The 144,179-nt window shown below is 46.9% G+C and overlaps 2 protein-coding genes across 4 annotated transcripts; one reads left to right on the plus strand and one right to left on the minus strand.

Annotated features, from left to right (window-relative positions):
- Positions 1 to 4,864: 4,864 nt before the first annotated feature.
- Positions 4,865 to 67,434, minus strand: LOC143806165 (uncharacterized). The gene is made up of 9 exons (XM_077286197.1): positions 67,221 to 67,434; positions 12,973 to 13,083; positions 12,251 to 12,484; positions 11,955 to 12,077; positions 11,734 to 11,823; positions 11,505 to 11,642; positions 11,061 to 11,213; positions 9,162 to 9,284; positions 4,865 to 6,465 (listed from the first exon to the last, which is right to left on the minus strand). Exons 2-8 carry the CDS (start codon positions 13,075 to 13,077, stop codon positions 9,195 to 9,197), a joined length of 933 nt encoding a protein of 310 aa, XP_077142312.1. The 5' UTR covers positions 13,078 to 13,083; positions 67,221 to 67,434; the 3' UTR covers positions 4,865 to 6,465; positions 9,162 to 9,194.
- A 62-nt stretch (positions 67,435 to 67,496) lies between these two features.
- Positions 67,497 to 81,923, plus strand: KIFC1 (kinesin family member C1). Of its 3 annotated transcripts, none has more exons than XM_077286194.1 (17): positions 67,497 to 67,630; positions 72,685 to 72,816; positions 72,914 to 73,031; positions 73,564 to 73,614; positions 77,711 to 77,740; positions 77,980 to 78,190; positions 78,333 to 78,510; positions 78,630 to 78,797; positions 78,886 to 79,008; positions 79,083 to 79,199; positions 79,279 to 79,452; positions 79,704 to 79,871; positions 79,970 to 80,108; positions 80,470 to 80,609; positions 80,692 to 80,765; positions 80,915 to 80,990; positions 81,322 to 81,923. In XM_077286194.1, the coding sequence occupies exons 2-17, from the start codon at positions 72,694 to 72,696 to the stop codon at positions 81,364 to 81,366; spliced, it is 1,935 nt and encodes a 644-aa protein (XP_077142309.1). In that variant the 5' UTR covers positions 67,497 to 67,630; positions 72,685 to 72,693; the 3' UTR covers positions 81,367 to 81,923. The 3 variants fall into 3 exon arrangements, with proteins under 3 accessions (XP_077142309.1, XP_077142310.1, XP_077142311.1); XM_077286195.1 differs by having other exon boundaries at positions 67,504 to 67,630; positions 72,685 to 72,798; XM_077286196.1 differs by lacking the exon at positions 77,711 to 77,740 and having other exon boundaries at positions 67,504 to 67,630.
- The last annotated feature ends 62,256 nt before the right edge of the window (positions 81,924 to 144,179 follow it).

Consider the following 144,179-nt stretch of genomic DNA (forward strand, 5'->3'; position numbering starts at 1 on the left):
CTTGTTCGATCAAACCATCTCCTATTAGAGCCTCTTCTGTAAGTAGGCCTACCCAGGTAGGGAAACCGTTTCTTACTGTCTCCCGCTTTCTCTAATAATTCGTCCAGAACCGGACCGAATAAGTGTTCTCCCACGCACGGGATGTTGCACAATTTAGATCTGGCCTGCATGTCTCCTTGCCAACATTTCAGCCAGATTGCTCTACGGGCTGAATTAGAGAGCGCGGCCGACCTAGCCGCCAATTTAACTGAGTCCGCTGAAGCGTCAGCAAGGTAAGCAGCAGCCCCCTGAATCATAGAGAGGGAGGATAATATTTCATCTCTCGGGGTTTTGTCCTTCAGCTGACTCTCCAGGCTATCCAGCCACACCATCATGGAGCGTGCCGTGCAGGTGGCAGCGATTGATGGTCTGAGAGCCCCTGCTGAAGTTTCCCAGGCTCCTTTGAGAAACACATCTGCCCTCCTGTCCAGCGGGTCCTTTAAAGTCCCCAGATCTTCAAACGGTAGAGAGGACTTTTTAGAAGCCTTGGCTACAGCCGCATCAAGCTTCGGGGCTTTATCCCACGTGGCCGAAGCAGATTCCTCGAACGGATACTTCCGTTTGAAGGATGGAGGAAGAGAACCTTTTCTTTCCGGTTTTTTCCATTCTCTGGAAATTAGGGCGCTGACTTTCTCCACCACCGGAAAGCATCGGCGGGATTTACGGTCCAGACCTCTGAACATGACATCCTGCATGGATTTCTCTGGCGGCGTCTGCTCAATACCGATTGTATTATTTACCGCTTTAACGAGGCGGTCTATGCGGTCAAAAGAAAAACAGGAATGTTCATATTCAGAACCCGAGGAGGACACTGATGAGATAGAGGCTTCTGACTTCAGATCTCCTAAGTCACTTTCGTGTGAACTTGGGGAACCAGAGTCTATTATTTTAGACCCCCTATTATGAGATTGAGATCTAGTAGAGCTCCTAATCTCTTGTCTCACCATCTGTCTCAGACTAGAAGCGAAATCTGGTGTTTCTTCCGCTATTAGACGTTGGATACACGGACCACATAGTCTTTTAACGTATTCGTCAGGTAGAGGAATACCACATTCTGCACATTCCTTGTGCTTGGATTTAGAGGACCGCTTTCTTCCCTGATGTAAAAAAGGGAATAAGGAGGGACACCAATCACTAAGTGAACTTTCACGATGATCACTTACCCCTACAGTGTCCGAGTGGTACCGAAGATTGCGGGGGGACCCTCTCCACCGAAGCAATATCCATCCGGCTCGAGGACTTTCCGGCTTTAGCAGATTGAACAGCTTTACCTCCAGGACGACTACTGCCACTAGAACGTCGCTGGGTGTTTGCTGCATGGGGCTTCTCCAGGGGTTGCTGCTGCTCAGAAGGCAACTGCTCCTGCTCCTGAGACTCCATTGTAACAATGGATACGAAGCATGAGGCAGCCATCGATGAATCTTTAAGTAGCCGGCCCCCTAAAGGTACCTCCCCCTGATGGGGGACAGCAGGCCAATCCCGGTGAACTGCCTGGTGCCAGCCAGTGTGTGGGAGGCCCCTCCTTTCCCCAAGACCCCTCCAATGGTACTCACAACTTTAGTCCGGAAGTACCGCCGCAAGTTTCCACCGAAAACGCCCCCACGCCGATTTTCCAGGGAAGAACGCTGGGCGCCGCCATGTTTTCCTTCCATAGACGCACTGCGCATGCGCCGAGCGTCATTGCTTCTTGCCGGACTAAGCACCGCCCCCTTATGCGCGTCACCTCCGGTGCGCCGCTTCCGGGACGCTGAGCGCAGCGCCCGTGCTGCTTAGAATGCCGGTGTAGAGGGGAAGCTCTAGCCCCGACGCCGGCACACAGGAAACCGCCGCTGTGATGCACCGCTTAATACGCCCGTGCAGAGGGGACGCTCCAGCGCACAGTGCCGGCCGCAAAAGTACCGCCGCTGCGATGTGTGCCACCAGATGGGTTCGGAGGGCCTCCCACACAATACTTACCTGCACCTGGCGATGGGACACCACTCGAGCCAGCACTCCCCCTGAAGGCTGCTCCTGCCGTGCTGTTGCCTACCCCCACAGCCCTCTGTGGTGTGGCACTTCCAGCGTCACAATCAACACCGGGGAAGGGGCCATCCCGCCTCCAGAATCGGTGAGTCGGACCTGGGTCCCATTTCTTCGCCTTTCTTCAAAAGGCCTCTGCAGGGTCCCCTGTCAGGGACAGGAAACCAACTGATGCGGGAGAGAGGTGCCGCCCTTTTATCTCTGTAGGTTTCCTGTCCCTGAAGGGCGGATCCCCTCTCTCGTTAGTGCTGTCATGACGACTGAATAAAAATTATTTTTTATTTTCACGGCTCTGCGTTATAAACTTCTGTGAAGCACCTGGGGGTTTTAAGTGCTCACTATGCTTCTAGATAAGTTCCTTGGGGGGTCTAGTTTCCAAAATGGGGTCACTTGTAGTGGAGCTCCAATGTTTAGGCACACAGGGGCTCTCCAAACGCGACATGGTGTCCGCTAACGATTGGAGCTAATTTTCCATTCAAAAAATCAAATGGCGCGCCTCCCCTTCCGAGCCTTGCCGTGCACCCAAACAGTGGTTTACCCCCACATATGAGGTATCGGCGTACTCAGGAGAAATTGTCCAACAAATTTTAGGATCCATTTTATCCTGTCCATGTGAAAATGAAAAAATTGAGGCTAAAATAATTTTTTGGTGAAAAAGAAGTACTTTTTCATTTTTACGGATCAATTTGTGAAGCACCTGGGGGTTTAAAGTGCTCACTATGCTTCTAGATAAGTTCCTTGGGGGGTCTAGTTTCCAAAATGGGGTCACTTGTGGGGGAGCTCCAATGTTTAGGCACACGGGGGCTCTCCAAACGCGACATGGTGTCCGCTAAAGATTGGAGCCAATTTTTCATTCAAAAAGTCAAATGGTGCTCCTTCCCTTCCGAGCCCTGCCGTGTGCCCAAACAGTGGTTTACCCCCACATATGAGGTATCGGCGTACTCAGGACAAATTGGACAACAACGTTCGTGGTCCAGTTTCTCCTTTTACCCTTGGGAAAATAAACAAATTGTTGCCAAAAGATCATTTTTGTGACTAAAACCCTTATAACTTCCTAGCAAAAAAAAAAATTTGTTTCCAAAATTGTGCTGATGTAAAGTAGACATGTGGGAAATGTTATTTATTAACTATTTTGTGTCACATAACTCTCTGGTTTAACAGAATAAAAATTCAAAATGTGAAAATTGCGAAATTTTCAAACTTTTCGCCAAATTTCCGTTTTTTTTCACAAATAAACTCAGAAATTATCGACCTAAATTTACCTCTAACATGAAGCCCAATATGTCACGAAAAAACAATCTCAGAATCGCTAGGATCCGTTGAAGCGTTCCTGAGTTATTACCTCATAAAGGGACACTGGTCAGAATTGCAAAAAACGGCCAGGTCATTAAGGCCAAAATAGGCTGGGTCATGAAGGGGTTAATGTACACTCTGCACCCCATCATGACTGAAAAAAAACAAAAACAAAACAGAAATGAAGACATTTTTGAAAATTTATTAAAAAAGAAAGGCTTAAATATCACATGGTCATAAGTCTTCAGACCCTTTGTTCAGACACTCATATTTAATCCACATGCTGTCCATTCCAAACTGAGCAATTGTGGGAGAAGAGCCTTTGTGAGAGAGGTAAAGAAGAACCCCAAGATCACTGTGGCTGAGCTCCAGAGATGCAGTAGGGAGATGGGAGAAAGTTACACAAAGTCAACTATCACTGCAGCCCTCCACCAGTCGAGCCTTTATGACAGAGTGGCCCGACGGAAGCCTCTCCTCAGTGCAAGACATATGAAAGCCTGCATAGAGTTTGCTAAAAAAACACATGAAGGACTCCCAGACTATGAGAAATAAGATTCTCTGGTCTGATGAGACGAAGATAGACCTTTTTGGAGATAATTCTAAGCGGTATGTGTGGAGAAATCCAGGCACTGCTCATCACCTGCCCAATACAATCCCAACAGTGAAACATGGTGGTGGCAGCATCACGCTATGGGGGTGTTTTTCAGCTGCAGGGACAGGACGACTGGTTGTCACTGAAGGAAACATGAATGCGGCCGAGTACAGAGATATCCTGGATGAAAACCTCTTCCAGAGTGCTCTGGACCTCAGACTTGGCTGAAGGTTCATCTTCCAACAAGACAATGACCCTAAGCACACAGCTAAAATAACAAAGGAGTGACTTCAGAACAACTCTGACCATTCTTGACTGGTCCAGCCAGAGCCCTGACCGAAACCCAATTGAGTATCTCTGGAGAGACTTGAAGATGGCTGTCCACCAACGTTCACCATCCAACCTGACGGAACTGGAGAGGATCCGCAAGGAAGAATGGCCGAGGATCCCCAAATCCAGGTGTGAAAAAAGTGTTGCATGATTCCCAAGAAGACTCATGGCTGTACTAGCTCAAAAGGTGCTTCTACTCAATACTGAGCAAAGGGTCTGAATACTTATGACCATGTGAGATTTCAGCTTTTCTTTTTTAATAAATTTGCAAAAATTCCTACATTTCTGTTTGTTTTTTTTTCAGTCATGATGGGGTACAGCGTGTACATTAATGAGAAAAAAATATGAACTTTTTTTGAATTTAACAAATGGCTGCAATGAAACAAAGTGAAAATTTAAGGGGTCTAATACTTTCCGTACCCACTGTACATTCAGCACAAGAGGCGGCCCTCACAGTTCATCACTAAACTCCCCATAACTTTATAGTTTTACCTGCAGGGGAATCTCCGCCATAAAGGCTGCAGAATTGTGACCTTATTATAATAAAGTCTTTACAGAAAACGGAGGAAATAATTCAACGAGGAGGAAAAATTAACTTGACATTTTATTTTTGTAAAACCGATTACAAGACACTACACTATATTTAAAAGCACAGAACAAAAAGTGAATGACTTTCTTTGCTTACACTGGGGCGATTTACACCTGCAGGGCCGAGCACCTCCACCCAATGTACCTGCAGAACGTGTGATCACACATCGCCTCCCTATACCGCTGATCACTTACATCAGATTAAGTGCAATCATTACTGAACTGGGTCTAAAAACTAATGATAAAATGTGTCTGTGCGAACGCCATACTAATCAGATCTCTGCTGTACAAGAACGCGCTGAGAGTCCACAGTCGCCACCTCCGTCCTCAGTGTAATGCTGGGACTGTCCTTATACAGAGGGGACGTTTACGCTTATATTCGTCGTGTCTCCACATGAAGTCTAGCAATTGCCTATATCAATATGCAATAACAAACCAAAGTTTACTCCATATTTACGGCGGGTGCAAATAGTTGAGAATACACCAGAAACTAAGAGGAGAGATCCTGTGCAGACAGACGGATCGTCCAATGGCTGCAGACATAACAGCCTTAATATACAATGACTGTAAGGGTTAAGACCACGCAAACTCATTGTAATCAATGAGGTGCACTAAAATAAAAAATATATGGTGGTGCCTCCGGCCCCTGACCAATTCCTGTATTCGAACTGTCCAGATTTTGGGTTTATAACATTTACAATAAAACCCTCCGGCCGCTCTACTGGGGCCGATCCATCAAGGCTGGTGTTCCTGTACCAGTCTTCATGTAGGCTCCCTGGTGCGAGCTGCCCCCATCTCCCAGTGCCCCTTTACCAGTCATCCCCCATCTGAGCGGGAGAAGATTTCTGCTCCGATTCACAACAGATTCTGGTATAAATTACAGTTCATCTGATTCTTGAGCGCCTGTCGCCTCTACTAGCGCCTCCCACACTGGTAGTTAGGTTCCCACCTTGTGGTTCCAGTTCCATAGATCTCTTACTATCGGTGTCCTTTCCATTACTAATTTTACTGGTTCTTCACGTTGTTACTACTGTGGGATATGACTTTGGAGCAAGCCGTCAGCACATTTCTTTGGTATGTCGGCATCTTTGTTTTTTTAGTTTCTATACATGGGCTCCGTTACATCCAGCCTGGGTTATACATGTACAGTTTCCTATCGGCAGCATGTCGCCTTATCACGGCGGGTACATGTACACTATCAGACGCCGGTGTAGTTACAGAAGATGGTCGTCTGTGTTTGTGCTGTTCTGCAGGTTGTAAATGGCCCCAGGTATCGTTGTAACAAAATAACACATAGGAAGCGGAGCTCGTACAGTCACCGACAAAAAGAAAAGAGCATCAAATAAAAAGAATATGGGAAGAGGAGAGAAAGCAAGACTCTGCCTCGGTACAATTCACATTGGTAGAAATTACATTGCGGCAGCAAAATTACAATACAGAAATGGTAACAAAAGTATATCTGAGGCGACCACAATGGAAAGAAATAAACAAAACATCACTACACATCAAAATGTACATCCTTATACTGCCCGTCACTACAAAATATCGTCCGGCCGCGCCGGCGTCTTCTAATGTCACCGCCAGGTCCTGCGCCAAATGTTTTCCTACAGAAGAAAAAGGAAGCGAATAAGACCGACTGCAACAAACACCTGCATCTTCTATTTCAATATCTGTATACAGTGGTGTGAAAGTGTTTGCCCCCCTTCCCGATTATTTTCCATGTCTGTCACACTTTAATATTTAAATGTGTTTGGTGATCTGAAACAGACAAAGAAAACACAAAATGCAGTTTATAAATGAAGGTGTTTATTATTACGTGAAAAAGAAATCCAAACCTACAGGGCCCTGTGTGAAAAGTGACAGATCGCCAGTTATCGCAAACGCTTGATTGCAGTTGTTGGTAAGGGTGGTCAACCAGTTATTAGGTTTATTGGGCAATCACTTTTTCACACAGGACCCTGTAGGTTTGGATTTCTTTTTCCTTCAATGCATTTGGTGATTCTTTGTGTTATCTTTGTCCAATATGTACATTTGTTTGGTGATCAGAAACATTTCAGTGTGACAAACATACAAAACAACAGGAAATAAGGAAGGGGGCAAATACTTTCATGTGTGCTTATACACACAAGTCTACATATCACCACATCTATAGATGCATCTTATCTGGAGAAAGACAGAGCAAAGCAAATCAGATTTAAAAAAATAATAATAAAAAAATAATAATCTACTATATAATTGTCTAAGGGTCACTTCCGTCTGTCCTTCTGTCTTTCTTTCTGTCACGGATATTCATTGGTCGCGGCCTCTGTCTGTCATGGAACCCAAGTCGCTGATTGGTCTCGCCAGCTGCCTGTCACGGCTGCCGCGACCAATCAGCGATGGCCACAGTCCGATTAGTCCCTCCCTACTCCCCTGCAGTCAGTGCCCGGCGCCCGCTCCATACTCCCCGAAGTCACGGCTCACACAGGGTAAATGCCAGCAGTAACGGACCGCGTTATGCCGAGGGTAACTCACTCTGTTACCGCCGCTATTAACCCTGTGTGAACAAGTTTTTAACTATTGAGGCTGCCTATGCAGCCTCAATAGTAAAAACATCTAATGTTAAAAATAATAATAAAAAAAACAACAAATCATAATATACTCACCTTCTGCCGCCTTTCCGACGCTCCGGTGACCGGTCCATGCAAGCCGCAGGTTCGGGTGCTAAGGTTGGTGTGCGACAAGGACCTGCCATGACATCACGGTCATGTGACCTCGACATCATCGCAGGCCCAGCGCGAGAAGGACCTGCCGTGACATCACGGTCATGTGACCGCGACGTCATCACACCCTGGGACCGGAAGCTGCCGCCTGAACCGCACACAGGCGACAGAACTACAAGGGGTCCCTCGGAAGTTGAGTATGTTTATTTATTTTTTTTAACCTGTGACATATGTGGCTGGGCAATATACTACGTGGCTGGGCAATATACTACGTGGCTCTGTGCTGTATACTATGTCGCTGTGCAATATACTACGTGGCTCTGTGCTGTATACTACGTCGCTGTGCAATATACTACGTGGACATGCATATTCTAGAATACCCGATGCGTTAGAATCGGGCCACTATCTAGATAGAGATTATAGAGATTAAATATATATTTAAATAAAAAAAAAAAAAAATATATATATATATATATATATATATATATATATATATATATATATATATATATATATATATATATATATATATATATATATATATATATATATATATATATATATATATATATACACACACACACATATACACATATACACACACACATATATATATATATATATATATATATATATATATATATATATATATATACACACACACACATATACACATATACACACACACATTATATATATATATATATATATATATATATATATATATATATATATATATATATATATATATTTATATATTTTTTTTTAAGAACCCTAAACAACAACAAAAAAAAAACAACACAGAATACAGGTCATCGGCAGAGTTCTCTAGTTCTGCAGCCTCAGGCCTGGAACGCCCTTAAATTTACAGACAAAAACTATATTAAAAAATAACAAACACTTTACAATTAGTCTGAAGTGCAGATATTTTTATATGATGACAATCAGTGAGTGACGATCTGGAGAGCTCACCGTGCTCGATGCAGTCCATCTACAGCCTTACTACACACCAGGGGCGCACACACACATTATATATATATATATATATATATATATATAATCTCCTAATATGTCCTGCATAGCGGCAGGGGGTCTGGGTCCCTGGACCCCCACTAATAGCTCAAAACACTTTAAAAGCGCTCCGCTCCAAGCAGTACGGGCTCAACACTAAGCGTACTTCTATGGAATATTTTGAGCAATCAGTTGAGGTCTCAGGACCTGGATCACTGCCAATCAGCAGGATGGATTTATTAAAGAAAAAAAAAAAAAGTACACCCTAAAAACAAAATCTTGTATTTCTTTGTGCATGCAGGTACTAATCAGAACTGTGCATCTCCATGGTAACAGATCACTTCATCGTGTGATCCTGCAGCCATCCCCTTATTCTCTCTATAAAATGTCTGATAATTACAGTAGTCCCCACCCCAAACAAATGAAGTCCTGCAGCCAGACGCCTGCCATCCCCGCGGGCAGATGCCGGAATCCCGCTGGCCGTCCAAATGGGGATAAGAATCCCAACACTTGTGGGAACTCAGGAAAATCTTTCCTCCGACAGGCAGATCTGAGGATCGGTAGATGGCAGGATACAAATCACTTACCAGTTCAATAAGAATCGTTCCCACCGCTGCCGTCTATTGATCAGAGTCGTTGTCCTCCTCATCATCATCATCCTTATCATAGTCCTCCTCCTGGGAGTATTCTTCTTTCTCTGAGGGTTGCAGCTGTAAAAGAGAACAGTCAGAAGATCACCCGTCCCCGCAATCACCGGGTCATTATTACAGTGATATAGACGGCTCCAAACTACACACCACGAGAGACCCCGATTCCAGCGATGTATCACTTATTGGATTACTTGTAGTTTTGATAAAACCCGTTTTACCTGCTGCAGATCTAGTAGTTTTCTGATGTGCAGAAAAAAAAAGCCAAAAGGTACACAGAAAGCAGCCAGTGATGTGGTGTAGTTCGCGCTCTAGTGACAAAACCAAACCCAGGTAGTGTTTTTTGCTACTGTGGCAGCAGGTTTGAAGGGGAAAAAATTAAAAAAAAAAGAAAAAAAAAAAAATGATATATCTGCGCTTCGCGGACTATTAGACAAAACTAAAATTTTGGTGGAGAAAAAATTTCCTTTATTAATGTGTCAAATTGGAGGGGGTGGGGGTGGGGAAGGGGCGCACGTCAATCTTCTAGTTCGGATTTAGCTTACAGGAAAGAAGCGGGGAGGGGAAGGAAGCCATTGGCGGCAGCCGGAGTGGGGCGCTGCAGTGAGCCCTAGGCTGGGAAGAGGGAGTGTCCGGCGGTGGGCATCAGGAAAATGGCTACGGGAGGAAGAGCAATGTGCAGAGCGCTGACTCCGCTCCTGCCTGCACCATAGACTTTTTTATTTATTTATTTTTTTTTTTTAAATGAAGCCCACCAACTCTACCCCCCAAGTAAGCTACATTTGGACTGTAAAACGTACCCGTTTTCCTCACAAGTTTTGGAGAGAAAAAAAATGTGTCTTGTAGTCCGCAAAATACGGTATTTAAACAGAATAATAATAAAAAAAAAACTATGTTTTGCGTGGCCTCAGACATGTGACACTTGTTTTTCAGTGGCGCTGTATGAGGACTTGTCTTCTGCACATGCAGATTTGGCATTTCAATTTATTTTTTCCCTCTTTATGACATTTAATGCACAGGTTAAACAATTTCTTTTTTTGATGGATCAGACTCTTAGATGTCGTGATGCTACACAGCCTCTACAAATGTAATGATTTTTAAATGGGGAAAAGTAGGGAGAATCCATTTTTTTCCCCTTTAAATTTGGTGTTCATACGAGTACCGCCATAGCGTGCACCGGCTGCCACCACTGCCCATTGGCACCCTGTGATCACGCTGAGGGATGGGCACGGACAGGATATTGCAGGTCATTTGCTGCTGACAGTGATTGATCTGTTACACGCGCCTTTCAGGAGTTGGCTCCGGTCGCTGCTGCCACTGGACGCAGATGGTTGCTGTGTAGCCCTCCTGGCACCTGCCTTGTGTGGTGGGTTGAGCCGATTTACTCCATACACCCCGACCCTCTCTGATGTAGTAGTACCTCATCAGTCGTGCTGTTCACGATTTCCCCATCCTTATCCTGAGACTAATCACCTGGTCATTATCACATTATAGAGGGGGGGAGCCATGTTGTGCACCTGATCCCCCGTCCTCCCCGCTCCATTACTTTGTAGGCAGAGCAGCCTCTTATCTATGGGTTGTTTCTGGAAGGCAATTGTAATAGGCTTTAGCTGCAATACCTGACATGGCCTGTGGGCAAGAGGCGCTGGACAACAACAAAACCAAACCCTAAGCTGTAACGCCATATAAGAGTTTTAGGAATTGGGACTTTCTTCTGATAGTTGGGAAAAGTGAGCGGGGGGCGATTACTGAACAGGACAGAGGACCCCCAGCAGCCCCATCACACACAGAACGTCTAGTTAGAGGGGCCAGAGCTTCGAGCGTCATTGCAGCCCCCACCTCAGGACTGGGCATCGGCACATCCTTGGAAATACTCTTTGGTCTTCCTCTTGGACGCTTTGGGCCTAATGGCACTACAGGACTTTGGTGCAAAACAATCTTTTTTGGACGTCCCCGATTCCTCTTTTCTTGGGTCCCGGTTGAAAGAGTTAACTGAAAGAGAAAGCAGAAATGGGCGAGAACCTGTCAAGTGAGCGATTTATAGAATTGTGGAAAATGCCTGCAGCCGAGGAGGCGCAGGGGCTTACGGGAAACGTAGTCTCCAGCAACAAGCAGGGGTCACATGATCTGTCAGACAGACCAGACAATAAAGGGAAGGTGAGGGAAGGTAACCGCGCGCGCGGGGTTTTTTTTTTTGGCAGGGACCGGCGCAGACAGGCAACCGGCGCAGACGCTCGAGGGCAGGCAACCCCATTAAATCCGTACACTGGGGGCACATCTCACCTTTTTGGCTTTAGTAACTTTGTTCAAACTTCCCTTTGGTCGCCCCCTTTCTCGTTTTGGGGTCTCGACTTCGTTTGTTACTGGCACTTTTCGCGGTCTCCCTCGGCCTGCCTTCTTAACTCCAGAACTTACTACTTTCTGTGAGGAATATGATGAGGGCGCAGTATTAGGACAGTAATGGCACAAATATTGGGGGCTGCATATGTCAGACTTATGGAGCGGAGCTCACCGTCACGGAGGCCTTGGACGGCTTCTTGTTTTTGCTTCCCTTCGGCCTTCCCCTTGATCTCTTCGGGGTATTTTCACCACTGGGGATTACCTGACATTATTACACAGATCTATAGTAAATGGTTCGTGATCTAACAAGGTCAGGACTGAAACGTTGGAAGATCCTGAGGTTCTGGTAGCACGGACTCCTGTCGAACCACATGTTGCCTTACATTCACTCACCTTCCTGCTTCCCTTCGGTCTCCCTCGGCCTCGATGTGGGGTCGTCACTCCGTTTTCTTGCTGGGGATCACGATCTTTTTTTGGAGACGATGTTGGCGATTTTCCCTCACGGACTGAGTACACCTATGAAGGAACCAGAGGAGTCACTAGGACCACAAAGACCAGGAGAGCGGCAGTGTTACTGGTCCAGTTCAATGTCAGCTACAAGCCGATGTTCTCCAGAGAACAAGCACCGGCCTCGGTAATAAAGGCCGGCCATATAGAGGTGATGGCTGGGGAAAGTGTGGGGATCTCACCCTGGTGGCGGACGTGGGGAAAGTCTTGTTCTTGCTCCCCTTCGGCCGCCCCCGTCCCCTCTGTGTCATTTCGGAGTCGCTGGAGTATTGTCCCGGCCTGTTCTCTTTGTTCTGTGGGGTTTCCTTCTTTGACGGCGATTGATGGAGGGATTTCGGCACGTTCTCGCGGTTGTGCAGCGTTTCGGGGCTTGGTGACAAGCACAGCTGGAAGTCCTGATTCTCTCCATCTCCAGACTTAGAGAAGAAGAGAAAAGAATCATAAGAAACAGCACACAGATAATAGACTTTCATGAACAAGTCAAAATTTGCCACTGACAGATCACCAACTAAGGTGGTGTTCCCCTTCATTAAAAGTTAATCTCTGGCTGCAGAATGTTATAAAGAAACAAACAGTGCTGCACTCACCTTCCCTGGGTCCACCAGAGTGTGGCTTTGGCACAGACGTCATGTCGACAGCCAGTGAGCTCTATAGGGAAATCCATCTATATGGGAACACCGTGCAGAGCTCACTGATAAGCTGTTGACATGACGTCTGTGCCAAAGCCAGACACCGGGAGCAGCGGCAGATACTTGCTGGTGGACCAGGGGAAGGTGGAAACAGCTTGTATTGTTTTCATTTAAAGAAAAATAATTGCATTGATTGATGAATTCTATTTGAAAGGGAACAGCCCTTTGAAGTGTCAGTAAATGGCATTACTTTGCATGTGAGCTGCATACCGTACCTCCGATAGATCGTTTCCAGAGACCGCAAACAGTTTCCGGCTCTTCAGCTTTTGTGGCGTTGACCTCTTCCGCTTAGAGCTCGTGTTCAGTCTCCGAGCGCTCATAATGACCTGCAGAGACACGACATTATGTAGGGGGGATACAGAGAGCGAGACCACCGGACATGGTACAGTCTGGGATATGGCCGCACATGCTCAGAAGACGCTCCCACGCACTAGATCTTTACATTATTATAGATTTTTACCCTTTCTGCTTGCTGTCAGTGAATAGAAACATTCTTGTCAGCGCAGATGGTGAAAACAAGTGTAGATTAGGTGGAAGGGAGAAAGCACTGACAGCAAGCAGAGATCCTGAGAACGACAGGTTGAAAGATAACTTTTACTTTGTGGTAGAACTTTCTATGATACATTGTGAAAACATCAGATTATCTGCGGTCACTGATACTGGAGGACGGTCATGAAAGGATAACCCTGCCCCCAAGGAGCGCGGCATCAGGAGGGAAGATCTGGCCCATGAAGTCGTCTCTTCTATATCAGTCCTCACACAAGTGATCACATAACACTATTACTTGCTCTCCGCAGCACCAGTGCTCTCGTCCTGTCTCACCCTGCAGCAGCTGCACGGCCGGCGACAGAGGGAGGACACACGACTGCAGACCCGAGAGTCACTGCTCCGAATTCCAGGCTCGGCTCCCAACACAGTCATAGGACCAGTAATGGGATGTACCGTGCAAACAGTGCAGTGCAGGTGCAGTGACACCTTTAACCCCTTAATGACCTTGGGATTTTCCGTTTTTCCGTGTTCGTTTTTTGCTCCCCTCCTTCCCAGAGCCATAACTTTTTTATTTGTCTGTCAATTTGGCCATCTGAGGGCTTATTTTTTGCGGGACGAGTTGTACTTTTGAACGAAATCATTGGTTTTACCATGTCGTGTACTAGAAAACGGGAAAAAAATTCCAAGTGTGGTGAAATTGCAAAAAAAGTGCAGTCCCACACTTTTTTTTTGTTTGGCTTTTTTGCTAGTTTCACTAAATGCTAAAACTGACCTGCCATTATGATTCTCCAGGTCAGTACGAGTTCATAGACACCTAACATGACTAGGTTATTTTTTATCTAAGTGGTGAAAAAAAATTCCAAACTTTGCTAAAAAAAAAAGAAAAAAAAAGAAAAAAAAAGAAAAAAAATTGCGCCATTTTCCGATACTCGTAGCGTCTGCATTTTTCATGATCTGGGGTCGGTTGAGGGCTTATTTTTTGCGTGCCGAGCTGGCGTTTTTAATTATACCATTTCGGTGCAGATACATTCTTTTGATCGCCCATTATTGCATGTTAATGCAATGTTGCAGCGACAAAAAAACGTAATTCTGGCGTTTCGAATTTTTTTCTCGCTACGCCGTTTAGCGATCAGGTTAATGCTTTTTTTTTTTTTTATAGATCAGGCGATTCTGAACGCGGCGATACCAAATGTGTAGGTTTTTTTATTGATTTATTTTGATTGGGGCGAAAGGGGGGTGATTTAAACTTTTATATATTTTTTATTTTTTTCACTTTTTTTTTTTTTACTTTTGCCATGCCTCTATAGTCTCCATGGGAGGCTAGAAGCTGGCACCACGCGATCGCCACAGCGATCTGATGTTCGCTGCTATGTAGCAGAAATGCAGGTGTGCCGTTACAGCTATCCAGGATCAGTAACCATAGAGGTCTCAAGGACCTCTTTGGTTACGATGTAGAAGCATCGCCGACCTCTGATCATGTGACGGGGGTCGGCGATGCGCTCATTTCAGGTCAGAAAGGGGTTAAAGACCAGGCCAAATTTTGGAAACACTACTTTTTTTTTTTTTTTTAACACACAATATATAAATTAAATTAACCAGATTGTAGAAGAAAATCAAATACCCGTACGCAGACTGGGCATATAATATCTTTCCCAGGTTTGACCATTCCATATCATGTGATCCAAATATGAATTTTTTTTATTTTTATTTTTTTTATGAAGTACAACTTTAGTTAATTACAAATTAAAAAGTTTTGAATTTTTTTCTTCATCAGTTAATTTTTTACAGACTTCTAAAGTTTTGAAAAAGCGCGAATTTTGGCTTGGTATGGTGTTATGATAAAAAAAAAAAAAGTATCTTGGGCTAGAATTAAGATACAGAGGTGGGAGAGGCATCATTTTTCTCAGAACGGTACTGGCTTTCATTTGATATGTCACAAGACTATGTTTCTTTAGATTCTGTTTTGGAGAAAACAAATTTTGATGCGCAATTGCGGAAAAAAAAAAAATGTATGTGTGTTACTTGTGTTCTTGTTTATATTTGTACAGGGATAGAACCTGGGACCTATCAAATTTTTATTTTTTTTAAACCTTGAATCATCTGATTTTATGTTCGTGTGAGTTTCTTCCTTTATTCTTTTCAAATTACAACCAACTTATTGAATTCAACAATAAAGAAACACAAAAAATACCGAAGTGCCAGAATAAATACATCTTAATCATCATAACACAACTGGCTCAGCATTTTCAACCTGAATGCATTGAACAAGCCAAAAGATAAAAGGTGATCACATCCTCCAGTGTGGTTTTCTAAATACCGTCTCATCCCAATTATATGTTAAAAACAAGATTAAAAGAACCAATATTTTTACCACCTATTTATACGTGTCACGTACCTGCTTCTCAGCATGTGACTTGGGGTTGTGCCTGCAAGGGTTAATCTCTCTCCTCTCACTCAGTCCAGCATTCAGCCTCTGTCCTATGCTGTAATGGGAGCATAAATCACACACCGACCCAGGCCACACACCCGCTCATACACGCTGCCACCATTCACCGAATACACGGGCGATGAGTCTCAGAAATACTGGAATTATACACTCTTAGGCCGGTTTCACACGTCAGTGTCTCACGTACGTGAGGTGACAGTTTCCTCACGTACCGGAGCCACTGACACACGTAGACCCATTAAAATCAATGCATCTGTTCAGATGTCATTGATTTTTTGCGGACCGTGTCTCCGTGTGCCAAACACGGAGACATGTCAGTGTTCGTGGGAGCGCACGTATTACACGGACCCATTAAAGTCAATGGGTCCGTGTAAAACACAGACCGCACACGGACGTTCTCCGTCTGCAGTCCGTGTGCGTGCAGGAGACAGCGCTACAGTAAGCGCTGTCCCCCCCACGTGGTGCTGAAGCCGCCATTCATATCTTCTCTCCAGCAGCGTTTGCTGCAGAGAAGATATGAATTATAGTGTTTAAACGACAGATCTATGTGTCCGCCCGCCCCCCCACCCCCTGTGCGCCCCCCCCCCCCCGCTGTCCTGAAAATACTCACCCGCTCCCTCGTTGGCTGTAGCTTCTTCCTGGTCTGACCGCGGCTTCTCTACTGTATGCGGTCACGTGGGGCCGCCGATTACACTCATGAATATGTGGCTCCACCTCCAATAGGGGTGGAGCCGCCTATTCATGAGTGTAAATGAGCGGCCCCACGTGACCGCATACACTAGAAGCCGCAGCCAGACCAGGAAGCAGCGAGGGAGGCGGGTAAGTATTTTCGGACCAGCGGGGGGCGCACAGGGGGTGGGAGGGCGGCGGACAGGTAGATCTTTATTTTAAACACTATTATTCATATCTTCTCTGCAGCAAACGCTGCTGCAGGGAACATATGAATCGCAGCTTCAGCACCAGATGCTCCTACGTGTGGTACCCAGCACGGTGCGTGTGGTACCTAGTGGGAACACGGGCGGCACACGTGTGCCGCAAGTGTGACACACTGATGTACACAAGAAACGTAGGGGCACACGGACACGGATAATTCCGGTACCGGAATTATCTGGACATGTGGGACAGCCCTTAGGCTGCCGTCACGCTAGCAGTATTTCGTCAGTATTTTACATCAGTATTTATAAGCCAAAACCAGGAGTGGAACAAACAGAGGAAAAGTATAATAGAAACATATACACCACTTCTGCATTTATCACCCACTCCTGGTTTTGTCTTACAAACACTGATGTAAAATACTGACCAAATCCTGAGAGTGTGACGGCAGCCTAAGGCTGTGGATTCTTTAGAGCATACAAGGTTCAGTCTTATTAGGCTATGTGCACACGTCAGGATTTCTTGCAGAAAATGTCTGGTTTTGTTCAGGAAATTTCTGCAAGAAATCCGCATGCGTTTTGTGTGTGGATTTTTCCGAATATTCCAAATGCAATAAAATCCGCAAAATTAATGAACATGCTGCGTTTTTTTCACGGAAAAAAAGCAACATATGCACAAAAATTGCAGAATGTATTCTAAATGATGGGATGCACATGTATGCGTTTTTTCTGCATTTTTACAGTGAAAAAACGCAACGTGTGCACACAGCCTTAAAGTTTTAAGCTTTAATAGGCAAATTGTCTCTTCAGAGAGGAAGAGGACTAGAACTCTAGTGCCACCTACTGGAAATAGCAATCCTAACAGGCAATGTTGCCCCTTTAACAAGCCTTGCCACAGGACTCGGGATAAAAACCAAACCAGAATCTCAATTTGCAGACACTGTTTTGGGGTACTGCCCCTCGTGGCACTAGAGTTCTAGTCCTCTTCCTCTCTGAAGAGACAATTTGCATATTTCCCAGAGGAGCATTGCGGCTTCAAGTCTCCTCACCTCGACATGCTTAACATGTCACTCTCCACAAGGAGAAACGATATAAGCTTTAATAGAAAAGGTACAGTGCTTACAATAAAAGGATAAAGATATGGAAATAAAAAGTGACATACCATAATGCAAATCAGTTATAAAATAAAAGAGAGAAAACTTTCTATGTGTAAAGGCCTAATTTATGGATTTACCCTGGACATCAGATTTCTAGACCAGCCTCTCAGGTTAATATTCTAATCCTTGGTTTGTGACTGGATCCTGGCTATTTTACCAATGAATACATTATTTTTCTATGAACACTATTTGCGTGACCTTTCTATTAGTAAACAGTGTGTGGCTGCAATTGGCGTCTCTTCAAAAAAGGGTCAGAAGGTGTGAAATGTTTCCACTTTGTGTGTTCTCAGGAAATCCCCCCTGGAGAGGCCAGGAAGGCTGTCTTTTTCTCAGGATAACATAGGTCATGACCTTTGTGAAGAGCTGCAGCCTAGAACAGATGCCAAGTTACTGCTGGTCATACAACCATACATATTTCACTACAACATGTAACAATTGTTTTTCTATTATATCACTAAACATGTAATTTCTGAAGTGTTTAAGAAGAATAGTACAGTAGTTAAATCCTCGTTCTATAAAATATGAACTAATCAAACAATTAATAGTAGGTTTTTAAACTGCCTTTTATCATCAATGTGTCCCTTCTAGTGGGTGAAATGTCATCTTGTCCATCAGAACTTACTAGCAATGGCCGTTTCCTTCTGTGTCAGAGTATGTGCGGCTGTCATGGTGCTCGGCTCCACCCGAGTTATATCTGATTTTTGTTAACTTTTAAAGTGTCTGGTTTTCTTGGATACACAAAGGATGGTGCTGGACCAGAAAAGTCATTTTCAGGGCAGCACGGTAGCTCAGTGGTTAGCACTGCAGCCTTGCAGCGCTGGGGTCCTCGGACAACATCTGCAAGGAGTTTGTGTGTTCTCCCCGTGTTTGCGTGGGTTTCCTCCCACATTCCAAATAATAATCTTTATTTTTATATAGCGCTAACATATTCCGCAGCGCTTTACAGTTTTGCACACGTTATCATCACTGTCCCCGATGGGGCTCATGATCTAAATTATCTATCGGTATGATAGGGAATTTAGATTGTGAGCCCCATCGGGGACAGTGATGATAACGTGTGCAAAACTGTAAAGCGCTGCGGAATATGTTAGCGCTGTATAAAAATAAAGATTATTATTATTATCATCTTTGGAGAGTCCAGTAGCCGCCACTAGCGCCAATCATATTCACAGGTCACATCACCAGTTCTGTCATCCATTGCCGATCTTGTGCCGCCTTCTACCATTTCATAGACTTCACTGTCTTTATTGAATGAAAAAAATCCTTGTTTTTATTTCTGTTCCACTACCTGTGATGACAGTCGAGTATTGCTGAGTCCCTGTGATGGGTTCTGCTTCCTGTAAGGGTCATTCCATGTCAAGTGAACCAATGATTTTTACCTCTATATTTTTAATTCTTTTGAGATTTTGTTATTTGGTAATAGTGTGTCAGAGAATGCAAAATGTGAAGAAAAAAAAAATTCTATATTTTTCTTAATTGATTTTCAAAGTTCGGAAAAAGTGCGAATTTCAGTGTCGCCTGCCTTTACATTTCTCCTCATAACTCAGGCTAGAAAAAAGATAGAGAAACAAAATAAACACCACTCTACTCAGAACTGTACAGGCTTTCACCAGATATGTCACAAGAATATCTTTGTTAATATTTTACCCATGCAAACGGAAACGCAAAATTTTTAAAAAGCATTTCCCGAAAAAAAGTTTAATTTCAAAATGTCAAAAACTGCACATGTGCCTGCTATGCTCCTAGCCACATCTGTACCAAAATGCAAGTTGGGATCGTGATGGAATCATATTTTAAAAAATAAAAACTATTACAGTGTCAATTCAAAAATCCTGAATTCAGAGGGGCGTGGCCAGCAGCTGAAGGAGCAAGACGTACTCCCCTTGAGCTCCTCTGCTGGTCTTTATAATCTAACCAAATCCAAGATTTGGAAGATCCATCCACTGAACTGGAGGACACTAATTGATAGCCCATCATCTTAGGAGTGCTCCCTGCTCGTTTGGAGTGCGGACCCTTGTGCTGGGACACAGTTAATTCCAATGACATACGGGCGGTCTTGGGGCCTGCCAGGAGATCGCTTCTCCCGCCGGCTGGCTGTCGGATCAGGTGCGGGGTCTGTGTTGAGGCGGCCTGCAGAGGTGAATACCCTCCCATATTGCGGGGATCCCCTGTTTTGCCCGGAGTGTGCTGCGGTGCCTGAGAGGCTGCCTTCTCCGGTGTACCGGTCGGTGTGAGTGGTGAACGAGGTGAGGAGGCGCCATCTTAGGACCTGCCGTGCTGTGAGGGGAGCAACTGAGAGGAAGCGCTACCTCGGACAGTCGTCCCCTCTCCCTCCATCTAAGGTAGAGCGGCGCCGGCACCTTGAGACCACAGAGCGCGCCCCGGTGTCCAATCCCCGCGGGCGCACCAGCTGGCTGACCCTCGCGGTCTCCTCCATCACACACTTCGGTCTTCCTGCGTGGGTGGCTCTGGGGATCTGGCCGGCCCTTGGACATCTGAGGTGCAGGTCGGTAACTTACCTGCCGCGGTGTACACCGCCTCCTTGAGCCTGACGCTGGGCACTGGTGAGGGGTAGTCTGCAGAGCTTCGGGAGTCCCTTCATTCTCTCAGCCTTCTCCTTTCCCGCCATACGCCGCCATCTTGGACTTTCTTTCCGGGACCGCGATTGTTTGTGCTCCACAAGTGGGGGAGACTGTTCAGCTGGGACCGAATACCCATCTCCTGCTGCCCCATACCCTAAATATCTGCAAACATATCGTCTGTTGCCTGCTCTGTGCCCCCTGCTGCCCCATACCTAGTAAAGCAGACACTTCACTCTAGCTTTCCTTTGTGCGATATATGACTGCCTGTTGTGTCTACTCTATGCCTCCAAAACTATTCATACCCAAATTATTTTTAGAGTGACACTTTCTTTTCGCTTCAATAAACTGTCTCATATAAGTTTGACACTAAAATCCCCTCTGCTGAACGCTCTAATACAAAAGAATTTACTACAGAGTACTTCACCGCCACCTAGTGGTGACATAGCGGAAGGATTATCATATTTCTATTACAACTCTCCTGCATTCCACTTACAATTGCAACCGGAGAACCTGGAGAATTAAATCTGCTATACTCCACTGACATCTACTAGTGATTTATAAGAACTGCTGCCTGTGCCTAATACATACCTCTAGTTTTTATAGATTTCTGACACAGCTTAACACTGGGGTGATACCCCCTAACAAGCTCAAAGAATTAGCCATGCACAAACAAACGGTTAACTGATTTTTCTCTGAATGTTCAAGTGGTGATCATTGCACATCACGCTTTCAGAAGCTTTATCATGGGCAAATCAAATAAGGAGCGTGAAAAAAGTTCGATTAAAGCTCTAACGGGAAGCCAAAGCCGTAACGCACATGGTGACCTTGATAAATATCTAAAAAAAAAACAAAACCTGAAGCTATCCAGACTCCTTCAAAAAAACCACCTAAGAGAACTCTCCCTCTCGACAACTTGGGTGACACAGACTCTAGCGGGGAAGATTCAGATTGCGAATCTAACGTGGACGACTCTGTGCCAATATACAGAGCTTTCATGAAGAAACTGATGGCTCAAAGCATGCAACCACTCTTGGAGGAAATAGCTGGCTTGAGAGCAGACGTACAACAAATGGGCCAGAGAGTGGAGACCTTAGAAGCGGCTAATGTGGAAGCGACTGAAGCAATAATTTGTTTACAAGACCAACTCCTTCAACAACAACACCAACTAAACACAGCCTTGTTGGCAGCGGAGGACCAGGAAAACCGCAGTAGGAGGAAGAATATCAGATTAAGAGGTATTCCCGAATCCTTTGCTCGTGAATCCCTGGATAAGGTCTCCAGAGAAATTTTTTCTAACATCCTTGGCAAAGAGAGGGCCGACATAATGGTCATCGAAAGAGTCCACCGTGCTCTCAAGCCCAAACCTAAACAAACAGAACGACCCTCCAAGAGATGTCATATGCGGCCTTCTGAGATTTGTGGACACTGCGGCCATTTTGGCCAACGCTAAGGAGAAAGACAGTCTCTCATATGACGGCTCCCAGCTTCAAATTTTCCAAGATTTGGCCCCTTCCACCCTCGCAAAGAGACGAATTCTCAAACCTCTTCTGACAGAACTGAGAGCAAAAGGCTTACTATACAAATGGCTCTTCCCGTTTGGCCTTGCTATTACATTAGGGAGTCGCCAGATCACAATACGCTCCCCTGCAGACCTGGAAGACGCCTGGAAAGCTCTCGATATTACTCCGATAGATATTCCTTCCTGGATGCCAGTCGACACAGGTTGGAACCTCCCTCAGTTGTCGAAACCACAGGAGTGGATTGTAAAGAAGAAACATGCTTCCCCAAAATCAAAGAAGACCGTCTCAAAAAAACCACCCCACTTGAACTCTTTCAAGCAATGAGGCGGGTCATACTTAATAAACTACCTTGAATAGGCGAAGTTTTCTTTTTGAAGTTAATACTATTTTTCCTCAGGTCGCTTTTTTGCTTGGAACGGAGACCGACATATTTGATTGAGAGGTCTCCTTCTACCGCCTGATATGGTTGCTCTTCTTTCTTGCTTTTCAGGTTACTAGGGAATGTTTCCCCATATTCTGTCTGTCTTTTTTGATATCTTTATTCTAAAGATCACCACTTGAACAATTCTCGCTCATGTTTGGGATCTTCTCCCCCCCCCTGCGGTGGGCGAGTCTTATACTGTACAAAGTTGGATGTTTACCTTGTTATATTGTTTTTTCAGGCTCTATGGTGTGACGGTGGATCTTGAGGACAGGACTGATGGCTGAAGGTAGGACTGATGTGGGCTCGGTCACGGTGGCATCCTTTAATGTGAAGGGCCTTAACTCCCCCGCGAAGCGCAATCAAATCCTCTCTTTGCTAAAAAAAAATCTGCACAAATAGTGTTTCTGCAAGAAACACACTTTAAAATGGGTAGAGCTCCGAATGTGTCATTCTCCTCTTTTCCCACTTGGTATAATAGCTGCTCCTCCTCTGCTTCTAAAGGAGTAAGCATAGTGCTTAAAAAGGGTCTTCCCTTTACAATCGGGGATAGTTTGGCAGATATCTTTGTAAAAGGACTATTGGCTAATACGAAAATTACCCTAGCTAACTTATATGCCCCCAACTCCAACCAAACTCAATGACTCATTAAAACTTTAGATACTCTCCATCTTTTCCAGGAAGGGCTACTGATCGTGGGGGGAGACCTAAACTTAACGCTACAGCCCAGTATAGACGCTTCCAGTGGCTCCTCCCCCATATCACAGAAAGCGAGACAAAAATTTTTAAACAAATTAAGATCTCTACAGTTAGTAGACCCCTGGCGCAACTTTTTTCCCACCACAAAAGACTACACCTTCTTTTCGCCTCCACATAACTCATACCACCGTATAGATTATTTACTCGTGCAATCCCGCAATCTACAGCTAATCAAATCATCCCGAATTGGGGAAATCACAATTTCGGACCATGCACCTATCTTCCTGGAGTTAGTAATATCCACCTTACCCAGAGCCACTATGACTTGGCGATTAAATGAATCACTGCTCGACAACCCTAAACATGTGAACAGTCTAAAAACCACTATTTCTAGATTCTTTGATGAAAATATTAATACTGGGCAAATTTCTCCCATCATCTGGGAAACACATAAGGCCGTCCTCAGAGAGGAACTTATTTCTTTAAGTTCGTATATTAAAAAGCAGAGAGATAAAGAAATTCAGTCTCTTCTCCATCAAATCAACATTTCAGAGCGTACACACAAAACCACTAGATCAAGTGAGTCTTTCCAAGACCTTATTTCCCTCCGCAACAAACTCAAAGATTTGTTAAACGTGAAATCAGCAAAACTGTTCATGTATTGCAGACATCGCTTCTACATGCATGGTAACAGAAGTAGCAAACTTACAACCCAGTTGCTTAAACAGCAAAAAGAAAAGAAATTCATTAAACATATTTTCACTAAGACAAACAGGAGAGTTGTGGACTCTAGGGAAATTGCAGAGACCTTTCGCCAATATTATGAATCTCTTTATAACCTGCCTCCCTCTGACGATATGAAAGACTGCTCAACGGCTATATCCAAAACTTCCTGACCCCTCTCTCCCTTCCAAAAATTTCCCCCAAGGAGCGTGATACACTTCTTGCCGAAGTCACACTAAAAGAGGTGGAAGACATTTTAAAAGTTACCCCCAATGGTAAATCTCCCGGCCCTGATGGGTTCCCGGTGGGATACTATAAAAAATTCTCTGACGTCCTTCTCCCCCATCTAGTAAATCTCTTCAACTCCTTCTTTGAAGGGAAGACCCCACCCCGTCAGGCGCTGGAAGCCTACATTGCCATTATACCAAAGGAGGGGAAGGATGACAGCCTTTGCAGTAATTACCATCCCATTTCGTTACTTAACACCGATCTTAAACTGTGGGCTAAGATACTGGCCTCAAGAATCAATAAAGTACTAGCTCAGATTATTCGCCCCGACCAGGTGAGGTTTGTGAGAGGCCGTGAGGGCAAAGATAACTCTGTAAAAGTCTTACACGCTATTCACTACGCGAGGACTACCAGAACGCCACTAGCCATCCTGTCAACGGACGCTGAAAAAGCGTTTGACAGGATTAGTTGGCAATACATGGTCTGTACATTACAAAAATTTGCCTTCCCACCCCCTTTCATAGAAGCCATTATGTCCCTCTATGTGGACCCATCTGCTAGAGTCGGGGTGAACGGGATCTTCTCGGAGCCCTTTAAAATACGAAATGGCACCAGACAGGGCTGTCCTCTTTCCCCCGCTCTCTTTGTCATGGTAATGGAGACTTTGATGGAGAGGATAAGACAAGATACGGACATTAAAGGCCTTAAAGTGGGCGGGTCAGAGGTTAAGGTGGCTGCCTTCCCGGACGATCTCCTACTCTTAACCACTAATCCAAGATCATCTTTCCCCAGACTTATGTCATTATTTGCAGAATTTGGAGAGCTTTCCAACTTCAAAATAAATATGAATAAGTTAGAAGCATTAAATATCTCGGCCAAAACGTCAGATATCTCAATACTAAAAAAGGACACCCCCTTTAACTGGCCTGCAGAAAAATTAAAATACCTTGGGATCTACTTAACGGCTGACCCTTCCTCCCTTCATAAATATAATTACATTCCCCTTCTAGATAACTTGCAACTAGACTTAAAAAAGTATGACCTACCATATCTATCTTGGATAGGTAGGATTAACGTCATAAAATCCTATATCTTCCCAAAAATTTTCTACACAATGAATATGGTACCTATAAGTCTCCCTAACTCCTTCTTCCTCTCGATTAACCAATTGGTTTCTCAATATGTGTGGAAGTATAAGAAGGCTAGACTCCCTCTAAAAATCCTTTCTTTACCCAGAGGCGAAGGCGGCCTCGGCTTACCAGATTTCTGCACCTACCATAAAGCAATCCATCTTGCTAGACGGATAAACCTAGTTAAACCTAACCCAGATAACAAACACACAATTCGAACTGTCCCTGTTGGGGAGGGATGCAGATCTTTATCTCTGGACATCTACTATTCCCCCGAAACAAAAACTAGATGACATAATTCTCAATACCGTATCCATTAGACGTACCCTTATCCCAAACCGTTCTCCGTTTTGCCTTTTTCTTGATAATATCCCGCTCAAAATTGCTCCCTGGCTAACAGACCCCAACTATAAAGATGCCTTTGGACTTTGGGACTCCCTGCCTAATATTACAATTTCCCAATTTCTGTCTAACAAGGTTCCATGCACTGACAATTGGCCGTCAAACGCGTCAAAATAACCCTCCAACTTCCTTCAAAAATACCACATTCGCCATATCATGTCGAAACTCAAGTCAATCGAGGGTCAACCCCCTGACTGGTTATGGCTTGAATTCCTGGTTAGGTTGAAATCGCCAATTAACAGATTAGTTTCTAAACTAAACTTTCTTTTTAAGACCCCAAACCTATTTAAACCTCTTTATCTCTCTTCCTGGGAGACGGAACTAAAAATCACACTTTCCCCCCGGGAAACTCAACTAGTACTCGCTAACTCCCACGGTTTCTCTAGATGTATTCTACTTCAAGAGAACGCGTTTAAAATTCTTTCTAGGTGGTACAGAACACCAGAGCGACTTTTTCACCTAGGGTTAACGGACTCTCCGCTGTGTTGGAAATGTTCCCAATCTACAGGGACTCTTCTACATATCTTTTGGCTATGCCCGGGACTATCACAATTCTGGTCCGGCATAAATAAATCTTTACAAAGTATGGGTCTAATGTCGTGCGATCTGACTCCCCAGGAGGTAGTACTCTCTCTCCCTTCCTCAACTTTTAAACCAGGGAAGCATGGGCTGCTTCCCATCCTAGTTGCAGTCGCCAAACATTTGATTTCTTCACACTGGAGGCAAGTAACTCCCCCAACGCTGAAAGAATGCACTTCAAAAGGTTCAGGACCCATTTCGCTTGGAGGAACTTTCTAGTTGGGAAACTCGCTCCCACGAGAGATTCCAAAACTCTTGGCTTCCCTGGATTAAATTTTCATCCCATCCTGATGGTCTTAGCCGCCCCTCTACCTGAATTACATTTCTACCTACGACACGCTATGCTAGGTCCGACTTCCGTTTCCCCCCCCTCCTCCTTCCAAGGTTTTACGATGCGGTGCCGTGACCGTGCCCACCACTTCGGTTGCCTTGCCATGCCACTTTGTCTTACCTATTTTCTAAATGAGCTTTTTTGTCCTTCCTCACTTCCAGTAATGATTAAATTGCTTAAAGTCGGGTCCTACCGTCACACCCTGTGGCCTTCACTCATTTTACAAGCTGATTATTTCGGTTTTTAGGCTACTTTCTTTAGGCCTGAACTAGTTTGTTCATGTTTTATGCTCACTTGTCTTTTTTCAGTTATACTTGCATTGATTTCCTGTATCCTCTAGTGCATTTCAGACTCACCTGAATCAATATATACTTGAGATCTATAAAGAATTAAAAAAAAAAAAAAAAATCCTGAATTCAGATCTGTTCAGCCTGTGGTCTAAAGGTACCGTCACATTAACCCCTTTCTGACATCTGACGTACTATCCCGTCGAGGTGGGGTGGGCCCGTATGACCACCGACGGGATAGTACGTCATACGCGATCGGCCGCGCTCACGGGGGGAGCGCGGCCGAGTGTCAGCTGCATATCGGCACTATGTGCCAGGAGCGGTCACGGACCGCCCCCGGCACATTAACCCCCGGCACAACGCGATCAAACATGATCGCGGTGTACCGGCGGTATAGGGAAGCATCGCGCAGGGAGGGGGCTCCCTGCGGGCTTCCCTGAGACCCCCGCAGCAACGCGATGTGATCGCGTTGCTCTGAGGGTCTCCTACCTCCCTCCTCGCCGCAGGTCCCGGATCCAAGATGGCCGCGGCATCCAGGTCCTGCAGGGAGGGAGGTGGCTTACAGAGTGCCTGCTCAGAGCAGGCGCTGGTAAGCCTGCAGCCCTGCACAGCAGATCGCCGATCTGACAGTGCTGTGCACACTGTCAGATCACCGATCTGTAATGTCCCCCCCTGGGACAAAGTAAAAAAGTTAAAAAAAATTTTTTCCACATGTGTAAAAAAATAAATAAAAAATAAATTCCTAAATAAAGAAAAAAAAAAAATTATTCCCATAAATACATTTCTTTATCTATAAAAAAACAAAAAAAACAATAAAAGTACACATATTTAGTATCGCCGCGTCCGTAACAACCCAACCTATAAAACTGTCCCACTAGTTAACCCTTTCAGTAAACACCGTGAGGGAAAAAAAAAAAAAAAAAAAACGAGGCAAAAAACAACGCTTTATTACCATACCGCCGAACAAAAAGTGGAATAACACGCGATCAAAAAGACAGATATAAATAACCATGGTACCGCTGAAAACGTCATCTTGTCCTGCAAAAAACGAGCCGCCAAACAGCATCATCAACAAAAAAATAAAAAAGTTATAGTCCTGAGAATAAAGCGATACCAAAATAATTTTTTTTCTATAAAATAGCTTTTATCGTATAAAAGCGCCAAAACATAAAAAAAAGATATAAATGAGGTATCGCTGTAATCGTACCGACCCGAAGAATAAAACTGCTTTATCAATTTTACCAAACGCGGAACGGTATAAACGCCTCCCCCAAAAGAAATTCATGAATAGCTGGTTTTTGATCATTCTGCCTCACAAAAATCGGAATAAAAAGCGATCAAAAAAGTCATGTGCCCGAAAATGTTACCAATAAAAACGTCAACTCGTCCCGCAAAAAACAAGACCTCACATGACTCTGTGGACTCAAATATGGAAAAATTATAGCTCTCAAAATGTGGTAACGCAAAAAATATTTTTTGCAATAAAAAGAGTCTTTCAGTGTGTGACGGCTGCCAATCATAAAAATCCACTAAAAAACCCGCTATATAAGTAAATCAAACCCCCCTTTATCACCCCCTTAGTTAGGCAAAAAAAAAAAAAAAATAGGATTTATTTCCATTTTCCCATTAGGGTTAGGGCTAAAGTTAGGGTTGGGGTTTGGATTACATTTACGGTTGGGAATAGGGTTGGGATTAGGGTTAGGGGTGTGCAGGGTAGGGGTGTGGTTAGGGTTTCCGTTGGGATTAGGGTAAGGGGTGTGTTTGGATTAGGGTTTCAGTTATAATTGGGGGGTTTCCACTGTTCAGGCACATCAGGGGCTCTCCAAACGGGACATGGCATCCGATCTCAATTCCAGACAATTCTGCGTTGAAAAAGTAAAACAGTGCTCCTTCCCTTCCGAGCTCTCCCGTGTGCCCAAACAGGGGTTTACCCCAACATATGGGGTATCGGCGTACTCAGGACAAATTGGACAACATCTTTTGGGGTCCAATTTCTCCTGTTACCCTTGGGAAAATACAAAACTGGGGGCTAAAAAATAAGTTTTGTGGGAAAAAAAAGGATTTTTTATTTTCACGGCTCTGCGTTGTAAACTGTAGTGAAACACTTGGGGGTTCAAAGTTTTCACAACACATCTAGATAAGTTCCTTTGGGGGTCTAATTTCCAATATGGGGTCACTTGTGGGGGGTTTCTACTGTTTAGGTACATCAGGGGCTCTGCAAATGCAACGTGACACCTGCAGACCAATCCATTTAAGTCTGCATTCCAAATGGCGCTCCTTCCCTTCCGAGCTCTGTCATGCGCCCAAACAGTGGTTCCCCCCCACATATGGGGTATCAGCGTACTCAGGACAAATTGGACAACTTTTGGGGTCCAATTTATTATGTTACCCTTGTAAAAATACAAAGCTGGGGGCTAAAAAATCATTTCTGTGAAAAAAAAGAGGAATTTTTATTTTCACGGCTCTGCGTTATAAACTGTAGTGAAACACTTGGGGGTTCAAAGCTCTCAAAACACATCTAGATAAGTTCCTTAGGGGGTCTACTTTCCAAAATGGTGTCACTTGTGGGGGGTTTCAATGTTTCGGCACATCAGGGGCTCTCCAAACGCAACATGGCGTCCCATCTCAATTCCAGTCAATTTTGCATTGAAAAGTCAAATGGTGCTCCTTTCCTTCCGAGCTCTGCCATGCGCCCAAACAGTGGTTTACCCCCACATATGGGGTATTAGCGTACTCAGGACAAATTGTACAACAACTTTTGGGGTCCATTTTCTCCTGTTACCCTTGGTAAAATAAAACAAATTGGAGCTGAAATAAATTTTGTGTAAATAAAAATGAACATTTAACTTTTTTTCAAACATTCCAAAAATTCCTGTGAAACACCTGAAGGGTTAATAAATTTCTTGAATGTGGTTTTGAGCACCTTGAGGGGTGCAGTTTTTAGAATGGTGTCACACTTGGGTATTTTCTATCATATAGACCCCTGAAAATGACTTCAAATGAGATGTGGTCCCTGAAAAAAAAAAGGTGTTGTAAAAATGAGAAATTGCTGGTCAATTTTTAACCCTTATAACTCAATAACAAAAAAAAAAAAATTTGGTTCCAAAATTGTGCTGATGTAAAGTAGACATGTGGGAAATGTTACTTATTAAGTATTTTGCGTGACATATATCTGAATTTTTATGCCCTTAAATCACAAAGTTGGAAAATTGCGAAACTTTTGCCAAATATCCGTTTTTTTAACAAATAAACGCAAGTTATATCGAAGAAATTTTACCACTGTCATGAAGTACAATATGTCACGAGAAAACAATGTCAGAATCGCCAAGATCCGTTGAAGCGTTCCAGAGTTATAACCTCATAAAGGGACAGTGGTCAGAATTGTAAAAACTGGCCTGGTCATTAACGTGCAAACCACCCTTGGGGGTGAAGGGGTTAAGCGACGCTGCAGCGATATAGACAACGGTGCCGATCGCTGCAGCGTCGCTGTTTCGTCGTTGTGTGGTCGCTGGAGAGCTGTCACACAGACAGCTCTCCAGCGACCAACGATGCCGAAGTCCCCGGGTAACCATCGGGTTACTAAGCGCAGGGCCGCGCTTAGTAACCCGATGTTTACCCTGGTTACCATTGTAAATGAAAAAAAACAAACAGTACATACTTACATTCCGGTGTCTGTCCCCCGGCCTCAGCTTCCCTGCACTGTCTCAGCGCCGGCCGGCCGTAAAGCAGAGCGGTGACGTCACCGCTGTGCTTTACGGCCGGCCGGCGCTCAGTCAGTGCGGGAAGCTGACGGCGAGGGGACAGACACCGGAATGTAAGTATGTACTGTTTTTTTTTACATTTACAATGGTAACCAGGGTAAACATCGGGTTACTAAGTGCGGCCCTGCGCTTAGTAACCCGATGTTTACCCTGGTTACCAGTGAAGACATCGCTGGATCGGTGTCACACACACCGATTCAGCGATGTCAGCGGGTGATCCAGCGGCGAAATAAGGTGCTGGCCTTCTAGCTCCGACCAACGATGTCACAGCAGGATCCAGATCGCTGCTGCGTGTCAAACACAACGATATCGCTATCCAGGACGCTGCAACGTCACGGATCGTTATCGTTGTTAAGTGTGAAGGTACCTTAACAGTGTGGGGTCTATAATTACTAAATAATCCATGATTGTTAGATATTACTGTATTATTTTACAGCTTAGAAGCAGGAGAGGACAGAGGAGAAAGCTTTGTTAGGGGTCAGCCGGAGAATGAACAGGGGTAGACAGTGACTGCAGAGCAGATGACAGGCCAGCAGCTCGGGCCTCCACAGACCGTATTCACACCAAATTTTATCATCCAGGCAACTCCTCAAATGGAGGGAGAAAAATTTTCTTAACATCCAGTTCATGTATTGTACAAACCAGGACTACGAAGAGGAGGAGAGTTTGTTATAACATCGGTTACAGGAAGCAGAACCCATCACAGGGACTCAGCAATACCGGACTGTCATCCCATGTAGTGGAAATAAAAACAAGGATTTCTTCATTCAGCAAAGACAGTTAAGTCCATGAAGTGGTAGAAGGCGGCACAAGATCGGCAATGGATGACACAACTGGTGATGTGACCTGTGAATATGATCGGCGCTGGTGGCTACTGGACTCTCCAAAGATTGTGAAAATGTAGAAGTGACTTTTCTGCACCTTCTGGTCCAGCGCCGTCCTTTGTGTATACAAGAAAAACAGACGTTGTAAAAGTTACAAAAATCAGATATAACTCAGGTGGAGCCGAGCACCATGACAGCCGCACATACTCTGACACAGAAGGAAACGGCCATTGCTAGTGAGCGCTTATGGACAAGATGACATTTCACCCACTAGAAGGGACACATTGATGATCACAGGCCAGTGTAAAAACCTACTATTAATTGTTTGATTAGTTCATATTTTATAGTACGAGGATTTAACTACTGGACTATTCTTCTTAAACACTTCAGAAATGACATGTTTAGTGATATAGTAGAAAAAAAATTGTTCCATGTATAAATAGGTGGTAGAAATATTGGTTCTCTTAATCTTGTTTTTAACATATAATTAGGATCAGACTGTATTTAGAAAACCACACTGGAGGATGTGATCACCTTTTATCTTTTGGTTTGTTCAATGAATTCAGGTTGAAAATGCTGGGCAGGTTGTTATGATGATTAAGATGTATTTATTCTGGCACTTTGGTAGTTGTTTTTTGTGTTTCTTTATTGTTACATATAAATGTTGAATGCAATAAGTTGTAATTTGAAAAGAAAAACGGAAGAAACTCACAAACATAAAATCAGATGATTCAAGGCTTAAAAAAAAAATAAAAAATTTGATAGGTCCCAAGTTGAATCCCTGTACAAATATAAACAAGGACACAAGTAACACACATGCATGTTTTCCCAATTTTAAAACATATGTTTTTTTCACAATTGCGCATCAAAATTTTGAATTTGATTTCTCCAAAACAAAATATAAAGAAACAGTCTTGTGACATATCAAATGAAAGCCGGTACCGTTCTGAGAAAAATGATGCCTCTCCCACCTCTTTATCTTAATTCTAGCCCGAGATATGAAAAAAAAAAAAATGTAAAGCCATACCAGGCCAAAATCCGCACTTTTTTGAAACTTTAGAAATCTGTAAAAAATTAACTGGTGAAGAAAAAAAAATTCAAAACTTTTAATTTGTAATTAACTAAAGTTGTACTTCATAAAAACAAAAAATAAAAAAAATCTAAAGACGTGAGGTAAAAAAAAATATTCATATTTCGATCACTTGATATGGAATGACCCGTAACTGATGTTTTCACAAACTCTCCTCCTCTCCGTAGTCCTGGTTTGTACAATACATGAACTGGCTGTTATGGAGGGAGATAAATATTCCTTTGAACAGTTGCCTGGGTGTTCAGATTTGGTGTGAATATGGCCTTCGGAGGCTCGGGCTAGAAGGCGTGTCACGGGGCCTCCTATACCATCACATACACCTTTGCCATGAGCGGTGGCAAAAATGTGCCATTCAGCTTCCAATCCAAAATCTTTCCGGTGATGGTATACATTTATAACGTTTTTCGTATTTTCATACTGAGCAGAAGCACCATCCGAGAAGTAGTAGACATTGCTCAAAGTTGGTAGGATGTCCGTTTTTAATCGCCAAAATCAATTTTTTTTGGAACAAATGAACAGCTATTGAATCATGAAGAACTCAGATATCAGAACTATCATATCATATTCTCATTGTAATAGATCGCAAAAGGGGGCACAGTCGCTTGGTCATTGTTCCAGTGAAATGGCTGCGCTTCATCCTGAACAACTAAGGAATAGCTCTCTGAAAAGTCTAAGCGTATTACTGCCTCATTCTGTCTGATGCTTTCTTTGAGGTGATTGTAGGAGTCAGACTGTTGGCGAGTAGTGATGAGCGAGTATACTCACTGATCGGGTTTTCCAGAGTGAGGAGAAAATGGGGTGCACTCTGGTCTAGGATCTGAGGTGCAGGCGGAACGGGCTGTAAAAGCCCCAGTACGTAGTAGTAGAAATTCACCCCACACTCTTTAGTCAATTTGCAAATGTGTTTTTCACAATTTATTCCAAAGGTTTCAAAATAAGTGTATAAAAGCCACAAACAGAAAAATGATATATTGAGATTCAGAACCCAACGTTTCGACCCTCCTGGGTCTGTGTCATGGGGTTACTTGGTTTTGGTGCAAGAGTAGATGGAGGGACCCTTGGTATATAGGTACCAGAAACTGTTAGTGGCGTGGCAGAAAGGGCTGTACAGCGGTGCTCCCGCGCCCTGCTGAGTGTGCGGCCGTCTGGCCTTTATACACTTATTTTGAAACCTTCTTTGGAATAAATTGTGAAAAAACACGTTTGCAAATTGACTAAAGAGTGTGCGGTGAATTTCTACTACTACGGGTTTTCCAGAGAACGCTCGGGTGATCTCCGAGTATTTGTGACTGCTCAGAGATTTAGTTTTCCTTGCAGCTGAATGCTTTACGGCTGCTAGCCAGCATGAATACACGTGGGGATAACCTAGCAACCAGGCAACCCCCACATGTAATCAGGCTGGCTAGTAGCTGTAAATCATCCAGCTGCGGCAACAAAAACGAAATCTCCGAGCAGTCACAAATACTCGGAGATCACCCGAGCGTTATCTGGAAAACCCGAGCAACGAGTATACTCGCTCATCACTATTGGCGAGCTATAAATGAAAGTTACTTAAGGACTGTCAGCTGTTCACAAAAACTTTCTATAAAATGTTCTGCACTTTTAAAAACAGTGTCAAAAGTCCATCTGTCTACAGATATCCACTAGTTATAAGTAATATCTACCATAGCCTCAAAATAATTTAACAGTTTTTCTTCGAGAGCCAAAACTGAAGGACATTTTTGGCAAATCTTGAGGTAACAACTCCAACTCTTTTCTGGACACAATATTTGAGACAGACATACTTTGTAATCGCCAATGTGAGTATCTTTCAGCTTACCCCCTTCAGTCATGAGCTTGGTGTTCTACATACGTATACTGAGTGAGCACCACTACCCTCAGCCAGGACACAATTCTTCGGTCGCAGTTCAGCAAATGTTGGAAATCCTATTTTGGCAGAAGTGGATTTTTTTTTTTTTCCTTTAAAAAGTTCATAGGTTTCTTTCAAATTGGTAAGAACCAGGCTCTTCTGGACAGGAGTTTTCTTATAAACTAATTCGGCTCACTTCATCACCATTGTTAAACTCTTTCACTTTACCCACTATAGCTTCATCTAATGTTTTGCCTGGTTTAGGATCAGGACAAGACATGAAACCTTTTTGTTCAACTAGAGATTTGGCTTTTCTAGCCATTCTATTGCGAACGTTAAATTCATTTTTTATTCGTTTGCATGTCCCACTCTTCGGTAGTGTAGTATCATGAACTGTTCATGTCTGCTATGGGGGGATTTACATTTATCTTTAAGCTGCAGAATAATCTCTGAAACACTGTCATGTTCTCCTTCTCCTACCAGCTCAAGGGTCAAATTATTTTTTTTTCCTAAAATTTTTTAGCAATTACCTGGATAATGGATTTTTTTTTTTTTTTTTTTTTTTTGCAATGGGCGATTCTTCGATGCTAGAAAGTGATTTATTCAAATACTCTATTGTTAAACCAGGATTTATAAAGTCCTCCGTGTTGGAAGTTACCTGTTCTTCAAAATTTTCTGCCTGCAGAGTATTTTTCTCTTTCGCAAGTTGCTTTCTACAATTGTCACAAATTTTCTTGCCTGAATAGATTGATGGATTTATATGAAACATCCAATCTTGTACCGGCCTAAGATTTTTCCTTGTTGTGTGTCCAGTTTTTGCAAAAGGATTGCAACAGCATATGTTATAAAATGCTGGAGGAGAAGTAGCAGCCATTGCTGGGTGAGAAAAATACAGGTAATATTAAGGAAGGAAGATGGGTAATAAAAATAAAGATTTACAGAACATGAGATATAACTTATAAAGTATTAGGGCTAGCGCACACACCTTTTCTGTCTGCGGATAAACGCTGCGGTTTTGGCAGCATTTTTTCTAGAGTTTTCACTATCTGCATTTAGTTTTTTTTTATAAAATCGCTAGTGAAAACGATGGCAGCTTTAATATAAAATAGCGATAAATGCTGCGTTTATTGCAGCGACCAAAAAGTAATGCAAGCAGCGATTTACTCAGTTTAAAAAACAAAAAACCACTGCATGTGTTAAACCCCATTGAGATCAATGGGGGGCATGTCTCTGAACGATGACCACTCAGAGTAGCGGTGTGTGTGTGTGTGTGTGTGTGTGTGTGTGTGTGTGTGTGTGTGTGTGTGTGTGTGTGTGTGTGTGTGTGTGTGTGTGTGTGTGTGTGTGTGTGTGTGTGTGTGTGTTAGCCCTTAATAAGAAAAGCATTAAACCATTAGGTTATGTGCACAAGTTCAGGATTTTTCGTGTTTTTTCCGGCCATTTTCCGCGGGAAAAATGCATCGCGGTAAAAAACGCAGCATGTTCATAAATTTTGCAGATTTCTCGCGTTTTTCCCGCTATTTAATGCATTGGGAAGCTCCGGGAAAAAAGCGGGCAAAAACACTCATGCGGATTTCCTGCAGAAAGTCCGGTTTTGTTCAGGAAAATTCTGACGTGTGCACATAGCCTTAATATAAATTTATTCAAACTTTAACCCCTTCACCCCAAAGCCTGTTTTCAACTTCCTGACCGGGCCATTTTTTACAATTCTGACCACTGTCACTTTATGAGGTCATAACTCTGAAACACTTCAATGGATCCTGGTGATTCTGAGATTGTTTTCTAGTGACATATTGTACTTTATGATAGTGGTAAAATTTCTTCGATATGACTTGCGTTTATTTGTGAAAAAAATAAATAAATTTGGCGAAAATTTTTAACATTTTGCAATTTTCAAACTTTTAGTTTTTACGCCCTTAAATTAGAGAGTCGTATACAAAATAGTTAATAAATAACATTACCCACATGTCTTTGTTAAGGGTTAAAAGTTGACCAGCAATCTAATTTTAACAACAAAATTTGCAAAACCATTTTTTTGGGGGGTATGTTTCCACGTTCAGGAAACACTGCGTGTTTGACGCTGTGTAGAGCTGCAGCGTCAAATACGCAGCGTCCAGATGTTACAGCATAGTGGAGGGGATTTCATGAAATCCCGTCTCCACTATGCGGTAAAACACGCATGCCGCAGACCGGCGTAAACGGACATGCGGCGTGTCTTTTCAGAACACTGCATGTCTGTTTACAATGCTGCGATGCTCTGTCGCCACACAGTAAATTTACCACAGACTATCATTAGATGCGGTAAGACCGCATCTAATGATTAGTCACATGCGTAGTAACCGCAGCTTACTACGCATGTCACATGCCGGCTCACCTGACCCGCCGCCGGAAGTCCCTCGTCCACTGCAGTTCTCGCGATAACTTATGTTATCGTGAGAACTGCCGTGCACGTGACCGGGGGTTATCTCCGGTCACTAGTCTGGTTCTCGCAAACAGCCAATTGTGAGAACGCTGTAGTGTAGGTGATCGCTGGAGAGTTATCTCCGGCAATCATCTACAGGCTCTGCTACAACTGGATGTCAGGTATCCACATGTAGCAGAGCTGGACTCGTCTAGACTGTGTGCACATACACCACGCGACATACAGTACATATAAGGCTACGTTCACATTTGCGTTGTGCGCCGCAGTGTCGGCGCCGCAGCGCACAACGCAAACGAAAACGTGGCAAAACGCACGCTAAAACGCTGCGTTTTGCGCCGCATGCGTCCTTTTTGGCCGAAAGTTGGACGCAAAAAAAATGCAACTTGAAGCGTTTCTTGCGTCCAACGCTTGCGGCCATGCGGTGCAAAACGCAGCACAACGCATGTCCATGCGCCCCCATGTTAAATATAGGGGCGCATGACGCATGCGGCGCCGCTGCGGCGCCCGACGCTGCGGCGCTGACCGCAAATGTGAACGTAGCCTAACAGAGTACATACTCACCATCACCTTGATCCCCAAAGCCAGTGTCACCTGTAAAAAATATTAAAATAATAAACAAACACTATACTCCCTGATCCGCAGAAATCCAATTAAAACGAGTGTCCCATGACGATTTCCCGTGGAGAACAGCAGCATCAACTGATGTGACCGCTCTCCAGGAATACAATGAAGGAAGGTATCCTTCAGCAATGTATTCCTCCGCCTCTGTGAGAAATAGTCCCTACTCTCACCTGTGGCACTGCTGTGTGGGAAAATTCCCACGCAGCTTTACCATAAAGTGAGACCCTGAACTGAGGTAACCTCAGTGATACACTGCAGGAGCCATTGTCTCCTGTCAGTGTGTCACTGGAGGGCCTATAGAGCAGTGACATGACTCATGGCCCCTCTCTGGACTATGAATATCATATCAGGCTGATATTCATAGCCTAGAGAGGGGCCATGGGTATTACCCCCTTCCCAGGCTACGTGTGTGTGTGTGTGTGTGTGTGTGTGTGTGTGTGTGTGTGTGTGTGTGTGTTATATATATATATATATATATAAAAATATAATCTATCTATAGAACTTTATTGAGCTTACAAAAACACAAATCCGCATGAAAAAAAATGCATGAAAAACGTAGGTGACCTGCCAGTTACCTCAGGTGCAGATTTTACCTGTGTCAAATCCTGAATGTGGAAACATACCCTTAGGGACCACCTCACACTTGAAGTGACTTTGAGGGGCCTATATGACAGAAAATGCCCAAAAGTGACACCATTCTAAAAACTGCACCCCTCAAGGAACTCAAAACCACATTTAAGAAGTTTATTAACCCTTCAGGTGCTTCACAGGAATTTTTGGAATGTTTTAAAAAAACCTATTTTTCCAAGGGTAACAGGAGAAATTGGACCCCAAAAGTCGTACAATGTGTCCTGAGTACGCCGATACCCCATATGTTGGGGTAAACCCGTTTGGGCGCATGGCAGAGCTCAAAAGGTAAGGAGCACTGAGACTTTTTCAATGCAGAATTGGCTGGAATTAAGATAGGACGCCATGTTGCATTTGCAGAGCCCCTGATGTGCGTAAACAGTGGAAACCCCCATAAGGGATAACATTTTGGAAAGTAGACCCCCTAACCAACTTATCTAGATGTGTGGTGTGCACTTTGGACCCCCAATTGTTTCACTAAAGTTTATAATGTAGAATCGTGAAAGTTAAAAAAACATTTATTTTCCACGAAAATGATTTTTTTAGCCCCCAATTTTTTACTTTCACAAGGGTAACAGGAGAAATTGGACTGCAGAAGTTGTTGTACAATGTGTCCTGAGTACGCTGATACCCCATATGTTGGGGTAAACCACTGTTTGGGCGCACGGCAGAGCTTGGAAGAGAAGGAGCGCCGTTTTACTTTTTAAATGCAGAATTGGCATCGGACGCCATGTCGCGTGTGGAGAGCCCCTGATGTGGAAACCCCTCAATTCTAACCCCAACACACCCCCCTAACCCTAATCCCGACCCTAACTCCAACTGTAAACATAATCCAAACCCTAACTCCAACCCTAATGGGAAAATGGAAATACATACATTTTTTAAAATTTTATTATTTTTCCCTAACTAATGGGGTGATAATGGGGGGGGTTGATTTGCTATTTATAGCAGATTTTTATGAGTGGCAGCTGTCACACGCTAAAAGACACTTTTTATTGCAAAAAAGCAGCAATTCTTTATGATTACAGCGATACATCATTTATATCATTTTTTATGTTTTGGCCCTTTTACACAAACTATTTTATATAAAAAAATAATTGTTTTTGCATCGCTTTATTCTGAGAGCTATAACTTATTTTTCTGCTGATGACGCTCTATGGCGGCTTTTTTTTTTTGCGGGACAAGATGACGTTTTGAGTGGTACCATGTTTATATCCGTCTTTTTGATCGCGTTTTATTGCACTTTGTTCGGCAGTATGATAAAGAATTTGCTTCATTTTTTTACGGTGTTCACTGAAGGGGTTAACTAGTGGGATAGCTTTATAGAGCGTGTCGTTACGGATGCGACGATACCCAATATGTGTACTTTAAGGTTATGTGCACACATTCAGGATTTTTCACGTTTTTTGGGAAAAACAAAAAACGCTTAGATAAGCATGCCATTTTTAATGCATTCCGCAATTTTTGTGCACATGCTGCATCATGGTAAAAAACGCATGTTCATTAATTTTGTGGATTGTTCGCGTTTTTTTGCCGCTATATTATTGCATTGGGAAGCTCAAAAAAAAAAAAAAAAAACGCGAGCAGATTTCCTGCAGAAAAAGGCAGGTTTTGTTCAGGAAAAGTCTGCAGACATTCCTGAACGTGTGCACATAGCCTTATTGTTGTTTTTTAACATAAATAAATGGATTTATTGGAAAATATTTCTTTCTTTGGGGATATATTACTAAATAACAGGGGTCCCCAACCTTTAGCTCGGGAACCACATGTGGCTCGCGGTCCTATGAATTGTGGCTCGCGGCTGTCTGTCAGCTTGGTTCATTAGCTCCAGTTGTAGCAAACAGTTATGAAGAGCACATCTGAAAATGGTGAATTTTGTGAGCAGCCCTGCACAGAAGAGCAGATCTGGATGCACATATACTGGTCTTAGGGGTTTGGAGATGATTTAAGTATGGTACACTGGAGACAAGATGACACCACCTGTCAGAGGTGGTGTTTGAAGATGGATGTGACAGTGTCTTGGGAGTGCTTTATAGGAGATTGTGGCCCGATTCTAACACATCAGGTATTCTAGAATATGCATGTCCACGTAGTATATTGCCCAGTCACGTAGTATACTGCTCCATGCAGTTATGGCCCCATAGATGCCCCATATAATGCTCCATGCAGTTATGGCCCCATAGATGCTCCATATAATGCTCCATGCAGTTCTTTATGGCCCCATATATTGCTCCATGCAGTTATGGCCCCATAGATGCCCCATATAATGCTCCATGCAGTTATGGCCCCATAGATGCCCCATATAATGCTCCATGCAGTTATGGCCCCATAGATGTCCCATATAATGCTCCATGCAGTTATGGCCCCATAGATGCCCCATATAATGCTCCATGCAGTTATGGCCCCATAGATGCCCCATATAATGCTCCAAGCAGTTATGGCCCCATATATGCCCCATATAATGCTCCATGCAGTTCTTTATGGCCCCATAGACGCTCCATACAGCATTGTGCCACATGTAATGCTGCAATAAAATAAATAAAAAAAAAAAATCATACTCACCTCTCGTCGCTGCTCCTTAGCGTCCCGCCTCTCCGCACTGACTGTTCAGGCAGAGGGCGCGCGCGCACACTAATACGTCATCGTGCTCTCTGACCTGCACTGTCACTGCAAGAGGACGGGAAGACGGACTGGTGCCCGGCGGATGGAACACGGACAGGTGAATATGAAATACTCACCTGCTCCTGGCACTGTCCCTGCCTGTCCCATGGTACCGCAGCTTCTTCGCGCCTGCGCGAGAAGGACCTGCCCATGACGTAACGGTCACATGACCGTGACGTCATGGCAGATCCTTCTCGCGCAGGGCCTGTGATGACGTCGCAGTCACATGACCATGACGTCATGGCAGGTCCTTCGCGCATACCATCCTTGCCACCGAAACCTGCTGGCGGAAGGTGAGTATATAATGATTTTTTTTTATTATTATTATTTTTAAACATTAGATGTTTTTACTATTGACGCTGCATAGGCAGCGTCAATAGTAAAAACTTGGTCACACAGGGTTAATAGCGGCGGTAACGGAGTGAGTTACCCGCGGCATAACGCGGTCCGTTACCGCGGGCATTAACCCTGTGTGAGCGGTGACTGCGGGGAGTAGGGAGGGACTAATCGGACTGTGCCCGTCGCTGATTGGTCGCGGCAGCCATGAAAGGCAGCTGGCGAGACCAATCAGTGACTTGGATTCCATGACAGACAGAGGTCGCGACCAATGAATATCCGTGACAGACAGACAAAGACAGACAGACGGAAGTGACCCTTAGACAATTATATAGTAGATACTGAATGGGGGTATTGTAGGAACCCCTGGATCTTTGTATACTGCTTTGGGATGATTGATTTTTGTGGAAAAAGCTTTGGTTACCATTATTGTGAGGGGGCAGGGCTTAATTTGGCTCGCGACCCTCTCTTAAGGCTGGATGTGGCTCTCAAGGTCAAACGTTGGGGACCTCTGCTATATAAAGTCAGATTGCTGATCTGGCACTTTGCATAGCACTGTGTCAGATCAGCGATCTGATAGGCAGTGCAGGAGGCTTGCCACCTCAGTGAAGGACCCGGAAGGAGCCATTTTGAATCTGGGGTCTCCACGAAGACCACCAGAACAACGCGATCGCATTGCGTTGTTTCGGTGGGAGAGCGCAGGTAGCCCCCTCCCTGCGCGATTGTTCTCTGTGCCGCTGTCACTACTGATTTTGTTGCCAGATCAGCTTTGCAGGTTGGAGCCTTGTCATGGACCATTTTCTTCAACTTCCACCAAAAATTTTCAGTTGGATTGAGATCTGGACTATTTGCATTCATGACATTGACCTTATGTGTATTTTTTCAAGGAATGTTTGCACAATTTTTGCTCTATGGCATGAAAAAACAGCAAAAAGGCAGAGATGTTTACACAGCTAAAGGTATATAAAAGATATATTTGCGCTAAAAGTTTCAGTATAAAAATATAAATAAATGTACATAACACCCTTAGAACAAAGTGTTAATAAGGTGCATTAGCATTGGCATACCTTGCTCTTGGTGCGCTGAATGTAGACGTGGATCCCCTAGTGGTGCGGGGTTCTGTGAGTGCTATCCTTGAATGCCGCTCTTTGAATGGCCAGAAATGGCTGATGAAAAAACTAAATGACAAGTACCAATATATCGGGGGGTCGCCGTCCCGGCCGGTGACAGGCGTACCTCCCCGCAGAAGACTGAGCAAAACGTGCCGTGCACAGGCACAAAAAAGCTCTACTAAAAACAGCAGAGCCGGCAAGGTGCAGAAGGGCTGCAGGACCTTGCGTGACGTCACTGTCACGTGATGAGTCACGTGACCGGCTACGGAACGCACACCAGACCAAAAACCAACGCGTTTCGGAATCGCTGATTCCTTCTTCAGGGTTGGTAAGGTGTGCGATGTGTGCGTCCTATATAGAGCGTCAGGTCATACATTATTAACTCATTGATTGAAAGCAAAAAGCTCCACTTCACTGTTGAGGCCATGTGGTACTAGAGTGTTCATCTGAAAAATGCATTTTGTTTCAGCCCTTGACATCTGATGAATGAAATTGCCACCACGTCCATCTCGTTTCACAATTTTTAGTCCTGTGACCTTAATGTCCTTTATTGAACTCCCGTGGTGTGTCATAAAATGCATGGAAAGGGGGTGTCCGGTGAACTTGTTAGTGATATTCCTCAAATGCTCCCCAATTCTGACATGCATCGCTCTTATAGTGCGGCCTATATAACGTTTTCCACAAGGGCAGGTTATTCCATAAATGATTCCCTTAGTGGAACACGTGATGAAATCCTGAATATCCATAGTGACTGATTTATTAGAGATGGATGTTTGTTTCTTTGTGTTCAGTTTCTTACATGGTCCGCACTTTTTACAGGGGAAGAAGCCATTAAGACAATTTGACGATGTAGAATGGTACCTATTTATCAACATGCCACTCGTGGGGGCTATCATGTTCCCCAGGTTGTTCGCCTTCCTATAAATAAATCTGGGACGTGCAGACAGGAGTTCACCAATCACTTTATCCTCCCTTAGGATGTTCCAATGCCTACTCACAATTTCATGCAGGAGTTTGCTATTCGAATTATACTGTGTAATATTGGGATCTCGCCAATTTCCCATTCTTCATGGATGTTATTGGTTTTGTCCCTCTGGATCAGTAATTCTGCACGTGGGCAATTCCCCACTTGTTCTCTAGTTTCTAATAGGTTTTTTTTTATCATAACCTTTTGCTACAAACCTTTCTATTAACATATCGGACTCCAAATCATAGTCATTTTTCCTTGAGCAGTTCCTATGAGCTCTTATAAATTGGCTTCTGGGGACATTTAATAACCAGCTTGGGAGATGGCAACTATCCAAATCAATATCATTATTGGAATCCGTAGGTTTATGATACATTTGCGTCTGAATGGTGTTATTTATGAAAATTTTTAAATCTAAAAAGTTAATTTCTTTATTACTGGTCGTAGCCGTAAACTTTAAAAAAATATTCATTTTTATTTAAATCTTGAATAAAATTATTTAATAAAATGGGGCCTCCAAACCAGATAAATATGATGTCATCTATAAATCTCTGCCATAGGGCCAGGCCCGCCCGCAGGGTGCCATTGTGGAAAATGGTTTCCTCTTCCCATTTACCCACATACAAATTGGCATAGCTGGGGCGAACATGGTACCCATGGCAGTACCCCACTTCTGGGAGTAGTAGTGCGCCCCGAATTTAAAATAGTTGTGTTTTAATATAAAATCAACGCATTCCAAAATAAAACAAGTCTGGTCTTCTGGAATATGACCATTCAACATAAAATGTTTTGCCGATGCGCACCCTTTTTCATGTTCAATGACAGTGTATAGGAAGGTAATATCTAGAGTGCCTATAATATATGACTCCTCCCATGTAATGTCCTGTAAAATATTTAAAATATGTGTGCTGTCCTTTAAATACGAGGGGAGCTTGGGACATAGCTTTTGCAAATAACAGTCCACGAATTTTGAGAGGTTCGATGTAAGTCCCCCTATGGCAGAAATAATAGGTCGACCTGGTGGATTAATGGAGTCTTTATGGACTTTCGGCAAATAATAAAAAAATGGAATTCTTGGATGTGTGGAATTTATAAAATCACGTTCATTCTTGTTTAAAAACCCTTTTTGGGGGGGCGTGGCCAGCAGCTAAAGGAGCAAGACGTGTTTTCCTTGAGCTCCTCTGCTGGCTATAACAATCTGCTCAAATCCACGATTTTGATGACCCATCCACTAGCCTGATTGACATTGACTGGCAGCCCTTCACCCAGAGAATGCCTTCTGACTGCCCAAAGCGCGGACCTGTGTCCTGGGCACAGTGAAAACCTTAGACCCACAAGCGGTCCCCAGGGCCTACCAGGGAGCTGCTCTCCCCGCTGGCTGGTGTCGGGTCCGGTTTGGGTGAGGTGCCGGAGCGACCTGCGGAGGTGGAACCTCCTCATACCGTGGAGCCCCGGGGACTTTCCGGACCTGGCCGCGATCCTCGTGGAGCCTCCTTCCCCCGCTCCCTGGCCGGTGAGAGAGGTGAGAGGGACGTGGAGGCGCTATCTTGGTCCCTGCCTCGTGGTGAGCGGAGCTGCTGAACGGACGCGCCGCCTCTGAGAGAAGACCCAGCTTCCTCTGCCCGAGACCAAGAAACGCTGGTCCCACGGTCCTGCAGTGTGAGCCCCAGGGTCTGTTCCCCGCAGGTACGAACATTGCGGACCCCCGCGGTCTCCCCCTCGCCCACCTCGGCTTCCCTGCGCCACAGCCCCGGAGGTACCTGGCGACGCACGGACGTCTGAGTGCAGGTCGGTGTTCCACTTGATCCGGTGTGCGTAGCCTCCTTGAGCCCGGTGCTGGGATCCGGTTGGGGACGGCTTGCTGGGACTTGGGGGCCCTTCCTTCTTCTCCAGCCCACCCCATCCCACCATTGACCGCCATCTTAAAATATCACAGCGGGACGGGTGGTGGCGGCTCCTTTAACTAGACACCCCTGAAGGTGCCTGTTGCTGCACCGCACCGCCGTTACAACCACCCGGCCTCTGTGCCTGGAAACACAGCTGGACAGACTCACCTTCAGTAGCGGCGCGCCTTTCCCTTGGTGATCCGGTGGATATCCCTGATACTCCTCTATCAGCGGTGAGTGGAGGGCTGGGATTTTCCCGCCAGTCCCGGCGCCATCTTAGACCTGCCACCTGTGGGGAAAACCCCTGCACGCCCGGCCAGGAGACTGTTCCAGCCTGAGATCATCTCCCGCCTGCAGCTTATAGTTACACTCTGCACGCTGCCTCCTGACCCTCCACTTTCACCTATTTGGTAGCTAACAGATTAGAAGAATTCTTTGTGACCAGAACGCACATTGCATTGGGTTGTGCTCTGATGTGGGAAGTGTCTCCCTCTGCCCCGTACCCTTTCACCTATATCTAGCTTCAGCTCAATCAATGCAGTAACCCTCTGCAGCCCTGAGAAATAGACTGTCTTTTAGACTGACTCTCCCCACTGCAGACTCAGTGCTTTACGATAAAGAGGGGATTCTGGAAGACAGAGGAGACCGCAGAGAACATTAATGTGCACCTCAATCTGAATGTAGCTACCTCTCCTTTTCAACTCAACGCTGCGTTTCCATTGTTGCTGTTTCTCTCGCATCAGCTTCCGGGCTATACTTGCAGAGATATAGCTACATTTCAAACAACTTAAAGTGTCACAATTCCACAGACTTCAGTCCCCGGTGTCACTGGTGTCACCCAGGGACTCATAAATAGAAAGAAAGCCCTCTGAAAGACAGACATCTAGTGCCCAATCTCAGAACTGGTGGTACTTTTTATAATACACGAAAAAGACTCAGCAGGCCTCAGAACGTCCCCACTGATACAATAGCGACACCTAGTGTCCATGTTGAGCTCTATCTCTGAACACACTATGAGGATTTTCTAAAAAAATCCTTCTCTTAGAGGCACATGTGCGGCTTTCAGTGGTGACAGTCATGTCCTGCTGATCTCCGCTACCCGACCTACCTATTTAGGCCCTAATCAGCACCTGAATCACTTCAAACGCACTGCAATTGGACTTATTGCACTCTCAGGAGACCCTCCTATTGGTGATGCCTAGGAAGAGAGGCGCGGCACAAACACCAGGCCGTAATATCGCAGATCTTTTTCTTAGTAGCAGCATTTCCAAGACAACTACTACGACTTCTCTCCCCTCGACCTCAACGGGGAACACGGGTGATATAATGGACCAAGATGAGACCGGTCCCCACATGGAGACAACGATCTCCACGGCAACCCTTACCAAGTCCTTACAAGAGACTTTCCGATCTGAGCTTTCCTCAGCTATGCAGAAGATCTCCTCCCAGATACAGGACATTATGCAGCGTACGGTGGCCCTAGAAGAAAAGATGGATGCCACCGCAGATGCCTTAGAAGAAGATCGCGAAACCCTCAAACTACATGCAGAACGTGTTGCAGATCTAGAACTACGATGCGAAGATTATGAGAACAGATCACGTCGGAGTAACTTGCGGATCAGGGGACTCCCTGAAAATATTGTAGCTCTCAAAGACACTGCTACTACCCTCTTCACCGCACTACTCCCTGACACAGATCGGTCTATGCTGCATATCACCAGAATCCATAGAGCCCTGGGCAGGCCACGCAACAACGATATACCCAGGGATGTGATCCTAAAACTACATTATGAGGAGGCACGAGACCTAATCCTGAATGCTGCACGTGATAATCCAGACCTACCAGGACTGCCATCCTCAGTACATATCTATGCGGATATCGCATCAACCACCCTCGCCAGGAGGAGATCCCTCAAACCAATAACATTAGCCCTGCAGACGGCACAGATTAAATACAGATGGAGCTTCCCCTTCGCCCTCGTCTTTATATACAACTCCCAAGTGTACACCTGTCGTACACTAGAAGAAGGGAAACAAGCCATGCTTAAAGCTGGGATCCCGATCTCAATAGAGACTTCAGCCATGCCACAGAGAAAACCAAGACCGCCAAGAGAATGGCAAAACTCTCCCAGAACAAGGAGCCAAAACGCACGGGTCGTCTGATAAGTTCAATTTTCAAGACTGTCCACCTTGATTTCCGTGAGACGGAGCGAACTGCTACTGTTCATCCCGATTGCTCCCGGAGATGGGGGGAGGGGGTTGATGGTTATCTGCTGCCTCTCCTTTCAACTCTCCAGAGTTTGTAGTTATATACTGAATATTTATACAGATACTTTATTCTGACTTTAAACGCAAGTGGTCCCTCAGATTGTTACTTCCCTAATTGATCCTATTCCTTCTCTATCTTATCCCGCTCTAATTCCTCCCTACCTCCCTCCTTCTTCCCAATAACTACCGTACCGCAGTCCCCTCCTTTTCTCCTCCCCCTCTCCTCATAACCCCCCTTTTTCTTCCATCCCCCCTTTTCTTCCCCCCTCCCCTTTCTACCCCAACCCCCTCATCCCACCCCCCCTCCCCCATTTCTCCTTCCTCTCCTTCCCCTCCCCTTTCCCCCCTTCCCCTTCCTCACCTTCCATCTTTTCCCCATCTATCTCCCTCTCCCTCCCTTTTTTTTTTTTCTTTTTTCTCTCTCTCTTTTTCCTCTCCTGTTTCTTCTTTTCTCTCTCCTCTTTATACCATTCTCTCTACCAAGGGCCTAAATGTCGGGTTTATGTCATGCTGCCTAAACTTGGCGACACCTGGTACTCCAATTAATATGGTAAACCAGATCGCCATATTTTCCGGATTTGATATCCGTTTGTTATTATTAACTGTTATGTTGGTCTTTGTCTTCCCCCAGTCTGTTCCCTTCCTATTGTTTCTTCACAGAGATCATCACTGCACTTACAGATTAACTTATCATCTACTAACCGGAGACACGGTTCTTGTTCCCACTCGAGCCTTCACACTCTTCAGCGGTAAATATTCACTGAAAAATGTGTAATGTTATTTCACATAATGTCCGAGGATTCAACTCACCCATTAAACGTAAGAAAGCCTTCTTTGACTACTCAAAACATGCACCAGACATTATTTGTCTCCAGGAGACTCATTTCTCCACCTCCTCCCACCCTAAACACTTTGATGCCAAGTATTCACAACACTATATGTCAAACTGGGACAAAAAGACGAGAGGTGTCGCCACTTTCATTAGGAATAACTTCCCATTTCAGCTCATTAACGCACATTCGGACTCAGAGGGCAGATTCCTCATTACTCTTGGAACTTCACGAAACCAGACAATTTGCATTGTTAATAGCTATTTGCCTGCAAATTCCCAGAGATCGGTCTTTCAGCTAATTATATCAAAACTAGCCACTCTTACATACGACCACCTTGTCTGGTGCGGCGACTTCAACTTTATCGTTAATCCTAAATTAGATAGCAGCGCCCAGAAGCGGTCAGATTTAACAAAAACTGATAAAAAGAAAATCCAACACCTAATGAAAGACAACTGCCTGGTCGATGTATGGAGAGAACTAAATGGTCCTATAAAAGGTTACACATACTTTTCACCTGCACACCAGTCCTATTCCCGAATAGACCTACACCTAACTACTGTAAGAACGATCCCATCTGTCCTAGTCTCCCGTCATATTCCATCATCGTGGTCTGATCATGATGTTGTCCTATCAACATTTAATTTCAGTGTCACCACTTCTAAATTATTCAAATGGAGACTGAACGAATCCTTACTAACTGACCCTGCTACACTCTCTAAAATTAAAGAGGAGTTAGGATTGTACTTCCAGACTAACTGCACTGATGACATTTCCCCTGGTCTAGTGTGGATGGCGCATAAAAAATTTATTACTGGCTCACTAATCAAAATTGCGTCCAATAAAAAGAAACAAAGATCTGACCTACAAACACGTTTAGAGACTAAACTTGTGAAACTTGAACTCGCTAACCAAGCCACCACTTCCCTCTTCCTGATTAAACAAATCAGAGACACTAAGCTACAGTTAGACACCATTCTTACAAACAAAACAGAGAGAGCGTTAACATGGACTAAGTCAACTTTTTATAAATATGCAAATAAGCCTTCTGGCATGTTGGCACGTAGACTCAGATGCAAGGAATCCTTAAATAATGTCACTTCCATCAAAGACTCCAAAGGCAGAATTTCCGCACACCCGGATATGGTATACGAAACATTCCGAGACTACTATCAAAAACTATATACCGCTCCACAGACACCTTCATCACAATCCTTACCCTCCTTCCTAGATGAATTGAAATTACCTAAAATCCCCAACTCCTCGTTAGACCAACTGCATACACCAATATCTGAAGATGAAATTTCTGTAGTAATTAAAAACCTAAAAAAAAACAAAGCCCCCGGACCTGACGGCCTCACGGCGCTCTACTACAAGAAACTTACAAACATCCTCACACCGCACATTAAAAATTTCTGTAATGCTTTACTAAATGGCACCCAGATGCCCCCTGAATTCTACTTTGCGCATGTGACGGTAATTCCAAAACCAAAGAAAGACCATCTCCTTCCCAAGAATTATAGGCCTATATCGTTGCTAAATGTTGACCTCAAACTCTTTACATCCATCATTACCACTAGGCTCAACAAATTTTTACCTACCCTTATTCATCGAGACCAGGTGGGGTTCATACCTAATAGACAAGGTCCCGACAATATTAGAAGGAACCTAAATATTATACATACAGCAAACTATCATAAACAACCCCTGCTACTGCTAGCTTTGGACATAGAAAAAGCTTTCGACTCGGTCTCGTGGCCCTACCTATTTGAGGTCCTAACCAGATTTGGTATCCCTCGCACCCTTATTTCATGCCTTCAACTATTGTACGACAGTCCAACAGCCTACCTAAAACTTCCGTCAACTAAACCTACTCCTATCATCATACAAAGGGGGACGAGGCAAGGCTGCCCACTTTCCCCAGCCCTATTTGCCATGGCCATGGAACCACTAGCTGAGGCATTAAGGCTTAACCCGAACATACTTGGACCTGTAGGGCTTGACGCACAATATAAAGCAAGTCTATTCGCGGATGATTTACTGTTGACTATATCCAGCCCACTCACCACTCTTCCAAATTTATTTTCAGTCCTACGTAGATTTGAGTCGATCTCAGGACTCAAAATTAATGTTGACAAATCCGAAGCTCTATTTCTTAATACCACCAAAGAAATGCAAACAAATATTATTTCCCAGTTCAAATTTACAAAAAATGAACATTATATCACTTATCTTGGAGTCAACCTCACCTCTCATAGGTCGACCCTATTTAAATGGAATTATCTCCCATTAATAAAAAATCTCCGAGCTGACTTAACTAGATGGTCCGCCATGAGATTGTCCTGGTTGGGCAGGCTGCATGCCATTAAAATGGTCTCTTTGCCTAGATTTCTGTACTTATTCCGCTCTCTCCCCATACCATTGCCCCATGATACCCTGCGCGAAGTTCACTCCATGATCTCAAAATTTATTTGGCAGGGGAAAAAACCTAGAATCCGTCAAAAAACTATGTTCATACATAGAAGACTGGGGGGGCTCTCCTTGCCTAACTTCACACTGTATTACAAATCAGCTCAGTTAGCCCAATTGACCAATACCTGCGCTACTAGCCGTGCACCGAGATGGGTTGACCTGGAATCATCTCTCTTGTCTCCATTTTCCTTGTCGGGACTTATGTGGTCCACGCAAAAATTACCTAAAGGTCTACACATTACAGCACCTTTCACAGCACACTCCCTGATCCTCTGGAGGAAGGAAAGATTCAAATTTGAACTCCAATCTGAGTCTGCCCCACTGACCCCTCTCTTCTACAACCCCATGTTCCCTCCAGGACTTGACCCACGTTCTTTTGCATGGTGGAAAGTTAACGGGATTACTACTCTAAAGCACCTCTGTTCGCCCTTTAATACAATTTTATCTAGACAAGAATTTCTCCAAAAATACAATCCACCCATTAGCGAAACCTTCCGTATTCATCAGGTTTTCCATTTTGCGGGAAGGTTCTTGCAGCGGAAAACCCCTTTTCGCGCGACTGGCTTTGAGCAGAGATGCATGGATGACCCACTGGGAAGGGGAACTATTTCTTTATTATATGGATCCCTCAATGCGGCACATAGAGTCGACAAATTACACTACATGAAACAGTGGGAGGAAGATCTGGGTATCCAATTAACCTTGGAAAATTGGAGACGATGCTGTGACACAGTCTCCAGGGGTAGTCATCAAGCCTCCCTAGCAGAGACATCCATTAAGGTGTTACACAGAGCTTACCAAGTTCCAAGTAAACTTCACGCCATATACCCCAACATTTCAGATAGATGCTTTAGAGGATGTGGCGCAGTAGGAGATATGAAGCATATTTGGTGGGAATGCCCGATAGCCTCGGCTATGTGGCAGGAAGTTGGATTATTAATCGGAAAAATGTATGACCGGACAATACAACCTGACCCAGCCACATTCCTCTTGGGAGCCAAATACCCGGGGTTTACTAACAAATTTCACAGGCTGATAGGCCAACTGCTTATGGCCGCCAAGCTACATATAGCTACCAACTGGAGGTCACCGTTTCTCTCTGTCCAGGCAGTTAAAGATAAAATGAACTCAATCCTCTTATATGAACGTATACACGCGACTAGGGAAGATCTGTGGGAGACCTTCTACCAGATTTGGAAACCGTGGATGGAACTTAACACGAACTTAAATCTTGAACAAAACCTGACTTTATCTATTTGAGACTCTGTTGTCCTGTGAGAGATTCTGATAACACCGGGGTTGAGCCGGCGTGGGGCGGGGTGAGGGGAGGTAGGTGGCAGAACTCATAAAACGGAACATAGTTTAACCTTGTCTGGTAAATATACTATAGCCCACTATGAAATAAAGTGTAGTATCTCATTTCCCTCCCCACTTCCCTTTTTTTTTATGTCTCCCCATGTTCTTGTCTTGTCACACTTGTATCTTCGAATTTGAGTTAATATATGTTTGGTTTTGCCACTTTGTTCTTATTGAACTCCCTTGTAAGGGAAACTGTTGTTCAACTGCTATGTTATTGAAAATAAAAATTATTGAAACTAAAAACCCTTTTTGAAGGCCCATTCTAATTAAAACTTGCATCTCTCCTAAATATTGGTCCGTTGGGTCATCCTTGAGCATCTCATAAGTCCGTGTGTCGCCCAATAGACGTAGAGATTCTTTGTTGTAATCTTCAGTGTTCAAAACAACAATCCCACCACCCTTATCAGCGGGCCTAATGGTCAAATTTCTGTTATTCTGAAATTGCTGAATAGCCCTTCGCTCTTGATTGGATAGATTAAATTTAATTTTAGAACATTTTTTATCTGAAATTTTCCTGATGTCACGTATGACATTATTCTGGAAAGCATCAAAAGCTTCCGAATATTCTTGAATAGGGTTGAAATTAGACTTTTTCTTAAAGGGAACCTATCACCCCGTTTTTTAAAAATTAGATAAAAATAGTGTGAAATAGGGGCAGAGCTGGGCTTTACATTAGGGCCTTTTCGGTGCCTTTACACCCCCGTTAGGCTGCCCAAATACCTTAGTGAAGTGGCCGTTTTCTGCTGTCACTCAAGTGGGTCAGGTCGGATGGGCGTGGTCACAGCGCTGTTTGTCCCCCAGGATCCTGCTCATCATTACGTTGGTGGCGTAGTGGTGTGCGCATGTCCAAAGAAGATCCACTGCCCAGGAGATGAATAACGGCGCGGTCTTCGCTATTCAGCCGTTTACCGGTGGGCGCGGCCATCTTTCCTGTGGCCGCGCCTGCGCAGATGGAGCGCTCTGCTGCCCGGGACTTCAGGAAAATGGCCGCCGCGATCTCCATCTGCGCACGCGCGGAATCCCGCGGCCATTTTCCTGAAGCCCCGGGCAGCAGAGCGCTCCATCTGCGCAGGCGCGGCCACAGGAAAGATGGCCGCGCCCACCGGTAAACGGCTGAATAGCGAAGACCGCGCCGTTATTCATCTCCTGGGCAGTGGATCTTCTTTGGACATGCGCACACCACTACGCCACCAACGTAATGATGAGCAGGATCCTGGGGGACAAACAGCGCTGTGACCACGCCCATCCGACCTGACCCACTTGAGTGACAGCAGAAAACGGACACTTCACTAAGGTATTTGGGCAGCCTAACGGGGGTGTAAAGGCACCGAAAAGGCCCTAATGTAAAGCCCAGCTCTGCCCCTATTTCACACTATTTTTATCTCATTTTTAAAAAACGGGGTGGTAGGTTCCCTTTAAGGGTGGTATGGTTATATGGGTCAATAGTGTCCACCGAGCCATCGTTATTTTCCTTAGTCAGTTTCTTTTTAATATAATATTTTTTAATTGCCATTTTCCTCACAAACTGTTTTATACCTATAAATGCTTGAAATGTATCAAACTTGGTACTCGGTGCGTATTTGAGGCCTTTGTTCAGGAGGCATATCTCATTTGGATGTAATACATGGTGACTTAGATTAAAATTTTTGTTGTTCTACCTTAGTCGAGATGTCACCCCTGTATTTATTTGATGTCCTCTTTTTTTGGCTGATTTCCCGCCCCTACTGTGTGTCTTTTTTGACCTAACTGAAAAAAAAGGAGTCAGATGGCTTTGTTTAGTTTTAGATTTATTGTTCACTTGTGTATTTGATTTCTTAAGAGTGTTGTACTTGGTAGGATCCTATTTGAACAAGATGGTTGTATGTTATCTTCCTGTGAGGTCCCAATCGAATCATGGGTGTCCTCAAATGCTACAAACCTATTCTGTACATCAATTACGGATAAAGAAGTAGAAATATCCGGTACAATATTGTGGTTGTTTATATTATTGTCTATATTGCTTACTTCTGTGATCCTCCTACTTATAGTTGCTTCGTTATTGGTGATCTCCTCCATATCTGGAGTGAGATGAATGGAGAATCTTTCACTAGAAGATAGCTATCGTCTCCATATGTTTCATCTACTGTAACCATTTGAGGATTTGACTTGGTTATGAGATGTTGATCCAAATCATGGATTTCCTCTCCCCTATACCTTCTATTCGTTCCCGAACCCTCATGAAAGTCTGTTTGAACTGACCCAAGATGAACGTCCCCATTTATCATATCTCTTCCAAATTTTCGCTGCTTTTTCTCTATTATTTCTTTCTCTTTATTTTTGATTCTTCTTCGTACGTTATTGGAGAGTTTGATAACCTCTGGGTGTGTCTCAAAAGGTTTAATCTCCTCAAATAACCTTGTGATCTCATTTCTTACCCTCACTAATCCTTTTTTTCTTTTCTCAATAATGAATGATATAGCCGTAATGGAGAAGTCATGGAACATGGCGTCCCATTCCTCTATGGTGAGTCTATGGTGTTGTGATCTCCCAAGTCGCCCGATAATGATTTGTACACTATCAGGCCTTTGGGTATATAATCAAAGGATAGATACCTCTCTAATGTAGCTATTTCCCATAAGTCTCATCTCTTTTATGAGGTGTTGTTCCAGGGTTTTAACAGACTATCGTTTTTTTGAGATCCTCTTTACTAGTCTCAGTTGTATTTTCCTGGTATGCCGTGCGGAAAAATCTTTGTATGGCATACACCCTATCTCTCCTATTGCACCAAAGCTCACTCATTATGAATACTGTGTGAGATATAAATATAAGGGATGGAATCGAGAAAATAGATTAGGAGTGAAAGCAGAGGGGCTGCCGCCGCTGGACAAGAGTGGTAAAAAAAGGTCTATAAAAATAAGCAGGTGTCCAGAAGGCGCTGCCCAAAAACTGAATAAATTTGCAGCACACATCGCACACCTTACCATCCCTGAAGAAGGAATCAGCGATTCCGAAACGCGTTGGTTTTTGGTCTGGTGTGCGTTCCGTAGCCGGTCACGTGACTCATCATGTGACAGTGACGTCACGCAAGGTCCTGCAGCCCTTCTGCACCTTGCCGGCTCTGCTGTTTTTAGTAGAGCTTTTTTGTGCCTGTACACGGCACGTTTTGCTCAGTCTTCTGCGGGGAGGTACGACTGTCACCGGCCGGGACGGTGACCACCCGATATATTGGTACTTGTCATTTAGTTTTTTCATCAGCCATTTCTGGCCATTCAAAGAGCGGCATTCAAGGATAGCACTCACAGAACCCCGCACCACTAGGGGATCCACGTCTACATTCAGCGCACCAAGAGCAAGGTATGCCAATGCTAATGCACCTTATTAACACTTTGTTCTAAGGGTGTTATGTACATTTATTTATATTTTTATACTGAAACTTTTAGCGCAAATATATCTTTTATATACCTTTTACAGTGTTTATTATTTGATGAATAGGGTGGTCTTCATCATCATATTTGCTGCAAATTTATTCAGTTTTTGGGCAGCGCCTTCTGGACACCTTCTTATGTTTACACAGCTGACTGAACCACCAACATCTTTTGCAACATTGCGTGATGATTTACCCTCTTCTAAGGGTACCGTCACACATTGAAATTTCCATCGCTACGACGTTACGATTCGTGACGTTCTAGCGATATCGTTACGATATCGCTGTGTCTGACACGCTACTGCGATCAGACACCCTGCTGAGAATCTGAGAATCGTACGTCGTAGCAGATCGTTTGGAACTTTCTTTCGTCGCTTGATCACCCGCTGACATCGCTGGATCGTTGTGTGTGACAGCGATCCAGCGATGTCTTCGCTTGTAACCAGGGTAAACATCGGGTAACTAAGCGCAGGGCCGCGCTTAGTAACCCGATGTTTACCCTGGTTACCAGCGTAAACGTAAAAAAACAAACCGTACATACTCACCCGTCGGTGTCCTTCAGGTCCCTTGCCGTCTGCTTCCTGCTCTGAGTGCCGGCCGGAAAGTGAGAGCAGAGCGCAGCGGTGCTGTGATCTGCTCTCACGGTACGGCTGCACTCAGAGCAGGAAGCAGACGGCAAGGGACCTGAAGGACACCGACGGGTGAGTATGTACGGTTTGTTTTTTTACGTTTACGCTGGTAACCAGGGTAAACATCGGGTTACTAAGCGCGGCCCTGCGCTTAGTTACCCGATGTTTACCCTGGTTACCCGGGGACTTCGGCATCGCTCCAGCGCCGTGATTGCAACGTGTGACCGCAGTCTACGACGCTGGAGCGATAATCATACGACGCTGCGACGTCACGAATCGTGCCGTCGCAGCGATGAAAATTTTATTGTGTGACGGTACCCTAAGAGTTTAATAATCCTCTCCTTTGTTTCAATTGACATCTCTCATGTTGGAGCCATGATTCATGTCTGTCCACTTGGTGCAACAGCTCTCCAAGGTGTGATCACCACTTTTTAGATGCAGAATAATGAGCAGATCTAATTTGATGCAGGTGTTAGTTCTGGGAATGAAAATTAAGGCTATGTGCACACGTTGCGGATTCGGCTTAGGAATTTCTGGTGCGGATTAATAATAATAATAATAATAATAATCTTTACTTATATAGCGCCAACATATTCCGCAGCGCTTTACAGTTTAACAGTTTCAAACACAACAGTCATAAGTAACAATGTTAACAATACAATAATTAAAGCAACACGAGACGCCCCTGCTCGTGAGAGCTTACAATCTACAATGAGGTGGGGGAGATACAAAGTACAGGTGTATTTACAATGATGTATTTACAATGATGGTCCAGCCATCTTCAGGGGGTGGGGGATAGATGGAAGTAGTGAATGGGCTACACACACACTTACACATAAAATGAGTTTGATTAGGGAACGTGATAGGCCGCTCTGAACAAATGTGTTTTGAGGGAGCGCCTAAAACTATGTAAGTTGTGGATGGTCCTAATATCTTGGGGTAGGGCATTCTAGTGGATTTGCGCAGCACGGGAGAAGTCTTGGAGTCGGGAGTGGGAGGTACGGATTAGTGCAGAGGTTAGCTGAAAGTCGTTTGCAGAGCAGTGGTCGGCTAGGCCGATAGACAAATGAGGGAGATGTAAGGGGGTGCCGCACTGTGGAGAGCTTTGTGGGTGAGAACAAGTACTTTGAATTGATTCTGTCTCTCCTGGCAGAAAACGCACCTGCGTTTTTTTGTGCGTTTTTGCTACGGTTTTCTTGCGGATTTGCTGCGTTTTTTACCCCTGCGGTTTTCTATAATGGTGTGGGTACAAAAACGCTGCAGATTCACAAAAAAGAAGTGACATGCTACTTCTTTTAAACCGCAGCGGATTTTCCACAAAGTGTGCACAGCATTTTTTTTTTCTCATTGATTTACATTGTACTGTAAATCAATTGCGGATCTGCAGAGTTTCTGCACCTCAAAAAACGCTGCTGATCCGCAATGTGTGCACATACCCTTGCAGGGTGATTCCATAATTTTTTACCTCATAATGGAGGGACTCCATAATTTTTCCCCTATACTTGGTTACAAAAAGTGACATTGATAGATATATATATATATACACACACACACACACACACACACACACACTTTTTTTGAAGAATATTTCATTTTAAAGCGATGTGTAAATGACAGGACTGCTGTATGTAAAGGTTCATGTTAAAAATTGCATTGCACACGGATTGCATATGGAGAATTGCGTTTAAAAATTGCATTGTACTTGCATGACACTCACATAGCACTTGTCCGTTTTTTCAGTCCGGACATTGGACCATTTTTTTTCTATGGTAAGGTATGAGCCCTTACTGCCTGACTCTGCGGTGGGCAGATACTCAACATGACTGACAGAGCTGCCGGCCTGTCATCTGCTCTGCAGCCACCGTCTACCTCTGTTCATTCTCAGCCCTAACAGCTTTCTCCTCGGTCCTCTACCGGCTTCTAAGCTTCAACAAAATACGGCAATATCTAAAAATCAAGGATCATTTGGAAAATATAGACCTCACACTTTTACACCACAGGCTGAACAAATCTGAATTAATTTTTTTCGAATTGACTTTAAAGGTACCTTCACACTAAGCGACTTTGCAGCGAGAACGACGACGATCCGTGACGTTGCAGCGTCCTGGATAGCGATCTCGTTGTGTTTGACACGCAGCAGCGATCTGGATCCCGCTGTGATATCGCTGGTCGGAGCTAGAAGTCCAGAACTTTATTTGGTCACTGATCACCCGCTGTCATCGCTGGATCGGTGTGTGTGACACCGATTCAGCGACGTGTTCACTTGTAACCAGGGTAAACATCGGGTTACTAAGCGCAGGGCCGCACTTAGTAACCCGATATTTACCCTGGTTACCATTGTATAAGTAAAATAAAAAACAAAAAACACTACATACTCACCTTGTGATGTCTGTCACGTCCCCCGCCGGCGGCTTCCCTGCACTGAATGTGTCAGCGCCGGCCGGCCGTAAAGCAGAGCACAGCGGTGACAGCTCCCCAGCGAGCACACAACGACTTACCAACGATCACATAGCTGGTTGTGATCGTTGGTAAGTCGTTTAGTGTAACGGTACCTTAAGGGTAAGTTCACACTGTGCGTTTTTGCTGCTTTTCTTATGCTAATTTTCAGCTGCTTTTTACAGTACCAGCAAAGCCTATGAGATTTCAGAAATCTCATACACAGTTTTTTTGTCATCAGGATTTTGTGCTTTGCTGCGTTTTTTGGACATGGAGCACGTCACTTCTTTCAGCGTTTGCACACATTGGCTTGAATGGGTGTTGAAAAAAAAAAAAAAAAACGCTGCAAAAACCCAGGTATCATTATTTGCTGCTGAAAAGTCAAGGACATTACCATGCGTCAAAAACGCAGCGTCCAGATGTTACAGCATAGTGGAGAGGATTTCATGAAATCCCGACTCCACTATGCGTTAAAAAACGCATGCGTTTTTGCCGCGAAAACGCACATGCGGTGTTTTTTCAAAACGCAGCATGTTGCTACAATGAGCAAAACACGCAGGAACACCGCAGGTGACCTGCCAGGGACCTCAGGTGCAGTTTTGGTCAGGATTTTACTTGCATAAAATCCTGACCAAAGCCTGAAGCAAGCCTGAACGTGGACACATACCCTTAGGCCGTGTGTCCACGGTCAGTAGACGCTGCGTGTTCGACGCTGCAGCGTCAAACACGCAGCGTCCAGATGTTCCAGCATAGTGGAGGGGATTTTTTGAAATCCCGTCTCCACTATGCGTGGAAACCCGCACGCGGCGGCCCTGCGACTCCGGACATGCTGCGCGTCTTTTCAGATCGCAGCATGTCCGTGCTACCTGTGGCGTCGCCGCAAGTAATATCACAGGGCCCTATGGCGAGGGGTGCGATGATCCCGGATGTGTACAGTACACATCCGGCATCATCGCGTCCCAGAAAGGGGGCGGGGCTTAGCGCCAAGCGGCTTTGCCACTGCGGCGATACCGCCGGCCATCCTGATCGTGGACACGCAGCCTAATAGTTATATTTTTAAATATGATTCCCTCGCGATCCCAACTTGTATTTTGGTACAGATGTGGCTAGGAGCATAGCAGGCACAAGTGCAGTTTTTAAAATGTTTAAGTTAAACTTTTTTTTAGAAATGTGTTTTATAATTTTGCATTTGCATGGGTAAAATATAGACAAAGATACTCTTGTGACATAACTGGTGAAAGCCTGTACAGTTCTGAGTAGAATGGTGTTTATTTTGTTTGTTTATCTTTTTTCTAGATTGAGTTATGAGGAGAAATGTAATGTCAGGCAACATTGAAATTCGCACTTTGAAAATCACTAAAAAAAAAAAAAAAAAAAAACTAGAAATTTTTTCTTCACATTTTGCATTTGACACACTATTACCAAATAAAATCTCAAAATAATTAAAAATAGAGGTAAAAAGCATTGGTTCACTTGACATGGAATGACCCTAATACACCATGTTCGAAATTATTATGCAAATGATATTTTTCTCAGATTTTCCTAAATGGTCGGTGGAAATGACAGTCAGTCTAATAAAAGTCATCACCCATTAGATTATACATTGAATTTTAGTGAAGAAACCTCCCAATGATAACAGTATAATCTCCAAAATGAATAAAAACTCTAAATGCACTGTTCCAATTAGGCACAGTAGAATTTCTAAACATTTGATATAAAGAACTGAAAATGCTCATTTGTGGAATTTGCAGCATTAGGAGGTCACATTTACTGAACAAAAAGCTATTTAACTCCAAAACATCCTAACAGGCCAAGTTACATGATAACATAAGAGCCCTTCTTTGTTATCACCTTCACAATTATTGCATCCATTGAACTTGAGAGTTTCTGCTTGTATTTCTTTGCCTCCCAGAGCTGCTGTTTTGATGTGAACTGCCTCCCACCCTCATAGATCTTTTGCTTTATGATACTCCAAAGGTTCTCTATAGGGTTGAGGTCAGGGGAAGATGGTGGCCACACCATGAGTTTATCTCCTTTTATTCCCATAGCAGCCAATGACTCAGAGGGATTCTTTGCAGCATGAGATGGGGCATTGTCAGCATGAAGATGATTTTGCTCCTGAAGGCACGTTTCTGCTTTTTATACATGGAAGAAAGTTGTTAGTCAGAAACTCTATATACTCTGCAGAGGTCATTTTCACACCTTCAGGAACCTTAAAGGGCCTTACCAGCTGTTTCCCCATGATTCCAGCCCAAAACATGACTCCTCCACCTCCTTGCTGACGTCACAGCCTTGTTGGGACATGGTGGCCATCCACCAACCATCCACTACTCCATCCATCTGGACCGTCCAGGGTTGCTCAACACTTATCAGTAAACAAGTCTGTTTGGAAATTAGTCTTCATGTATGTCTGGGCCCACTGCAACCATTTCTGCTTGTGAACACTGTTTAGGGATGGCCGAATAGTAGGTTTATGCACCACAGCAAGCCTTTGAAGGAGCCTACACCTTGAGGTTCAAGGGCTCCAGAGGCACCAGTAGCTTCAAATATCTGTTTGCTGCTTTGTAATGGTATTTTGGCAGCTGCTCACTTAATCCAATGAATTTTGTCTGGCAGAAACCTTCCTCATTATGCCTTTATCTGCATGAACTCTGTCTGTGCTCTGTTTCAGTCACAAATCTCTTCACAGTATGATGATCACTTAAGTTTTCGTGAAATATCTAATGTTTTCATACCCTGTCCATGGCATTGCACTATTTAATGCTTTTCAGCAGCTGAGAGATCCTTTTTATTTCCCATATTGCTTGAAACCTGTGACCTGCTTAATAATGTGGATCATCATTTTTAAGTAGTTTTCCTTTAGGCTGGGTTCACATTGCGTTTACAGCAGCCCGTTCAAAACATACGGTAACGGGCTGCTGTAAACGCAAGTGCCGGTATGGCAGCACGCTAGCGCAGATAGAGAATCTGCTAGCTCTATCCGCGCTAGCAGTGACAGACCCGGAAATGCTGCAGCCCGCGTCTCAGGGTCCGTCACTCAATGACGGCACATCCCTAGTGATGCGTCCGACATAGGAAGTAATGGCGGCCGTAACGGACTACGTTACACCGCGTTTATGCCGCGGTGTAATATAGTCCGTCTAACGGACAACCATAACGTAATGTGAACCCAGCCCTAATTAGAATCACCTGGAAAACTAATTATCACATGTGTTTAAGGCTACGTTCACATTAGCGTTGTGCGCCGCTGCGTCGGGCGCCGCTGCGTCGCCGCATGCGTCATGCACCCCTATATTTAACATGGGGGCGCATGGACATGCGTTGCATTTGCGTTTTGTGACGCATGCGTCGCTGTGGCGCAAGCGTCAGGGCGCACAGGATGCAGCAAGTTGCATTTTTTGTGCGACCAAAATCAAGCAAAAAAAGGACGCATGCGTCACAAAACGCTGCGTTGTGCATGCGTTCACATTTGCGTTGTGCGCCGCAGCGTCGGCGACGCAACGCACAACGCAAATGTGAACGTAGCCTAAGATAGATTTCAGTGATCCATTGAGCCCTGAGACACAATACCATTCACGAGTTTATTTGAAAAACAATTAAATCTTTATGACACAAATCCAATTAGCATAATAATTTCGAACACGGTGTAGATCTTTATTTAGCCTACAAAAACGCATACAAACATACTGTTTGGGCGCACAGCAGGGCTCAGAAGGGAGAGAACCATTTTACTTTCTAAATGCAAAATTGGCTGGAATCGATGGCGAGCACCATGTCGCGTTTGGAGACCCTCGATGTGCCTAAACACTGGAAACCTCCCACAAGTGACCCCATTTTGGAAACCACACCCCTCAAGGATTTTATCCAGGGGTGTAGTGAGCATTTTGAACCCACAGGTAAGACACAGAATTTGATAACACTAGGTTGTCATATTGAATATGTCGTCATTAGTGTTGAGCGCAAGTGCTCGCTACTCCAGCTTGCATCGGGTGCTTGGGTATGCACTGAGTATCATGGGTGCTCTAGTGACATGCTCGAGTCCCCGCCTCGCATGTTTCGTGGCTGTTAAGACACACCAAAAATTGCAAGGATCCGTGATACTCCATGCATACCCGAGCATCCAACGCAAACTCGAGTAGTGAGCACTTGCGCTCAACACTAGTCATCAGTTTTGTTTTACTTTTGAAAAACCCCAACCCTACCTGCAAAGAATGGAAAAAAATTACAATTTTTACAATTACTTTTTTTTTTAAATCTTAACTAAGGAGGTGACAAAGGTGGGTTTGACTTTTTTTTTTTTTTGATCACTGTGATGGGGTCTATAAGTGATCAAAAGGAACCAATGGGAAACATTTCCTATTGTTGACGGGTACTGGCCAGCAGATCTCGGCAGCTGCACTGCGCATGTGCCCGCCATTTTCTTTCAGGGAGTTGACACGGTGGGCTTGGGGATGGAGCAGGAGGGTCCGGGGATGGCGGAGGTACCTGGGGGTCTTGGGGGACCCCATCTCTCTGATATGCTAGATCATATCAAGAGAGAGAAATGCATTGTAAAACTGGCGGTTGTTAAGAGATTAAAGGCGGCACCTGTAGCGAGAATTCCCAGGAACGAGGGCAAAGAAAAAAAAAAAAAACTTTTTCTCCTCTAGGCGTCAATTTAAAAAGAGGAGGTTGTTTTTTTGCACAAAGCAGACAAAAAAAAAAATATATATATATATATCAAGGAAGGCACACAAAATTTATAACCCGTTTCCTGTGCTCACATATATCCCCATTGTGATTTCAACTTTTACTTGGACACAAAAGAAAAAAAAAAAAAAGATCTGAGCAATATAATAAACCCCATAACACACATGTAGCGGGCACTGAGCTAAAGGAACTGCATCCCGCGTCCCCCAAAGCTGAGCTCACCTTAAATACAACACCCCTTTAATATATTCATCTAGGGGAGTAGAGAGTATCTGGACCCCAGTTTTTTAGGGGGTAATGAGGGCAAATATCAGATTATTTTATTATTTATAAAGGGGTCAAGCCTATGAGTAACAACATGTTGGATGCCCCTTGTCTCCTTCCTTTATACTTCTAGCTTGTTAAAACTACATATTACAGAATATATACAGTATATATAAATGTGCGGAAACCATGTCTTATGATTTTTTTTAAGTGTGGAAACATTAAATAAATGTAGAACTAAAGTGGAAAAAGCTAAACTTTGGGCGTCATCGAGAAACGAGTTAGGCCTCTTTCACACTTCTGTCGGCAGGCAGCCTTCAGAATTCGTCGAACGGATGTCTTAAAAATAGTGCAAAACGTACGTAATGCATCAAGTTCCTTGATGGATGTGTCGAATTAGGCGCTGCCGAGAGAGACAAAAACAGGATCCGTCGCTGGATTCCTGTGTTTGACGGTCAGCGACGCATCCTGCGCCCATAGGCTTCCATTATAACCGACAGACAGCGCAGGAACAGTCGCTGAGCGATTTTCCGACGTGCATAAAAAAAAATTCCTCTGTGCGTTGTCCCCGCCCGACGGACAGCAATTTTCCGACAGATCCAGTGCACGACGGATGAAACGTGTGGCCATCCGTCGCTAATACAAGTCTATGGGAAAAACCAGGATCCTGCAGAAAGATTTGCAGGATCCTGTTTTTTTCAAAACTCGACGGATTTCGACGGGAGCTCAAAGACGGAAGTGTGAAAGAGGCCTTATAAGGCTACTTTCACATTTCCATCGAGCACTCCCCGTCACAATGCGTCGTTTTGGTAAAAAACGCATCCTGCAAAGTTGCCCGCAGCATGCGTTTTTTCCCCCATAGACTTGTGTTGCCGACGGATCGCGACGTATGGCCGTACATCCGTTGTGCACTGGTTGCGTCGGGTTTTGGCAGCCCATCGTCTGGGAAAAACGTACAAGGGAACTTTTGTCTGTGCGTTGTATCCAGTTTTTCCGTCTGCGCATGCCCGGCAGGAAATGTCTCTTTCCTGGCCGGGACTGCAGACAGAATTGTGAAAGGCCACACTTCCATCGGTACGTAGCGCCGTCGCTTTGCGACGGGCGACTACCGACGGAAATTTGAAAGAAGCCTTAGTGGCAGGTTCCATGTGGTGCAAACTCTGGTTTTGATGATTTCTTATTTGGCAATTTCTCCCTTTTTTCTATTGTACAGGTTTAGCGACAAAAAAAAATTAAATAAATAAAATACCATACAGCGAAGAGCCCCGATGGGAATACGCTTAAAGCGGCTACAAAAGTCACAAAATAAACACAAAAATGGGCATCAAAGTGGGAACTGAAAGGGTTAAATGACTGGGCCACTGATCTCCCAGCATCGCATTCAGGTCACTCATTTAACCCCTGAAATGCACCAGTTACTTATTCGGTGAAGACTGGCTACTTGCCCAGTTTGATGCCCATTGATGTGGCCCATCAAGAACGGCCCCAATAGAGATTACACATTGTGTTTGCTAATGTTTTCGGCGACCTAAAGCCAGATATACATTGTACACACAGACCCCGTTATGTCACGTCCGGCTGACTGGAGAATGAAGCATCGGAGGTAGAGCGGCAGCGTTCATTAGAAATCTTTATCAGAGGTGTACTAATATACAGATACTCCCTCCAGAAAGGTGACTGATGGCCGTGGGCCACTTCCTGGTGTTGGGGGGGCTTGTGGATTATTGCTGACATACATGACGGGTCGGGGTGAGACGGGATGGGGGGGGGGGCAGCACTGCCCGCGACTGTCACAGACTATAGATATGAAACCCCCAAGAGATGAGCGGCGTCGGGTGAACACCGGCAGCCCCCGATCAGTGCGACATGTACTGCTCTAAGAGGGGGGTGTCAGAATGAAGCCCCTTAGTGACCACCACAAAATCGCATATTGCCGGTCACTAATGGGGTCGGTGCCCACCCGTTACTGAAGCTTCAGAAACAACGTACAGAAAGACAGTGAGGATCATCAGAGCCGACCACTGAGACGAAACTGATCAATATCAGTAGGGCGCCCCGGGCAAGAAGGCTCACGCCCCACCCCAAACACGCCGTGGCCAAGGAGACTGCCCCCCCTCTGGTCACCCACACGCCACAGAGACTGCCCCCCACACGCCACAGAGACTGCCACCCCCACGCCACAGAGACTGCCCCCCCTCTGGTCACCCACACGCCACAGAGACTGCACCCCCTCTGGTCACTCACACGCCACAGAGACTGCCCCCCCTCTGGTCACCCACACGCCACAGAGACTGGCCCCCCCCCCTCTGGTCACCCACACGCCACAGAGACTGCCCCCCCCCCTCTGGTCACCCACACGCCACAGAGACTGCCCCCCCCCCCTCTGGTCACCCACACGCCACAGAGACTGCCCCCCCCCCCCTCTGGTCACCCACACGCCACAGAGACTGCCCCCCCCCCTCTGGTCACCCACACGCCACAGAGACTGGCCCCCCCCCCCTCTGGTCACCCACACGCCACAGAGACTGCCCCCCCCCCCTCTGGTCACCCACACGCCACAGAGACTGCCCCCCCCCCCCCTCTGGTCACCCACACGCCACAGAGACTGCCCCCCCCCCTCTGGTCACCCACACGCCACAGAGACTGCCACCCCCACGCCAGAGACTGCCCCCCCCTCTGGTCACCCACACGCCACAGGGACTGCCCCCCCCCCCCTCGGTCACCCACACGCCACAGAGACTGCCCCCCCCGGTCACCCACACGCCACAGAGACTGCCCCCCCCGGTCACCCACACGCCACAGAGACTGCCCCCCCCCTCTGGTCACCCACACGCCACAGAGACTGCCCCCCCCTCTGGTCACCCACACGCCACAGAGACTGCCCCCCCCCCCTCCTCTGGTCACCCACACGCCACAGAGACTGCCCCCCCCCGGTCACCCACACGCCACAGACTGCCCCCCCCCCTCCTCTGGTCACCCACACGCCACAGAGACTGCCCCCCCCCCTCCTCTGGTCACCCACACGCCACAGAGACTGCCCCCCCCCCCCCGGTCACCCACACGCCACAGAGACTGCCCCCCCCCTCCTCTGGTCACCCACACGCCACAGAGACTGCCCCCCCCTCCTCTGGTCACCCACACGCCACAGAGACTGCCCCCCCCTCCTCTGGTCACCCACACGCCACAGAGACTGCCCCCCTCTCACATGCCACGGACACTGCCCCCCATCCACCGGTTCTGTGCTCCAGCCAGGAAGATGCCCCCCACCTGCCGTGTGCCCGGCTGTCCTCCCTGTGGCAGAGCACATACACTGTAGCATCACGTCACGTGGCCACTGACAGGAGAGAACCAGACGCTGATAATCAGGCCGCGGCCCCCCCCCGAGGACCACCCCACTTATCTCTACCGTCACCACACTCTGTGAGCCCGCACATCTCCACAATATTCTGCCTCCGGGGTGAGGTATTAGCGCTCGTTCACACCAGGCAGATACCAGGTGGATTGATGCCCCAATACACACAGTGCGGCGGCTGCCCGTGCGGTAGGGGGCGCTGCGGCTGCCCGTGCGGTAGGGGGCGCTGCGGCTGCCCGTGCGGTAGGGGGCGCTGCGGCTGCCCGTGCGGTAGGGGGCGCTGCGGCTCTACACAGCATGGCTTCCTCTGATGATTCCCCTCCCACTTGTTTCCCCACGTGCATTTCTCTCACACTTCAGTCACATCGGACTATTCTAGGTATAGAATCTCTGTGGATTTTATCGCGGATCCGCAGCGACAGTCTGCACCGGTCCCAGGAGGCCTCCGGCGGAATTGCCGCGGATTTCACGCTCTGAACAGAAAGGATGAGACCTAAGGGGAAAACCCCAGACACAACCGTCAGCGGCCCGGGAGCCTCCTGCGGAGAGGACGGTGCGCCGCGGAGAAAACACAGAAATCCGCCCACAAATCCGCCGCCGATCCTCAGAAGTTCGCGCTCATCGCAGACGATCATGTCAAACTTTACAGCCAATCAGTCAATCTGCGTCTGTCAGGCGCCGTCACCCGCAGCCCCGAGCAGCCGCCACTCTCACGGCAGCGCCGCCGCTCTGTACTCACTGCCGCAGGAGCCGCCACTCGCAGGAGCCTCAGCCAGCGCCGGGATGTGCCGGAGTCCGGACCGTTTCTCGGAGCTGCGCACAAAGCTTGTGTCCTCCGCCCGCCTCGTCCTGTCTCCGCCTCGCCATCGTCACTTCCTCCCTGCAGCAGCCGTCAGAAGAGACAGGCGAGCTCTTCACCAATCACAGGAAGCCAAACCTGACCGTCTGGACTCTGATTGGCTGACACAATCGTTCTGATGAATTTTATTTAGAAAAAGTGTCCAATGGGAACGCGTCTATCGCCGCCACTGAGCTTTCATTGGTCGCCTACACTTAGGCGGGACTTTTAGGATCTAACCGACGCTCCTTTTGAATTTGAAGAGTAGGAGTTGCGGCTGGTGAGGAGAACGGAGCCCGGGAGCCGTGCAGGTACGTGCGGGGCCGAGCCCGGGGAGTCGTGCGGAGCTGAGCCTGGGGGTACGGAGAGGCGGCTGAGCTCGGTCTAGTTCACAGGTATCACCGTTACCGGCGCTGTCCGGTCAGTGCTGCAGTGTGTCCCTCCGGTCTCTGCTCCTTTCCTCACCTGTTACTGTGCGGCTCCCAGGACATGCTGGGATTTGTAGTGTCACTCCCTGTGCTCTTCATGCTATTGCTCTCAGTTATCAGCTATTTTATCTCCAGCGAATGAGAAGCTCAGAGACATCGGGACACTACTAGAGTTGGTTTCTTATTCAGAAATTTCTTTTTTTTTTTTTTTTTTTCCAGGTTTATCTACAATAATAAAACACCGTACAGCGAGGAGCCTGATGGGAATCTGCTTAACAGCGGCTACAAAACCTATAAAACTGGCACAGAAATGGGCATCAAAGTGGGCGCTGAGGCGTCACTGGAAGGGTTAAATGGCTTTGGGCCCCTGATCTCCCCCCACCATACATACTGGTGGCCGCATCGTGTTCAGGTCTTTCGGGCCCAGATCTGTACGACACTTTCCTGTCATCAGATCGCGCCAATGTGAGAAGTGGCCGTCTGCCGTGTCTGATGCCCGGCGTGACCTGGACATCATGCGGCCATCACTATGTAATGTGGGGGAAGATCAGCGTCCCAAAGTCATTTAACCCTTCCAGTGACGCCCTCCGTGGCCACTGATGCCCATTTTTTTGTGCCAGTTTTATAGGTTTTGTAGCCCCTATTAAACGGATTCCCATCAGGCTCCTCGCTGTACGGTATTTTATTATTGTACTTTTATTGTTAAACTTTGTAAAAAAAAAAAAAAAAATGGAATAAGAAATAGACTTCTGTGTCGTCCTGAGGAATTAGTTTTTAATCTTCGGATATAAGAAATAATGATGGGGAAGCCGGGGTCCGCTATATACCCCCCCACTTCTCTGGTTACATGGCGGGTGATGGCATGTCCACGCATGTGACCACTGCAGCCAATCACTGGGCTTTGTGACAGCTGAGGCCAGTCACTGGCTGCAGTGGTCAGGTGACTGTGGCAGGGATGGGTTTTTTCCCCTTGTGGTGCATTTATGGCAGTTGTGTGCACATAGTCTGGAGCGGGCTGCAGCCAGCAGAGATGGACGGCAGCGCTCACAGTCTGCTCTGATTACAACAGGTGACGGGGAGTTTCTGGTTTCTCATTGCAGCTTGATTTAAAACAAAAAAAACCCTTTAGCTTTCCTCACCCTCCCCTGGTCAGAGACTGACTCTACCAATGCTCCCAGTGTCTGTTATTGTCTGCAGCGCTAACTTCACTTTGTCAGCACTGCAGACAATCACTGAGTTCTAGTTGAGTCAAAGATAACACCGTGTGCACTACTACTAGTGGTGCCCAGGTAGGTTCCCACACCATATGATACTAAAAGAAAGACCCTGGCACTCAACTTAATGCTTGTGAAATTTTAATCGTAGTAGCCAAAAACGTTTCGGTCCTGTATATGGACCTTCATCAGTTACTACAAACGTGAACAGAACATAAAGAAAACACTATTTACAAATATATACAAAATGAAACGAAAGAAAAAACATAATGAGCAAAAAGAATATATACACAGTTCAGAGAACCACAAAGTTACACAATGCAAAATGTCACATCCATGACAAGAGATACTTAGGTCATTAAGGTAAAAAATTAGGATAGACAAGCAAGTGTCAGGCTGAGTGAGACCGCCGAATATCAAGCATGGGGGCGTGAGACAAATAAAATGAGGGTGGAACATACCGTACTATGATGCAAAAAGTAGAAGGAAATGACTGTAATGTCATATAAGGCACAGCATAGTCTGCGTCTGTAGTAATATAGAGGAGATTATAATGGCATAGGTACGTGTAACCGTGTTGTGAAGGAGGAGGGAGGGGAAGGCAGCATACCTGGTATTTGCGAAGATATTTGAGTTCTAGTTGAGGTGACAGCACGAGCCGCAAATATCACTGACATGACGGGCAACACTGCAGAAAAACAGACCCTGTGAGCAGTGGTGGAGGGTCAGTGCTGGACCCGAGGTGGATGAGGGAAGCAGAGTTTGTGTTTTGCTGCAGAAGACCCCTGTAACCCCACACTGTCAGCCATGGAGGAATGGACGAGATGTGGCGCCTCCTCGGGGATAATACCAGGAAACATTGTGTCCCTCACTGGAAGGGAAATGTCAATCTAAGTCCTTGTCTTCCTAGTTGTAGATTGTTTTATTATGTCGCCTGTCAGTTCCCAAGAAGTTTCTTTAGACGCTTTAACCCCTTTGTTACCAAATGTAAATGGATGCAGGGTGTGTATATAGCAGCTCAGGAGCAGATCAAGCTCTATTCACTAGGGGAAGCTAGGGGGCTGATTGAAGACCCCCACGTCTTGCCGGCATTTGTACCCTTCATAGCCTAGAGGGGATCGTAAACTTGTTCAAGTTCCCTACAGGGGACTAAAAAGGTAAAATAATTTTCTTCCTTTTCCCTACGTAGAATATAATTGTACGTCCTTTGTCGGGAGCAGGTTCAGGACCTGAGCCCGCACCATACATTCGACTGAGGTATACAGTTTACTCACGTTCAGGCACCTCGTCAGTACCAGTTCATTGGCCTCTATGAATTGGGGCCATCCTGTAGCTTCTGGTGAGAATCGGGTCACATCCATGAGGGCCATAAGCGCAGAACAGCAGTTACAGAGGAACCACATGGCACTCATGTACTGTCCGGAGAAGTCAGGACAGAAGTCGTCTTTGTGGAAGAATAGCAGCCAAAATCCAGAGCTAATACATAGAAACGAGGACAAGTGACTCATCTATGCATGGAAATACAGGAACTGGGGGCAGAAAATGTCAGCAGCTTTCCTGAACGGAGAAGGAAAATGTGAAATATTTGGCTGTCACAGAAGCATGGTTCCCTGGAGGCCAGAGAGCGGCACAATAATGAAGGTCTGCAGGAGCACTGACGCAAGATGGTGGGTCTGCAAATTTGTGGCTGCATTCCAGCAAATATACTTTAGGATTTGGTCAGGATTCATGATGTCCTCGGTGCTGAGAAATCCCGGCAGATTCTTATCCATCATGGAATACCAGCAGGAGGCGTCTGATCGGCTCCAAATTTATCCTGCAGCCAGAAAGCAACCCCCAACATCCACCCAATGTCCTCACAGAGGACCCTTCATTTAATGTGTCGTGTTGAACTGGACACACAATGTAAGGCCCCTACACATGGAGTCTCCAGTACACGTGGAATCCGGCTTCACACTTACCGGAGACACACCTTTTAAATCCTATGGTGATCTTCACATGTCCGGGTTTTCACATGAAGACATGTCTGTTGTTTACCAGCAGCATGGATGACAATGGCCAATACAAGTCTAGGGGCCCGGGTAAATCCTGCACAACACACGGATGGCACATTGATCCAAAACACTGAATATGTCATTACCGGTATTATAGGGACGTGTGCAGATTTCAGAAATCAAAATACTTGGCACCTACGGAGTTATTTTTTTTCTTTAAGTCCAAGTAGATGTTATCAGTTTTCACTGGGGAGGACTCGTCCACTTCTCCCAGTACAACCTGATCAATCATGGCAGTGATACTGACCTGGAGAATCATGTCGCCACCATTTTTCTCATACTATGAACGTTGCAAAAAATGAACCATATCTGAACTGCATATTTTTTTTCTTTATATATTTGTCATTATCTAGATCCGAAGAACAAAACTAGCAGAACTCTCCAATGCTTCTTGATTTAATTTTTTCTATTTTTTTGAAACCCAAGAAGGAATTCACTCAATGTCCCCCCCCCCCCCAGTACGATATGTTGTGTCCAACAAATACTTGTCCTGATCACAAAAAAAACCCACAATCCTTCCTAAAGCAATGTCCAATAGGGGTAAAAAGTCCTAGTAATCGGAAGGTGAAAAACAACAATTATTTACCTGCTTAGTTATTCCTGATATGGGACAGTCAACTTCTGAGAACCCCACTGATTCTGATAACTGGCTCAGTACTGCCGCCATAGGGGGTGGCCGCATGTGACTGCCGCTTCTGGAGGGCAGGAAGGCGCTGATCATGCAGGGCACACCTTCTTAGGTTATGTGCACATGTTCGGAATTGCCACGGAAATTTCCGCGGCAATTCCGCAACTCCCTGGCGCGGGTATAACGCATGCAGAATTGGCACGCATATTCCCAATAAACACTAGCGTTTTACAAGCGTAATTAGCTTGCAGAATGCTAGCGTTTTCCAAGCGATCTGTAGCATTGCTTGGAAAACTGATTGACAGGTTGGTCACACTTGTCAAACATAGTGCTTGATAAGTGTGACCAACTTTTTACTATTGATGCTGCCTATGCAGCATCAATACTAAAAAGATATAATATTAAAAATAATAAAAAATCGTGATATTCTCACCTTCCGGCGGCCCCTGCAGCCTTCCAGCTCCTCACGATGCTCCCGTTCCTAGTGATGCCTTGCGGCAATGACCCAGCATCACGCGAGACCGCACATCATCACAGGTCATTGTCGCAAAGCATCACTGGGAACGGAAGCATCGCGAGGAGCGGGAAGGCTGTGAGGGCCGCCGGAAGGTGAGAATATCACAATTTATTTTAATTCTTTTTTTTATTTTTTTTTTATTTTTTACAGATATATGGTTCCCAGGGCCTGGAGTCTCCTCTCCTCCGCCCTGGGTACCAACCGCACATGATCCACTTACTTTGTCCATGGTGGGCATAGCCCCATGCGGGAAGTAAGCGGATCAATGCATTACTATGTGTGCGGAATCCCCGCAATTCCGCACAAAGAATGAACATGCTACGGAAAATACAACGCAGCGTTTCCACGCGGTATTTTCCGCAGCATGTGCACAGCGGATTTGGTTTTTCATAGGTTTACTTGGTACTGTACACCACATGGAAAACTGCTGCGGATCCGCGGGTAAATCTGCAACTTGTGCACATAGCCTTATGGAGTCTTTGCACTTGTCCACATTCTGATGTGTCCAATCATTTGCTTTTCAGTCTCTGATTATGGAGAATCCAAAGTCTCAGCAGCCATTGAAGATGTCGCGTCTCCCCATCCCTCCAAGCAGAAAGCGGTCTCGGAGCGAGGAGAACCTGGAGCAGTCATCCAGGGTAAAGGCAGAGCTGGGGGTGTGTGTCATGCTGCTTTTTTTTACCCTTCATTTCTTCACTCTGGTGTCTGTAGCGTCGGGTCAAGGTGACGATTCATCTTCCTTCCCCTCCTCAGAAACGTCTGAAATCGTCCCCAATCAGTGAGGCACCAAAGGCGCGAGTAGCTGCAAGTATTGCCTCTTTCCGACCTCGTGTCACTACAGCTGTTGCTCTGCCTAAGCCACAAGTGATAGGTAAGGGACCTCAGGGTTTCCAGTTTGTGTTGCGGAGTTGTCCGGGTCTGATAACGCTGGGAACAAGTTCTGTTCCTTGAGGATGAGTGGAGCAGTAGTGCACATGCGTCACCACTACTCATATACACAATATATGGACTGGTGGTCACTCATGTGGGACTCTGTCTCTTAGGACTGATGGGGGAGAGGGTCTTGGTGACCAAAATAGTTAGAGGGTCAAAGCCAGGATCCTCCCCCCTGTGACATACAAAAGGAAAGTGGTTGCCGTGGGTCCCTGATAGATTATGCAGTTAGTCACTTACAAGTAATCGTTGCTGATCTGTTCAGTTCGGGATTAATAAACAAGACTCATTGTGTGAATGGGGTCTTTAATCTCACAATAAGGGAATATTCCTCTTTCTACTTGTGCCTGGGCAGACATAGAAGTGCTTGACATTGGGAAATAATGTAATGGGTGTTGTCTGTCTTTCTGATAACCCAGTGCGGATACTTGGTACAGAGCAATAGAATAAGTTTATTCTCTCGTCTGCAGGTCGACAGTCTCTTCAGGTCCTACAGCAGAAGAACCGGGTGAACAGCGGAGGTAAGCGGGTCAACGAGCGGGGTCAATGTATATTCTGACATAGCAAATAGATAATGGCTGCACTCAAGTTTATTGTGCTAAAGCAAGAAAATGTGCAATACATGAAATGTGAACAGCATAATGGCTTGTGAAATTTATGAAAAAACACATGAGATTTTTAGCACAAAATTTGGCCAAATGTTGTGAGCCCATTCACCAAACGTCAAGGTAATCTCAGATCGAATGGGTAACTAACCTGTCTGCCTAGTGTGAACACTTACCTATGGCTAATAAAATGGTAAAGCCTGTATTTATAGAGGAGGTTAGAACCAACTGTGTTTGGATGTAATTAAAATCACAGCATGGTGAAGGGCGGGGCGTTCAAGTCAGAAAAAGCAATACATAGTAAATATAGAAAAAATAGAAAAAAGTTTTTCTATATTTACAATGTATATTCTGAAACATGGACAGTATGATCAGCTGCCTATCCACGAGTGCACAGGATCCCAGAGCCAAGGAAAGCCTGTCCAAAAAAGGGGGCATTTGATCCAGCATTTTAGATAAATGGTAGTTTATTCCATCAATAGAAACCTTGTGCAAAGGAAAATCCACATCATCAATTGAGCAGTTATAGCATGCAAGGAAAAAGTCCCAAGAAAAAGATTCCAGTTCCTGGATGACGCATTTCGAAGGACCCTGAGCTCAAGCAGCTTCCATCACCAAACAGAACTGTTCATCTCCAAGCACAGTTCACACTGACCAGGTTGCAGCTTCCACACGTTATTCTGCACCTCCAACATGCAGATTGCTCTGCTTTCCTAGTTGACCCATGCAGTCTCCATTCAGAGAAGGACTCTGGCATGTCTTTCTCAGGTATAGCTCACATTTTGGATGGTCACTCACCAGCTTCAGCTTACTCAACTTTGCTCCAACCAACAGACTGACACCTAGTGAGCACAGGCCCTGGCTAGGCAGGTGCATCTAAGATGTGCAGTGCTAGGATTTATCCTACCTGGCTTTGCTACATGGGTTTTGATAAATATTAATTTCCTCTCCCTCCTGCCCCTGTGACTGACAGCCAGGACCTTCCTGAGGTAGCACAGATACAATGTACATGTGCAGAGCTCTCCTTGGTAATCTTGGTTTTGGCAGCAGATGGTGTTAGAAACTGTAATTACGCACTTACCGTGCTGCCGGAAGCCTCGGGCCCCCGCTCATCGATTATGGCCATGTGCTGGAGTCTGGCACGTAAACGTCAAATCGACTCAGAATTCTGCATCAAGTCAAACTGTTTTAAGCCATAATTCTGGTGAAAAGGTTGCTGAATGGCGGCTGTGGCCTTTCTTACTGCATCACTGTGCAGACTGCAGCTTCTTCTGAGCAAGTGACAGAATTTAGTGAGAGGACAGTAATTTGTCACACACGCCGTGTAGGCAGAGACGGACATTTCAGCTCGATTACACTTGGTCTCCTAATATGTAGCAGTGTTCATAGCCGGACTCCTAAAATGCTGAGTGTTCAGAAAGAATTACAGATAAAGTCAATAATCACTGCACTCCTACCCGGAAGAATTTTTGCTTCAAGTGAAAATATTTATTTATAAGTGATGAGCGATGCCTGTCGCTCATCACTTATAAATAAATATTTTCACTTGAAGCAAAAATTCTTCCGGGTATGAGTGCAGTGATTATTGACTTTATCTCTTCATGGGATCTCAGATTCCGTTCACTAGCACCACACATCCAAATACAAGTCGTGTGCCAGCCATCCGTTTCTTCTGCAGAAAGAATTAGTCAGTGTTCAAAGTTAAGGTACCGTCACACTCAGCGACGCTGCAGCGATGTAGACAACGAGCCGATCACTGCAGCGTCGCTGTTCAGGTCGCTGTAGAGACGTCAAACACAGCAGCTCCAGAACGATGCAGGAGCGATCCTGTGACGTAACGGTGACTCACTGATCGTTCTCACAGGTCGTTAGCTCCATGTAAAACATTGCTGGCATCGTTGCTTTTGCTGTCAAACATGACGATACACGCCGACCTGACGACCAAATAAAGTTCTGGACTTCTAGCTCCGACCAGCGATATCACAGCGGGATCCAGATCGCTGCTGCGTGTCAAACACAACGAGATCGCTATCCAGAACGCTGCAACGTCACGGATCGTTGTCGTTCTCGTTGTAAAGTTGCTGAGTGTGAAGGTACCTTAACTCTTTCCAGAATGGATAAAAATCAATGTTTTTTAAAAAAAAATCAAAAAAATCGGATTTTTTTGATTTAAATCGGATTTTTTTGATTTAAATCGGATTTTTTTCAATAAACTGCTTTTTGAGGAAAATATTTTACCATCCAAAGGTTCTTCCATCATGAGATAAAGCTGAGTTGTTTAACTCAGTAGAATAAAGGCTGTATATGTGTAACATTCACAATGCCATGCTCTTCCAGAGGTTTCTGTAGGATTAGTGGGCAGTTTCTCTCCTATATTATCACAGACGCTCGCTTTACTTACGCAGTTCTCAAAACTGAATTTGACTCCGCAGAGGTCCCAGCCTCTTCTTCATGGCAAAAATGTTACAACATGAACAGAGTTGAGAAAAAGACCTTAATCCTATTGTTCTACAAACCTATGAATACAGAATCAACCCCTTCAGTGCCAAGTCCAAGAAGTTAGACAATATGTTTCTGATTGTTTGGAGTGGAATAGATCTGCACAACACAAGAAGAATGTGAATCTAAGTGTTTTGAGGAGGAAGGGCAAGCAGACAAAAAAATGAAAGTGAAACTTTGAGCACAATACTGCAGCATAGCCACAGACAGACAAGTCTGGATCTGTTTGTGTGTACGATCTGAGGTTTATTACATTCTTTCCTTATAATGGCAGCAGGCCGTAAAAGAGACCCAGTTTGGGAATATTTTAATGAAGCTCCTTCGCCTATCGGTAAGGCAGGCATGCGTGCAAAATGCAAACGATGCAACAAAGAGATGCAAGGCCTGGTGGCGTGAATGAGGCAACATCATGAGAAGTGCGGTGATGAAGATGACCAAAGAAACACTTCACTATCAACATCTTCATTTCCCTTCTGGTTGCAGTTTTCATAATGTGATTTCAAACGGCAAACAAGTCCTTGGATATCCTTTTGACAGTATTTGCACTTTGCTCTTGCACCTTTCTTTCCAAGATCTGCTGCTGGCATCTCAACAAAATGAACCCAAATAGGGTCTCTCTTACGACCTGCCATGGCTCACACAGATCACTTATGAAGTTTGATTGTTACTACAGCCAAGTACTGCTGACTATCCAACAAGTTTGGGCATGTCAACTGAATGGAAAAAGAAACTAAACCAAAAGTGAAACCAAGCTAGAAGTGTGGAATTAAAGGGGCAGTATGAACAAAATGTGGAGGCTATTAATAGTTTATACAATTAAGACATGCTGCTTTTAAACACCTACCTATTGCCATATAGTAAAACAAAAAAGATTTTTACTTACTTTGGGGTCCCCCCCTCACCCTGGCGTTAGATCGTTGCCCCTAGTTTCGTCCGTGTAACTATGGGCGCACATGCGCACTGCTCTCACTTCTCATTTTAATCGTGATTTATATTAAAAAAAATCTTTTGATTTAAATCGTGATTTAAATCATGATTTAAATCGGCGTGATTTAAATCAATCCACCCTGACTCTTTCTCCTCATCAGGGCCAGGTGATGAGATAAACAGATTATATGTTTAGATCTAAAAAAAAATATTTAGAATTGAGAGTCCTCAGTGGTTGATACCTTTTAATGGCTGTCTCAAAAGATGGTAACAAATTGAAAGTTTTCTTTTTTCTTTTTTTTTTTTCCTGTGCTATATTGTGCATAAATATGTGACAGAATTTCTTTTAGTCTTTGCCTGATGAAGAGACCTGTGTAGTCTCGAAAGCTTGCAATTTGTTACCATCTTTTCAGTTAGCCATTAAAAGGTATCAACCACTGAGGACTCTCAATTCTAAATATTTTTCTATCTACTGGCTAACACGGTACCAAGATATATATCTTTCCTATATGTTTAGATCTAGTGACAGATCCGCTTTAATTCCTTAACATTTAGGAAATTGTAATTTTTTTTTCCCCCCCTACAGGTGCTGCTAAAGTGAAAGGACCAGCAGCAGGTAAGCTTCCATATTAGCGAGCACCTGGGCTGCGGCAGGCTGATACTAGTGTTGTACGTCTCCTCCGCACCGGTAGACACACACACATAAGAGCATGTATCGTATGTCATCACACCTCATCTCTCATGGTAGTGAATAAGACTGGAGGGATGTGGGGTAAATATGGCGAGACTGAAGTTATAGCATCTAATAGTCGATATTGCTGAATATTAACTCTTATTTCTTTCCTCATCCTCCAGCTCCACAGGTGGCAGCTTCAGCAGGTGGCAAACGCGCCGCGTGGGATCTGAAGGGCCAAGTTAATGACATGAAGGACAAGGTCACTAATTACAAAGGCAAAGTACAATCCTTGTCAGGTGAAAATGCTCGTCTCCAGACCACCAGGGAGCAACTGCAGAAGCAAGTGGAGCTTCTTACAAACCAGAATGGTGGCCTCAGCCAGCAGCTATGGTGAATGAAGGCTTATATCTTGCGTTACACCCCGTCCTTTATCTTGGCATCCTCCTTCCTAGCAGGGCTTTGCATATAAACCTCTCTAGTCTTACCCCATTTGCTTTATATTCTACAACATTGTGTTCTATCCCGTATTTAGTTCATCAGAGGCCAAGCTGCAATCTGAGCAGAAGAAGTTGTCGCAGACGGAGAAGGAGGTGCAGCGGCTGACCGAGCTCAGCCAGAGGCTGGAATCAGAACTGGCTACTGAGAAATGTGCGGTGGACGAGCTCAGGACAACTAATCAGAGTGTGACACAGCAGCTAAAGGACAAGGAGGTGAAGTACATGTGCATTATTGGATTTTCATTGTATGTTTCCTGCTGATCCCATGGGCCACTTCATGCAGGTTGTCATTAATCGGTCGCTGACCACGGTTTGGTTAAACCTTCTTCTAGGGGCGGTTGATTTGTCTGGAGGGAGAGAACTCGAGACTGCAGACCACAGTCAGAGAGCAAAGCCAGGAGATAAATGATCTGAAATGTCGTATAACCGAAAAGGACACACAAATATACACGCTGGAAAGCGAGCGCAGACGGTTACACAACACTGTGCAGGAGCTGAAGGTACGAGACACCGGACTCTCCGCCGGCTATTCTAATAGTAAGTGATCTTATGTAACCTCTCTGCTTCATCTGGTCCCTTCCACACTAGGGAAACATTCGTGTCTTCTGCAGAGTCCGGCCAACTCTGCCCTCGGAGAAGCCTTCACCTGTAGGACACATTGTTTTCTCCCCTAATGATGAGAAGGCTATACTGTTAACGAAGACTGAGGAGGTAGGCTTATCGTTCAAAGTGAAATGAAGGAGGTGCCTGTGGGGTTACTGACTTATTTTTTTCATCTCCATTAGTCTCACATCGGTCGGGATAAGAGTCAGGCTGTCAAATATGACTTTAATTTCGACTGCATCTTCCCACCCAGCACTAGTCAGGCGGCCGTGTTCGAAGAGATCTCTTTGCTGGTTCAGGTAAGGCTCACATCCATGCTTTCTACTGATGGCTTCACTCCATGTTTCCTCAGTTTATCCTGGGCTTTCTCTCCTGTAGTCTGCCCTTGATGGGTATCCTGTGTGCATATTTGCATATGGCCAGACCGGCAGTGGGAAAACGTATACTATGGAGGGTCCAGAAAACCTATGCGTGGACACCATGGGAATGATACCCAGAGCTATCCAGCAGATCTTCACCTGTGCAGATGAGCTGAAGTCTAAAGGCTGGCAGGTCAGTGGCTTGTGCCCACGTCTTTAAGGACGTTCTCCTAAATTGTTAGTGCTCTGTGGTTGGACTCTTATTTATTTATTTCTTCCTTACCCAATGTTTAGTATTGGTAGCGATTCAGATGAATAAGATTGCCCAGTAGTCGCATAGTTTTAGGGTTAAAACACATGACCTGTTCCTCATCAGCCTTGAGTATGTCAAGAATTTCACACAAGGAGCCGCTTTCACTGATTTTATTACTTTGTCGTCCCAAGTATAAGTTCACGGCTAGTTTCCTTGAGATTTATAATGAGACCCTGAGGGATCTGCTGGTAAACCGACCAGACAAGAAACAAGAGTATGACATTCGGAAAGTCAGTCCCTCCAGCAACGAAGTACAGGTCACCAACCTGCGTTATGTCGACGTTTCCAGCGTGGAAGAGGTGAGGAGAATCCGTGATATAACCGCAGCTCGCTGTAGAATAAGACTACACTGTATTTCATTACTTTTCACTAATGCGAGTGCATTTATGTTTGTCAGGTGCACGAACTTCTGCAGATGGCAAAAACAAACCGATCTGTGGCGAAAACTGCTCTTAATGACCGGTCGTCTCGTAGCCACAGTGTGTTTCAGCTGAAGATAGAGGGGGAGAGCGGTCTCAGAGATGTCCGGACATCATGTAAGTATGTGTAGAGTACGGGTGGGCTTATCTGGGCTCCTACAAGGAAGGGGCAGCTGATCACCAGAACAAGGAGGCTCCAAAATTGTCATCTAAAGTCCGGAACTTCATGTCATAAGTGACCATGTAGGACATAGAAGTTCCTCAATGCTTATGGACCGACATGACCGTCAGTGTAATATTCACTCTGATGGGGTCTCCCTCAAATAAGAGAATTCTCCAGCTGCAGCATTACCGTACATGCACTTGTCAGGTTAAAAAAAAAAAAAAAATATATATATATATATATATATATATATATATATATATATATATATATATATACACACACAAATTTACTAAGGTTTTGTTCTGTTTTCAGCTGTCCTAAGCCTGATCGACCTTGCTGGGAGTGAGCGTCTGGACCGATCTCTTTCCACAGGAGATCGGTTAAAGGAAACGCAGAGCATTAACACTTCACTGTCCACATTGGGAATGGTTATTACTTCATTATGTAACAAGGTACGGACTCGTCTGTATATTACATGTTTCTTTGTAATATTACAATCTAACATAAAAAAAATAATATTTCTTCTACTGGCAGGATGCCCATATACCGTATCGGAATAGTAAGCTGACGTACCTGCTGCAGAACAGCTTGGGTGGAAACTCAAAAGTGTAAGTAAGAAAACACAGGAACGCTTCCGATGTTTGGGGGAGACAGCAGTCAGCCGGCTGTGTAATGTGTATAACCAGCTTAAAACTCTTAGACTTTCCTTATCTATTTATAATTTTTTAATATATATAATTATATCTTTTTATTATAGGTTGATGTTTGTTAATATTTCTCCTTTGGAAGAAAACTTTGCAGAGTCTGTGAACTCTTTAAGGTTTGCCAGCAAGGTAAGGTATTGAAGAGAGATTTGCTTTTAAGGTATCGCTGTGGGGAGTCCTGTTGATGCTCCTACCTGAAGTTTCCTCCACTATTATTTGTAATCTGGATATCAAGAATTTAAGAATGAATCAAATTATAATAACATTTGATTATTAAGCTATAATGGATGCTTCTGTACTGTATTCAGCAACGTTATCATGATGGTAATTAGAGATGAGCAGATAAATGTGCAGGTCCCTGGTGCCAGGTCGGTGGCTGCTGGACCGGGGTCCTGTGCATTTATTCACTCATCTCTATTATTGATATTATTATCGATATTTATTTAACGTTCTGTTTCAGGTGAATGAATGTATGATCGGCACAGCACGTGCAAACCGGAAGTGAGCCGCTCGTCAGAAGCAAGTTGTATCTATAAACCTTTTTTTTTTTAATTTTGTGTTATCTACAACTGCCAATTTTAAGAGCCGTACGTCATCCGTAAGTGGAGGCTCATATGGTCCTGATTTTACAGGGGTCGTCTGGTGGTTCACAAAGCAGAAGTTGTAAATGCCCTTAAAAAAAAAAATACTTTAGTCTCCATCCCATGTAGTGGAGACGCTCCACAATGCATTTATGAACTTCCATCCCTCATACTACACCATTCGCAGCTTATTTGATGCGGTTTCTTTTTTCTTTGAATCTATAAATTTTAGGCTGGGGTAGGTCCTTCGTTTTCTATAAAGTACACTTGCTGTTATCAGGCATTTCAGACTTAAAAATCCTCTCTTATGTTAACATACAAAAAATGTCAGAAACAATGTGCCTAATGACTGTGTGAATATTTTCCTCCATGTATTTTTTTATCTAATGCTGTTTAGAATAATAATTTTTTTTATAGATGTCTGTACATATGTATACATGCATGAGGTGACTTGCTGTAAATAAATTTGCCATTTCTTGTACGTCTGTGACTTAATCAGTGTTTCGTGTGTGAATATGTTCCCTGTTGTGAGCATAAACAATCATAACTTGTGAACGTTGCGTGTATATTAGTGCCTGTGTTATGTGCAGTATAATCATGGTGTCTGTACATCTCACATCATGAAAGAGTAAAGTGTAAATTGACATCAGTTATCTTTACATCTTATTTTTTGTGTTTTATCAATAACTGAGCTCATGCACACTTCTGTATTACAGATCTATACCATCGAACTTATCAAAATGTCAGAAAACAAATCGTATTCCAACACAATGTATAAAAATCAATAAATATGCCCTCTAACATAAAAAATAGAAAAGAAAACTGATGCTACAAGTAGTTATACAAACACCTCTGTGTGTGTATAATTACATTAAAACAAACATTATTTTTGCCACTAACGACTTCACGTCATAGTTTCACATTTGTATTCACACCCCTGAAGTTCCTGTTGGTTATGTATTTCGGAGGGAACTGTTCCTTTGTGACACTAAAGTAGCTTGCATGTGCTAATTAAGCAGAAATTCTGAGTACACCATACTAGTCGTCTGTGCTGTATTGCTTTTCCAAGCGCCCGTGAAAAAAAAATCGTATTAATTTATAGTTCAAAAGACATAGAAAAGAATGTATTTAGATCACAGAATTTGGTGCCGAAACCCGGGATCAGCTGTGCATTAATACCTTCTGGTTCTAGAGTGATAATGGAACCTCCAGTAAAAGTGAATTCCAACATTGCAGCATAAGGTAAGAAGTTTATTCTTGCATTTGTATTTCTCTTTTACTGAGAGCTTTGCCTACGGCCATTCCAGGGGAGTTAATTTGCATTAATAAATAGTTTTGTCCAAGAACTGGAGTTGCCTATGCCTTTTTGAAGTGTCTGCATGAGATGGGATTAGTGTACAAGTGTGAATTATAGTGGTACTCGGAGGATTGCTAGTGTTGCTGTATCATATTTGGCTATTGAGAGGGATCAACTGTGACAGGAGTGTTACCTTGTAGTCTATTAACTGGTTTTAGGTAGGATTTTCAGTGTTTTGGTGACTAGCTACAACCCCTGGCAAAAATTATGGAATCACCGGCCTTGGAGGATGTTCATTCAGTTGTTTAATTTTGTAGAATAAAAAGCAGATCGCAGACATGGCACAAACCTAAAGTCATTTCAAATGGCAACTTTCTGGCTTTAAGAAACACGAAAAGAAATCTAGAACAAAAATGTGGTAGTCAGTAATGGTTACTTTTTTAACCAAGCATAGAGGAAAAAGTTATGGAATCACTCAATTTTGAGGAAAAAATTGTTATCACCCTGTAAATTTTCATTCCCAAAACTAACACCTGCATCAAGTTAGAGCTGCTCGTTAGTCTGCATCTAAAAAGGAGTGATCACACCTTGGAGAGCTGCTGCACCAAGTGGACTGACATGAATCATGGCTCCAACATGAGAGATGTCAATTGAAACAAAGGAGAGGATTATCAAACTCTTAAGAGGGTAAAGCCCCCGTCTCACTAAGCGAGATCGCTAGCGAGATCGCTGCTGAGTCACAAGTTTTGTGACGCAACAGCGACCTCAGTTGCGATCTCGCTATGTGTGACACGTAGCAGCGACCAGGCCCCTGCTGTGAGATCTCTGGTCGTGTCAGAATGGCCTGGACCTTTTTTTGATCGTTGAGGTCCCGCTGGGTAGCACACATCGCTGTGTTTGACACCTTACCAACGACCTCGTTGACGACTCAGACACTGAATCGTCATAATAGCTCCCATGTGACATCGTTGTACAGGTCGCTACAGGTCGCTGGTGAGATGTCAAACAGTGAGATCGCAGCAGCGATCGTTGGAAGATCTCACTGACATCTCACCAGCGACCACATAGCTGTTATGATCCCAATGGCAGAGGATCTCTGATATTCCGGCAAGATAGCAAAAATATAAATACTGCTCTAGGGAGGTGTAAACTGGGCTAACCGCATACCTGATCCTGACACAAACAACTAAAAGTAGCCGGTGAACGTGCCTACGTTGGTTCTAGACGTCTCGAGCCAGCCGGAGAACTGACTACCCGTAGAGGGAAAAAATAAGACCTCGCTTGCCTCCAGAGAAATTGAACCCCCAAAGATATAGAAAGCCCCCAACAAATAATAACGGTGAGGCAAGAGGAAAACACAAACGTAGAGATGAACTAGATTCAGCAAAGTGAGGCCCAATAGTCTAGATAGCAGAAAATAGATGGTGGACTATGCGGTTAGCAGAAAACCCTACAAAACATCCACGCTGAACATTCAAGAACCCCCACATCGACTGACGGTGTGGAGGGAGAATATCAGCCCCCTAGAGCTTCCAGCGAGTCAAAAATCAAATGTAAAGCAAGCTGGACAAAAACACTGAATAATGCAAACGATCCAAATTGTACAAAACAGACTTAGCTTTTCTTGCATGAGGCAGACTGAAAGGAATCCGGAGGAGACCAAATAGGTCTGGATACAACGATGCCAGGCAAGAGACTGAGTCCAGAGGAGACTCAAATAGGAAACACCCGCTGCTTAACGACACAGCTGGAGCTCAGGCCTGCAACAAGACATACCTAACACAATACCGTTAGTGACCACCAGAGGGAGCCCAGAAACACAGTTCACAACACATAGCGACGCAGCAACGATCCCTGACAGGTCGTATCGTTGTCGGGATCGCTTTAGCGTCGCTAAGTGAGACGGGGCCTTAAGTCATCATGCAATGTTGCGAAAGATGTTGTTTGTTCACAGTCAGCTGTGTCTAAAATCTGGACCAAATACAAACATGGGAAGGTTGTTAAAGGCAAACATACTGGTACACCAAGGAAGACATCAAAGCGTCAAGACAGGAAACTTAAAGCAATATGTCTCCAAAACAGGAAATGCACAACAAAAGCAATGAGGAACGAATGGGAGGAAACTGGAGTCAACGTCTGTGACCGAACTGTAAGAAACCACCTAAAGGAAATGGGATTTACATACAGAAAAGCTAAACAAAGGCCATCATTAACACCTAAACAGGAAAAACAAGGTTACAATGGGCTAAGGAAAAGCAATCGTGGACTGTGGATGACTGGATGAAAGTCATATTCAGTGATGAATCGCAAATCTGCACTGGGCAAGGTGATGATGCTGGAACTTTTGTTTGGTGCCGTTCTAATGAGGTTTATAAAGATGACTGCCTGAAGAGAAAATGCAAATTTCTACAGTCATTGATGATATGGGGCTGCATGTCAGGTAAAGGCACTGGGGAGATGGCTGTCATTACTTCTTCCATAAATGCACAAGTTTACCGTATATACTCGAGTATAAGCCGAGATTTTCAGCCCAAATTTTTGGGCTGAAAGTGCCCCTCTCGGCTTATACTCGAGTCACGGTCAGCTGTGGGGTCGGCGGGTGAGGGGGAGAGAGCGTGTCGCATACTCACCTAGTCCCGGCGCTCCCCCTGCCCGTCCCAGGTCCCACGGTCTTCGGTGCCGCAGCTCTTCCCCTGTTCAGCGGTCACATAGTACCGCTCATTAAAGTTATGAATATGGACTCAACTCCCATAGGGGTGGAGCCGCATATTCATTCCTCTATTGACGGTAACGTGACCGCTGACAGAGGAAGAGGCTGCGGCACCCGGAGAACAGCTGTCCGGGATAAGGAGCCAGGGACGCCGGGAGCTGGTAAGTATCTCATAGTCACCTGTCCACGTTCCACACGCCGGGCGCCGCTCCGTCTTCGCGTCCTCTTGCTCTGACTGTTCAGGTCAGAGGGCGCGATGACGTACTAATCTGCGCACCGCCCTCTGCCTGAACAGTCTGCGGAGAGACGCCGAGACGGGACGCTGAGGAGCTGCAAGCAAGAGAGGTGAGTATGTCTTTTTTTTTTTTTTTTTTTATTGCAGCAGCAGCTTTATATATTGTACATATTTATGTGGAGCATCTATGGGGCAATAATCAACGGTGCAGAGCATTCTATATGGCACAGCTTTCTATGGGGCAATAATCAACGGTGCAGAGCATTGTATATGGCACAGCTTTCTATGGGGCAATAATCAACGGTGCAGAGCATTGTATATGGCACAGCTTTCTATGGAGCATCTATGGGGCAACGGTGCAGAGCATTGTATATGGCACAGCTTTCTATGGAGCATCTATGGGGCAACGGTGCAGAGCATTGTATATGGCACAGCAGTCTATGGGGCCCATAATGAACGGTGCAGAGCATTATATATGGGGCAGCTTTATGTGGAGCATCTATGGGGCCATACTGAACGGTGCAGAGCATTCTATATGGCACAGCTTTATATGGAGCATCTATGGGGCAATAATGAACGGTGCAGAGCATTCTATGTGGGGCACAGCTTTATGTGGAGCATCTATGGGGCCATACTGAATGGTGCAGAGCATTCTATATGGCACAGCTTTATGTGGAGCATCTATGGGGCCATAATGAACGGTGCAGAGCATTATATATGGCACAGCTTTATGTGGAGCATCTATGGGTCCATACTGAACGGTGCAGAGCATTCTATATGGAGCACAGCTTTATAAGGAGCATCTATGGGGCCATAATGAACGGTATGGAGCATCTATTTTTAATTTTGAAATTCACCGGTAGCTGCTGCATTTTCCACCCTAGGCTTATACTCGAGTCAATAAGTTTTCCCAGTTTTTTGTGGCAAAATTAGGGGGGTCGGCTTATACTCGAGTATATACGGTATGTTGATATTTTGGACACTTTTCTTATCCTTATCAATTGAAAGGATGTTTGGGGATGATGAAATCCTTTTTCAAGATGATAATGCATTCTGCCATAGAGCAAAAACTGTGAAAACATTCCTTGGAAAAAGACACATAAGGTTAATGTCATGGCCTGCAAATAGTCCGGATCTCAATCCAATTGAAAATCATTGGTGGAAGTTGAAGAAAATGGTCCATGACAAGGCTCCAACCTGCAAAGCTGATCTGGCAACAGCAATCAGAGAGAGTTGGAGCCAGATTGATGAAGAGTTCTGTGTGACACTCATTAAGTCCAGGCCTCAGAGACTGCAGGCTGTTATAAAAGCCAGAGATGGTGCAACAAAATACTAGCAATGTGTTGGAGTGTTTTTTTTGTTTGTTTTTTCATGATTCCATAATTTTTTCCTCAGAATTGAGTGATTCCATAATTTTTCCCCTATGCTTGGGTAAAAAAGTAACCATTACTGACTACCACATTTTTTGTTCTTGATTTCTTCTAGTGTTTCTTAAAGCCGGTGAGTTGCCATTTGAAATGACTTTAGTTTTGTGCCATGTCCGTGATCTGCTTTTTTTTTTTTTTTTTCCCCTACAAAATAAACAACTGAATGAACATCCTCCAAGGCCGGTGATTCCATAGTTTTTGCCAGGGGTTGTACATTGTGAGAAAGTGTGCCAGCACTGATGCAAGCTTTAATGATGTTTTGACTGAGGGAACTTGAGTGGTCAGTTTGGAAGCTTGCCATAGTAGATGGAGGAAGAAAACCCAAACATAGATAGCAAAAAAGTGTTCAGATGATGTGAAAACAATGATGCCATAACATGCATGATTGTAAAAGAATGTAGAAAAAGGCTGTAATTCCAAGTGGCCCAAATGCTACTATAAATGCATGTAGTACCAGGAGACAATATTCCACTGCACACTTGTCAACATGGAGTGGGGAAGGGGATGGCTGTAACGCCGCTAGGGGCTGATGGAGAGCACTTTCAACAATGGACTATGACGAAGGGGGGCCATTGACTAGTACAGGCAGAACAAAAAAAAACAGAGCTAAAAATTTTCAATAATAAAGTGCAAAGTCAAATCATATTGTTAGTTATAAAATGGCACCAATTATCCAATCCAATTACTTCAAGACTACCACATAAATCGCCAAATAAAGTGATAGTGCTTCATTATCAAAAAGCTAAAACACTGGTGAAGCAGCTGGTACCTGAGGACGTAAATGCCAGAATCCCTGTGGCCAAAATAAACACATACAGGAAAATGCACTTCAGAAGAAAAAGTAAGCACATCATAATTACCAATAAACTCCCTGATGTGCGTTTCGCCAAATGCTTCCTCAAAAAAGGGTATATGCTGACTGCATAGATACATTGACTATACGCTGGCGCAGCCAAACTGCTGCATCAGTCAGCTGTGTGCTGCGCTAACGTGGGGGCAGCCACATCACATGCTGTATTCACGGGGTCCAGACAGCATGCTGGCGCGTCCATCGGAGCACAGAAGGGTGTGGAGCCAACACAACGTCACAGGGACCGCCAACGGTGAGCGCCGCTGTAAGTACAAGTCCTTAGCGCCGGATAGTGTTGTATTACCACGTGCCTGCAAGCCAGCCACCAGATTTGTGAAGGAGGAAAAAAGGGAGGATGGGAGTCAGAATGGGAGACATCAAAAATGGAATTGGCCGCAAGGAGAACAGTTCCCATTATCGTGAACCAGGAATTGTTTTTTAATTATTATTGTAAAGGGAAAAAAATAAAAGGTTAGAAAATATAAAATGTAGGAGTAGCATGAAATGAAAAGTTAGAAAATTTAAAATAAATAGAAAAATTATAGTGGGAAAAATTAGTTTTTTTTATGTGGTGGACAAATGTGAACAGGGCACAAGAATTGCAAATAACAAAAATTATGATTTAAAAAAGGGGAATGTGACAAGTGCAGGAAGACCCCAGTAAGCAAAAGGAGAGGAAGAAGAGTGGAACGAGAAAGTGAGAACATCACTATGCGTGTAATATCCTGTAAACACGTGAATGAATGAAATTTACGGTAAGTGAAGGCGGTACACAGTGTCAAATAAATATTACTTACAAATTTTATGCAGCAAAAGAGACTAAGTGCAAAGACAATAGGTCCAACCAACAAAAAGAAAATGATAGGAAAAAAATGTTAATAGAAAATTAACAGCAAAGTGATCAAAGAAACTGCCCCAAACCCTAATGTGCAATAATGACAAAAATGTAGAAATTGGTAGTGAAAAGTGATGTAAGAGCATTTATACACATGTAGGTTTTATACTTGTGTGCATGATGTCTCCTGGTTCCTCGGTATTTGTATTTCTACTTGAGTCCCGCAATGAAAGGAACACCATCCTAAAAATTAAAGGATGGACAAAAAGGAGAAAAGAAAATCTAACACTAGACTCAAAGCATTTCTACCTGTGAGCTAAAGTCCTCTATTTAAATGCGATAAATAGCTGAAAACCCTTTTATCTTAGACAGCCCTGATGATAAATTTCCCATAACATGTCTGCATTCTCTGCAATGTAAGAGCAATTAAAAGATAAAATAAGTGATAATGGAAACTATCCACTCTCAGAAAAGGGGCAAAGCTCAAAACTTAATTGAAAACGGTACGTTCCAGTGCCATAAATCTCCCAAGCCACTTGGTTTCAAGCTGTGATAGGCTCCTCTTTATGTCATCACCTCTCATATTGGTCAGAATTCTGTGGAGAAGACAGCTTTTGCATTTTTTTTTATAAAAAAAAATAACTAACTACCATATATTATTTTCATGCACTATGCAGTTTATTTACTACAGGGTATTTAACCCCTTAAAGACCAAGGGTATTTCCGTTTTTTGGGTTAGCATTTTTTTTGTTCCCATTTTCCCACTGCCATAACTTTTATTTTTCTGTTTATGGCCATGTGAGGGCTTGTTTTTTGCGGGACGAGTATTATGCACTGGAGAAAGGGGGGGGGGGGGGGGAGAATCCAAATGCAGTGAAATTGCAGTGCAATTCCGCAATTGTTTTTTGGATTTTTTTTACCATGTTCACTAAATACCAAAACAGACCTGCCATTATGATTCTCCGGGTCATTACAAGTTCACAGACACCAAACATGTCTAGGTTCTGTAAGTGGTGAACATTTTTTGTAAAGTTTGTAAAAAAAAAAAAAATAATAATTTTGCCATTTTCAGAGACCCATGGCGTCTCCATTTTTCGTGACCTGGGGTTGGGTGAGGGCTTATTTATTCATATCTTTAGTGTTTTTTCAGTCTGTTAGCAGCATGTGTATACTGTCCTCATACACGTTAGCACGGTGAGTAATGAGACATGTAGCTAACCCCCCACTGTCTTCTTAACCCCTATATCCCATATGACGTACTATCTCGTCGAGATGACCTGGGACTTCCCAGTGACCGGATAGTACGTCATAGTCGATCGGCCGTGCTCTCGGGGGGAGCGCGGCCGGGTGTCACCTGACTTTCGCAGCTGACATCCGGCACTAACCCCCGGAACACTGCGATCAAACATGATAGCAGCGTTCCGGGGGCATAGGGAAGCATCGCGCAGGGAGAGGGCTCCCTGCATACTTCCCTGAGACACTCGGAGCAATGCGATGTGATTGCGTTGCTCCGAGGGTCTCCTACTTCCTCCTCCCTGCAGGCCCCGGATCCAATATGGCGACGGGGGTCCTGCTGGGAGGTGGCTTGCAAGCGCCTGCTTAGAGCAAGCGCTTGTAAGCATCCCTGCAGTGCCTGTCAGATCGCTGATCTGACACAGTGCTCTGCAAAGTGTCAGATCAGCGATCTGACCCTATAACATAATGCCCCCCAGGCAATGTTATAAAGTAATAAAGAAAAAACCTAAATAAAGAAAAAAAAAATATTCCCATAAATACATTTCTTTGTCTAAAAAAAACAAAAAACAAATAGAAGTACACATTTAGTATCGCCGCGTCCATAACAACCCGACTTATAAAACTGTCCCACTAGTTAACCCCTTCAGTGATCACAGTATAAAAAAAAAAAACAGGCAAAAAACGCTTTATTATCATACCGCCGAACAAAACGCGATCAAAAATACTGATATAAATAACCATGGTACCGCTGAAAACGTCATCTTGTCCCGCAAAAAAACGAGCCGCCATACAGCGTCATCAGCGAAAAAATAAAAAAGTTCTAGTCCTCAGAATAAAGCGATGCAAAAATAATTATTTTTTCTATAAAATAGTTTTTATTGTATAAAAGCGCCAAAACATAAAAAAATTTAAATGAGGTATCGCTGTAATCGACTGACTTGAAGAATAAAACTGCTATATCAATTTTATCAAACGTGGAACGGTATAAACCCCCCCCCCAAAAAAAAAAGAAATTCATGAATAGCTGGTTTTAGGTCACTCTGCCTCACAAAAATCGTAATAAAAAGCGATCAAAAAATGTTACCAATAAAAACGTCAACTCGTCCCGCAAAAAACAAGACCTCACATGACTCTGTGGACCAAAATATGGAAAAATTATAGCTCTCAAAATGTGCAGACGCAAAAACTGTTTTTTGCAACAAAAAGCGTCTTTTAGTGTGTGACGGCTGACAATCCTAAAAATCCGCTAAAAAAACCCGCTATAAAAAGTAAATCAAACCCCCCTTCCTCACCCCCTTAGTTTGGGAAAAGTAATAAAATGTATTTATTTCCATTTTCCCATTGGGGTTGGGGCTAAAGTTAGGGTTAGAGTTTGGATTACATTTACGGTTGGGATTAGAGTTAGGGGTGTGTCAGGGTTAGGGGTGTGGTTAGGATTATGGTGGGGATTAGGGTTAGGGGTGTGTTGGGGTTAGGGGTGTGGTTGGAGTTAGGGGCATGTTTGGGTTAGGGGTGTGGTTAGGGTTATGGGTAGAGTTGGGATTAGGGTTAGGGGTGTGTTTAGATTAGGGTTTCGGTTAGAATTGGGGGTTTCCACTGTCTCGGCACATCAGGCGCTCTCCAAACGCGACATTGCGTCCGATCTCTATTCCAGCCAATTGTGCGTTGAAAAAGTAAAACGGTGCTCCTTCCCTTCCATGCTCTCCCGTGCGCCCAAACAGGGCTTAACCCCACCATATGGGTTATCAGTGTACTCAGGACAAATTGGACAACAACTTTTGGGGTCCAATTTCTCGTTACCCTTGGGAAAATAAAAATTTGGGGGGCTAATAAACCATTTTTGTGGAAAAAAATTATTTTTTATTTTCACGGCTCTGCGTTATAAACTAGTGAAACACACATCTAGATAAGATCCTTGGGGGTCCAGTTTCCAAAATGGGTCACTTATGGGGGGTTTCTACTGTTTAGGTACATCAGGGGCTCTGCAAATGCAATGTGACGCCTGCTGACCAGTCCATTTAAGTCTGCATTCCAAACGGCGCTCCTTCCCTTCCGAGCTCTGCCATGCATCCAAATGGTGGTTCCCCCCCACATATGGGGTATTAGCGTACTCAGGACAAATTGCACAACAAATTTTGGGGTCCAATTTCTTCTCTTACCCTTGGGAAAATAAAAAATTGGGGGCGAAAAGAATTTTTGTGAAAAAATGATTTTTTATTTTTACGGCTCTGCATTATAAACTTCTGTGAAGCACTTGGTGGGTCAAAGTGCGGACCACACATCTAGATAAGTTCCTTAGGGGGTCTACTTTCCAAACTGGTGTCACTTGTGGGGGGTTTCAATGTTTAGGCACATCAGGGGCTCCCCAAATGAGACATGGCGTCCCATCTCAATTCCAGCCAATTTTGCATTGAAAAGTCAAACGGCGCTCCTTTCCTTCCGAGCTCTGCCATGCGTCCAAACATATCAAGATATAGATACAAAAAGCATAGATAACCAATCTCAGCCAGAAGCATTGCTATGGCTGCTTCTCTAGCAATACTCCACAAATTCAAAAAGATAGTGGACAAATATACTACTACCAAAAAATGAGTACCAAGTACTCACAGACCACTATAACACAAGAAATAAAATCAATAAAGTTTATTGAAAAAATATAAAATTGTACATCATACCATATGAGAATATCAGAAGACTCATTAGAAGTTCCATATTAAGCAGCGATTGTATACTTATTGCATCTTACTTGGCACTATAAATGTATATATATCTTAGTACTGGTCCTATATATACGGCTCACAAAAACACCCTTTAAGTTCATTCTATAATGTGTTATGCCCGGATGATGAGAGCTCAAATATAATGGACACCTCAAAGATAGTTAAAAATTAGGTCAGTGCTTACCCATCATAAGTATCGCTGCAGGAACGCCCCGACGCGTGTTTCCCACCCACGTGCTTTCTCAAGGGGAGTGTGTACCTTATCCCCACCTTACCTCCTTAAATACCCCCTAAATATTCCGGTTAGCCAATAATATTTAGCATGCGAGAACGCTCCACCGAGCTCACAGATGTATCGAGTCCGGCACTCAATTCCGGCGCGCGTTAGAGGAAATACCTCATTGACGTCATTAAATGCGCGCCGCAAATTCAGAGAGACCTTCATCAATACAGGAGCAAAGGTGAGCGAATGCGCATGCGTATATCGGCGCCATCTTTATGAAGTCCCACGGAGGATGCCATCTTTCCTTAGCCCACAAAAATAAAGAGCGCATGCGCACCTAGGCGCCATCTTTAAAAAGTAATGCGGCATAATCAAAACAAGAAAACAAGGTGAGCAAATGCACAAAATATGCCGGGCCATCTTCAAAAGGCCCACAAAAGATACTATATTACATTAATGTGCACCTGCGCACCTGGTTGCCACAACTAAAAGGCCATATAAAAAATAACATGTTTCACATACGTGAGTGTCTCATCATCCAAGTGACACGTAAAAGTGCAATGTGCAAATTATAATTATATCGAGTGCAGAACATATAAGTAAGTACAAATAATCTAAAAATATAAATTATATGTAAAATACATAAGGGTAACCATAATACCAAGTGAATATTAAAGTGTATAAATATACATGTGTATATCAGCACCTTCCCTACAAGACATCAAGAGGGATACCGCGCAAATCAAACATGGATACCCCTCATAGAGTCCAAATAACCGGAGCCGACATTATCCTTATAAAAAGATTATAATAATACAATTTATAATAACAATATATAATAAATGGTGAAAATGTGAAAAATAAATAATGAATAATAAAAAACAAATAAAATCTTCCATTTATTCTAAACAAATTTCCGTGCCTGTTTTTCTTTTTTATTGTTCACGTCTCAAATGTCCATGTGATTTTCTATAGTTCGATGGTTGTTCAAAAACTTGATCATCCTCCGAGAATAACCACGGGAGAAAAAGAGAGGTTGGGAATAGATCTTCTTTGGATAAGGATTGGAGCAAGGATCGCCAAGATCTCACATGTAGAGCGAGAAACAGTGGTTTACCCCCACATATGGGGTATCGGTGTACTCAGGACAAATTTTACAACAACTTTTAGGGTCCATTTTCTCCTGTTACCCTAGGTAAAATAAAACAAATTGGAGCTGAAATTAATTTTTTCTGAAAAAAAGTTAAATGTTCTTTTTTTTTATTTTTTTTAAACGTTCCAAAAATTCCTGTGAAACACCTGAAGGGTTAACAAACTTTTTGAATGTGGTTTTGAGCACTTTGAGGGGTGCAGTTTTTAGAATGGTGTCACACTTGGTTATTTTCTATCATATAGACCCCTCAAAATAACTTCAAATGTGATGTGGTCCCTAAAAAAAAATAAGTGGTGCTGTAAAAATGAGAAATTGCTGGTCAACTTTTAACCCTTATAACTCCCTAACAAAACAAAAAATTTGGTTCTAAAATTGTGCTAATGTAAAGTGGACATGTGGGAAAAGTTACTTAAGTATTTTGTGTGACATACAGTCATGGCCAAAATTATTGACACCCCTGCAATTCTGTCAGATAATACTCAGTTTCTTCCTGAAAATGATAGCAAACACAAATTCTTTGGTATTATCTTCATTTAATTTGTCTTAAATGAAAAAACACCAAAGAAAATTAAGCAAAAAGCAAAACATTGATCATTTCACACAAAACTTTAAAAATGGGCCAGACAAAAGTATTGGCACCCTCAGCCTAATACTTGGTTGCACAACCTTTAGCCAAAATAACTGAAACCAACCGCTTCCGGTAACCATCAATGAGTTTCTTACAATGTTCTTCTGGAATTTTAGACCATTTCTCTTTGCCAAATTGCTCCAGGTGTGTTTAACAAAGAGAAGAAAATTTGGAGTGACAAAATCCACCAAAGATTGCTGAAATCCAGAAAAGTTTATTTTAATAAACAATTACATATATGGCACTTTAAAATGTATAAAACATCATAAAAGAGGACCTAAGCTATATTGAAGCAGAGACTCAGATGCAGCACCACATGCGAACCGACCAAACACCACGGTAAGAGACTACAATTAAAAATAAGTGAGTAAAGTGCTCGTGCAATGAAACAATTAATACTTTAGCGTGCTTATACCAGGGATAGCCATAGAGGAAGTCATAATGACTATTAGTACCAAGCTTATGCTATCAATGCCCTCCCATGGTAAGCATACATGAAAATTCAATAAAGTGATTAGTTCTCACCCATTCCGTGTCAGGTCGGCCGCACGTGTACCCCAACCGACCTGACACGGAATGGGTGAGAACTAATCACTTTATTGAATTTTCATGTATGCTTACCATGGGAGGGCATTGATAGCATAAGCTTGGTACTAATAGTCATTATGACTTCCTCTGGCTATCCCTGGTATAAGCACGCTAAAGTATTAATTGTTTCATTGCACGAGCACTTTACTCACTTATTTTTAATTGTAGTCTCTTACCGTGGTGTTTGGTCGGTTCGCATGTGGTGCTGCATCTGAGTCTCTGCTTCAATATAGCTTAGGTCCTCTTTTATGATGTTTTATACATTTTAAAGTGCCATATATGTAATTGTTTATTAAAATAAACTTTTCTGGATTTCAGCAATCTTTGGTGGATTTTGTCACTCCAAATTTTCTTCTCTTTGTTAAACATATCTGGGTGGAGTGTTTCCATGGCTAATGCCTGTGGTGGCCGGGATATATAGGCTTACGGCCACCGATATTTATATTCATTACATACCAAATTGTCCTAAAGGTCTTTTTGTTTTCTGCAAATTGCTCCAGGTCCCTGATATTTAAAGGGTGCCTTCTCCAAACTGCCATTTTTAGATCTCTCCACAGGTGTTCTATGGGATTCAGGTCTGGACTCATTGCTGGCCACCTTAGAAGTCTCCAGTGCTTTCTCTCAAACCATTTTCTAGTGCTTTTTGAAGTGTGTTTTGGGTCATTGTCCTGCTGGAAGACCCATGACCTCTGAGGGAGACCCAGCTTTCTCACACTGGGTCCTACATTATGCTGCAAAATTTGTTGGTAGTCTTCAGACTTCATAAGCCATGCACACGGTCAAGCAGTCCAGTGCCAGAGGCAGCAAAGCAACGCCAAAACATCAGGGAACCTCCGCCATGTTTGATTGTAGGGACCGTGTTCTTTTCTTTGAATGCCTCTTTTTTTCTCCTGTAAACTCTATGTTGATGCCTTTGCCCAAAAAGCTCTACTTTTGTCTCATCTGACCAGAAAACATTCTTCCAAAACATTTTAGGCTTTTTCAGGTAGGTTTTGGCAAACTCCAGCCTGGCTTTTTTATGTCTTGGGGTAAGAAGTGGGGTCTTCCTGGGTCTCCTACCATACAGTCCCTTTTCATTCAGACGCCGACGGATTGTACGGGTTGACACTGTTGTACCCTCGGACTGCAGGGCAGCTTGAACTTGTTTGGATGTTAGTCGAGGTTTTTTATCCAACATCCGCACAATCTTGCGTTGAAATCTCTTGTCAATTTTTCTTTTCCGTCCACATCTAGGGAGGTTAGCCACAGTGCCATGGGCTTTAAATTTCTTGATGACACTGCGCACGGTAGACACAGGAACATTCAGGTCTTTGGAGATGGACTTGTAGCCTTGAGATTGCTGATGCTTCCTCACAATTTGGTTTCTCAAGTCCTCAGACAGTTCTTTGGTCTTCTTTCTTTTCTACATGCTCAATGTTGTGAAGGGACAAATTAAGAAAGATTCTCCATTTTGTGCTTTTTGACTCCATTTTCCTGTTGCTTAAATATAAATTCTGTTAATTAGGTAAAAGGTTACAGCTGCCATGAAGTAACACTATCTTGTTGTTCACAAGCCTGCTATTCAACTAGGCTATGGTTCATAATTGGTATAAAGACCTTGAGTCTTCTGACTCGAGCCAGATAATAGATTCGGGGGTGTATCACTATACAAGACTAAGGCATCTGTTAGAAAAACACATACTATGCCAAAAAGACATGACCATTTCTGTAGTTTCCATTTTTCCTGTATTCTCATAGGTTAAGTTTTTCCTGTATTCTTATAGGTTAAGAACTGTGAGCGTGTTCTTATGCTGATTGGTTGAAGTATAATTTCTATGACTATGAAAACTCATACACAATAAAAACGGGGGCCAGAGATCTGCTCGATCCCCCATACAGAGGCACACGTCTCCGTCTGGTCATTTTCAGTTGCCGGCAACGCCCTGTAGATTAATTTGGAAATCACTGAGTTAACCGTGAAGGATCAATTTAGATCCTCCCTCAACAATGTGGTACACACAAGGACACAGGACAGAGGTTGAGTCAACTTTAATCCATGTCAACTGGCTGCAAGTGTGATTTAGTTATTCCAAAAACAAAAGAAAAAAAGTGGTTAGCACTCACCAAACCCGATGCTGTAAACAAGTCTTTATTAGGACATGGACAGGGAGAACATGATGTCTGAAGGATGACAGCTGTTTCGCGCTACATGCGCTTCCACAGATCCCGATGAATCCCGTGGAAGCGCATGTAGCGCGAAACAGCTGTCATCCTTCAGACATCATGTTCTCCCTGTCCATGTCCTAATAAAGACTTGTTTACAGCATCTGGTTTGGTGAGTGCTAACCACTTTTTTTTTTCTTTTGTTTTTGGATATTACATACTCTTTTGGTTATGCACCCCTTGTGCCCATGCATTGAGTAGGAGGTAAAGGTACTGGAACAGCATTTTGTAGCCCGCTGATAGGTGATCGCGTATGACAGCTGTGCAGGCATATATTTTTTCTTCCTTTTTTTGGACTTGTGTGATTTAGTTATTGCCAACACCTGTTAGGTGCCACAGGTAAGTTACAGGTGCTGTTAATTACACAAATTAGAGAAGCATCACATGATCACAACAGTGCCAATACTTTTGTCCACCCCCTTTTTAATGTTTGGTGTGGAATTATATCCAATTTGGCTTTAGGACAATTCTTTTTGTGTTTTTTCATTTAAGACAAATTAAATTAAGATAATAATACAGAAGAATTTGTGTTTTCAATCATTTTCAGGAAGAAACTGAGTATTATCTGACAGAATTGCAGGGGTGTGAATACTTTTGGCCATGACTGTATCTCTGTGATTTAAGGGCATAAAAATTAAAATTTGGGAAATTGCAAAATTTCCAAATTTTTGGCAAATTTCCGTTTTTTTTTTCACAAATAAACGCAGGTAATATGAAAGAAATTTTACCACTATCATTAAGTACAATATGTTGTGAAGAAACAATGTCAGAATGATCAGGATCCGTTGAAGTGTTCCAGAGTGATAACCTCATAAAGGACAGTGGTCAGAATTGTAAAAATTGGCCCGGTCATTAACGTGCAAACCACTCTTGGGGGTTAAGGGGTTAACCATGACATGGACCCGTAGAAGCGCAAGTGCGCGAAACGGCCGTCGTCTGTCTCGTTCCTGCACACCCCTGCTCCCCTCACAAGCCCTAGCCGTCTTTGTGCCACATCCGAATAATGGATCGTCTTGTACAATAAAGAAGTGAAGAATCGTGGGTGAGTGCTGCATTTTTTTCTTGGAATATAGTAGTTATATTCTTGTACACATGGAGCAGTATTATAATAGTTATATTCTTGTACATAGGGGGCAGTATTATAGTAGTTATATTATTGTACATAGGGGGCAGTATTATAGTAGTTATATTATTGTACATAGGGGGCAGTATTATAGTAGTTATATTATTGTACATAGGGGCAGTATTATAGTACTTATATTATTGTACATAGCAGTATTATAGAAGTTATATTATTGTAAATAGGAGCAGTATTATAGTAGTTATATTCTTGTACATAAGAGGCAGTATTATAGTTATATTCTTGTACATAGGGTGCGGTATTATAGTAGTTATATTCTTGTACATAGGGGCTGTAAGAGTCATGTCGGTCTGGTAGTCAGGGGCAGGTATATCTCGCCCAGGTATTTGTCCTATGTGAATTAGGCCGCTCAGTATCTTCAGGATACCGAGGGGTTAATAAGTGCAGGAATAAAGGCTGACCAGCTGGAGGTTTCAGGTGTCAGCCTGGGGCACACAGAATGCCTGTCTGTGTGAGACAAACGTGAGTGAGAGCTCTGCTCATGATCTGTGTAATGTTAGCTGGGAGGGAGAAGCCCCCCCAGTTGTTAGATAGCAACGTATTTGTTTAGTTAGCGCCGGACAGGCTAGGATTTATTTTTATGTTTTGTTTTCTGTATTTGCTTTCACTTTAATAAACCTGACCTGAGGTCAGTTAACTTGGAAACCTGCTGTCGCCTCAGAGTTCAATGCACAAACCACATGACCTTTGACCCCAGCAAAGGCGATCCCGGAGTGTTTTGTCACATTGTGGTGGAGAACGCGGGCATCGCGTGGCACAGGCGACAGTATGGAAGACGTGGTGAAAGCCCTAGTACAGTCCACTGCCGTACAGCAGCAGGCCACTGCCGTACAGCAGCAGGCCACTGCCGCACAGCATGAAGCTAATCGCTTGATGGCCGCACAGCTGAAGGAGTTATTGGACATGACGGTTGCAGACCGCCAGCTTCTCCAACAGGTGGCGCAGCGCCTGGTGAGCATGCCTGAGGTAGACCCAGAAGCAGAGTCCAGAAGGATCCATGTGAGTCGGTACTGGCAAAAGTTGACTGCAGAAGATGACGTCGAAGCATACCTGACAACGTTTGAGCGGACGGCGCTGAGGGAGAAGTGGCCGAAGGCACGATGGGCCGATTTGATTGCTCCGTTTCTCTCCGGCGAGGCCCAAAAAGCTTACCATGACTTGGACCCGGAAGTCGCTCAGGACTTTGAGAAGCTGAAAGTTGAGATCCTGGCCCGGCTAGGTGTGACGACTGCTGTCCGTGCGCAGAGGGTACACCAGTGGACATACCAGCCTGATAAACCGCCGCGGTCTCAGATGTTCGACCTGATCTACTTGACAAAGAAATGGCTGCAACCCGAGGTACTGACAACCCCAGAAATAATCCAGCGGGTTGTCCTGGACAAGTACCTGAGAGTGCTACCTCCAGCGCTGAAAAGGTGGGTAAGCCAAGGAAATCCCACGACAGCGGATCAACTTGTGGATTTGGTCGAGCGTTATTCCATGGCAGAAGGACTTCCCGACGAAACCGCTAGCACCCGGTCTGTGCCTTCTCCTCGTGGAACCGGTAAGACTGTTCCAGCGACTGCGGGTGAAGGAAAATCGCCAAAAACTGTGGGGGAGGAACCCGGGACTGCTCGCACTCCGAGACCGAGAGTATGGGACGGTGGTCTCAGTAGGGGGCCTGTTAGGTGTTACCGTTGCCGTGAGAAGGGCCATGTTTCTGCGAACTGTCCTGTTACCACTGAACCCATGCAGTGCGATGTTATAGACTCTAAGAAACGCATGTCTTTGGTTACACGGCTGGTGAATGTGAATGCGGGCCAAAATGATATAGCAAAACACCTGTGTGAATTATCTGTTGATGGGAAAAGTGTTGTGGCGTTACTAGACTCTGGAAGTGTAGTGACTCTGGTGAAAGCTAGTCTGGTGGCACTTCCGTCTGGTTCGTCTGACAAATTCTCTGTAACGTGTGTGCATGGTGACACCTGCTCGTACCTAACAGCGGTCATACCGATTTCCACTCCCTATGGGTCTGTGCAACACAAAGTGGGACTCGTTCCCGCATTGTTACATGATATAATCCTGTGTAGGGATTTCCCCCATTTCTGGCAGTTATGGGAGAATCAGTTGCTCCTTCACGGTAGCTGTGAACCTTCCCCCATGCCATCTGGAGGTCCCGAGTTCCTAGACGGGACCCCACAGGAAGATGTTGCTTGGGAGGTTATTGAATCTAACCTTCAGTTCCCCTTCTCAGTTATGGCGGGGGAAACTGAGGAAACTCAGCGAGAGGCGGAGGCAGACAGCCATCCAGCACCCTGCCTACCCGATTTGGGAGTCCAGTTGGATGACTTCCACAGCGAGCAAATGAGAGATCCTACCCTGACTCCGGCTAGGAAAAATTTTAAAATGATAGATGGGGTACCCGTAGAACCTGACACTAGGCTAGCTTACCCGTACATGGTTCTTGAAAATGATTTACTCTACCAGGTAGAGAAAAAAGGGGAAGATATTGTGCAACAGTTAGTGGTACCCAAACCTTATCGGCGGAAGGTACTGGACCTGGCCCACGGACATATAATGGGGGGACATCTGGGGGTACAAAAAACCACAGAAAGGATATCGCATTGTTTTGTGTGGCCCGGAATACATAATGAGGTGCGTAATTATTGAGTCCTGTCCAGAGTGCCAAGTCTCTGCGCCTAAAACTCGGTTCTGTAGCCCTTTGGTACCCCTCCCTATCATTGGGGTCCCTTTTGAGAGAATTGGGATGGATCTGGTTGGGCCCCTTCCCTGGTCCGCACGTGGGCACCAACATATCCTCGTCATCATGGACTATGCCACTCGTTACCCAGAAGCCATCCCTTTGCGTAACACTGCTATCAAAACGATCGCCAAAGAGTTGGTACAAGTGTTTAGTGGGGTGGGAATTCCAAAACAGATACTCACCGACCAGGGGACTCCCTTTATGTCAAGGGTGATGAAGGAGCTCTGCAGGCTCTTACAAATAGACCAGTTGCGTACGTCTGTCTATCACCCTCAAACAGATGGGTTGGTTGAGCGGTTCAATAAAACCTTAAAACAGATGCTCCGGAAGGCGATAGACAAAGATGGGAAGAACTGGGATTACTTGTTACCCTATTTGCTGTTTGCCATTAGGGAAGTTCCCCAGTCTTCCACATTTTTCTCGCCTTTCGAGCTATTATACGCCCGTCGTCCCCGTGGACTGTTGGACGTCGCAAAAGAAACCTGGGAAGGTCAAGTCACTCCCTTTAAAACGGTGATAGACCATGTAACGCAAATGCAGGACCGTATTGCTGCTGTCATGCCCGTTGTTAGGGAACATATGTTACAGGCCCAGGGAGCCCAGAGGCTAAGTTATGAGAGAGGCGCCAAGGTCCGTACGTTTGCACCCGGGGATAGGGTGTTGATCCTAATCCCTACGGTGGATAGTAAATTTCTGGCGAAATGGCAGGGCCCCTTTGAGGTCATGGAACGAGTTGGAGAAGTGAACTATAAAGTGCACCAGCCTGGTAAGAGAAAGCCAGAACAGATTTATCATGTGAATCTGATAAAACCCTGGAAAGACCGCGCTGCCCTAACAGCGGATCTGCCCCGTCCGGTTTGCTCACCTACCGTACCGGAGGTGCAGATTGCCGAGACTCTCTCTGAACGGCAAAAATCTGAGGTTAAGCAGTTTTTGTTACAGAACCAACAGTTTTTCTCGGAAAAACCTGGCCAGACTAGGCTAGTGAAACATGAAATTGTCACCGAGCCTGGTGTCACAGTTCATGTGAAGCCATACCGGATTCCGGAAGCACGCCGTGAAGCCGTCTCCCGGGAGGTGAAGGCAATGTTGGACTTAGGAGTCATTGAAGAGTCGCACAGTGCCTGGTCCAGTCCAATTGTGTTGATACCTAAGCCGGATGGCTCTATACGGTTTTGCAATGACTTTAAGAAACTGAATGCGGTTTCTAAATTTGATGCCTACCCTATGCCCCGGGTCGATGAGTTGATCGATCGGCTGGGTAAAGCCCGATACATTACGACCCTGGACCTAACAAAGGGGTACTGGCAGATCCCTCTGGCCGAGGCGGCCAGAGAGAAGACGGCATTTGCTACACCGGAAGGGCTGTTCCAGTATATCTACATGCCGTTTGGACTTCACGGAGCCCCAGCAACGTTCCAGAGATTGATGGATCGAGTCTTGAGGCCCCACAGGCAGTACGCTTCTGCCTACCTAGACGACATCATAGTTTACAGCGTGGACTGGGAAGCTCACCTCCGGAAGGTACAGGCGGTGATTGATGACATGAGAGACGCAGGCTTAACGGCGAATCCCAAGAAATGTCAGATCGGCCTTGAAGAAGCCCGATACTTGGGCTACGTGATTGGCAGAGGAGTGGTTAAACCCCAGATCGACAAAATACAGGCAATTCAGGGCTGGCCGCAACCAGTGAACAAGAAACAAGTTCAAGCTTTCCTGGGCATTGCCGGCTATTATCGCCGGTTCATACCCAACTTTGCGGCCATGGCTACCCCCTTGACGGATCTTACCAAAGGAAGGGATTCCGTCATGGTAAAATGGTCCTCAGCGGCTGAAGAGGCCTTCCACAGTCTGAAACGGGCTTTGTGCTCTCAGCCCGTACTAGTGACTCCTGATTTCAGCAGCGAGTTTGTGGTGCAAACTGATGCTTCTGATACTGGTGTCGGAGCTGTACTTTCCCAGGTAAGGGACGGAGTCGAACACCCGGTCCTCTACCTCAGTCGGAAACTGAATGTACATGAGCAGAGGTATGCCGTGATTGAAAAAGAGTGCCTAGCCATCAAATGGGCTCTCGACTCCCTCAAATATTACCTGGCAGGTAGGAAGTTTAGGCTGGTCACGGACCATGCCCCTCTCAAGTGGATGCATCTCCACAAGGACCGTAATAGTCGGGTAACCCGGTGGTTCCTTGCCCTGCAGGCTTACTCTTTCACGGTGGAGCACCGCCCCGGGGTGCAGATGGGGAACGCTGATGCCCTGTCCCGAGTACACTGTTTGGAGAGTATTCTTGCTCGACCTGAGTGGTCTGAGCAGGGGGGGAGGATATGTAAGAGTCATGTCGGTCTGGTAGTCGGGGGCAGGTATATCTCGCCCAGGTATTTGTCCTATGTGAATTAGGCCGCTCAGTATCTTCAGGATACCGAGGGGTTAATAAGTGCAGGAATAAAGGCTGACCAGCTGGAGGTTTCAGGTGTCAGCCTGGGGCACACAGAATGCCTGTCTGTGTGAGACAAACGTGAGTGAGAGCTCCGCTCATGATCTGTGTAATGTTAGCTGGGAGGGAGAAGCCCCCCCAGTTGTTAGATAGCAACGTATTTGTTTAGTTAGCGCCGGACAGGCTAGGATTTATTTTTATGTTTTGTTTTCTGTATTTGCTTTCACTTTAATAAACCTGACCTGAGGTCAGTTAACTTGGAAACCTGCTGTCGCCTCAGAGTTCAATGCACAAACCACGTGACCTTTGACCCCAGCAAAGGCGATCCCGGAGTGTTTTGTCACAGGGTAGTATTATAGTAGTTACATTATTGTACATAGGAGGCAGTATTATAGTAGTTATATTATAATAGGAGGCAGTACTATAGTAGTTATATTGTACATAGGAGCAGTATTATATATATATATATATATATATATATATATATATATATATATATATATATATATATATATATAATATTGTGATGCAGTGACCCCTGTAACAGGTAGGGGGCGCTGCATGGTCTCCCTGGTATGTGCACGGAGTCGTATTGAGGCCGTGAGAATCGACCTGCAGTGATGTCAGGATCACGTGACCAGCCCAGGTGATCCATTACTGTGGGTGTGCTTACGGGTACATAATGTAGCCAGGGTGTGGGTCACGTGGTTCCTGTGTGGTTCCAGTGTTTGGATCTGAATGGTCCACATGCAAGGTCCTGGAAGCCTGTGTTGGAAGACCTGGGAGGAGGCTTCCTGGAAAGCACATGGTTTGGACCTGGTGGCCTGTGGTCTTGGACTAAGTCCTGAATAGCACCCAGACAGGCCACATGCCTTTGTGTTGGACGGTCCCAGGTGGGATGGACGTTCTGAAGACCACAGTGTGATCATAGTCCTGGACAGTCTGGGTTAAGTGCTCCTGTGACTGGAGTCTTCTTGGAGCACCTGAGAGACTGGGGACCTGGATGATCGGTGTTGGGGAAGCTACCGGCCTTCGGTGGCTCTGGACTGACTGATGTGTTCCGGCCAGGCAAGTTGGTGAACCCCGTAAGGCAGTTTCCCCAGGAGAGAGGTCTGACAAGGAGTCAGCAGATGGAGCAGGAGCTCCCATAAGGTACCTCCATAAACCGTTGGTGCTTGTAACATGAACTGTGTGGTAACCCATGGCAACTGGTCAGTGCGGACCAGCGTGTTTAGTTGCCACAGAATAAGGGCCTGAAACTTAAAGTGAGGTCCTGGTTCAGTATGTAAATGGACTGCTCATGGTATGGTTTATGAGGCATAATAAACCGTATGGACTGTTTTGTTTTAAAAAACCGTGCCCGCGTGCTGAATATCGCGGCCAAGCGAGTGTCCCCCAACACACTCAGTAAGAATAGTCTTACATTTGGTGCTCGAATGCGGGCAACGATCCAGCACGCACACGTGGGAGTTAATTGCTGTGGCTCGGCGGGGCCACAAAGATTGCGTCTGGCTGTAACTCGGCGGGGTTACGAAGCTGACAAGCGTCTGGCTGTAACTCGGCGGGGTTACGAAGGGGACAAGCGGCGTCCTGTGGATTGGCGGGTCCACGAAGTCGGCGGTGGAGCCTTGTGGAGCGTAGCTGCGGTTGCAGCAAGAGGTTCCACAGCAGCCGGAGGTACCGGTTGTGTGTGACTGCAGCGGGAGCTGTGGCGGTACCAGCAGGAGCTGGTGAAGTGACATATAAAAGAAAAAAAAAATTAATTTTTTTTTCTCTCTCCCTTTTCCTCCAAGTTGTGCTGACTCTTAAAGGGCCAGTACAAGCCCAGAGACAAAGGGGTGTACTGTGCGAACTGGGGCCTGAGTGCCGTGGGGAAGTCCACGGGGTGTGTCCCAGGGAGGCGTGTATCCCTAATAGTGAGCCCTGACCCAAATGGAGATGGTTGCCCAAAAGGGGGCGGAGTCCCAAAAAGGGGCGGTAACCCGAACAGGGGTAATGGCCCAAAAAGGGGTGGAATCCCGAAGGGGGGCTGAATCCCGAACAGGGGTGGTGTCAAAAAGCAGAGCACTTGCTCAGAAAGGGGGCGGAGCCAAAAAAGGGGCGGCAATCAGTGAGGAGTCACGACTGTGTCCTTTTTGGCTGGGTGGAGAGTGTGTCTGGGCATTGATAGACCCGGGGAGAGAAGCGTCTTTGCTGAGAACCCTTCCAGGAAATTCTGTGTCACCTGGCGACACTAAACGTCTTCAGGTAGCCACTATCTACATTGTCGCAGCGGAGGTTTCCACATATCATGAGGTGGCAGTAGTCCCGAACTTGCCGTGTCCTATGGTGATAGGACAAGATTTGGAAGCACTGTGGGAAAAGGGCGAAGTGTTTGTGGATATAATGTGGATGGGAGGTAGTAATGTTGAGAAGGCGCCCCCTTGAGGTGACAGTCCTAAGGTAGGCCTGACCAAGGGAAAAGGTGCGACTGCCCAACTAACTGACCTGACGTCACCTGAAGTGTGCCACAATACGACTGGTAGGAGTCCGGTGGATAAAACAAGTGGAGCTGACACCCAGACAGAGAGTGACTTGCGGGGTCATCGTACTGTGGAGTGTGACACAGACTCTGGGGGTGACTGTGACAAGTCGTGGCAAGTATCAAGCGCATGTGCCATGGTGACAGGTGGAGGACGGGGTCCAGGACCTGTGGTGACGGGTGGAGGACGGGGTCCAGGACCTGTGGTAAAGGGTGGAGGACGGGGTCCAGGACCTGTGGTGACGGGTGGAGGACGGGGTCCAGGACCTGTGGTGACGGATGGTGGTGACTCCCATTCAGACGGTGATGCCAGTGGGAAAGAGTGCAATAAGGTTGACTCAGGTACAAATGGCAAGTCTTCCTCCCGTCGCCGGAGACGTAAAAGAGGCGAAGGGGCTGAACCAGTTGTTCCGTGTGAAGAATTGACGGAAGATGCCGAGGACCTGGGGTGTATGAAGTACTCTGAAGTCCCAGGGAAAAGGAACGAACCTAATGATGTCACCGCTGAGACTTAAGAGAGGACCGACCCTGACAGTGCAGAGTCTGAGGGTGCAGAAGTGGAGGAGGCCACCAAAGAAGTGGTGCCTGAAGTAAATACCTCCTCAAGTGATGGATGTCCCACCAATCCAGAGGATGGGAGAAGCGAGATAGAATTGATTAACCCCTTCATGACCCAGCCTATTTTGGCCTTAATGACCTTGCCGTTTTTTGCAATTCTGACCAGTGTCCCTTTATGAGGTAATAACTCAGGAACGCTTCAACGGATCCTAGCGATTCTGAGATTGTTTTTTCGTGACATATTGGGCTTCATGTTAGTGGTAAATTTAGGTCAATAATTTCTGAGTTTATTTGTGAAAAAAGCGGAAATTTGGTGAAAATTTTGAAAATTTCGCAATTTTCACATTTTGAATTTTTATTCTGTTAAACCAGAGAGTTATGTGACACAAAATAGTTAATAAATAACGTTTCCCACATGTCTACTTTACATCAGCACAATTTTGGAAACAATTTTTTTTTTTTGCTAGGAAGTTATAAGGGTTAAAATTTGACCAGTGATTTCTCATTTTTACAACAAAATTTACAAAACCATTTTTTTTAGGGACCACCTCACATTTGAAGTCATTTTGAGGGTTCTATATGGCTGAAAATACCCAAAAGTGACACCATTCTAAAAACTGCACCCCTCAAGGTGCTCAAAACCACATTCAAGAAGTTTATTAACCCTTCAGGTGTTTCACAGCAGCAGAAGCAACATGGAAGTAAAAAATGAACATTTAACTTTTTAGTCACAAAAATGATCTTTTAGCAACAATTTTTTTATTTTCCCAAGGGTAAATGGAGAAACTGGACCACGGACGTTGTCCAATTTGTCCTGAGTACGCTGATACCTCATATGTGGGGGTAAACCACTGTTAGGGCGCATGGCAGGGCTCGGAAGGGAAGGAGCGCCATTTGACTTTTTGAATGAAAAATTGGCTCCAATCTTTAGCGGACACCATGTCGCGTTTGGAGAGCCCCCGTGTGCCTAAACATTGGAGCTCCCCCACAAGTGACCACATTTTGGAAACTAGACCCCCCAAGGAACTTATCTAGAAGCATAGTGAGCACTTTAAACCCCCAGGTGCTTCACAAATTGATCCGTAAAAATGAAAAAGTACTTTTTTTTCACAAAAAAACTATTTTAGCCTCAATTTTTTCATTTTCACATGGGCAACAGGATAAAATGGATCCTAAATTTTGTTGGGCAATTTCTCCTGAGTACACCAATACCTCACATGTGGGGGTAAACCACTGTTTGGGCACATGGTAAGGCTCGGAAGGGAAGGAGCGCCATTTGACTTTTTGAATGAAAAATTATCTCCATCGTTAGCGGACACCATGTCGCGTTTGGAAAGCCCCTGTGTGCCTAAACATTGGAGCTCCTGCACAAGTGACCCCATTTTGGAAACTAGACCCCCCAAGGAACTCATCTAGAGGCATAGTGAGCACTTTAAACCCCCAGGTGCTTCACAAATTGATCCGCAAAAATGAAAAAGTACTTTTTTTTCACAAAAAATTTCTTTTAGCCTCAATTCTTTCATTTTCACATGGGCAACAGGATAAAATGGACCCCAAATGTTGTTGTCCAGTTTGTCCTGAGTACGATCATACCCCATATGTGGGGGTAAACCACTGTTTGGGCGCACGGCAGGGCTCGGAAGGGAAGGCACGCTATTTGGCTTTTTGAATGAAAAATTAGCTCCAATCATTTGCGGACACCATGTCGCGTTTGGAGAGCCCCTGTGTGCCTAAACATTGGAGCTCCCGCACAAGTGACCCCATTTTGGAAACTAGACCTCCCAAGGAACTAATCTAGATGTGTGGTGAGCACTTTGAACCCCCAAGTGCTTCACAGAAGTTTATAACGCAGAGCCGTGAAAATAAAAAATGTGTTTCCTTTCCTCAAAAATATTTTTTTAGCCCAGAATTTTTTTATTTTTGCAAGAGTAACAGGAGAAATTGGACACCAAAAGTTGTTGTCCAGTTTCTCCTGAGTACGCTGATACCCCATATGTAGGGGTAAACCACTGTTTTGGCACACGTCGGGGTTCGGAAGGGAAGTAGTGACGTTTTGAAATGCAGACTTTGATGGAATGCTCTGCGGGCATCAGGTTGCGTTTGCAGAGCCCCTGATGTGCCTAAACAGTAGGAACTCCCCACAAGTGACTCCATTTTGGAAACTAGACCCCCAAGGGAACTTATCTAGATGTGTGGTGAGCACTTTGAACCCCCAAGTGCTTCACAGAAGTTTATAACGCAGAGCCGTGAAAATAATAAATGTGTTTCCTTTCCTCAAAAATATTTTTTTAGCCCAGAATTTTTTATTTTTGCAAGAGTAACAGGAGAAATTGGACCCCAAAAGTTATTGTCCAGTTTCTCCTGAGTACGCTGATACCCCATATGTGGGGGTAAACCACTGTTTGGGCACATGCCGGGGCTCGGAAGGGAAGTAGTGACGTTTTGGAATGCAGACTTTGATGGAATGGTCTGCGGGCATCATGTTACGTTTGCAGAGCCCCTGATATGCCTAAACAGTAGAAACCCCCCACAAGTGACCCCATTTTGGAAACTAGACCCCCCAAGGAACTTATCTAGATGTGTGGTGAGCACGTTCAACCCCCAAGTGCTTCACAGAAGTTTACAACGCAGAGCCGTGAAAATAAAAAATCATTTTTCTTTCCTCAAAAAAGATGTTTTAGCAAGCAATTTTTTATTTTCACAAGGGTAACAGGAGAATTTGGACCCCAATATTTGTTGCCCAGTTTGTTGTGAGTACGCTGATACCCCATATGTGGGGGTAAACCACTGTTTGGGCGCACGTCAGGGCTCGGAAGGGAAGTAGTGACATTTGAAATGCAGACTTTGATGGAATGGTCTGCGGGCGTCACATTGCATTTGCAGAGCCCCTGATGTGCCTAAACAGTATAAACACCCCACAAGTGACCCCATTTTGGAAACTAGACCCCCGAAGTAACTTATCTAGATGTGTGGTGAGCACTTTCAACCCCCAAGTGCTTCACAGAAGTTTATAACGCAGAGCCGTGAAAATAAAAAATAATTGTTCTTTCCTCAAAAATTATGTTTTAGCAAGTAATTTTTTATTTTTGCAAGGGTAACAGGAGAAATTGGACCCCAACAGTTGTTGCCCAGTTTGTCCTGAGTACGCTGGTACCCGAAATGTGGGGGTAAACCACTGTTTGGGTGCACGTCGGGGCTTGGAAGGGCGGGAGCACCATTTGACTTTTTGAACGCAAGATTGGCTGGAATCAATGGTGGCGCCATGTTGCGTTTGGAGACCCCTGATGTGCCTAAACAGTGGAAACCCCTCAATTCTAACTTCAACACTAACCCCAACACACCCCTAATCCTAATCCCAACTGTAGCCATAACCCTAATCACAACCCTAACCCCAACACACCCCTAACCACAACCCTAACCGCAACACACCCGTAACCCTAATTCCAACCCTAATCCTAACCCTAATCCCAACCGTAACCCTAATCCCAACCCTAACCACAACTGTAACCCCAACACACCCCTAACCCTATCCGTAACCCTAACCACAAGCCTAATCTTAACCCTATTTCAAACCCTAGCCCTAATTCCAACCCTAACTCTAATTCCAACCCTAACCCTAAGGCTATGTGCCCACGTTGCGGATTCGTGTGAGATTTTTCCGCACGATTTTTGAAAAATCTGCAGGTAAAAGGCACTGCGTTTTACCTGCGGATTTACAGCAGATTTCCAGTGTTTTTTTGTGCGGATTTCACCTGCGGATTCCTATTGAGGAACAGGTGTAAAACGCTGCGGAATCCGCACAAAGAATTGACATGCTGCGGAAAATACAACGCAGCGTTTCTGCACGGAATTTTCCGCACCATGGGCACAGCGGATTTGGTTTTCCTTAGGTGTACATGGTACTGTAAACCTGATGGAAAACTGCTTCGAATTCGCAGCGGCCAATCCGCTGCTGATCCGCGGCCAATCCGCTGCGGATCCGCGGCCGATCCGCTGCGGATCCGCTCTGTGTGCACATGCCATAACCCTACCCGTAACCCTAACCCTACCCCTAGTTCTAACCCTAGTTCTAACCCTAACCCTAGTGGAAAAAGAAAAAAAAAATTTCTTTATTTTATTATTGTCCCTACCTATGGGGGTGATAAAGGGGGGGGTTATTTATTTTTTTTTATTTTGATCGCTGTGATAGAACCTACCACAGCGATCAAAATGTACCTGTAAGGAATCTGCCGGCTGGCAGATTCGGGGGGCGCACTGAGCATGCGCCCGCCATTTTGGAAGATGGCGGCGCCCAGCGAGGAGACGTACGGACACCGGGAGGATCGGTAAGTATGAAGGGGTGGTGGGGGGGTGGATCGGAGCACAGGGGGGGTGATCGGAGCACAGGGGGGGTGGATCTGAGCAAGGAGGGAGCGGACAGGAGGACGGGGGAGCCGGCAGGCGGACGGAGGGGACCGGACCCCATAACGGAGGACTGGGGGGGGCGATCGGTGGGTGTGGGGGGGGGGCACTTCAGTATTTCCAGCCATGGCCGATGATATTGCAGCATCGGCCATGGCTGGATTGTAATATTTCACCAGTTTTTTAGGTGAAATATTACAAATCGCTCTGATTGGCAGTTTCACTTTCAACAGCCAATCAGAGCGATCGTAGCCACGGGGGGGTGAAGCCACCCCCCCTGGGCTGAAGTACCCCTCCCCCTCTCCCTGCAGATCGGGTAAAATAGGAGTTAACCCCTTCACCCGATCTGCAGGGACGCGATCATTCCATGACGCCACATAGGCGTCATGGGTCGGATTGGCACGGGTTTTCATGACGCCTACGTGGCGTCAAAGGTCGGGAAGGGGTTAAAGAGTCAGTGAAAGACCATGTTGAACGAGAAAGGGTCCTGAGACAAGCGGCTGAGCACAGGCTGGATGAACTGAAGAAGGAAGTCTCTGAGCTCAGAGGTCACCTGTTCACATGGCAAAGTATGTATGAGACCCTAAAGGAAGACATTGTAGTGCTCAGAGAAGCACTAAAAGGCCCTCTACAAGAGAAAGAGGTGGAGGTCGCAGACTACCCGTGTCAGTACCAGAGGGGTAACGAGGTGAAGCTGCTAATGCCCGTCTTGACCAGGGGTCTGGAAGAGGGTAAAGCTGAAGAGGAGTTGGCGCTAAAAGCAGAACAAGATAGTCACCCGGTTGTGATAGGTGTCTTGATGGAAAGGTCCATGGCAAAGCAGGAGCCGTCCGTTCTTGAAGAAAGTGAGACTCCGCTCTTCAAGTGCGTGATAGATGTACCCGAAGAGGCGCAAGATGCATGTACCAGTGAGGGTGTGCATGAGGCCTTTAAAAAGGCAGTAGAAGCGTGTAGTGTGCACTGGGCACTGGAGACGAAACAGTTGGTGGTACTGTCTACTAAGGAAGTCACAGTGAAGAGGGTGGCTGTCCTGAGGGACATGCACCTACAGTGCCTCCGCACGAAACAGATGATCCTGTTGAGGAATAATGAGGCCACTCGTTGTTTGGAGCAAGCCAGGAAAGCTCAAAGTCGTCTGGGCTTGGTAGAGGACACAGTCCAAGTGCCCAGAGCTCTGGTAGCGAAGCTCATTGGCAGATTTGGGAAAGTGATGCAGGAGATGGTGGATAAATCCGGTGTGAAGAGACTAAGGATTCCGGCTGATGACGAGGCCCAGGTGGGTGAAGATGGGATGGTGTCATTCCTGGTTGTCGGGTCCAAGGAGAGTCTAGGGAATATCCGGATGCTCCTGAGGTATCGCATGGCATACCTGAGAGAAGTAGAGCACCTAAGACTGTACAGACGGCAGGTCAATAAACAGCTGCAGAACCTAAGGTGGCGGCCGCCTTCTTCCCAAGGAAAAGGAAACAAAAGGGACCCTCCAAAGAATGGAATGGCTGACCACCAAGGATGTTCAGAGAGACAAAGTGGTCGAATATCTGAAAGTGGCAGTTCTACTCACTGTACAAAGCTAAGGAGCATGAACAGTAGTAGACGTAGTGATGGAGGGTCAGACTCTGGTCAGTTGCTAGTCTCGACTGTAAGTGGGACTAATGACCGCACCAACCGTGGGTGGCGACCCTGGAGAGAAAGGTCGAGTAAAGAGACAAACTTGACTAAAGGTTTGGTGACACAGACAGACTGTGACTTAAGGGCCAAAGCTCAAGGCCTACATGTTGACCGCTGGGGGCGGGGTAAACTCAACAACTGGATGGTTGTGTGTGATGCTCAAAACCGACTGAGACGGTTCTCTCGACTGGTAGGGCAAGGTAACGTGCGTGACATATCTCGTGACCCCACGTGTATGACAGGTGTTCAACCCCACAAGCTTGAACAGAGGGGGGGATATGTGATGCAGTGACCCCTGTAACAGGTAGGGGGCGCTGCATGGTCTCCCCGGTATGTGCACGGAGTCGTATTGAGGCCGTGAGAATCGACCTGCAGTGATGTCAGGATCACGTGACCAGCCCAGGTGATCCATTACTGTGGGTGTGCTTACGGGTACATAATGTAGCCAGGGTGTGGGTCACGTGGTTCCTGTGTGGTTCCAGTGTTTGGATCTGAATGGTCCAAGTGCAAGGTCCTGGAAGCCTGTGTTGGAAGACCTGGGAGGAGGCTTCCTGGAAAGCACATGGTTTGGACCTGGTGGCCTGTGGTCTTGGACTATGTCCTGAATAGCACCCAGACAGGCCACATGCCTTTGTGTTGGACGGTCCCAGGTGGGATGGACGTTCTGAAGACCACAGTGTGATCATGGTCCTGGACAGTCTGGGTTAAGTGCTCCTGTGACTGGAGTCTTCTTGGAGCACCTGAGAGACTGGGGACCTGGATGATCGGTGTTGGGGAAGCTACCGGCCTTCGGTGGCTCTGGACTGACTGATGTGTGCCGGCCAGGCAAGTTGGTGAACCCCGTAAGGCAGTTTCCCCAGGAGAGAGGTCTGACAAGGAGTCAGCAGATGGAGCAGGAGCTCCCATAAGGTACCTCCATAAACCGTTGGTGCTTGTAACATGAACTGTGTGGTAACCCACGGCAACTGGTCAGTGCGGACCAGCGTGTTTAGTTGCCACAGAATAAGGGCCTGAAACTTAAAGTGAGGTCCTGGTTCATGTAAATGGACTGCTCATGGTATGGTTTATGAGGCATAATAAACCGTATGGACTGTTTTGTTTTAAAAAACCGTGCCCGCGTGCTGAATATCGCGGCCAAGCGAGTGTCCCCCAACACACTCAGTAAGAATAGTCTTACAATATATATATATATATATATATATATATATATATATATATATAATTTCGTTAAAATCTTCAGAAAAGGAATGGCACTAGGACCACTTGAATCACAGCACGAAAACTTTCAGTCACATCTCTCCATGTGGGTGCAGTCAGCGTGGAGCAACTGGATTTATGGTGCTCAGCTATACTTAAGAGTTGCAATACGTCATTCCAAAGGTTAGTTGTAAGACCTGGACCCGTAGATGTGCTAATCGCACGAAACGGCCGTCGTCCCTCTGCACTCCCCGTACCCTCCGCACTTCCCATGATGTGTTTGTATTAACCTGCACATGGATTAAACACTTTGGATCAGCCAATTGGTGAGTGCCGCTATTTTCTTACAACTAATATATATATATAATTGTCTAAGGGGTACTTCCGTCTGTCTGTAACGGAAATCCCGCATCGCTGATTGGTCAGCCGCGACCAATCAGCGACGGGCACAGTCCGGCCGAGAGTTAGTCCCTCCCTACTTCTGTCCAGTCAGTGCCCGGCGCCCGCTCCATACTCCCCTCCAGTCAGCGCTGACACAGGGTTAATGGCAGCGTTAACGGACCGCGTTATGCCGTGGGTAACGCACTCCGTTAACACTGCTACTAACCCTGTGTGACCAACTTTTTACTATTTTACTGCCTATACAGCATCAATAGTAAGAAGATCTAATTTTAAAAATAATAAAAACCTGCTATTCTCACCTTCTGTCGTCCGCCGATGCGCGCGCGGCTGCTACCAGCTTCCGTTCCCCGAGATGCATTGCGAAATTATCCAGAACACTTGCCTGTCTTGCTAGACCGCTAAGTCATCTGGGTAATTTCGCAATGCATCGCTGGGAACGGAAGCTGGCGGCATTAACACGCGCATCGGGACAGCTTTGCTGGACGCCGGTAGGTGAGTATATAACTTTTTCATTTGAATTTTTTTTTTTTAACAGGGATATGGTGCCCACACTGCTATATACTACGTGGGCTGTGTTATATACTGCTTGGCTGCTATATACTACGTGGCTAGTGTTATATGCTATGTGGGCTGTGTTATATACTGTGTGGGCTGTGCTATATATTACGTGGGCTGTGTTATATACTGCTTGGCTGCTATATACTACGTGGCCAGTGTTATATGCTACGTGGGCTGTGTTATATGCTATGTGGGCAGTGCTATATATTACGTGGGCTGTGTTATATACTGCTTGGCTGCTATATACTACATGGGCAGTGCTATATATTATGTGGGCTGTGTTATATACTGCGTGGCTGCTATATACTACGTGGGCTGTTATATACTGCGTGGGCTGTGTTATATGCTGCGTGGGCTTTGTTATATATTGCGTGGCCACTGTTATATACTGTGTGGCCTGTATTATATACTGCGTGGCCTGTGTTATATACTGCGTGGTGTTATGACCCCAATGGCGAGGGTCTCAGAGGAACGTGGAAGTCTGCAGAATACAAAAATCCAGCTCATAGGGCAGTGGTAACTGGGTTGACCATATATCTACTCCTAACGCCAACACTAGAAGTAGCCGGGGATCATTCCTACGTTGATTCTAGATGACACGCGCCAGCCGGAGAATCTAGCTACCCCTAGTAGAGGAAAACAAAGACCTTTCTTGCCTCCAGAGAAGGGGACCCCAAAGCTGGATAGAAGCCCCCCACAAATAATGACGGTTAGGTAAGAGGAAATGACAAACACAGAAATGAACCAGGTTTAGCACAGAGAGGCCCGCTTACTGATAGCAGAATAAAGAAAGGTAACTTATATGGTCAACAAAAACCCTATCAAAATCCACACTGGAAATTCAAGAACCCCCGAACCGTCTAACGGTCCGGGGGGAGAACACCAGCCCCCTAGAGCTTCCAGCAAAGGTCAGGATATAGATTTGGAACAAGCTGGACAAAAATACAAAACCAAAACAAATAGCAAAAAGCAAAAGGCAGACTTAGCTGATATAACTGGAACCAGGATCAGTAGACAAGAGCACAGCAGACTAGCTCTGATAACTACGTTGCCAGGCATTGAACTGAAGGTCCAGGGAGCTTATATAGCAACACCCCTAACTAACGACCCAGGTGCGGATAAAAGGAATGACAGAAAAACCAGAGTCAAAAAACTAGTAACCACTAGAGGGAGCAAAAAGCAAATTCACAACAGTACCCCCCCCTTAGTGAGGGGTCACCGAACCCTCACCACGACCACCAGGGCGATCAGGATGAGCGGCATGAAAGGCACGAACTAAATCGGCCGCATGAACATCAGAGGCGACCACCCAGGAATTATCCTCCTGACCATAGCCCTTCCACTTGACCAGGTACTGAAGCCTCCGCCTGGAGAGGCGAGAATCCAAGATCTTCTCCACCACGTACTCCAACTCGCCCTCAACCAACACCGGAGCAGGAGGCTCAGCAGAAGGAACTACAGGCACAATGTACCGCCGCAACAAGGACCTATGAAATACATTGTGAATAGCAAACGACACAGGAAGATCCAGACGAAAAGATACAGGATTAAGGATTTCCAATATCTTGTAAGGCCCAATAAAACGAGGTTTAAATTTGGGAGAGGAGACCTTCATAGGAACAAAGCGGGAAGAAAGCCACACCAAATCCCCAACGCGTAGTCGGGGACCCACACCGCGGCGGCGGTTGGCAAAGCGCTGAGCCTTCTCCTGTGACAACTTCAAGTTGTCCACCACATGATTCCAGATCTGCTGCAACCTATCCACCACAGAATCCACCCCAGGACAGTCAGAAGGCTCCACATGACCCGAAGAAAAGCGAGGATGGAAACCAGAGTTGCAGAAAAAAGGCGAAACCAAGGTGGCGGAACTAGCCCGATTATTAAGGGCAAACTCAGCCAACGGCAAGAATGTCACCCAATCGTCCTGATCAGCAGAGACAAAACACCTCAAATAAGCCTCCAAAGTCTGATTGGTTCGCTCCGTCTGTCCATTAGTCTGAGGATGGAAAGCAGACGAAAACGACAAATCAATGCCCATCCTACTACAAAAGGATCGCCAGAACCTGGAAACGAACTGGGATCCTCTGTCTGACACAATATTCTCAGGGATGCCGTGCAAACGAACCACGTTCTGGAAAAACACAGGAACCAGATCGGAAGAGGAAGGCAGCTTAGGCAAAGGAACCAAATGGACCATCTTGGAGAAGCGATCACATATCACCCAGATAACGGACATGCCCTGAGATAGCGGAAGATCAGAAATGAAATCCATGGAGATATGTGTCCAAGGTCTCTTCGGGACAGGCAAGGGCAAGAGCAAACCGCTGGCACGAGAACAGCAAGGCTTAGCTCGAGCACAAGTCCCACAGGACTGCACAAATGACCGCACATCCCTTGACAAGGAAGGCCACCAAAAGGACCTGGCCACCAGATCTCTGGTGCCAAAAATTCCCGGGTGACCTGCCAACACCGAGGAATGAACCTCGGAAATGACTCTGCTGGTCCACTTATCTGGGACAAACAGTCTGTCAGGTGGACAAGACTCAGGCCTATCAGCCTGAAATCTCTGCAACACACGTCGCAGATCCGGAGAAATAGCTGACAAGATAACTCCATCTTTAAGAATACCAACAGGATCAGCGACTCCAGGAGCATCAGGCACAAAGCTCCTAGAAAGAGCATCGGCCTTCACATTCTTTGAACCTGGTAAATACGAGACAACAAAATCAAAGCGGGAGAAAAACAATGACCAGCGGGCCTGTCTCGGATTAAGGCGTTTAGCAGACTCGAGATACATCAGATTTTTGTGATCAGTCAAGACCACCACACGATGCTTAGCACCCTCGAGCCAATGACGCCACTCCTCAAATGCCCATTTCATGGCCAACAACTCCCGATTGCCCACATCATAATTTCGCTCGGCAGGCGAAAATTTCCTAGAGAAAAAGGCACAAGGTTTCATAACAGAGCAACCAGGGCCTCTCTGCGACAAAACGGCCCCTGCCCCAATCTCCGAAGCATCCACCTCAACCTGAAAGGGAAGTGAGACGTCAGGCTGGCACAAAACAGGCGCCGAAGTAAACCGGCGTTTCAACTCCTGGAAAGCCTCCACGGCAGCAGGAGCCCAGTTAGCTACATCGGAGCCCTTCTTGGTCATATCCGTCAAAGGTTTCACAATGCTAGAAAAATTAGCGATAAAACGACGGTAGAAGTTAGCGAAGCCCAAGAACTTCTGAAGACTCTTAACTGACGAGGGCTGAGTCCAATCAAGAATAGCTCGGACCTTGACTGGGTCCATCTCCACAGCAGAAGGGGAAAAAATGAACCCCAAAAAGGGAACCTTCTGTACACCAAAGAGACACTTTGAGCCCTTGACAAACAAAGAATTTTCACGCAAAATTTTAAAGACCAACCTGACCTGCTCCACATGCGAATCCCAATTATCAGAAAAAACCAAAATATCATCCAGATAAACAATCAAAAATTTATCCAGATACTTCCGGAAAATGTCATGCATAAAGGACTGAAAAACTGAAGGCGCATTGGAGAGCCCAAAAGGCATCACCAAGTACTCAAAATGACCTTCGGGCGTATTGAATGCGGTTTTCCATTCATCACCTTGCTTAATGCGCACAAGGTTGTACGCACCACGAAGGTCTATCTTGGTGAACCACTTGGCACCCTTAATCCGGGCAAACAAGTCAGACAACAGCGGTAAAGGATACTGAAATTTGACAGTGATCTTATTTAAAAGCCGATAATCAATACAAGGTCTCAAAGATCCGTCCTTTTTTGCCACAAAAAAGAATCCCGCACCAAGAGGGGAAGAAGACGGACGAATATGTCCTTTCTCCAGAGACTCCTTGATATATGAACGCATAGTGGTATGTTCAGGTACCGACAGATTAAACAGTCTTCCCTTAGGAAATTTACTGCCTGGGATCAAATCTATAGCACAGTCACAGTCCCTATGAGGAGGCAGTGCACTGGACTCAGACTCACTGAAGACATCCTGATAATCAGACAAATACTCCGGAACTTCCGAAGGCGTAGAAGAAGCAATAGACACAGGCAGGGAATCCCCATGAATACCACGACAGCCCCAACTTGAGACTGACATAGCCTTCCAGTCCAGGACTGGATTATGGGTCTGTAACCATGGCAGCCCTAAAACAACCAAATCATGCATTTTATGTAAAACCAGGAAACGTATCACCTCGCGGTGTTCAGGAGTCATGCACATGGTAACCTGTGTCCAATACTGCGGTTTATTTGCTGCCAATGGTGTAGCATCAATACCCCTAAGAGGAATAGGATTTTCTAATGGTTCAAGAGTAAAACCACAGCGCTTAGCAAATGAGAGATCCATGAGACTCAGGGCAGCACCTGAATCTACAAACGCCATGACAGGATAAGATGACAGTGAGCAAATCAAAGTTACAGACAGAATAAATTTAGGTTGCAAATTACCAACGGTGACAGGACTAACAACCTTAGCTATACGTTTAGAGCATGCTGAGATAACATGTGTAGAATCACCACAGTAGTAGCACAAGCCATTCCGGCGTCTATGAATTTTCCGCTCATTTCTAGTCAGGATTCTATCACATTGCATTAAATCAGGTGTCTGTTCAGACAACACCATGAGGGAATTTGCGGTTTTTCTATCACATTGCACCGAATTAGGTGTCTGTTCAGACAACACCATGAGGGAATTTGCGGTTTTGCGCTCCCGCAACCGCCGGTCAATTTGAATAGCCAGTGCCATAGTATCATTCAGACCTGTGGGAATGGGAAAACCCACCATAACATTCTTAATGGCTTCAGAAAGGCCATTTCTAAAATTAGCGGCCAGTGCACACTCGTTCCAATGTGTCAGCACGGACCATTTCCGAAATTTTTGGCAATACACTTCAGCCTCGTCCTGCCCCTGAGACATAGCCAGCAAGGCCTTTTCTGCCTGAATCTCAAGATTGGGTTCCTCATAAAGTAAACCGAGCGCCAGAAAAAACGCATCAAGATCAGCCAATGCCGGATCTCCTGGCGCCAGCGAAAAAGCCCAATCCTGAGGGTCGCCCCGTAAGAACGAAATAACAATTTTTACTTGCTGAGCAGAATCTCCAGATGAACAGGGTCTCAGGGACAAAAACAATTTACAATTATTCACGAAATTCCTAAACTTAAACCTGTCTCCGGAAAACAGTTCAGGAATCGGTATTTTAGGTTCTGACCTAGGATTTCTGATAACATAGTCTTGTATGCCCTGCACACGAGTAGCCAGCTGGTCCACACTTGTAATCAAGGTCTGGACATTCATGTCTGCAGCAAGCATAGCCACTCTGAGGTAAAGGGGAAGAAGAAAAAAAAAAAAAAAAAACTCAGAATCTTCTTTCTTATAATCCCTCTTCTGCAATGCATTAAACATTTAATACTGGCCTGGCAAACTGTTATGACCCCAATGGCGAGGGTCTCAGAGGAACGTGGAAGTCTGCAGAATACAAAAATCCAGCTCATAGGGCAGTGGTAACTGGGTTGACCATATATCTACTCCTAACGCCAACACTAGAAGTAGCCGGGGATCATTCCTACGTTGATTCTAGATGACACGCGCCAGCCGGAGAATCTAGCTACCCCTAGTAGAGGAAAACAAAGACCTTTCTTGCCTCCAGAGAAGGGGACCCCAAAGCTGGATAGAAGCCCCCCACAAATAATGACGGTTAGGTAAGAGGAAATGACAAACACAGAAATGAACCAGGTTTAGCACAGAGAGGCCCGCTTACTGATAGCAGAATAAAGAAAGGTAACTTATATGGTCAACAAAAACCCTATCAAAATCCACACTGGAAATTCAAGAACCCCCGAACCGTCTAACGGTCCGGGGGGAGAACACCAGCCCCCTAGAGCTTCCAGCAAAGGTCAGGATATAGATTTGGAACAAGCTGGACAAAAATACAAAACCAAAACAAATAGCAAAAAGCAAAAGGCAGACTTAGCTGATATAACTGGAACCAGGATCAGTAGACAAGAGCACAGCAGACTAGCTCTGATAACTACGTTGCCAGGCATTGAACTGAAGGTCCAGGGAGCTTATATAGCAACACCCCTAACTAACGACCCAGGTGCGGATAAAAGGAATGACAGAAAAACCAGAGTCAAAAAACTAGTAACCACTAGAGGGAGCAAAAAGCAAATTCACAACAGCGTGGCCTGTGTTATATACTGCGTGGGCTGTGTTATATACTGCATGGGCTGTGTTATATACTACGTGGGCTGTGTTATATAGTACGTGGCTGTGTTATATACTGCGTGTCTGCTATATACTACATGGCTCCTACAGTTGTGGCCAAAAGTATTGACACCCCTGCAATTCTGTCAAATAATACTCAGTTTCTTCCTGAAAATGATTGCGCAAACAAATTCTTTGGTATTATTATCTTCATTTGTCTTAAATGAAAAAACACAAAAAGAATTGTCCTAAAGCCAAATTGGATATAATTCCACACCAAACATAAAAAAGGGGGTGGACAAAAGTATTGTCACTCTTCGAAAAATCATGTGATGCTTCTCTAATTTGTGTAATTAACAGCACCTGTAACTTACCTGTGGCACCTAACAGGTGTTGGCAATAACTAAATCACACTTGCAGCCAGTTGACATGGATTAAAGTTGACTCAACCTATGTCCTGTGTCCTTGTGTACCACATTGAGCATGTAGAAAAGAAAGAAGACCAAAGAACTCTCTGAGGACTTGAGAAACCAAATTGTGAGGAAGCATGAGCAATCTCAAGGCTACAAGTCCATCTCCAAAGACCTGAATGTTCCTGTGTCTACCGTGCACAGTGTCATCAAGAAGTTTAAAGCCCATGGCACTGTGGCTAACCTCCCTAGATGTGGACGAAAAGAAAAATTGACAAGAGATTTCAACGCAAGATTGTGCGGATGTTGGATAAAGAACTTCGACTAACATCCAAACACGTTCAAGCTGCCCTGCAGTCCGAGGGTACAACAGTGTCAACCCTTACTATCCGTCGGCATCTGAATGAAAAAGGACTGTATGGTAGGAGACCCAGGAAGACCCCACTTACCCGAGACCTAAAAAAACCAGGCTGGAGTTTGCCAAAACTTACCTTAAAAAGCCTAAAACGTTTTGGAAGAATGTTCTCTGGTCAGATGAGACAAAAGTAGAGCTTTTTGGGCAAAGGCATCAACATAGAGTTTACAGGAGAAAAAAGAGGTATTCAAAGAAAAGAACACGGTCCCCACAGTCAAACATGGCAGAGGTTCCCTGATGTTTTGGGGTTGCTTTGCTGCCTCTGGCACTGGACTGCTTGACCATGTGCATGGCATTATGAAGTCTGAAGACTACCAACAAATTTTGCAGCATAATGTAGGGCCCAGTGTGAGAAAGCTGGGTCTGCCTTAGAGGTCATGTGTCTTCCAGCAGGGCAATGACCCAAAACACACTTCAAAAAGCACTAGAAAATGGTTTGAGAGAAAGCACTGGAGACTTCTAAGGTGGCCAGCAATGAGTCCAGACCTGAATCCCATAGAACACCTGTGGAGAGATCTAAAAATGGCAGTTTGGAGAAGGCACCCTTCAAATATCAGGGACCTGGAGCAGTTTGCCAAAGAAGAATGGTCTAAAATTTTAGCAGAGCATTGTAAGAAACTAATTGATGGTTACCGGAAGTGGTTGGTCACAGTTATTTTGGCTAAAGGTTATGCAACCAAGTATTAGGCTGAGGGTGCCAATACTTTTGTCTGGCCCATTTTTGGAGTTTTGTGTGAAATGATCAATGTTTTGCTTCATTCTCTTTTGTGTTTTTTCATTTAAGACAAAATAAATGAAGATAATAATACCAAAGAATTTGTGTTTGCAATCATTTTCAGGAAGAAACTATTATCTGACAGAATTGCAGGGGTGTCAATACTTTTGGCCACAACTGTATATACTACGTGGCCTGTGCTATATACTATGGCTGCTATATATATATATACATACATACATACATACATACATACATATTCTAGAATACCCGATGCATTAGAATCGGGCCACCATCTAGTAGTAGTTATATTCTTGTACATAGGAGCAGTATTATAGTAGATATATTCTTGTACATAGGGGCAGTATTATAGTAGTTATATTCTTGTACATAGGAGCAGTATAATAGTAGTTATATTCTTGTACATAGGAGCAGTATTATGGTAGTTATATTCTTGTACATAAGGGCAGTATTATAGTAGTTATATTCTTGTACATAGGGACAGTATTATATTAGTTATATTCTTGTACATAGGGGCAGTATTATAGTAGTTATATTCTTGTACATAGGGGCAGTATTATAGTGGTTATATTCTTGTACATAGGGGCAGTATTATAGTAGTTATATTCTTGTACATCGGGGGCAGTATTATAGTAGTTATATTCTTGTACATAGGGACAGTATTATAGTAGTTATATTCTTGTACATAGGGACAGTATTATAGTAGTTATATTCTTGTACATAGGGGGCAGTATTATAGTAGTTATATTCTTGTACATAGGGAGCAGTATTCTAGTAGTTATATTCTTGTACATAGGAGCAGTATTATAGTAGTTATATTCTTGTACATAGGGGCAGTATTATAGTAGTTATATTCTTTTACATAGGAGCAGTATTATAGTAGTTATATTCCTGTACATAGAGAGCAGTATTATAGCAGTTATATTCTTGTACATAGGAGCAGTATTATAATAGTTATATTTTTTTTATACAGAATGCACAACTACCGTGTGAGTATAACTCACTACTGCCCCCTAGGTGTACAGGTTACAGTTTTAAGTACTTGTGGACTGCTGAATGTCTGATAATGGCCGGAAGGTCCTAAATATATTTCTGAACATTCATGCTTAGTCAACTGAGATTCTTAAAGGGAATCTGTCACTCCAATTTTCATATATAAGCTGCGGCCACCGCCATTAGGGGCTTATCTACAGCATTCTGTAATGCATTCTGTAATGCTGTAGATAAGCCCCCGATGTAACCTGAAAGATATGAAAAACAGGTTATATTATACTCACTCAGGGGCAGTCCCGGTGTGGTCCGGTCGATGGGCGTCGCGGTGTGGCGCCTCCCATCTTCATGCAATGACGTCCTCTTCTTGTCTTCCTGCCGCGGCTCCTGCACAGGCGTACTTTGTCAGCCCTGTTGAGAGCAGAGCAAAGTACTGCAGTGCGCAGGTGCTGGGCCTCTCTGACCTTTCCCGGTGCCTGTGCACTGCAGTACTTTGCTCTGCTCTCTACAGGGCAGACAAAATACGCCTGTGCAGGACCCGAGGCAGGAAGACAAGAAGATGTCATCGCATGAAGATGGGAGGCGCTGGACCCGGACTGTGACGCCCATCGGACCAGGACCGCCCCTGGGTGAGTATAATCTAACTTATTTTTCTTACCTTTCAGGTTATATCGGGGGCTTATCTACAGCATTACAGAATGCTGTAGATAAGCCCTTGGTGCCGGTGGCTGCAGCTTATAGGGCAAAACTGAGGTGACAGATTCCCTTTAATATATAGCTGTCATGGACAACCTGTCTCCTGCTTGCTGAATGTGATTTTTTTTTTTTTCAAAACATGTTCTGCATGTAAAATAGTGAAATCCTATATATCAAACCAACACCCAAAAATTGCACCACTCAGCATGGGACAGTATATAGGGGTGCAAGGATGTAAAAGAAGGATCAGTGCCACAATAGTGAAAATCATATAGCGAAAGGAGCACCAGAAACATTAATATAATAAAAGTACAAAGCTTTATTAAATAACAATAAAATTACAAATATAAAACTAGATGGGTATTTCCTGAAGGAACTACAGATAGTGCTTTGGAATGGTGCCCGGGCTGCCCCTGCAAGACTTTCACACTTGGGTGCCCCTCAGGCGCTGGTTTGGTAGTTGTAGCCCCTCAGGGTTGAGGCTTGGTGGGCCGGGTCACTCTGGGTCCGATTTGGTGGGCCGGGTCACTCTGGGTCCGATTTGGTGGGCCGGGTCACTCTGGGTCCGATTTGGTGGGCCGGGTCACTCTGGGTCCGATTTGGTGGGCCGGGTCACTCTGGGTCCCATTTGGTGGGCCGGGTCACTCTGGGTCCCATTTGGTGGGCCGGGTCACTCTGGGTCCCATTTGGTGGGCCGGGTCACTCTGGGTCCCATTTGGTGGCCCGGGTCACTCTGGGTCCCATTTGGTGGCCCGGGTCACTCTTGGTCCGATTTGGTGGCCCGGGTCACTCTGGGCCCGATTTGGTGGCCCGGGTCACTCTGGGCCCGATTTGGTCAACCCGGGTCACTCTGGGCCCGATTTGGTGGCCCGGGTCACTCTGGGCCCGATTTGGTGGCCCGGGTCACTCTGGGCCCGATTTGGTGGCCCGGGTCACTCTGGGGCCGATTTGGTGGCCCGGGTCACTCTGGGGCCGATTTGGTGGCCCGGGTCACTCTGGGTCCGATTTGGTGGCCCGGGTCACTCTGGGTCCCATTTGGTGGCCCGGGTCACTCTTGGTCCGATTTGGTGGCCCGGGTCACTCTGGGCCCGATTTGGTGGCCCGGGTCACTCTGGGCCCGATTTGGTCAACCCGGGTCACTCTGGGCCCGATTTGGTGGCCCGGGTCACTCTGGGTCCGATTTGGTGGCCCGGTCACTCTGGGTCCCATTTGGTGGCCCGGGTCACTCTGGGTCCCATTTGGTGGCCCGGGTCACTCTGGGTCCCATTTGGTGGCCCGGGTCACTCTGGGTCCCATTTGGTGGCCCGGGTCACTCTGGGTCCGATTTGGTGGCCCGGGTCACTCTGGGTCCGATTTGGTGGCCCGGGTCACTCTGGGTCCGATTTGGTGGCCCGGGTCACTCTGGGTCCGATTTGGTGGCCCGGGTCACTCTGGGTCCGATTTGGTGGCCCGGGTCACTCTGGGTCCGATTTGGTGGCCCGGGTCACTCTGGGTCCGATTTGGTGGCCCGGGTCACTCTGGGTCCGATTTGGTGGCCCGGGTCACTCTGGGTCCGATTTGGTGGCCCGGGTCACTCTGGGTCCGATTTGGTGGCCCGGGTCACTCTGGGTCCGATTTGGTGGCCCGGGTCACTCTGGGTCCGATTTGGTGGCCCGGGTCACTCTGGGTCCGATTTGGTGGCCCGGGTCACTCTGGGTCCGATTTGGTGGCCCGGGTCACTCTGGGTCCGATTTGGTGGCCCGGGTCACTCTGGGTCCGATTTGATGGCCCGGGTCACTCTGGGTCCGATTTGGTGGCCCGGGTCACTCTGGGTCCGATTTGGTGGCCCGGGTCACTCTGGGTCCGATTTGGTGGCCCGGGTCACTCTGGGTCCGATTTGACGGGCGGCGCCACTCTGGGTCCGATTTGGCGGGCGGCGCCACTCTGGGTCCGATTTAGTGGGCGGCGCCACTCTGGGTCCGATTTGGCGGCCCGGGTCACTCTGGGTCCGATTTGGCGGCCCGGGTCACTCTGGGTCCGATTTGGCGGCCCGGGTCACTCTGGGTCCGATTTGGCGGGCGGCGCCACTCTGGGTCCGATTTGGCGGGCGGCGCCACTCTGGGTCCGATTTGGCGGGCGGCGCCACTCTGGGTCCGATTTGGCGGGCGGCGCCACTCTGGGTCCGATTTGGCGGGCGGCGCCACTCTGGGTCCGATTTGGCGGGCGGCGCCACTCTGGGTCCGATTTGGCGGGCGGCGCCACTCTGGGTCCGATTTGGCGGGCGGCGCCACTCTGGGTCCGACTTGACGGGCGGCGGCACTCTGGGTCCGATTTGGCAAGCGGGGGCACTCTGGGTCCGATTTGGCAAGCGGGGGCACTCTCGTCCGATTTGGTGGGCTGGGTCCGATTTGGTGAGCGGGGCAATAATGATAAGACTACAGATAGTGCTTTGTAATTGTGCTGTACTGTCACTTTAAGAGCTGATATTATCTGACAAAACTTGTGACCTGGTGGGCTGGTAGAGTTTATAGGCGTTGGCATAGTAACTGGGTCTCACTGCGCATATCAATGAGGTAATCAGCCAGGTGGCAGTTATTTTTAGAAATTGCCTCAGAAATCAGGCCCATTATAAACGTATTGGAAAATTTCCCTATTGAAATGCATTGAGACACTTTTTTCAAACGCAAATTGCGCCAAAACTACAAATCCGATCGACACGAAAAATACTTAGCACACCTCTCAGGAGCGCTGGCTTCGAAATGACACCTCACTGGAGTCTGTGAGTTTAGCGGTTCGGGCCGCATTACGTGCGGACTGAATAATAATAATAAGAACTAGATGGGTATTTCCTGAAGGAACTACAGATAGTGCTTTGGAATGGTGCCCGGGCTGCCCCAGCAATACTTTCACACTTGGGTGCCCCTCAGGCGGTCCGATTTGGTGGGTTGGGTCAATCTGGGTCTGATTTTGTGGGCGGGGTAAATCTAGGTCCGATTCGGTGGGCGGGGTCACTTTTGGTCCGATTCTGTGGGCGCGGCCACTCTGGGTCCGATTCGGTGGGCGGAGCCACTCTGGGTCCGATTTGGTGGGCGGGGCACCTTAGGGACCAATTTGGTGGGTGGGGTCACTCGGTCCGATTTGGTGGGCTGGGCACCTCAGGGTCTGATTTGGTGGGCTGGGCACCTCAGGGTCCGATTTGGTGGGTGGGGTCACTCTGGGTCCGATTTGGTGGGCGGGGTCACTCTGGGTCCGATTTGGTGGACGGGGTCACTCTGGGTCTGATTTGGTGGAAGGGGTCACTCTGGGTCTGATTTGGTGGAAGGGGTCACTCTGGGTCCGATTTGGTGGGCGGAGCCACTCTGGGTCCGATTTGGTGGGCGGGGTCACTCTGGGTCCGATTTGGTGGGCGGGGTCACTCTGGGTCCGATTTGGTGGGCCGGGCCCCTCGGGGTCCGATTTGGTGGGCCGGGCCCCTCGGGTTCCGAATTGGTGAGCGGGGTAATCTACTATATAATTGTCTAAGGGCACTTCCGTCTTTCTGTCTCACAACACCGCTACGTCATCATCTCGTGAGACCGCAATGCACTCTTGGGACCGGAGCGCGCAACAAGCATCGGGTACCGGCCACTCCAGGTGCAACAAGCATCGTGTACCGGCCGCTCTAGGAGGTGCAACAACCATCAGATACCGGCCGCTCCAGGAGGTGAGTATGTAACTTTTTTATTTTAATTCTTTTTTTTTTTTTTAACAGGGATATGCAGTATACTATGTGACTGGACAATTTACTACGTGACTGGGCAGTATAACTACGTGGCTCTGCGCTGTATACTGCGTGGCTCTGCGCTGTATACTGCGTGGCTCTGCGCTGTATACTACGCGGCTCTGCGCTGTATACTACGCGGCTCTGCGCTGTATTCTGCGCTGTATACTGCGCGGCTCTGCGCTGTATACTGCGAGGCTCTGCGCTTTGTACTGTGCGGCTCTGCGCTATATACTGCGTGGCTCTTCGCTGTATACTACGCGGCTCTGCGCTGTGTACTGCGCGGCTCTGCGCTGTGTAATGCGCGTGTCCGTGCTGTGTACTGCGCGTGTCTGCGCTGTATACTGCGCGGCTCTGTGCTGTGTACTGCACGGCTCTGCACTGTGTACTGCGCGGCTCTGTGCGGTATACTGCGCGGCTCTGCTCTTTATACTGTGCGGCTCTGCGCTCTGTACTGCGCGGCTCTGCGCTGTGTACTGCCCGGCTCTGCGCTGTGTACTGCGCGGCTCTGCGCTGTGTACTGCGCGGCTCTGCGCGGTATACTGCGCGGCTCTGCGCTGTGTACTGCACGGCTCTGCGCTTTATACTGCGCGGCTCTGCGCTGTGTACTGCGCGGCTCTGCGCTGTGTACTGCGCGGCTCTGCGCTGTGTACTGCGTGACTCTGCGCTTTGCCCTGTGCCGCTCTGCGCTGTGTACTGCGCGGCTCTGCGCTGTGTACTGCGCGGCTCTGCACTGTGTACTGCGCGGCTCTGCGCGGTATACTGCGCGGCTCTGCTCTTTATACTGTGCGGCTCTGCGCTGTGTACTGCGCGGCTCTGCGCTGTGTACTGCGCGGCTCTGCGCTGTGTACTGCGCGGCTCTGCGCTTTGCACTGCGCCGCTCTGCGCTGTGTACTGCGCGGCTCTGCGCTGTATACTGCGCGGCTCTGCGCTTTGCACTGCGCCGCTCTGCGCTGTGTACTGCGCGGCTCTGCGCTGTGTACTGCACGGCTCTGCGCTGTGTACTGCGCGGCTCTGCACTGTGTACTGCGCGGCTCTGCGCGGTATACTGCGCGGCTCTGCTCTTTATACTGTGCGGCTCTGCGCTCTGTACTGCGCGGCTCTGCGCTGTGTACTGCCCGGCTCTGCGCTGTGTACTGCGCGGCTCTGCGCTGTGTACTGCGCGGCTCTGCGCGGTATACTGCGCGGCTCTGCGCTGTGTACTGCTCGGCTCTGCGCTTTATACTGCGCGGCTCTGCGCTGTGTACTACGCGGCTCTGCGCTGTGTACTGCGCGGCTCTGCGCTGTGTACTGCACGGCTCTGCGCTGTGTACTGCGTGGCTCTGCGCTGTGTACTGCGCGGCTCTGCGCTGTGTACTGCGCGGCTCTGCGCTTTGCACTGCGCCGCTCTGCGCTGTGTACTGCGCGGCTCTGCGCTGTGTACTGCGCGGCTCTGCGCTGTGTACTGTGCGGCTCTGCACTGTGTACTGCGCGGCTCTGCTCTTTATACTGTGCGGCTCTGCGCTGTGTACTGCGCGGCTCTGTGCTGTGTACTGCGCGGCTCTGCGCTGTGTACTGCGCGGCTCTGCGCTGTGTACTGCGCGGCTCTGCGCTGTATACTGCGCGGCTCTGCGCTGTGTACTGCGCGGCTCTGCGCTGTGTACTGCGCGGCTCTGCGCTGTGTACTGCGCGGCTCTGCGCTTTGCACTGCGCCGCTCTGCGCTGTGTACTGCGCGGCTCTGCGCTGTGTACTGCGCGGCTCTGCGCTGTGTACTGCGCGGCTCTGCACTGTGTACTGCGCGGCTCTGCGCGGTATACTGCGCGGCTCTGCTCTTTATACTGTGCGGCTCTGCGCTGTGTACTGCGCGGCTCTGCGCTGTGTACTGCGCGGCTCTGCGCGGTATACTGCGCGGCTCTGCGCTGTGTACTGCACGGCTCTGCGCTTTATACTGCGCGGCTCTGCGCTGTGTACTGCGCGGCTCTGCGCTGTGTACTGCGCGGCTCTGCGCTGTGTACTGCGCGGCTCTGCGCTTTATACTGCGCGGCTCTGCGCTGTGTACTGCGCGGCTCTGCGCTGTGTACTGCGCGGCTCTGCACTGTATACTGCGTGGCTGTGCAATATACTACGTGGACATGCATATTCTAGAATGCCCGATGAGTTAGAATCGGGCCACAGTCTAATAATCATAAGACTACGGATAGTGTTTTGTAATTGTGCTGTACTGTCACTTTAAGAGCTGATATTATCTGACAAAACTTGTGACCTGGTGAGCTGATGTAGAGTTCATAGGCATTGGCATAGTAACTGGGTCTCACTGCGCATATCAATGAGCTAATCAGCCAGGTGGCAGTTATTTTTAGAAATTGCCTCAGAAATCAGGCCCATTATAAACGTATTGGAAAATTTCTCTATTGAAATGCATTGAAACACTTTTTTCAAACACAAATTGCGCAAAAACTACAAATCCGATCGGCACGAAAAATACTTAGCACACCTCTCAGGAACGCTGGCTTTGAAATGACACCTCACTGGAGTCTGTGAGTGAAGCGGTTCGGGCCGCATTACGTGCGGACTGAATAATAATAATAACTATATGGGTATTTCCTGAAGGAACTACAGATAGTGCTTTGGAATGGTGCCCGGGTTGCCCCAGCAAGACTTTCACACTTGGGTGCCCCTCAGGCGCTGGTTTGGTAGTTGTAGCCACTCTGGGTCCGATTTGGCGGGCGGCGCCACTCTGGGTCCGATTTGGCGGGCGGCGCCACTCTGGGTCCGATTTGGCGGGCGGCGCCACTCTGGGTCCGATTTGGCGGGCGGCGCCACTCTGGGTCCGATTTGGCGGGCGGCGCCACTCTGGGTCCGATTTGGCGGGCGGCGCCACTCTGGGTCCGATTTGGCGGGCGGCGCCACTCTGAGTCCGATTTGGCGGGCGGCGCCACTCTGGGTCCGATTTGGCGGGCGGCGCCACTCTGGGTCCGATTTGGCGGGCGGCGCCACTCTGGGTCCGATTTGGCGGGCGGCGCCACTCTGGGTCCGATTTGGCGGGCGGCGCCACTCTGGGTCCGATTTGGCGGGCGGCGCCACTCTGGGTCCGATTTGGCGGGCGGCGCCACTCTGGGTCCGATTTGGCGGGCGGCGCCACTCTGGGTCCGATTTGGCGGGCGGCGCCACTCTGGGTCCGATTTGGCGGGCGGCGCCACACTGGGTCCGATTTGGCGGGCGGCGCCACTCTGGGTCCGATTTGGCGGGCGGCGCCACTCTGGGTCCGATTTGGCGGGCGGCGCCACTCTGGGTCCGATTTGGCGGGCGGCGCCACTCTGGGTCCGATTTGGCGGGCGGCGCCACTCTGGGTCCGATTTGGCGGGCGGCGCCACTCTGGGTCCGATTTGGCGGGCGGCGCCACTCTGGGTCCGATTTGGCGGGCGGCGCCACTCTGGGTCCGATTTTGCGGGCGGCGCCACTCTGGGTCCGATTTGGTGAGCGGGGCAATAATTATAATAAGACTACAGATAGTGCTTTGAAATTGTGCTGTGCTATCACTTTAAGAGCTGATATTATCTGGCAAAACTGTGCTGGTGTGGTCATGTACAGTTCGCAGGCGTTGGCATAGTAACTGGGCCTGACTGCACATATCAATGAGCTAATCAGCCAGGTGGCAAGTGGCAGGTACATTTCAAATTGCCTCAGAAACCCGGCCATTATAACGTATGGGAAAATTTCCCTATTGAAATGCATTACAATGAGGGGAAAAAACATTTTCAAACGCAAATTGCGCCAAAACTACAAATCCGATCGACACGAAAAATACTTAGCACACCTCTTGGGGACGCTGGCTTCGAAATGACACCTTACTGGAGTCTGTGAGTGAAGCGGTTCGGGCCGCATTACGTGCGGACTGAATAATAATAAGAAGAACTAGATGGGCATTTCCTGAAGGAACTACAGATAGTGCTTTGGAATGGTGCCCGGGCTGCCCCTGCAAGACTTTCACACTTGGGTGCCCCTCAGGCGGTCCGATTTGGTGGGTTGGGTCAATCTGGGTCTGATTTTGTGGGCGGGGTAAATCTAGGTCCGATTCGGTGGGCGGGGTCACTTTTGGTCCGATTCTGTGGGCGCGGCCACTCTGGGTCCGATTCGGTGGGCGGAGCCACTCTGGGTCCGATTTGGTGGGCGGGGCACCTTAGGGACCAATTTGGTGGGTGGGGTCACTCGGTCCGATTTGGTGGGCTGGGCACCTCAGGGTCTGATTTGGTGGGCTGGGCACCTCAGGGTCCGATTTGGTGGGTGGGGTCACTCTGGGTCCGATTTGGTGGAAGGGGTCACTCTGGGTCCGATTTGGTGGAAGGGGTCACTCTGGGTCTGATTTGGTGGAAGGGGTCACTCTGGGTCTGATTTGGTGGAAGGGGTCACTCTGGGTCCGATTTGGTGGGCGGAGCCACTCTGGGTCCGATTTGGTGGGCGGGGTCACTCTGGGTCCGATTTGGTGGGCGGGGTCACTCTGGGTCCGATTTGGTGGGCCGGGCCCCTCGGGGTCCGATTTGGTGGGCCGGGCCCCTCGGGTTCCGAATTGGTGAGCGGGGTAATCTACTATATAATTGTCTAAGGGCACTTCCGTCTTTCTGTCTCACAACACCGCTACGTCATCATCTCGTGAGACCGCAATGCACTCTTGGGACCGGAGCGCGCAACAAGCATCGGGTACCGGCCACTCCAGGTGCAACAAGCATCGTGTACCGGCCGCTCTAGGAGGTGCAACAACCATCAGATACCGGCCGCTCCAGGAGGTGAGTATGTAACTTTTTTATTTTAATTCTTTTTTTTTTTTTTAACAGGGATATGCAGTATACTATGTGACTGGACAATTTACTACGTGACTGGGCAGTATAACTACGTGGCTCTGCGCTGTATACTGCGTGGCTCTGCGCTGTATACTGCGTGGCTCTGCGCTGTATACTACGCGGCTCTGCGCTGTATACTGCGCGGCTCTGCGCTGTATACTGCGAGGCTCTGCGCTTTGTACTGTGCGGCTCTGCGCTATATACTGCGTGGCTCTTCGCTGTATACTACGCGGCTCTGCGCTGTGTACTGCGCGGCTCTGCGCTGTGTAATGCGCGTGTCCGTGCTGTGTACTGCGCGTGTCTGCGCTGTATACTGCGCGGCTCTGTGCTGTGTACTGCACGGCTCTGCACTGTGTACTGCGCGGCTCTGTGCGGTATACTGCGCGGCTCTGCTCTTTATACTGTGCGGCTCTGCGCTCTGTACTGCGCGGCTCTGCGCTGTGTACTGCCCGGCTCTGCGCTGTGTACTGCGCGGCTCTGCGCTGTGTACTGCGCGGCTCTGCGCGGTATACTGCGCGGCTCTGCGCTGTGTACTGCACGGCTCTGCGCTTTATACTGCGCGGCTCTGCGCTGTGTACTGCGCGGCTCTGCGCTGTGTACTGCGCGGCTCTGCGCTGTGTACTGCGCGGCTCTGCGCTGTGTACTGCGTGGCTCTGCGCTTTGCCCTGTGCCGCTCTGCGCTGTGTACTGCGCGGCTCTGCGCTGTGTACTGCGCGGCTCTGCACTGTGTACTGCGCGGCTCTGCGCGGTATACTGCGCGGCTCTGCTCTTTATACTGTGCGGCTCTGCGCTGTGTACTGCGCGGCTCTGCGCTGTGTACTGTGCGGCTCTGCGCTGTGTACTGCGCGGCTCTGCGCTGTGTACTGCGCGGCTCTGCGCTTTGCACTGCGCCGCTCTGCGCTGTGTACTGCGCGGCTCTGCGCTGTATACTGCGCGGCTCTGCGCTTTGCACTGCGCCGCTCTGCGCTGTGTACTGCGCGGCTCTGCGCTGTGTACTGCACGGCTCTGCGCTGTGTACTGCGCGGCTCTGCACTGTGTACTGCGCGGCTCTGCGCGGTATACTGCGCGGCTCTGCTCTTTATACTGTGCGGCTCTGCGCTCTGTACTGCGCGGCTCTGCGCTGTGTACTGCCCGGCTCTGCGCTGTGTACTGCGCGGCTCTGCGCTGTGTACTGCGCGGCTCTGCGCGGTATACTGCGCGGCTCTGCGCTGTGTACTGCACGGCTCTGCGCTTTATACTGCGCGGCTCTGCGCTGTGTACTACGCGGCTCTGCGCTGTGTACTGCGCGGCTCTGCGCTGTGTACTGCACGGCTCTGCGCTGTGTACTGCGTGGCTCTGCGCTGTGTACTGCGCGGCTCTGCGCTGTGTACTGCGCGGCTCTGCGCTTTGCACTGCGCCGCTCTGCGCTGTGTACTGCGCGGCTCTGCGCTGTGTACTGCGCGGCTCTGCGCTGTGTACTGTGCGGCTCTGCACTGTGTACTGCGCGGCTCTGCTCTTTATACTGTGCGGCTCTGCGCTGTGTACTGCGCGGCTCTGTGCTGTGTACTGCGCGGCTCTGCGCTGTGTACTGCGCGGCTCTGCGCTGTGTACTGCGCGGCTCTGCGCTTTATACTGCGCGGCTCTGCGCTGTGTACTGCGCGGCTCTGCGCTGTGTACTGCACGGCTCTGCGCTTTGCACTGCGCCGCTCTGCGCTGTGTACTGCGCGGCTCTGCGCTGTGTACTGCGCGGCTCTGCGCTGTATACTGCGCGGCTCTGCACTGTGTACTGCGCGGCTCTGCGCGGTATACTGCGCGGCTCTGCTCTTTATACTGTGCGGCTCTGCGCTGTGTACTGCGCGGCTCTGCGCTGTGTACTGGGCGGCTCTGCGCGGTATACTGCGCGGCTCTGCGCTGTGTACTGCACGGCTCTGCGCTTTATACTGCGCGGCTCTGCGCTGTGTACTGCGCGGCTCTGCGCTGTGTACTGCGCGGCTCTGTGCTGTGTACTGCGCGGCTCTGCGCTTTATACTGCGCGGCTCTGCGCTGTGTACTGCGCGGCTCTGCGCTGTGTACTGCGCGGCTCTGCACTGTATACTGCGTGGCTGTGCAATATACTACGTGGACATGCATATTCTAGAATACCCGATGAGTTAGAATCGGGCCACAGTCTAATAATCATAAGACTACGGATAGTGTTTTGTAATTGTGCTGTACTGTCACTTTAAGAGCTGATATTATCTGACAAAACTTGTGACCTGGTGAGCTGATGTAGAGTTCATAGGCGTTGGCATAGTAACTGGGTCTCACTGCGCATATCAATGAGCTAATCAGCCAGGTGGCAGTTATTTTTAGAAATTGCCTCAGAAATCAGGCCCATTATAAACGTATTGGAAAATTTCTCTATTGAAATGCATTGAAACACTTTTTTCAAACACAAATTGCGCAAAAACTACAAATCCGATCGGCACGAAAAATACTTAGCACACCTCTCAGGAACGCTGGCTTCGAAATGACACCTCACTGGAGTCTGTGAGTGAAGCGGTTCGGGCCGCATTACGTGCGGACTGAATAATAATAATAACTAGATGGGTATTTCCTGAAGGAACTACAGATAGTGCTTTGGAATGGTGCCCGGGCTGCCCCTGCAAGACTTTCACACTTGGGTGCCCTTCAGGCGCTGGTTTGGTAGTTGTAGCCCCTCAGGGTTGAGGATTTGGTGGGCTGGGCACCTCAGGGTCTGATTTTGTGGGCTGGGTCATTCTGGGTCCAATTTGGTGGGCGGGGTCACTCTGGGACCCATTTGGGGGGCGGGGCCACTCGATGCACTTACTTTTCACTCATGGGACCAGGGGTGCACTTACTTTTCACACACGGGACGAGATGGTGTCATAGTCACTTTATTCTGATGTTTGACTTTGATAAATGATCATGTCCTAAAATGGACACCGTACATTTGCATAGCTGCCATCTTTGGAAGGTCAAGTTGGGGGTAATGGAAAGTTCGCCATTATTTCCTATGGGAATTTTTTTTTAAATGCAATTTTTTAAAAAACTACAAATCGGATCGACACGAAAAATACTTAGCACACCTCTCGTGGACGCTGGCTTCGAAATGACGCCTCACTGGAGTCTGTGCGTGCAGCGGTTCGGGCCGCATTAATTGCGGAAAAAAACTGAATAATAATAAGTTTACCACGTTCGGATTACAATAATAATACTAGATGGGTATTTCCTGAAGGAACTACAGATAGTGCTTTGGAATGGTGCCCGGGCTGCCCCTGCAAGACTTTCAAACTTTGGTGCCACTCACAGGGACCGATTTGGTAGGAGGAGTCACTCTGGGTCCGATTTAGTGAGCGGGGTCACTCTGGGTCCGATTTGGTGGGCGGGGTCACTCTGGGTCCGATTTGGTGGGCGGAGTCACTCTGGGTCCGATTTGGTGGGCGGGGTCACTCTGGGTCCGATTTGGTGGGCGGGGTCACTCTGGGTCCGATTTGGTGGGCGGGGTCACTCTGGGTCCGATTTGGTGGGCGGGGTCACTCTGGGTCCGATTTGGTGGGCGGGGTCACTCTGGGTCCGATTTGGTGGGCGGGGTCACTCTGGGTCCGATTTGGTGGGCGGGGTCACTCTGGGTCCGATTTGGTGGGCGGGGTCACTCTGGGTCCGATTTGGTGGGCGCGGTCACTCTGGGTCCGATTTGGTGGGCGCGGTCACTCTGGGTCCGGTTTGGTGGGCGGAGCCACTCTGGGTCAGATTTGGTGGGCGGGGCACCTCAGAGACCGATTTGGTGGGCGGGGCACCTCAGAGACCGATTTGGTGGGCCGGGTCACTCAGGGTCCGATTTGGTGGGCTGGGCACCTCAGGGTCCGATTTGGTAGGCGGGGTCACTCTGGGTCCGATTTGGTAGGCGGGGTCACTCTGGGTCCGATTTGGTGGGCGGGGTCACTCTGGGTCCGATTTGGTGGGCGGGGTCACTCTGGGTCCGATTTGGTGGGCGGAGCCACTCTGGGTCCGATTTGGTGGGCTTTGCACCTCAGTGTCCGACTTGGTGGGCGGGTTCACTCTGGGTCCGATTTGGTGGGTGGGGTTGCTCTGGGTCCGATTTAGTGGTTGGGGTCGCTCTGGGTCCGATTTGGTGGGAGGGTCGCTCTGTGTCTGATTTGGTGGGCGGAGCCACTCTGGGTCCGATTTGGTGGGCGGGGCACCTCAGGGACTGATTTGGTGTGCGGGGTCACTCTGGGTCCGATTTGGTGGGCGGGGTCACTCTGGGTCCGATTTGGTGGGCGGGGTCACTCTGGGTCAGATTTGGTGGGTGGAGTCACTCTGGGTCAGATTTGGTGGGCGGGGGTCACTCTGGGTCCGATTTGGTGGGCGGAGCCACTCTGGGTCCGATTTGGTGGGCGGGGTCACTCTGGGTCCGATTTGGTGGGCGGGGTCACTATGGGTCCGATTTGGTGGGTGGGGTCACTCTGGGTCCGATTTGGTGGGCGGGGTCACTCTGGGTCCGATTTGGTGGGCGGGGTCACTCTGGGTCAGATTTGGTGGGCGGGGGTCACTCTGGGTCCGATTTGGTGGGCAGAGCCACTCTGGGACCGATTTGGTGGGCGGGGCACCTCAGCGACCGTTTTGGTGGGTGGGGTCACTCAGGGTCCGATTCGGTGGGTGGGGTCACTCGGGGTCCGATTTGGTGGGCGGGGCCCTCGGGGTTTGATTTGTTAAGCGGGGCCCCTCGGGGTCCGATTTGGTGGGCGGGGCCCCTCGGGGTCCGATTTGGTAAGTGGGGTCACTCTGGGTCCGATTTGGTGGGCGGGGTCACTCTGGGTCCGATTTGGTGGGCGGGGTCACTCTGGGTCCGATTTGGTGGGCGGGGTCACTCTGGGTCCGATTTGGTGGGCGGGGTCACTCTGGGTCCGAGTTGGTGGGCGGGGGTCACTCTGGGTCCGATTTGGTGGGCAGAGCCACTCTGGGACCGATTTGGTGGGCGGGGCACCTCAGCGACCGTTTTGGTGGGTGGGGTCACTCTGGGTCTGATTTGGTGGGCGGGGTCACTCTGGGTCCGATTTGGTGGGCGGAGCCACTCTGGGTCTGATTTGGTGGGCTTTCCACCTCAGTGTCCGACTTGGTGGGCGGGTTCACTCTGGGTCCGATTTGGTGGGCGGGGCACCTCAGGGACTGATTTGGTGTGCGGGGTCACTCTGGGTCCGATTTGGTGGGCGGGGTCACTCTGGGTCCGATTTGGTGGGCGGGGTCACTCTGGGTCAGATTTGGTGGGTGGAGTCACTCTGGGTCAGATTTGGTGGGCGGGGGTCACTCTGGGTCCGATTTGGTGGGCGGAGCCACTCTGGGTCCGATTTGGTGGGCGGGGTCACTCTGGGTCCGATTTGGTGGGCGGGGTCACTATGGGTCCGATTTGGTGGGTGGGGTCACTCTGGGTCCGATTTGGTGGGCGGGGTCACTCTGGGTCCGATTTGGTGGGCGGGGTCACTCTGGGTCAGATTTGGTGGGCGGGGGTCACTCTGGGTCCGATTTGGTGGGCAGAGCCACTCTGGGACCGATTTGGTGGGCGGGGCACCTCAGCGACCGTTTTGGTGGGTGGGGTCACTCAGGGTCCGATTCGGTGGGTGGGGTCACTCGGGGTCCGATTTGGTGGGCGGGGCCCTCGGGGTTTGATTTGTTAAGCGGGGCCCCTCGGGGTCCGATTTGGTGGGCGGGGCCCCTCGGGGTCCGATTTGGTAAGTGGGGTCACTCTGGGTCCGATTTGGTGGGCGGGGTCACTCTGGGTCCGATTTGGTGGGCGGGGTCACTCTGGGTCCGATTTGGTGGGCGGGGTCACTCTGGGTCCGATTTGGTGGGCGGGGTCACTCTGGGTCCGATTTGGTGGGCGGGGGTCACTCTGGGTCCGATTTGGTGGGCAGAGCCACTCTGGGACCGATTTGGTGGGCGGGGCACCTCAGCGACCGTTTTGGTGGGTGGGGTCACTCTGGGTCCGATTTGGTGGGCGGGGTCACTCTGGGTCCGATTTGGTGGGCGGAGCCACTCTGGGTCTGATTTGGTGGGCTTTCCACCTCAGTGTCCGACTTGGTGGGCGGGTTCACTCTGGGTCCGATTTGGTGGGTGGGGTTGCTCTGGGTCCGATTTAGTGGTCGGGGTCGCTCTGGGTCCGATTTGGTGGGAGGGTCGCTCTGTGTCTGATTTGGTGGGCGGAGCCACTCTGGGTCCGATTTGGTGGGCGGGGCACCTCAGGGACTGATTTGGTGTGCGGGGTCACTCTGGGTCCGATTTGGTGGGCGGGGTCACTCTGGGTCCGATTTGGTGGGCGGGGTCACTCTGGGTCCGATTTGGTGGGTGGAGTCACTCTGGGTCAGATTTGGTGGGCGAGGGTCACTCTGGGTCCGATTTGGTGGGCGGAGCCACTCTGGGTCCGATTTGGTGGGCGGGGTAACTCTGGGTCCGATTTGGTGGGTGGGGTCACTCTGGGTCCGATTTGGTGGGCGGGGTCACTCTGGGTCCGATTTGGTGGGCGGGGGTCACTCTGGGTCAGATTTGGTGGGCAGAGCCACTCTGGGACCGATTTGGTGGGCGGGGCACCTCAGCGACCGTTTTGGTGGGTGGGGTCACTCAGGGTCCGATTCGGTGGGTGGGGTCACTCGGGGTCCGATTTGGTGGGCGGGGCCCTCGGGGTCCGATTTGTTAAGCGGGGCCCTTCGGGGTCCGATTTGGTGGGCGGGGCCCCTCGGGGTCCGAATTGGTGGGCGGGGCCCCTCGGGGTCCGAATTGGTGGGCGGTGTCACTCTGGGTCCGATTTGGGGGGCGGGGCCACCGGGGTCATATTTTGGGGGCGGGGCCACTCGGTGCACTTACTTTTCACCCACGGGATTGGGGTGCACTTACTTTTCACCCTCGGGATCGGGGGTGCACTTACTATTCACACACGGGACGAGAGGGTGTCATAGTCACTTTATTCTGATGTTTGACTTTGATAAATGATCATGTCCTAAAATGGACACCGTACATTTGCATAGCTGCCATCTTTGGAAGGTCAAGTTTTGGGTAATGGAAAGTTCGCCATTATTTCCTATGGGAATTTTTTTTTTTTAAATGCAATTTTTAAAAAAACTACAAATCGGAACGACACGAAAAATACTTAGCACACCTCTCGTGGACGCTGGCTTCGAAATGACGCCTCACTGGAGTCTGTGCGTACAGCAGTTCGGGCCATATTAATTGCGGAAAAAAACTGAATAATAAGTTTACCACAATCGGATTACAATAATAATACTAGATGGGTATTTCCTGAAGGAACTACAGATAGTGCTTTGGAATGGTGCCCGGGCTGCCCCTGCAAGACTTTCACACTTGGGTGCCCCTCAGGCGGTCCGATTTGGTGGGTTGGGTCAATCTGGGTCTGATTTTGTGGGCGGGGTAAATCTAGGTCCGATTCGGTGGGCGGGGTCACTTTTGGTCCGATTCTGTGGGCGCGGCCACTCTGGGTCCGATTCGGTGGGCGGAGCCACTCTGGGTCCGATTTGGTGGGCGGGGCACCTTAGGGACCAATTTGGTGGGTGGGGTCACTCGGTCCGATTTGGTGGGCTGGGCACCTCAGGGTCTGATTTGGTGGGCTGGGCACCTCAGGGTCCGATTTGGTGGGTGGGGTCACTCTGGGTCCGATTTGGTGGGCGGGGTCACTCTGGGCCCGATTTGGTGGAAGGGGTCACTCTGGGTCCGATTTGGTGGAAGGGGTCACTCTGGGTCTGATTTGGTGGAAGGGGTCACTCTGGGTCCGATTTGGTGGGCGGAGCCACTCTGGGTCCGATTTGGTGGGCGGGGTCACTCTGGGTCTGATTTAGGGGGCGGGGTCACTCTGGGTCCGATTTGGTGGGCCGGGCCCCTCGGGGTCTGATTTGGTGGGCCGGGCCTCTCGGGTTCCGAATTGGTGAGCGGGGTAATCTACTATCTAATTATCTAAGGGCACTTCCGTCTTTCTGTCTCACAACACCGCTACGTCATCATCTCGTGAGACCGCAATGCACTCTTGGGACCGGAGCGCGCAACAAGCATCGGGTACCGGCCACTCCAGGTGCAACAAGCATCGTGTACCGGCCGCTCTAGGAGGTGCAACAACCATCAGATACCGGCCGCTTTAGGAGGTGAGTATGTAACTTTTTTATTTTAATTCTTTTTTTTTTTAACAGGGATATGCAGTATACTATGTGACTGGACAATATACTACGTGACTGGGCAGTATAACTACGTGGCTCTGCGCTGTATACTGCGTGGCTCTGTGCTGTATACTGCGTGGCTCTGCGCTGTAAACTACGCGGCTCTGCGCTGTATACTACGCGGCTCTGGGCTGTATACTGCGTGGCTCTGCGCTGTGTACTGCGCGGCTCTGCGCTGTGTACTGCACGGCTCTGCGCTGTGTACTGCGCGGCTCTGCACTGTGTACTGCGCGTTCTGCGCTGTATACTGCGCGGCTCTGCGCTGTATACTGCGCAGCTCTGCGCAGCTCTGCGCTTTGTACTGCGCGGCTCTGCGCTATATACTGCGTGGCTCTTCGCTGTATACTACGCGGCTCTGCGCTGTGTACTGCGCGGCTCTGCGCTGTGTACTGCGCGTGTCCGTGCTGTGTACTGCGCGTGTCTGCGCTGTATACTGCGGGGCTCTGCACTGTATACTGCGGGGCTCTGCGCTGTATACTACGCGGCTCAGCGCTGTACACTGCGCGGCTCTGCGCTGCATACTGCGTGGCTCTACGCTGCGTACTGCGCGGCACTGCGCTGTATACTGGGTGGCTCTGCGCTGTGTACTGCGCGGCTCTGTGCTGTGTACTGTGCGGCTCTGCACTGTGTACTGCGCGGCTCTGCGCTGTGTACTGCGCGGCTCTGCGCTGTGTACTGCGCGGCTCTGCGCTTTATACTGTGCGGCTCTGCGCTCTGTACTGCGCGGCTCTGCGCTGTGTACTGCGCAGCTCTGCGCTGTATACTGCGCGGCTCTGCGCTGTGTACTGCGCGGCTCTGCGCTGTGTACTGCGCGGCTCTGCGCTGTGTACTGCTCGGCTCTGCGCTGTGTACTGCGCGGCTCTGCGCTGTGTACTGCGCGGCTCTGCGCTGTGTACTGCGCGGCTCTGCGCTGTGTACTGCGCGGCTCTGCGCTGTGTACTGCACGGCTCTGCGCGGTATACTGCGCGGCTCTGCGCTTTATACTGTGCGGCTCTGCGCTCTGTACTGCACGGCTCTGCGCTGTCTACTGCGCGGCTCTGCGCTGTGTACTGCTCGGCTCTGCGCTGTGTACTGCGCGGCTCTCCGCTTTATACTGCGCGGCTCTGCGCTTTATACTGCGCGGCTTTGCGCTGTGTACTGCATGGCTCTGCGCTGTGTACTGCGCGGCTCTGCGCTGTGTACTGCACGGCTCTGCGCTGTGTACTGCACGGCTCTGCGCTTTATACTGCGCGGCTCTGCGCTGTGTACTGCACGGCTCTGCGCTGTGTACTGCGCGGCTCTGCGCTGTGTACTGCACGGCTCTGCGCTTTATACTGCGCGGCTCTGCGCTGTGTACTGCACGGCTCTGCGCTGTGTACTGCGCGGCTCTGCGCTGTGTACTGCGCGGCTCTGCGCTTTATACTGCGCGGCTCTGCGCTTTATACTGCGCGGCTCTGCGCTGTGTACTGCGCGGCTCTGCGCTGTGTACTGCGCGGCTCTGCGCTGTGTACTGCACGGCTCTGCGCTTTATACTGCGCGGCTCTGCGCTGTGTACTGCACGGCTCTGCGCTGTGTACTGCGCGGCTCTGCGCTGTGTACTGCACGGCTCTGCGCTGTGTACTGCACGGCTCTGCGCTTTAAACTGCGCGGCTCTGCGCTGTGTACTGCACGGCTCTGCGCTGTGTACTGCGCGGCTCTGCGCTGTGTACTGCGCGGCTCTGCGCTTTATACTGCGCGGCTCTGCGCTGTGTACTGCGCGGCTCTGCGCTGTGTACTGCGCGGCTCTGCACTGTGTACTGCACGGCTCTGCGCTTTATACTGCGCGGCTCTGCGCTGTGTACTGCACGGCTCTGCGCTGTGTACTGCGCGGCTCTGCGCTGTGTACTGCAAGGCTCTGCGCTTTATACTGCGCGGCTCTGCGCTGTGTACTGCACGGCTCTGCGCTGTGTACTGCGCGGCTCTGCGCTGTGTACTGCGCGGCTCTGCGCTTTATACTGCGCGGCTCTGCGCTGTGTACTGCGCGGCTCTGCGCTGTGTACTGCGCGGCTCTGCGCTGTGTACTGCACGGCTCTGCACTGTATACTGCGTGGCTGTGCAATATACTACGTGGACATGCATATTCTAGAATACCCGATGAGTTAGAATCGGGCCACAGTCTAATAATCATAAGACTACGGATAGTGGTTTGGAATTGTGCTGTACTGTCACTTTAAGAGCTGATATTATCTGACAAAACTTGTGACCTGGTGAGCTGATGTAGATTTCATAGGAGTTGGCATAGTAACTGTGTCTGACTGCGCATATCAATGAGCTAATCAGCCAGGTGGCAGTTATTTTTAGAAATTGCCTCAGAAACCAGCCCATTATAAACGTATAGGAAAATTTCTCCATTGAAACGCATTGAAAGACTTTTTTCAAACACAAATTGCGCAAAAACTACAAATCCGATCGACACGAAAAATACTTAGCACACCTCTCAGGAACGCTGGCTTCGAAATGACACCTCACTGGAGTCTGTGAGTTTAGCGGTTCGGGCCGCATTACGTGCGGACTGAATAATAAGAATAAGAAGAAGTTTACCACGGTGGAATAACAGTATAGTGCTTTGTTCCAAAGCACTATAACTAGATGGGTATTTCCTGAAGGAACTACAGATAGTGCTTTGGAATGGTGCCCGGGCTGCCCCTGCAAGACTTTCACACTTGGGTGCCCCTCAGGTGCTGGTTTGGTAGTTGTAGCCCCTCAGGGTTGAGGCCACTCTGGGTCCGATTTGGTGGCCCGGGTCACTCTGGGTCCGATTTGG

This window comes from Ranitomeya variabilis, chromosome 2, assembly GCF_051348905.1.
Source record: "Ranitomeya variabilis isolate aRanVar5 chromosome 2, aRanVar5.hap1, whole genome shotgun sequence".
Taxonomy (NCBI): Eukaryota; Metazoa; Chordata; class Amphibia; order Anura; family Dendrobatidae; genus Ranitomeya; species Ranitomeya variabilis.

Coding starts and splice junctions, on each gene's coding strand:
- LOC143806165 (XM_077286197.1), bottom strand. CDS start 13,077: ATGAGCGCTCGGAGACTGAACACGAGCTCTAAGCGGAAGAGGTCAACG. Junction 12,078..12,250: donor TCCCCACGTCCGCCACCAGG/GTGAGATCCCCA, acceptor GTTCCTTCATAG/GTGTACTCAGTCCGTGAGGG. Junction 11,214..11,504: donor AAGTTACTAAAGCCAAAAAG/GTGAGATGTGCC, acceptor TTTCTCTTTCAG/TTAACTCTTTCAACCGGGAC.
- KIFC1 (XM_077286194.1), top strand. CDS start 72,694: ATGGAGAATCCAAAGTCTCAGCAGCCATTGAAGATGTCGCGTCTCCCC. Junction 72,817..72,913: donor GGGTAAAGGCAGAGCTGGGG/GTGTGTGTCATG, acceptor TCCCCTCCTCAG/AAACGTCTGAAATCGTCCCC. Junction 78,191..78,332: donor GGCCTCAGCCAGCAGCTATG/GTGAATGAAGGC, acceptor TCCCGTATTTAG/TTCATCAGAGGCCAAGCTGC.